This window comes from Microchirus variegatus (genome assembly GCF_963457635.1).
Source record: "Microchirus variegatus genome assembly, chromosome: 17".
Lineage (NCBI taxonomy): Eukaryota > Metazoa > Chordata > Actinopteri > Pleuronectiformes > Soleidae > Microchirus > Microchirus variegatus.
The window spans coordinates 24,570,742-24,705,161 of NC_139818.1; the positions used below are offsets into that span (position 1 = coordinate 24,570,742).

The 134,420-nt window shown below is 38.2% G+C and overlaps 1 protein-coding gene across 1 annotated transcript; it reads left to right on the top strand.

Moving 5' to 3' along the window:
* Positions 1–29,640: 29,640 nt before the first annotated feature.
* On the top strand, positions 29,641–105,974 carry fam20cb (FAM20C golgi associated secretory pathway kinase b; the record flags this gene model as incomplete). Its single annotated transcript, XM_083903537.1, has 11 exons — positions 29,641–30,338; positions 31,957–32,132; positions 39,629–39,707; positions 85,296–85,388; positions 101,450–101,565; positions 101,654–101,834; positions 102,681–102,790; positions 103,251–103,332; positions 103,762–103,821; positions 103,979–104,129; positions 105,858–105,974. Exons 1-11 carry the CDS (start codon positions 29,761–29,763, stop codon positions 105,972–105,974), a joined length of 1,743 nt encoding a protein of 580 aa, XP_083759663.1. The 5' UTR covers positions 29,641–29,760.
* Positions 105,975–134,420: the final 28,446 nt, after the last annotated feature.

A 134,420-nucleotide genomic window follows, 5' to 3' on the forward strand; every position in this document is an offset into this window, starting at 1 on the left:
CCTGAGCCCTGCAGTCATTTACTCCCATATTTGCTCCTTTTAGCACCCCCCCCCCCCCCCCCCCCACACACACACACACCCCTACCCCACCACCCCCGTGCTGCTGAAGTGTACTCTCCTGACGAAATTGAAGCAAAGTGTGACAACTATGAGTTGATTTTCACATCGGCCGGCCCATGTGAAGTAGAAGAGACTGTCATTATGCTGTTCAGTGGAGCAGCAATATCTGGAGCTGCTCGGGGACGCTGGCTGCCTGAGCGTATCAGGCCTGCCCACCTGTCTGTCTGTCTGTCTGTCTGTCTCTAACTGACGTGTCGACCAGCCTTACTGTCTGTCTCTCTGTCTGCATTTGTGTCTTTCGAGCACCATTCATACTAGAATTACCTGATATACCTGAACCCTGACTGAACCTGCTAAAAAAAAAAAGGTTGATGAACGCCTTCCTCTTGCCAACGGTTGCTCTTCTCTGTGATGTCGTGATAAATGTGTGGCTAATGGCTAAGCTAAAGGCTGGAAAGTGAACGCTTTGCTTACACTAATGGTTCCAGTGAGAACCATTTTGATCCAGAGAACCCTTTAAAACCACTTTTTCCTGAATAAAGGGTTTTAAAAGGGTTTCTGGTGGAATCCTCCAAAAGGGTTCTCCTATGAGGACAAGCCGAAGAACCTTATACGGTTCTACTTAGCACTTTTATTTCTTATTAGAGTGTAGCTCTGGGTTAAATCCCAAAATCACGAGGCTTCAAATTGGGACTTTTGTTTTTGCCGTTTGACGCGGGTGTGAATGCTGAATACGCATGGTATTCCCACTGGGTCAAAAACACATTTAAAAGTGGGTTTCAGTGGGAATTGGGTATCAGTGTTGTCAGATTGTCTCCTCTGTGTGTGTGTGTGTGTGTGTGTGTGTGTGTGTGTGTGTGTGTGTGTGTGTGTGTGTGTGTGTGTTCTTGTACTTGCGGTATACTGAGGACCAGTGAGGGTTTTTAACCAACAAAGTGAGGTCATTTTTACAAAGTGAGGACATTTTGACCCGGTCCTCACTTTGTTTTCATTGAAATCACTTCTTTAGGTTGTAAACATGCTGTACTGTATGTTTTTTAACAGAAATCCTCAATTTGGTACAAAAACCAACCAGTTGTCCAGCCCTGGTTGATTGACACACTTTTTGCTCTGGGCACCACCTTCAGACATTTTGTGGTACTGCTGCACCCAGTAGTTCTTTGTAGACGTCATTTATGAAGTAGATATTTGTAATTGAGTTGATTTATGAAGTGGAAAAGCTGGTCCTTGGTGTGCATCAAGAACAAGAGTGTGTGTGTGTGTGTGTGTGTGTCACCTGTTATACACCTGGGATCAGGCTCGTGGCTCTGCAACAGTGCAGCTCTATAATAGGAGCTTCTCTGGTAGATTACAACAGCCTCCCTCCCTCCCTCCCTCTCTCCCTCCCTCTCTGCCCCCGCCTCTGAATGTTTCATACGCTCCTCGTTCACTCGACTCGTCGGAGCAATTAAACGACTCCCTCCTCTCGTCACCGTCACCGTCTCCATTCTTCTCCTCCTCTGTTTCCTCATCTTCTTCTTCCTCTTTTTTTTGCCGCGAGGTAACGACGAGGAAAAATGTGACATTTTCTCCCCTTTATCACACTGTCCTTCTCCTTCATGTTAGACCTCGACAGCAGCCGCTCACACTCTGACACACACACACATATTCTGTCCAGTCGTCGTGATGATGATGATGATGATGATGATGATGATGCTGCACAGACTTTACTGCACAGGGAGGAAACATCAGCGATAATCTGACACATATTCACGTCTAATTTTAGGCTCCTGTTGATCTGCTGACAACGTGACAACAGCAATAACAGTAATAATAATGTGTATTTATATAGTTCTTATTTTAAAACCAAGCACGGCAGGACAAGGTGTTTCAAATCTGCCGATTGTGGCTACTGACTTGTATTTTGGCCAGAAAACTGTTAAAAGCTGAATATTTTGTACATTACAAATGCTTTTCAATATTTAAATTTAGGTTTTTTGGGTTTAAATGATGGGGTTATTTGATTAATTGTACACGTCAGGCCAAAAACATACCATGATTTTATTTTTCGGTCACTGATTTTGCATGTTTTTATTGATTCATTGATTCATTTATGTCACAATATGATTGTTATTAGTTTTATTTTGATATAAATTGGTATGGAATTGTTGCCTAGCTCTTAAATAAAGTTAAAAAAGATCAAATAAAAGCACAAAGTTACTGAGCTATATTAGCACATTAGACATAATATTTGCGCATAAAATATGATCTATAGCAACTATTTAATCAATATTTTACGTTAAAACTTGATAAAGTGGGATAGAAATCCTTCATTTTGATAAATCAGCTTCTGATTCTCTACTGGAACAATGGAAAACGTTCTATTTCTGACTATTTCAGTTCATCGTCATGACAACGCTTAGCTTAGCTGCAGGATTTTAGAATTACCTGTCATTAGCAGAAAAGGAGTCCGAGGTCCGGATTCGTCCTCGTTCACGGAAACCAATATTTCCCACTGAGAAAAAAAACAAACTCTGAACACGACAAACTGATTTACTGGCTTGTGATGTTGGCCACGGACTCGTAAACATGGAAAGCAAAGAAAGAGGCGGATATTTCTCTCAGGACGTCGAAGAAATAAAGTCGATTCTGGACTTTAAAAAGTCGGAATTAAATTAAATTCAATTGTATTTGTATAGCGCCAAATCATCATAACATGATAGGGGTATCAGTGGAGAGAAAAAAACTACCTTTTAACAGAAGTAGAAGAAATCTCTGACAGAACCAGACTCAAAGATGTGCGGCCATCTGCCTAGACAGGTTGGGGTGAAAGGAAAAATGGGGAACGGAGTATGATAACGTGAGGATGATAGAGAAACATTTAAATAATGCAAACAAACACCATTAGATTTTAGACTAAAATCTGATTATGTTTAATTGAGAATTTAGTGGTATTTTAGTCATAAACTAAAACTAAACAAAATGAACATTGGTTTCTACAGAAACCTGAACGGATGTGTTTTGCATCTTTTTTACCAGTAGCTTCAAGACGGATCATTTTTGGTCTCAACAGACACTTGAAGTCAGGGAGGGTTGATCCTCAGTTTCTTTGCAATCTGCTGTCTCACCATTAGGTGTCACTAATTCTTACACACTGTTCCTCAAAGTCTGAGTTCGTGTGGATACGCGAATACTCAAGGGAAACAAATCAATCAAATATAATCAGATTATACGTGACGTCTCATCAGTTTCCATGACGGCAGCAGCAGCAGAATCCTGCACTAACTCACTTGTTTACCCCTCAGCAGTGAGATCAGGGTTAAACAGATCAAGTGCTTTAAAATACGCTTTTAATGGAGGTAATTTCAGTGAAATTAAAAAACAGCTCTTATTGGACTTTAATTCACTCTGAGTTTTTGTTTTTTCTTTCTTTCTTTCTTTCTTCCCCTTGGTGCTAATCCCGGCCCAGTGGTCATCACCCTGACAGCCAATACAATCAGGCCTGGCACACATTATTAGCAAATGCACAAGGAGCTCAGGCTTTGCCTGCTGGCTCTGTCACTGCCTCCATCTTTACTCCCACTCAACACACCGGGACTACAATTCCCTCTGACAGGTTTCCTGCCACCACCACTCTCTCTCTCTGTGTGTGTGTTAGTGTCATGGTCGTCGTGCCACAGAAGCAGCTCTTTTGCTAATTGCAGCTATCAAGCCTCCAGAGAGGCTCCTGGAGTATGTTGCATGGCTAATGAGGAGAGCACAGTGAGATAAATGAGACGTTGTGCATCTCATGTCGGGAAACAGTGACGGGAGTGAGCGACCACGCTTGGTCGTGCAGTCGACGATCGGATGCTTTTCGTTCCCGCCATGACCGTCGTCGCTCTCATGGGCCATTTATACTCAAACGCAAAAGACAGAGACAGACGGAGCCTTTTGTCCGTATGTTGTGTTCATTTTGTTTGCAAATCATGGCTGCAGTGTAGAGTCAATAGTCCATCGGTCAGGAAAACAACCAAGATACATCCGTCCATCCGTCTTCTACCGCTTTAGCCTCCACATGAGGGTCGCTGGACATCCTGGACAGATCGTCAGTCCACCACAGGGCCACACTCTCACTCTGGAGAGGCCAATTTTCCTAATCCCCATATTGCATGTCTTTGGACTGTGGAGAACATGCAAACCCTTGTTCCGACCGGGTCGGGAATCCAGGGTTTGCTATTTGCTGCAAAGGCAAGAGCGCAAACCACTACATCAAACGTTTGGCCCCCAAGAAAAGTCACTGGCTCATCCCTACAGCCAGAAAATGGAGAGAGACGACCAGGGGCTTCATTTTGAGGGATTATACGACAAAGCAACTTGTCAAAAGATGTCACTATCAACATCTGCAACACCAACAAGTAATATTCCCCATTAAGGGATGACTTACATTCCACCACATGAGTCTATTTAGGATCAAGCGCGATAAAATAACTTGGTGATCAACGCAAAAAAAGACCAAGTAGGTAGCGTTTGGGACGGATCGACGTAAAAATAATGGTACACCAGTGCTCACGATCGCCGGCTTTCAGCAGAATACACCAGACTACTCTGTTAAATATTGAGATTTTAGACCGTTCCATTGCTAAATGTTGGAGATTCACGTTTGTTTTCAAGATTTTTAAGTCTCTTTTAACTGGAGGGTCTCCGACATGTAGCTCGCAAGCTACCAGTAGAGCTCCCCTACTAGTCCCTTTCCGAGTATCTCGCCAAAGGTTTCAACAATCGAACGTAAAACCTGCTCACGTTTTCAACCAATCTTCCCTTCACGCTCGTTCAGTTTGTTTGGGTTGAAATGAGAATATGAGAATAGTGTTAAACACGAGTAGCTAGCGGCTATTTTCCTTTTGTCAAAGTAGCTCTCGGATGAAAAAAAGGTTGTAGATTTAACTGATCTACAGTTCGGCATTGCTCGCTCGTGACTCTTCCAGTGACGACACTCTCTGACCAATCAGTGGACGGTGGATCAGTCAACAATCACCTGTTGTAGTCCTGTACTAGTTTTAAACACTGTTAAAACAATGTTTTGATAATGAGGAGCAGTGCATCCACCGTTCCAGAGGGGGGAGCTGTGCTTCTGAGAGCGGGCTTGCTGAATATGTCACTTCCGGGTACTGGCCAATCACAAGACAGTTGGGAAGGCTCTACACTGGCTGGCCAATCACAACACACTCTGTCTTCTGGGTGTAAGAGTTGAGTCTGAAATATCGCGGCTGGGGAACATCGTCAGAAAAGAGGATTTCTATCGGCTCGTTTACAGTTACTAGGAGGTTTTTGAGCATAAAAACAAGTTCAAATATATAAGTAGACCTCCATAACTAACATATATGTGCAACAGGACCACTCTATGTGAGCTTTAAGAAGAGCTGGTGTGAATGAATTAACCCTCAGAATGTTGGAAATGAGTTTAGCTTAACACTAAGTACACTAATCACCAAAGTACACAACAATAATCTCCCTGTTTTTAGATATTTTAATTGCAGACATTTCACACAATATATCTTTGAAGACACTTTTCTCACATCAGTTACTGTCACCGTTCTCCTTCTGCTGAAAAGTGTAAACGCCGCGTTGTTGTTCCTCCTCCTCCTCCTTCTTCGCGCCACCTCCTACGTTCCCGTCGGACGTCGGTGTGAAAGCCAGCGATTGTTATTTAAATCAGGCAGATGTGACTTCACACAACCTGTTCTGTAAAAGCACAAAGTGAACAGTTTTTGTTCGTTTTTTTACTGCAAACGAAGGACGTGGCGAGTGAGACTCAGACGTCGCCGTGAGAATGGTTGTGTTTAAGTGTACGTACAGTATGTTGATGCAGAGAGAGTGAGAGGATTTCTGGCAAAACTACTCCCAGTGGACCAATTTGCAATCAGCTCCCATATCACGGTAATGGACGCCCTCCATGATGGTTTCAGTGAAATGATGATGATGCCACATAGTGAGCCATGCTAGAACCACTCACCCAGTGTCTCTTTTGTCAGCTCTAATGAAATTATGCTCTTCATTGTGACCATGGAGACTGGAGAAACATCAAAGATTTAACTCTCACCATATTCATTCATTCCCTCCTCACAAGTCTCAGTTTCTTCTCTTTTTGCAGCTCTGATCGTTGCTCCACTTTAAATCTCCTCGCCGTCACGCTCTGCTTGCTGATGAAGTCGGGGCTTTTTTTGGGGGGGGTTTCGTAACTCTTCCTCGAATTTGGGATTTCTTGTACAAATCCTCGTTGAGGCCATCGAAAGCCCTTCTTTGTCTGCGTTTCTTTTCAGGACCAAATCAATACCTGAATCGTAGGAAAGTGGACCTAAAGTTTGGCGCTGGTGAAAAAAAAAAGAAACAAGCTGCCGCTCTAAAGCCTTCAGATTTGCGATGTCAGTTTTTGAAGTTCTCGTATATGTGCGATGTACTTTATTGTCTATTTTCTCCTAAATGTCAACGTAATTTTACAAAAATTGACATGTTCTATCGAAGACGGTCTGAAATGAGCGATTGAGACAAATAACTCCTCCTTGGCCTATTGTTGCATTCTCCAGTCTCACCACTAGATGTCCCCAATTCTAACACACTGGACCTTTAAGTATTTAGAATTTGAATTTCGAAAAACTACTTGGAAAAAAACTACTTACTGTAAGTACAAGGACTGCCATTTTAGATTAGCATTATTTTACCATCTTGGCTTTTTGAAACCAGAAGTGACCACATTGGGATAAAAGGGGGGTGGAGTCTGACTGAGAGCTCCTCCCCATCATGTCCACCAAGTAGAAGCTCCTTTTCGCATAGACTTCCATTCAAAATAAACCATTTAACAACCAGTGAAGTCGCCCCCTGGTGGGTATTCAATATATTATTTCCTCCTGGTTGGCCTCACTAAGGAAACTGCATGGTGGCACAAGATGGCCGCCACAGTAACGCAAGGCCCTCGGCTATAAAAAACGTAAATATTTTGATTTTAAAGCAATTTATTCTTATGAACTTTGTTTTTACAACCAGTAGTATCGCCCCCTGGTGGCAAATTCAATAAATGTTACTTCCTGTTTGATTCCGCCTGTAAACTGCAAGACTAATATGTAAAGTTTGCGATCTGGAAACATCAGGAGGTGAAGAACCAACCGGAAATTTGGCAGAAATGTATGAAATACAGTTAATCAATTGAATTAATTTTTCTTTTTCATTAGCCCAGAACATATAAGGAGTTGGGGCAGCTCTGCAGAGGCGGCCATTTTGGATCACCGTGTTTTTACAGTAGCCCATAATGGACAAACTAAATCTTTTAATGCTGAATCTAATGAAGGCTTCACACTTGGAAAGGGATAAGTGAGGTTGAGTAAAAGTTCAGCCGCAACTTCGCCAATAAACGTCGACAAATCACACACACACACTGTACCTTTATTTTGGCGGAGGATGTCAGTCGGCAGTCTCTTCCTGTGGACAAACACGGCGGCGGCGGTGGCGGCGGCGGCGGTGCTCAGCGCTGACAGACACAGCTGCTGTTGATCAAAAGGCCTCATTAACATTTCAATCTGCCGCCGCCCAGATAAGACAACGACAGTCAGCGATGGCCGCCATCTGTCAGACGCGCAGCGCGGCCAATAATGACGGTGATATTTCACGTATGTTATCGCGATCTCCACGTGTCTGTCTCTCAAATAACACGTGTCAGCGAGTTTAATGCATCTACCTTTCATTCTGAATGAAAGCAGAAGAAGAAGAAGAAGAAGAAGAAGAGAAAACCCAGGTGCTCGCCCCGCGTCGTGAATGCAGAATATAAATTGAACAATTACGGCTTTGATGGATTTGAAAAATATAAATCGATTTTCAATGGACGGCGTCTTTTTCTGGGAATCGATAATTCACATCAGCCTGGAGAGGAAAACCAGGCCTCGGAGTTTAATTTAAGTTTTTACTCAAAGTCAAATGAGAAATGAAGGATTTCATACTCACATTATTCATGTGTGTGTGTGTGTGTGTGTGTGTGTGTGTGTGTGTGTGTGTGTGTGTGTGTGTGGAACCTGAGATTTGTTTGTCACACACGGCTGTTTTACTTCTGTTTTACTACAGTCGGAGACAAAGCAGCCATATTTTTATCCTGTGTATGAGAGAGAAAATGAGCTCTAAAGCTGTTTGATAACTGTAGGTACGGCAAAATAGAAAGAGACTAAAAAACAGACCAATGTTCAGCTGCTTTTCTTGTACATTTTAATTTGACTAATCTGATAAAAAACTGCTTTATACTTTGGGTTTAAAATAGATCTACTCGTCGAGCTATGGAAACATGAATTTATGGCAATATAGGGACACTTTCTTCAATATGTTTGATTCTCGTATCCAACTCAAAATTGGTGAAATTACTCAAAACCCATTGAAAAGTGATTCATTTGATGTGTCACCTCTATGACTACTAGCATACTGCAAATCAGTTATTTTACTGCATAGTTTTTAGAGATTTCATATTTAAAGTCCCGTATTTGCTCTTTTAAGATAAAAAAAAACAACCAAAAACTGCAAAATTTTAGATTGAATAAAAAACAAAAAATTCCATAAGTTCCGACCAGGGCTGACGAGGTTGCGTTCAGGACATCTGTAACTACGAGCATACTGTGAATCAGTCATCGTCACTGTACAGTTTTAGAGAAATTTCAAATTAAAAGTCCTGTATTTGCACTTTTTAATCCAATTTGACAAGGGTTATTTTTGATTAATATCATTACATATCAAAACGGTGTTACCATGGTAACAGGGGCCATAAGACGACCAAATACTCACAAAACGACACACAATAGTCAATAAAATGGCAAAATGGCTCCACAAATTTGAAAATCAACAGCCCCTGTAACTGCTTTCACTTACACGTATGAAATTTGGCGAACATGTTTATGAGGTTAAGATCGAGAAAAAAGTCCCTTGGACCGATCACCGAAAAGCAACAGGGAGGCGGCCATTTTGGATCAAACAGCAACAACAATTTTCTGGCGATTTTGGCTATTTTTCTCATGTGGTATTTGAACAGAAACTCTTCCTGGAGCTTTACTGTGATCAACTTCAAATTATGGTGAGGTCACTCTGGAGAAGATGGTGATGATGATGATGATGATGATGATGATGTAGTGCTTTATCCTTACTACATTGTTATTTAATTTTCAGATTAAAAAAAACACAGTGTTTATTGAATCCAACAAGAAAATTGGTCAAATGGCTCAAAACCCATTGAAAGTCATTTCTGACAAATATCACAACATATCGTAAAACGGCGTTACCATGGCAACGGTGCAAATTCGGAAGTTTGCCAAAATTGTGAAAATTGGCCCCGAGAGCCATCAGATGGTCACAATAACGCACCGTTGAGTTCAAGTGCAATTGTTTTGACCAATGACAGAAGAGAAGCTGTTGGAGAACATGGCTAGCACTGTTGCCTCGCAGCAAGAAGGTTGCTGGTTTGCATCCCAGGCTTTACTGCGTGGGTTCTCTCCAGGTTCTCCAGGTTTCCTCCCACTTGTAAAGCGGTAGATTATTGATGGAGAAGAGAAGAGAAAATGTAAAAAAATCTAATTAAAACACAGGCGACAGAACACTCGTGTTTATTTATGAACTTCTTTGTGTGCTGGATCAAAAACGTCCTCACACTCGGCCCACGGCGCAGACGTCTCCCTCCTCTGCGCTAACACAATGCTGAATGGGAAACGAGGAAATGTGTGCCAGCGCTGCTGATGCTGATGCTGCTGCTGCTGCTGCTGCTGCTGCTGCTGCTGCTGCTGCTGCTGCTGCTGCTGCTGCTGCTGATGCTGATGCTGTGGTGTAGAACGCTTTTCCCCGGCATCAATTTACCCGACTTTAAAGGACCAGCGAGTGAGACTTCTGTTGCTGCCCCCGTAGAACAAAATGTCCTGATGGGGGTCGGTCGATACGCGCTGTTGATCAATACCTGTGACTCAGTGACTGCTCAACCACAAAAGGCTAAAAAGCTTTTTTTCTTCTGCCAAAATGGAAAACAGAGCAGCAGTGATACAACACACATGCACACACACACACACACACACACACACACACACACACACACACACACACACACACACACACACACAGCGTTACCTCAGCGCCGCTCAAAGCCTTTTGTTGATTTTCTTGTCATTTCTGCAGCTGAGATGAGATAAAGTTTCACAGAGGGAAGGAAAAAATTACCCAGGGTCCTTTTCAGCTTCATACCAATATGCCAATAGTTGTCATGTGGTACATCTGCGGGAGGTCAGCGGTGAATGGGCGTTAATGGGATTCTGCAGCAATTATGAGCATTTAAACCAGTTTTTTTTGGCATCAATTCTGCTTCTAATTGTCTTGAACCTTCACTGAAGTGATTCTGGATCCTGGACAAAGAGGTTTTTTTTATTACTCTGGAGTTCAGGCTGATCTTTGTCTTTGTCTCGCACACTTTATCGTGGCCTTGTTGCACAACATTTACCGTCAATCTCAGATGTTTTGCAGAAGACGTATAAAGGGCGTTGAGTATCTACGGTGGCCTTTTGTCACTTATACCAACATATTTATGCGTTGGATATTCGATTTTCTGTCGATAAACCATCTTAAATGCAACGTGATTCCACTTCATTTCTACTACAGTTTGGTCTGTTCATCAACTAAACAGGGACGGAGACAGAGACAGACAGAGACAGGGACAGACAGACAGACAGACAGACAGGGACAGACAGACAGACAGAGACAGGGACAGAGACATCAGTGTCCACACAGTCAATCACAGCAGGACACAGAGACGACCTGAAAACAAACCTGTTTGTTTAATAAAATAACATTATTTTCACTATCAGCTCTATCTGTAACTTTTAATTCCTTTTTTCACCTCTCACCTGTTTATTTAAATGTTTTTCTTCTGTTTCATTATTTTTATTATATTACTTTTTAAACGCCTCACTGTTGTTTACACATAAACATTCCTTTGTCCTCGTGATTTAAATCAGGCTTTAGATTGAAACACTTTGAGTTTATTCAAAGATTTTTGTTATTGGTTTTATGAATATTTATATTTTACTCATTTTTATTTATATTTATTTGTCCTTATTTTATTTACTGTACTGTATTTACTGTTTACTTGTAGGCCTGCAATGATAATTCGATTATTAATCTATTACTAAATACTAACCTAAACATTAGGGTTTTTTTGGTCTGTTTTTGACAATTAAAACAAGTTTCTGTGATTTTTCAGCTTCTTAAATGTGAATTTTTAGATTATTTTTTTGCTCCATTTGACAAAGAAATCATTCAAACTGAATATATTTGGTTTGTGGATGAAACAACACATTCGAGAATGTTATTATTTCAAGGTTTGGGAAACAAAAATCAACATTTTTCAATATTTTATGGACCAAACAAGTACTTGATAATAAAGAATAATCCTAAATTGCAGGTGTGATGCATATGTGAACGTCTGTTATCAGAAGCTGTTGATGATTCTCTTCATCTTTTCTTTTTCTTCTCACTGTTGTTTCCCTCAGACTTTCTTCAGTGGAGGGAAATGAGCAGCAGCAGGAGGTCGGAAGGAAGGAACAGCTGCAGGTATGAAGCTGTTCCTGGAGAACAACACAATCATGGTGGAGAAGCCTGGGAAAGAAAGAGGGAATCAGAGGGAATCAGAGGGAATCAGAGGGAAACCACTGTGATTAAACACTGAGGCGTTTTAATGTGGAAAGAAATAAGACCTGACTTTGTTTCTCTTCCTGTTTTAACCACAGACAGGAGGCGGGAAAAGTGACCCACGTCATCGCTGTGACGTCAGTCAAAGCCCTGAAAACACCTGCAGCGTCGTCTACAACAGAGCTTTTGTCTGTGACTCACAACCACACGAGGAGGACACAGGTGAGCGCAGGGAAAGTTAGTAAAGAGGGGAGAAAACGACACTGTAGAAACTAACCGCTCACTCTCCTAAACCAAATCCCATTGAGAAAATTGTCGTTTTTTATCTCACATAGACACAGGTGTGTGTGGTCGACTGCTGCCTCTTTTGGAAGCTTTTACTTAATACTTGAATCCAAACAAAGAACTCTGAACACCAAAAGTCACTAAATAACATAATTGAACTATATGATTGAGGCGAAAATGGATTAAAAACCCTTGTGCGTGGGGTTGTAAAATTGCTGGTTTTCTCTATGGAGTTTGGTGTGCGTTTGCAAAACTTGACTTTCCAGCAGAAAAACGCTGTCAAACAACAAAATAAATCAGAGAATATACCTTTAAGATGTCATAGACATGAATATTTATTAGGTGAACCTTGTTATTAAGTGGCTAAAATCAGCTTTTTTCGCCCCCCCCCACACACATGAATGTATATAAGCGGCTGCAAACTCTTTGAAGTCAGCATTGATCACGAGTCAATACCTGACACGACCGCACCTGAACTATCTCTGTAAGTGATGGAGGCTAAAGGCGTGTTACAGGAGCTTCATCTATTCACGGTAACAGTTCGATATCTACAACATGAGCGCGAGGAGGAGGGAGAGGAGCGAGGGAGGAGGAGGGAAAGTAGCTTTAGTCGCTGCCGTCTTCAGGGAAATAAGAGAGGAGGAGTTTCTGTGTGAAGTGGAATCGATACGTGGCCTCTGAACGGGCCGAGACGACGCAGACGGCACCGCGCTGTCCGTTTGATCGCGTTTACGGTAACAGAACGTGATGTATCTGCTTTTACGGGGACTTTTTATTGCAGCCAATATCCCAAAGCACAAAGAAATATATATATATATATATATATATATATATATATATATATATAAATATCCTGAAAGCTGGTGTCTAAAATCACAAGAACAATAACATTATAGATGCACAAAGTGCAGACATTAAGGCCGCCGGGTTTCATGGCTCATATCACCCAGCATTAGGGAGCAACACCGGTGGAACAGGTCCAGACTCTGGATGTCTTCAATTTTTTAACACACTTTCCGTCTCTAATGCATTTGCATGGAGGAGACTGAGAGAGAGAGAGAGAGAGAGGGAGAGAGAGAGAGAGAGAGAGAGAGAGGGGGGAAATGCAGTTTTCTCACCAAGGTTGAGGAGTTTTTTTATCGCAATTTCACCTGACATTCAATAGGGAGAGTGGGACGGGAAGCGGCCCACAGTCCACCCTCCTTCCTCCCATTCCCCCCATTCAATAAAGCTCCCATTGAGGAGGAAGAGGAGGAGGAGGAGGAGAAAACAGCAGACGCACCTTTTCTTTTTCACCCTGAGGGGGAAAGTACCTCACATTGAGGCTATCACTGAAAGGTCAAGCTGCACCTAATCTCAGGGAAAACTCTGTTCTGGAGAGGACACACACACACACACACACACACACACACACACACACACACACACACACACACACACACACACACACTGTTATAATAACATTTGGGTGACTGTGTGGTGGGTGTTAAGGGTCTATGAGCTCCAGAGGTGTAGAGAATGTCAGGACAATGCTTTGACCTTTTGATCGCGGTGAATATAAATGGACGTCTAACGCGGCGCTGATTTAAGAGATGAAGCCGTGTGTGTTTTTTACATTTACTTACAATAACTGGCCTTTTCTCTTTGTTACTGCTCCTTCTGTATCTTTAACATTAAAACTTATTCCTTTTTATCAAAGTAAAGTTAAGTCGTTCTCCACTGTTCCCCGATTAACATTTTCTACCATTATCTTCCGGTTCGTCACAGGACGACACAGGACCGATTCGCCTAATTCCCAATGTTTTCTGGACTGAGATCATGGTCTAAACCTGGATCCTAACCTTGTTTCTGTGAGGCAACGGTGCTCACCACTGTGCCAGCATGTGGCCCTAGTTGTGAATCAATGTAATACATAAAATGTGTCAACCTCCTCTCCACTAGGGGGCGAAATCACCTCCATAAACTAGTGCTGGGCACGTTTACTGCGTCAACGTTAACGCGCGACGCGTTTCCATGACGACTGACCGGAAAAAGACGCGCATGACGTCATGTTTACGTGCCTCCCGATTGTTAAAATGAAATGCTAAACTTTAAAAATGGAGGCACACATACGCAGTGCACAGGTATGCTAGCTTATTTGTACTGTAGCGCTGCTCTTTCCGTTTAATAAACAGACCGCTACAGTTCGACTGTTGGCGCGCTAACGGAGCTAACTAGTAAACGGTGCCTGGACTCCGGTGCCACGGCACGTAAAACATGACATCATGCGTGTCTTTTTTTCCGGTCAGTTGTTATAAATCACACTTTGGTTGATGTCAAATTCAAGGACTTTTCAAGGATGTTCCAGGACCAATTCCCTCAAATTCAAGGACTGAATGTGCTGTCACAGCCTCAGACAGGAGGACAACTTGTAACTCGAGTGTCTTCGTCCACGACACGGCGTCCACTTTCGGGACCTCGGTCAAAGTCGGTCTTTGTTGCGCTCTCTTATTTAACTTTACTCGCTCGTTGTTCTGCATCAAACGGCGGAGAGAGAGACGCCGCTAGTAATTATGACTCCACGTTTTGTCCTGCGTCGGCTTCGTCTGCGAACATCAAGCAACCAAATTGTTGTGTGTTTTGTCGACATTTATGACACATTGACCTGCCTTTGACGTTTGATATAAAAACAAGACATTAACCGTCTTCTCCGTCTCTTGTCGTCCTCTCAGAACAGGCAGAAACCATGTCTCACGTTAGCTTGATTCATGATTCCTCACACCTCGTCTTCGCCGGACTCGTTGGTGACTGTAACAAACGAGGTGAATTTCCCTTCCTTTGACTCTGTGGAGTTTCCTGAAACTCGACACACAGTCTGTCTTCACATGAGTCAGTGCTCAGAGACGTTAGAGCTGGCAGGAAAACCAGACCTTTAACAAATACTCTTCTGTGGATCAATTCATCACTGATCAAACACAAACGCCGCATCATAACGCCAGCACAAGAACCTTTGCTGAGTAGTTTTGCAGTTTTTGTTTCTGTTTCTTTATGGTCTGGTGGTGCAATAACTCCATGAAACAATAATCCTGAAAAAAACCAAAAACATTCACTTTATCCACCAGAAAAATCCCTGTAACTGCAGTCGTGAGGATTTGTGGTTTCACAACATGTGTGTGAGGCTAAAAACACAGGACTTTGTCCTTCCTGCAGGAAAAGACAAAGACAAGTGTCTGTTTCACTGTCACAGTGACTGGTTACACACACACACACACACACATGATGCAGTCCCTAACTCCTTATCCTAACCTTAACCTTAACCCTAAAAACCAGGTCTTAACCCTGAAAAAAGCCCTTTAAAGTGCTGAAGCCCAGACAGTGTCCTCACAAAGGTCAGAATGTCCTCACTTAGATAGGTTTTTATGTATTTTTGGACCTCACAAAGATACAAATACAAGAACACACTCAAACACAAACTTGTTTTACCTTAACCTAACCCTAAAACTGGGTCTTAACCCTGAAAAAGCCCTTTAACCCTTAAGACTTCCAAATTTGTTCCTAGTGGCAAAAAAAGTCACCTTCCCAAAAACATTTGTAAAGATAATAAATATTCATATTTTTTCCAAGAAACTACTTCAGCCTGACATATATATATATCAAATATTAATAATACTTTTTGATATTTTAACCCTTTAAAGGCCAGTATGTTTACAGTTTAAATTTGGCAGGGCCCTTGCTTGATGGTGGCGGCCATCTTGTAGCACTGTGTTTCTACAACAGCCTGAAATAAACAAACCTTCTTTAAAGTGCCTAACCTTAACCCTTAATATAACCCTTAACCCTGAAAAAAGCCCTTTAACCCTTAAGAGTTCCTTTAATAAAACTGACAAATTTGTTCCTAGTGGCAAAAAATGTCACCTTCCCAAAAACATCTGTAAAAAATAATATATATTCATATGTTTTCCAAGCTTTTGAAGCAGCCTGAAATATACATATCAAATATCAATAAAACCCTTTAAAGGCCAGTATGTTTACAGTTGGTGGCGGCCATCTTATTGTATCACCGTGTTTCTACAACAGCCCAAAATAAACAAACTTCTTCTTGGAAAGTGTTTTTTTAAATTGGCCGATCCTCAAGCTGGACCTTTAAAGGTACAGTATGCAGGATTCTTTTGACAGCGACGATCAATAACGTCATAAAAACACGAGTTCTTGAGACAGAGAACGACTTATCTGAACTCCCCCCGAGACTTTAAACGTTCAGGGCAGATCAGAAAAGTGACGCTGGACTTTGACCACCCTGTGTGAGCACAGTTCTCATATCTGTTGAGATTTACTGAAGTGTGAAGATCCATCCCATAATCCTCACCACGTTTATTGACCTGAACATGTTTGCACCGCGAGGACGACTCAGATCCATGAGAGACGTCTTTGTTTTCAAGCCACCGCTGATGTTTACAGGCTTTTCAAGTTCACCTCATGAAGACTGTGAAGAAAATATACTACATATATATAAATATGTGGATTTATTTGTGTGTGTGTGTGTGTGTGTGTTGTTATCTTTTAAAGAGGTTGTGTAAACTGGAAACGGAGCGAAAAAAAATGGTTAAGGAGATAAGAATGTGTTTCTGTTGTTGTTTTACTCAGCGATTCATTCAAATATCTGCATGAAATTCAATATGTGGACGAAAAAATTGGCAAAGTTTTCCTTTAGAGGAAGTGGGAACATGAAAAAAGCTAAATCACAGACTGAAATCAGCTCCACGTATTGATTCAAACTGATAATAAGACTGTTCTTCTTTAAACTATTGTTGGTTAATGCAGGTTAGCAGAGTGGTGTCAGTCATGGCTAGCTGCTGTATGTAGCAAGAGTTGCTAACGTTGTTAAATAATATGACGTCTGCCATGACGGTGCATTTTTGTACGAACAGAAAACACAGGTAACAACCTCGTCTCAGAGTTTTGTTTGGGCTGTGTCGTCTTTGAGCTAAATGTGATTTGATTGACTGGAATATTCCGCACAGATCCTCAAGCTAGCACTTGGTGAGCAGTGTCATGGCTAGCTGCTGTATGTAGCAAGAGTTGCTAACGTTGTTAAATAATATGACGTCTGCCGTTGTCGGTGCATTTATGTACGAACAAAAAACAACGTTAACAACCTCGTCTCAGAGGTGATTTGATTGGCTGGAATGTTGCGCACAGATCCTCAAGCTAACACTTGGTGCCTTGACTCTTAACGCTGCTCCATTCAAACTGATTGGGACACATTTTTCTTACTTCTTTAACCCTCTTACGACTGTTGATGTTAATCTTCTTTAAACTAATGTTGAGATTTGTCCCAGAGTCAAAACCATCTCTCAAAAAAAGCAGCCAATCGGATGCAACTCTTGGAAGACGCCGACGTCATGGTCCCGCCTCTCTGACCTTTTCCCAACTGTTCGACACACCTGATGAGGAATTTGGCACAACATTTCAACGTTGGATGTTCTGCCAAATTCTCTGAAACAATGTTGGAGGTGGACATTCCTGCACCTTTTTCCATGTCGCACTGCGAGTTCTGCTGGACTCTACTCAACTCCTGTTTGGTCACGTTGTGTTCCATGACTTCATAGTTCCTCCTCGACGTGGGCGTGGTCGTCATAGTAACGGCTGAGTGAAACCGCCGCGACCTTGTTTTATATGTGACACTGACACACAAACTCTAGTGACTTTTATAGCTGTTGTTTTTCAGTGTCAGTGAATCATTAGAATCAGTTAATATACGTTCAGATTTGAACTCACGATTGTCCACCAGACTCCTCTGTTAAATATTGAGATTTTTTGACATTTCCTTTGCTTAATGTTGGGTTAAGGTTGATTTTTAAGTCTTTTTAACTGATCTACAGTTTGTCATTGTTGGCTTTGATTCCTGTGTCGAAAAACACAGAAAAAAAAGTGCTAAGTAGAACCATATAAGGTTCTTCGGCTTGTCGTCATAGGAGAACCCTTTTTGAGGTTCTACCTTGGACCCTTAGTGTTACCAAGAACCCTTTTAAAACCCTTTATTCAGGAAAGGGGTTTTAAAGGGTTCACTGGACCAAGAACCCTTGAAACCCTTGAAAAACCCCTTTTTTTCGGGAAAGGGTTTTACAGAAGCAAATGGTTCCAGGTAGACCCTCATCCCTTGTAGAAGAACCCTTTTGGAACCCTTATTTCTAAGAGTGTAGAACTGGACGTTTTGGAGGTCAAACCTCACCTGTGCTCTGGTCATGCTCTTTGATCACCATCTAGCTTATGTCTCACCTTCTGTATCTGCACCGTAGTGTAGTGTAGTACATATGCCAAGCCTGTATGTGGTGCTGTAACATGCTTTATTCAAATAAGAATACAAAGACGATGTGTAAAACCACAGAAACAGCCAACACAACCGAGCTCAGACTATCTCCAGAGGAAGAATATGAAGAGTGACAGCGAATACAACATCATCGTTTTCCCAAAGTGTTCTATTGGTTTTCCCAATCTGGGAACAATTTTCCCCAAAAATAGCGTTCCGTTGCTCCCAAAATGTTGGGTAGAACGAGTTAAAAATGAGCCAATTCCACTAATGACAACCCTGAACCTTTAAATAGCAGCGCACAGGTCAAAGGTCATCTCAGGCAAACGAGTTCAAAACAGCCTCATCACTGATGATTACTCCCCGACAGGGTGTCGAGGGTCGCCCGCTATTCCTGGACGGCCCCCGAGCGGCGAGCGGCGAGCGCCACGCCGCGGAGGCCGTGCCGGGTCAACGCAGCCACACTCCAAAATAAAGAAGTGGAACGGAACCAAACGGGAACCAAAACAGGAACACGCACTCCATCCATCCACGCCAGCCTTCATTAAAGTGGTGCGGCCGTGCAGGCTCTAATTATGGGATTACAGAGCAGCCAGAGGGACAGAAAACCACACTCATCAGTGTACCTAGTGACCCAGGTACACACACACACACACACACACACACACACACACACCCCCCCCCACACACACACACACACAAAAACCCAAAACAGTCATTTACACAAAGCTCGTCTTCTTCCTCCCCGTACACACACTTTTCACCGAGTTTAAACCTCACACACGCGTGCAAATCAAACGCACCTTATACCTGGATAAGTACAGTGTTGACCGTGCCCCCCCCCCCCCTGAAAAAAAGGCTTAAAAATAACCCTGAAGGTGGAGAAAGACAGACGGGGTCAGGAGAACGTCTCTCAATAACATCTTATTATAGCCACAGACAGTCTGGGCTTTTAAGATGTTTTAAGAGATGACCCTCGGGAGACTGTATCACCACTTAAGAGTCCGGATTCAAGGAGTAACCTGGTACGCCTTCCTCCTCCTCCTCCTCCTCCTCCTCCTCCTGCTCCTCCTTCCCTGGAGATATTTGCTAAACTGTGGGCAGTTTGAGCTCACGCAACCTCGCAAACCTTTGGTTTATTTCCATCTCTGCTCTGGGACGCTGGTTATTTTACCTCAGGAGGTTTTAAGGAGAAAGTCGTCCACACTCGTGTGACGGAGACGTCATTTTGTGCAGATTTGATTCAAACCAACTTTATAAAGCAGAAAAGAGATAAATACGACCTTAAAAACCAAACAATTAAATATATATTCAAACATTCAAATGTATATGTATAAACAAGTTCTACACAGTGTTGTAATGTCACAAAGTCCAAAATTCACGTATCTGTACTATCAACTTATACTTTTCCTCTAACTCACTTTGTTACTCGTTACTAAAAAAACTACAAAAGTACATTTTATATCAGGAAAATGTCTTTTAATACTTAGTATAGTAAGTACAGTAAATATTGTGTATTTTAAGACTTTTACTCGTACTCGTTTTCTGCTCAGATACTTGTACTTCTACTCAAGTATCCCTTTAAAGGTGCTGACTGGTTGTACAATAAAAACAGGTAAAATAATAGCTAATTATAAATCAACCGATTAATTTAAGATGAGATGATTTGTCCCACATGGGGAAATACAATCACAACAATGTAGAAAAAAGTAGAAATAAATTAAACTATTAAAGGTGCCATATGTAAGAATGTGGCCAAAAACAGTTACTACATTCAAATTCAAAATACAGAGGTCTTTGAGGTTTCGTTTTCTGACGCAACTGGCAACCCGTGGTTGCTCGGCAGCTGAGACTCTACTGACTGCAACGATCGGTAGACGGCGGTAGGTGGCGCCACATGCCAAAATGATTTGCAGTCTGCAAAAGATGTTTTTTTAATGCAAATATTTTGTCTGTACTGTTGTTGTTGGTGAGTTCAGTTTGTTATATGAACATTATTCCTGAGTCTCTGTGACATATTAGGAGGATTTTATCATCAGCACCTTTAAATATATGCAAGGCAACAAATGAAAACAAGCTAACATAATATTTACAGTTTAACAGTGCGCTCAGGGAAGACGCTGTTAAAATTAGCAGTGTTGCGCAAGGAATGAGGCAGTTTGGGTGTGGGTGTGGTCTATCGTTATAGGAATTGTTGTTTGTTTACTTCCCCAGACTGACCTGGAGCTGGAGCCGGGTCAGTCCGGGTCGGCGGTCATTTCAGACCACCATGTTTTCAGAAAGGCCCACATTGGACAAACAAAAAAAGTTTTGAGCTGCAAAATTCAACTGTTGCTAAAATTGCTAAAATTTCACACACTGTACCTTTAACGCGTCTCACTGTACATCACCTGTGACCCCTGACCTTTCACTAACATGTACGTTTTGTGCATAGAATTGCTTTAAAATCAACAGTGTGACATCAATATTCATGTTCCTTCTGAGGCTGCAGCCCTTAAACTTCCACCATCACCGTCATCATTAATTAAAGTGTTATTGTTCCTCAGTCAACAGCAGACTAACCTGAGCATTAACTGTGTTCAAAGAGTATAAACACAAGTGTGTGATGATTCCAACGAGAACCAAACAGTTTCCTCTCACTTATTCACGGAGGGATGAAGACGATCTGTTTTCGATGAACTCATCGTCTCACACTGATCATGTGAGACCTGCAGAGGTGTTTTCTGTTCCTTCAAATCCTCCAGGCATCGTCGTGCCAAACCATGAATATTCCATTTTTAACGAGAATGCAATTATTTTTTCTTTTGTAAACAACTTCAGCGCAAACAGAGCGACGATCACAGAGGAAACCGAGCGTCTTGAGTCTCTCGCGTGGCAGATATGCAATCACGGCGAGCGTCGACCTCAGCCAAGGAGTGATCATTGTGCAAACAAAAGGCTCGTAGCGTTCATTCAAACATCCCAGAAAAAAAACAAACAAAGTGAGGAGAACAAAAGCCAAAGCAGGGAGGAGGAACTCCCAAGATTCCCCAAAATGTCACGGGGTCTCCTGAGAATCTGGATGTTTGTGTACGAAAGAGTTTAAATGTGACTGTAAAGGCAGGTGAGGAGGAGGAGGAGGAGGAGGAGGAGGAGGAGGAGGAGGAGGAGAGGCTTATTGGGGCCAACAGAGGCCATTGTTATCTTTGTTATCTGTAACATCCATTCAAACCGAGCGTATCAGATGCGGCGAGAGTGCAGGGACGGAAACGCGTCTCCAGGACGCGGCGAAGGGCAAAGTCTTCCAGACAAATGAATTTACTCAGACAATAATAAACGTATTGAAATCTCTGAAATGACTTAACTACTGTCAGCGTTTTTTCATTCCCGCGCAGCTTCAGGGTGACTTTGCTTGAACGGAACTTTCCCCGTACGATCTTTTTGTTCAAGAAGTGTCTTCACCCCCAAAAATGACTGAGTTTCCATTTGGTACGACCCCAACCGTCCCATTCTTTGGCACCCTTTTCTTGGTGTACCAGAGCTATCGTTACCATTTTCCATTTTCGTTACCAAGAGAAAAGGAGCCAAAGAATGCAACGGTTTGGGGTTATTTTGGTACAAGTCCTTCTACATTCTTAGAAATAAGGGTTCCAAAAGGGTTCTTCTAGAAGGGCTGAGGTTCTACCTGGAACCATTTGCTTCTGAAAAACCCTTTCCCGATAAAAGGGTTTTTCAAGGGTTTCAAGGGTATGTACTACACTACGCTTAGAGTTGGTTACGGTGCAGATACAGAAGGTGAGACATAAGGTAGATGGTGAACGAAGAGCATGACCAGTGCACAGGTGAGGTTTGACCTGGTCTCAACAAGAGGTCACTCCAAAACATGTTCTACACTCTTAGAAATAAGGGTTCCAATAGGGTTCTTCTACAAGGGCTGAGGTTCTACCTGGAACCATTTGCTTCTGAAAAACCCTTTTCCCGAAGAAATGCTTTTTCAAGGGTTCTTGTTAACACTAATGGTTCCAGTGAGAACCATTTTTGATCCAGAGAACCCTTTAAAACCCCTTTCCTGAATAAAGGGTTTTAAAGGGTTCTTGGTGGAACCCTCCAAAAGGGTTCTCCTATGAGGACAAGCCAAAGAACCTTACATGGTTCTACTCAGCACTTATTTCTAAGAGTGTATGATATACCCTACCAAACGTGTTGAGTTATGTTCTTGATCGTTTCCTTTCCACCGTCAAAAACCCGTCTGGTGTGGTTCTCTGCTGCTGAAGTCTGTCTGCTTCAAAGTTCATGGAGTTATTCTGAGAGTAGAAGTGGACACACACTCTTCACAACTTCTGTTTTGAAGCCTCAGGTTGGACAATTTGACCGTGGCCATGTCAGTTTTTGAAACCAAATGATGTTCAGCTGTTCACTCAATATGCTGTGCTGTGATTTTCCTCTAAATAAGAAGATCATTTAGTGAAGTGACCTCACGTTCTGTTGAAGAAGAAGAGCTGAAACAGGAGATGAAGACCATTAACTTCTCAGGAAAAATGCTACAAATTGAGAAGATGAAGCTTGTGAGTTATGTAGTCGCCCCCTGGTGGACAACATCTACTTCCATCCCATGTCAAAGTAGAAGACTACACTGGTTCTTTGTCATTCCTCAGTTGTGACGAGTGCTTGTTTAAGTTACCGTGCTCTTTCTGCCATGTTGAGTCTGGTCGTCCTCCTCTGACCTCTGACCTCTGACCTTTGCCATCAACATGTCATTTTCTCTCAGAAACCTGACGCTCACTTCACTGGATGTTTTTCCACTGGAGACGGTTGCGAGGCAGAATCCCACAAGATCAGCACAACAACCACGTCCACGTCGCTCCATTCACTCGTCTGTGAACGAGAACAAAGTGTTTTGACTCCGTCTGTTGCATAAAGGGAATGTGATGACATCAGCTACAGGAGTTCTACAGTGATGAAAGCATTTTCTCTATGAGACGGAGGCGTTGGAAACACAATCGAATCTTTTCAAAAGACCTTTATGTGCTTCACCTGTGCACTGATCTACCCTCACGTCCCTGTTGTTTAGCATGGAAACACTTTGAGTTACTGGAATGCAAGAAAACCTGCTTTCTCTCTGTGCTCTGCTGTGCTGCTGTGAAATATCAGCAAAACAAAAAATGAAAATGTCACTTCAACTTGAATCATCGTCTTCTGGCCGGCGACGACTTTACGCCGTCGTGAACCTTCGCCGTGATGGCGCAGATAGGAACACGGATTGTGCTATCGCGCCATCCTGGCCCTGTGCTATCTCACGGAGAGACACTGTGAAGTGTAGAGGACATAAATCTTCTGTATTTACGACCTGTGCTGTAGTCAGCTATCTGTTAGCATGCCCTCCTCCTCCTCCTCCTCCTCCTCCTCCTCCTCCTCCTCCTGATCTTGTCTGTACAAGGTGCACAGACTTGTCTCTGTGCTTTTACTGCCGTTGGGTTATCTGTGGTTTCTCAATCATTCTGTTATGTCATTCATTTTCTAAAAATATCCCACTTATGCAGTGGTTTTTATTCATACTTCACATCATAAATGAACACATTAAACCACGTTTAGTATCCAGTTGATGTTATTTGTTGATCCTGGTGCAAATGAGCCGATTAGATGCTCAGTGTTGGTGCGAAATTGGTCAAAATGACTGGATCCAATCGATAGGGTTCCCACACCTTGGTTGACATCAAATTCAAGCACCTTTCAAGGACTTTCCAGGACCAATTCCCCCGAATTTAAGGGCCAGGATGTGATGACACGGCCTAAGATGGGAGGGGAACTTCATCCATGGCGTCCACTTTTATGGACAAGTGATTGTCTTTGGGAACTTGGTCAGAGTCGGTCTTCGTCATTGTCTTGGTGAGCAACAATGCTCGCTACTGCACCGTCATGTGGCACTAGTCGTGAATTACATAAAAGTGTCACCCTCCGCTCCACTAGGGGGCAAAGATTACCCCTGCGGACTTGTTAGTATTAGTCAGTTTCCGTGCGATTGGCATGTGCACTGTAAATGACTTTAAATCAGGGTCCCTACACCTTGGATAACATCAAATTCAAGGCTTTTTCAGGACCAAATTCCCTCTAATTCAAGGGCCAGAATGTGCTGACACAGCTTAAGATGGGAGGGCAGCTTGTAAGAGCGTCGTTCGTCCTTTTATGGACAAGTGATTGTCTTTGGAAATTGGTCAAAGTCGGTCTTTGTTGTTTTGTCGAGCCAGTGATCTTCTTTCTGTGAGGCAACAACCCTAGCCCCCGCACCATCATGTGGCGCTAGTTGGGAATCGATTTATTACATAAAGTGTCAACCTCCGCTCCACTAGGGGGTGAAAATCATCACTATAGACTTGTCACACTCTTAGAAATAAGGATTCCAAAAGTGTTCTTCTACAAGGGCTGAGGTTCTACCTGGAACCATTTGCTTCTTGGGTTCTTCTTTGGGTTCTTCTTTGGGTTCTTACACCTTGGTTGACATCAAACTCATGGACTTTCCAGGACCAAATTCCCTCAAATTCAAGGGCCAGAATGTGTGGAAGGGGCAACTTGTAAGAGCGTCTTCGTCCATGACGGCGTCTGCTTTTATTGATTTGCAGCACGCTCTGAATCTGGACAAGTGATTGTCTTCGGGATCTTGGTCAAAGTCGGTCTTTGTCATTTGTCTTGGGTGAGACACGGATCTTTGGATTTTCATTTTCCAGGCATCATGTTGTCATTTCCTCTCTAATATTCCGTCATATCCTGTTTACAAGTAGTTGTTCCGCTGATTTTGAAGCATGGAGGCGCTTGAAGAGTCATTCATGATGGTTGGTGGTCGGACTAGTCTATGGAAAAACTTTGGGTGTTTTCGGCCATTCGCTTCTTCCTTACACAAAATTCAAGAACTTTCAGTGACCCATGTCTATTTTCAAGGACCCTTGGGAACCCCTGCCATCAGCAGCAAGAAAGCCGATCTCCCCGGTTCCTCCTGGACAGTTCGACTACAATTGTGTGTGGAGCGATTGAACCATCGACTGCCGTGATCCATGTCGGACTGACATCAATACACATTCGTCTCTGCTCGTTTAAAAACCTCGGGGCAACTATCGGGCTACAGCGACCTGGTACGAGCTCTGCGTCGAGCATCACTCTGTCTTCCACGTTCGCACTATCACTGACAATCAAACACCAGAAGGAGGGCGACCCCGCGGACCTTTTCACTTTTGTTGGGAATTAGTCACCGCTAAAAGGCCACGAAATGTCAACGGTCAGCGTATCCTTTTGTGTTCAAACTCTCAATTACACAGCGATTTGTGCGGCGCGGAGGAAATGGAAGGAAGAGACGCAGCACAATCTTTCCCTGTATGTCTGACACAATAGACAAAGCCGGACACCTGATGCTGATCCTCGCTCAACTGCTCTGACAAACACAATTTACAGCATCGGATTAGCAAGGACGTCAATGCAGCCGCTTTTAATTTTGCGCTCGTGTCCACTCAACATTCACAAACAGTGTTTTGTTGCGCCGGGTAAATCCCTCATCTTAAACCATCTCCTGTTTTCTCTCTTGTGAATATTCGGCGTGTCTGCACAACAAGCCGCCGCCTCTTTCGCTCTCTCTGGGCTCTTTTTAATTACAAACTAATCTGTGGAGGTAATCACAGACAACATGATAGTTACTCATGCTGATGTGCCTTCTACAGGACAGCTCAGATGTTTTTTTGAAGTGTGGTCGTATGAGGTATTGACACTGATTTCAAGCACGTTCGCCAGAACACCACTGTTGCTGAGAACCAGCCCGTCATATTAGCGACTCTCACCCTCAGACTCAAGGAAAAGGCTCATTTTAGCCACTTAATATCATATATCATAAAGCTCACGTTTATGATATCTTCAGAATATGTTTGCTGCTTTTATCTCACGCTCCTAAACCAAAGTCCATGGTGAAACTCTGTGTTTTTAGCCTGAGGAGACACAGGAGCTGCTGGTTGGTGAGTTTGTGTCACTTACTTAAGTCTGAATAAAGGATTTTATACAGCGGTGTCACAAAATCACTAATTTCAAATTAGTGAAGGAGGCAGCAGTGGACCAACAACACCTGTGTGCTGTGATGGAAAATCACTGATTTTCTCCATTGACTTTGGTCTGGGAGAGTGAGAGGTTTACAAACTTTAGCACTCAGAAAATGTATCCTACATTTTTTTTATTTATACTTAGCCTACAGCAGTTTCTTAGCTGTTATTTGCCTACACTTGACTCCTAAAGATTAGTTAGCTAAAGTTAGTCTCCAGCTACTGGAGATTAGTTAGCCGTTATTAGCCTACTCCTAAAGATTAGTTAGCTAAAGTTAGTCTCCAGCTACTGGAGATTAGTTAGCCGTTATTAGCCTACTCCTAAAGATTAGTTAGCTAAAGTTAGTCTACAGCTACTGGAGATTAGTTAGCTGTTATTAGCCTACTCCTAAAGATTAGTTAGCTAAATTTAGTCTACAGCAACTGGAGATTAGTTAGCTATAGTTGGTCTACAGCTACTGCAGATTAGTTAGCTATAGTTAGTATATAGCAACTGGAGATTAGTTAGCTATAGTTAGTCTACAGCTACTGGAGATTGGTTAACTGTTATTAGCCTACACCTGACTCCTGAAGTTTAGTTAGCTGTTGTTACCCTACACTTAACTCCTGAAAATGAGATAGCTGTTAGCCTTTAGTTAACTTCTGAAGATTAGTTAGCTGTAGGCTTCAATTTAACCTCTGAATATTTATTAGCTGTTGTTAGCCTACACCTGACTCCTGAGGAGTAGTTAGCTGTAGGCTAACTACAGTGAATGGCTAAAGTGTAGTGTGAGGCAGCTTTGAGTGGTCATCAGACTAGAAAAGCACTATACTGTGTGTATATATATATATAGAACAATAATGTGCGTATGTGACATTTTAGTCTCAGTCATTTTATTTCTCTGCTACATGAGGAGAAGCTCGTCTTAAATCTTCTCTGTGGTTTTCATTTCATATATCGGCCTTTAAAGATTATTGAGGATGCGATTGTTGCTGAGTGGAACAGGATCCTCAGACTGATGAGAGCTTTAATAGGCCTGTCTCATGTATCATACATGGATTGACTGACTGTCGTCTCAGAGGACGAGCTGCAGAGGGATTCCATCAGACGAGGGGAGGAGGAGGAGGAGGAGGAAGAGGAGGAGGAGGAAGAGGAGGAGGAAGAGGAAGAGGAGGAGGAGGAGGAGGAAGAAGGAGGATAAAAAAATGACACCGCGTTTGTGTTGATGCTGCGAGTGAATCAGTGTGTGAGTGGTCTCACTGGTCTGTTAGTGAAACATCCACAGAGTCAAATATAAACAAAGAGAAGAGAAGAGGAGGATTTGAATGACTCCATCTTAACAGGAAACATGAGTTCTTTCATGTGGCTGCTTCCTGTGACCGCTATAGTTTTACCACTTTTTAAAATAGGAATTACTACTGAAATAGTGTTTTATTTAAAATACAGTACAGAGCAGGAAGTGACGGCTTGGGGCCCTTTTTACCTTCTTGACGCTGACATTTAACTCTGTGTTTTCCCCAAATGACGTCGTTCTCTGCACTTTATAAAAGAACCTGGTGTCGTTGCTGTGGTTCTGTATCAGATGTCAGTTTTGGGGCCCCCCTCTCAACTCAGGGGGGGCCCCGAGGCTATTGTCTAGTTTGCTACGGCTCTGCTACGATGCTATTTATTCAATTTCTGCCAAAATAAAAATTCATGCTGAACTTTTAAAGCTGGAATAAAAACATATTTGTTCAAACTTTCTTTGAACTAAAGTAGATTAACACTTACTTTCATGTTTTTTGGTCACATTTTACACATTTTATTTGTGTATTGAGACATTATTTCAACCTTTTAAAGGGTACATATTATACCCTATTTCTCCAAGTTAACCCAGTTCCCTGGTGTTATAATGAACATGTCTGTGACATGCTTTGGTCAAAATACCTTTAGGATGAAGCACCACAGCAGTTCAATCACCTGCTAAAACAGCCCTGTTCAGAACACTCTGTTTAGTAGTATCTCTATAGGTCCACCTTAAAGATCCACCTTTAAAAAAAAAAGTAAAACGAAACTTAAGGGACAGGAAATGACATCAGTCACAGAGGCTACTGGGAGCTAACAGCAGTTAGCATTTGGAAAAGTGATCATTTGCAGTCACATTGCCGACAGATAAATCCTCTGAGGCTGGAAGTTTGTGTCGAACTCTGTGCTGCACTGTGGAGCTGAGAATAGAACTATTCACAACATTTCCAGGAATTTAGCGCATTGTGACGTCCCAGTGAGCGAGTCAACATCGTGTGTTTTATCTCCTGTGCTTAGACTGAGGAGGAGCACAAAAACATGACATTGTCCCAAATGTAAGGATTTAAATGATTTAAAAAGTTGATTTTGCATAATATGTCCACTTTAACTCTTTATGCTCAGTTTATCTTTTCTAATCTGACACTTTGTAAGTGTAGGTGCGTTGATTTCAGTTCGTGTTGTTGCTGTTTTTAATCGTTTTGTGCCTTGAATGTGTGTTTGGAGACGAAACTGTCTGCACTTGAATGTGAACCAGGGGGGAAAGGACGCCCTCTATGTGTGAGGCAGGGAAGTGCAGGGGGGATTTTGTCCCGAAGGAAAACAGACGAGCACTGTGTCTCTCTCTCTCTCTCTCTCTCTCTCTCTCTCTCTCTCTCTCTCTCTCTCTCGTTCTCGCGCGCGCTCTCAGCCAATCTGCGCGCGGTGACGCTGCGTAAAGGCAGGTCTCTGCTCTTCTTGGCTCCAGCATCATATTTAACACACCCACCCTCACTCACACATGCAGCAGACGGTGATCTGCGTCCAAGTGCCGCTCGTGTCTCCGGTATTTGTGTGTGTTGGTGTGTGTGTGTGCGCGCGCGCGCGCGTGTGGAGCAGACGGGACAGAAGTGGACATGTTTGGATGAGACAGCAGAGGACACACTTCCCGGGGACTTTCCAACTGAAACGCATTTTTAACGTGAAGATCTGCACTTTTGTCTTCTTCTTCTTCTTCAGCTGAGGTCGGACGGTGACACCCATGCATGCGCGCGCTCCGACCTCCTGCACGCACTCATCTTTTCCCCCTCGCGCACACTGGAATCTACTGTTTTGAAACATCTGGAGCCTCGCGGACAGAACCAGGACCAGGACCAGGACCAGGATCAGGAGGATGTTCCCTGCGCAAACCGAGCGCTGACTCGATCCCTGCGTTACCTGGACACTTGCGGATGATTGTGCGCCTCTGGAGGGGGGCGGGGGGGCTCTGATGCCGAGCACACCAAAGACGAACACTGAATCCTTTCCTCAAGACGGCAAGTGAAGATGGCTCCTCCGTGTTTAATGTGTATCTGGTGCGTTTGGCGTCCAGTCTGATCCACATCATCGGCGATGTAGTCAGTCTCTTCATCTGCGTGCTCATCATCTGCAGCAAGTACTCGCATCTGCTCAAGCGCGGGACCATGAAGATGATCCTGCTGCGCAAGTTCCGCGTCCTGATCCTCATGGTGTTCCTCATCGCCTGCTCCATGCACATCATGATCGACCTGCTGCCCAAGCTGGAGAGACACGGCGCCGCAGGAGGAGGAGGAGGAGGCGGTGGTGGTGGCGGCGGCTGCTCCTGCCCGCACACGCCGAGCGAGGAGCCCCAGAGCTGGGGGAAGCAGGGCTGGCCTAACAAGCACACGCTGCGGATCCTCCAGGACTTCAGCAACGAGCCCAGCTCCAACGTCTCCTCCCACTCCCTGGAGAGGATCCCGGGTGTTGGCGACAGAACGCAGCCGGTCAGGAGCGTGGATCAGCAGCAGCAGCAGCAGCAGCAGCAGCAGCAGCAGCAGGGGCTGCGCGGTGACAGGAAGAGACAGTTCATCCAGGACGCAGCTGTCACCAAGAACGCTGCCGTCAGAGGGTCAAGGCTGTTGTCTCTGTACGACCATCCCTTATATAAGCGCTCTGTGCCTCCACTGACGGACGAGGACACGCTGTTCAACGTCAACACAGACATCAGATTTGACCCCAAAGCAGCAGAGGATCAGTCATGGTAAAGAAATGTGACGCTTTGTGGAAAATCAGAAGTGTTTTAAAACTCTGTGTTCACATTATTCACTCACTCATTCACACACATTCACTCGCTGCCAGCTCCAGAATCGAATCCTAGACCTTCTGCTGCTTTAAAAGACGACTCACTTTAACACTAATCCACCTTCACTGTTGTGATAAAATAAAAAAAATCCCCAATTTAGGATTAAATGAATACATTTATCTGTTTTGGGGATGAAGGACTTTGGTGAAGATGTAGGGAAGTGAGTGGCCTCGGCTGAAGTTCACACTCTCTTCACTTTGTCATACTTTTTATGGTTTTATTTAAGTCCGTTCTCATTGTTATGAACTAAAAATATGATCGCAACTATTATACTCTTAAAAACTTAAGAAATATGAGTAAAAATGTTTATTTCGTCTTTATTTAAGTAAGTTATTTGTTCTACAGTTGGAGCAAAAATGACTTTATTGGAGAGATATTGGTGGATATTATATATAAGGTGATTATATCAGTATTAGTGCTGACCGATTTTGAATAAACATGTAATTGCGATTGCGATATGGTTCGCGATATCAAAGGGAATATTCATTTTTACGTCATTATTCTCATTTTCATGTGAAAAAAAACATATTTAAGAATGATCACTGTGTGATATTTGTGCAGATCTGTGAGAGACAAATATTATGTAGATAAAAACGAGTATAGATCAAGACCATAATTGACCAAAAATGATATTTTGGCGCGAACTAATACTTTGCCGCCAATCGCCAATGGTCGTGAATCATCCCTTGTTTATTGTTTCTCCATCATCTCAACACTTTGCTTCATTTCTAGTTATAAATAATACAAATATCTGTCAAAAATCACTGAGGAACAGAAAAGTGATCCAAAAACCTGAGATTTGAAATGATTGACTCGCTGAGCACAGTCTCTAAAAAATATCCCGCTCTGTTAGAGCAGAATATTTGTTTTTATTTACACTCTGATGATTTTGTTGTTTTTCAATTGTCTGGTTGTGACCGTGTGGAATCAGAAAAATGGGGAAAAAATGACTTGTATCAGGACGGAGCTGTTTCTGATTCAGTCCTGTGAAATCACAGATGTGTGATTCTACGTCCTGACTGTCCTCTGCGTCTCACTCCTGTCTCACTCCTGTCTCACTCCCATCTCACTCCCCATCTCTCTCGTCTCACTCCCGTCTCACTCCCCATCTTTCCTGTCTCACTCCTGTCTCTCTCATCTCACTCCCGTCTCACTCTTGTCTCACTCTTGTCTCTCTCGTCTCACTCCCGTCTCACTCTCGTCTCACTCCCGTCTCACTCTCGTCTCACTCCCCTCTCACTCTCATTCACTCTCGTCTCACTCCCTCTCTCTCGTCTCACTCTTGTTTCACTCTTGTCTCACTCCTGTCTCTCTCATCTCATACTCGTCTCACGCCTGTCACTCTTGTCTCACTCCCGTCTCACTCTCGTCTCTCTCATCTAACTCCCGTCTCTCTCATCTCATACTCGTCTCACTCCTGTCGCTCTCGTCTCACTCCCGTCTCACTCCCGCCTCACTCCCGTCTCACTCCCGTCTCACTCCCGTCTCACTCTCGTCTCTCTCTCGTCTCTCCCAGGAACGCAGAAGGCACCGTGGACGAGTTCACCCCCACAGGAGAGCTGACGGCCGAGTCTTATCCAAACTGGCTCCGCTTCCACATTGGGATTAACCGCTACGAGCTGTACTCGCGACACAACCCGGTCATCGATGCCCTGCTCAAGGACCTGGTCAACCAGAGGATCACCAGTGTGGGTGAGTCACGGACTCTATTACTCTATTACTCGTTGCTATTTTGCAGTTAGTCGACATACAGTGCAGCCAATCAGCATTCAGAGCAGAATGTAAACAGTGATGCACTCAAAGTCTCTCTGGGGTTAATAAAGTATGAACAGGTGAAGCTGATTAAGTGTATATATATATACATATATATATATATATATATATATGTATATATATATACATATATATATACATATATATATATATATATATAAAAATGTGTTTAAGGCCAAACTAAGCAGCCTGGAGCGACGCTGCTGTGTGTGTGTGTTTTGAACTTCATAACAGACAATCTGGCAATGTCTACACACACACACACACCTACAGCTTAGCTTTGGCTGACATTGGTGAGAAAATCATTCCGTTACTCGATAGATTTGAAAATAGAAGCTTCATCCTTTTCATCATTTAAAATCCTAAAAGACCCAAAACACCACGGCCAAGCGGGTTAGGGAACATGGCTTGTTGACCAGAGGGTTGCCAGTTTGGTTGGTGTACGTACCCCTTAGGAAGGTACCTCAACCCCCATTGGTCCCCAGGGTGTTGCTCAGTGGCCGCCTGTTGCTCCTAAGTACACTCTAAAAAATAAGGGTTCCAAAAGGGTTCTTCTGCAAGGGCTGAGGTTCTACCTGGAACCATTTGCTTCTGAAAAACCCTTTCATTTCCTGAAGAAAGTGTTTTTCAATGGTTCTATATATATGTATACCTATAATGTATAAAGAGAAGAATTTCTGTATTTACAGGGACTTTAACCATTTCGACCCACTTCCTGCTCGTCACATGATCACATTCCTTTGTTTCATTGTGAGACAAAAAAACCCCACAATGCCGAGTTTTACAGCCATGTGAAAACTATATAAAGCAGCATGAGCTCATTTTGTCTACTTTTATACTGTTTTCCCTGCTCCTATAGACACAGTCAGTGAATACGCTCAGTCTCCTCTCCAGGTACGATAATGGAGAATAACAGCCATGATAACAATCTCTTAAATTCAGCTCCTTCTTTATTTCCCCTCCCAATTTAAATTGTTATCCAATTACAAAGACTTGAACCTTATCGTATCTTCTGTGCGCTCTCACAGATGATTCATTAAAGCTATTTTTATGACTGTAAAAAACATGTTTTTTTTACAGTCACTTAATTAGCGAGAAAACATGCTGTTAAAAGGAGGGAAAAAGATGTTGGACGGACTAAATGTCCTTTTTCAGCACAATCCTAAAAGTGTGTGTTCACTGGGGTGGAGATGCAGATCTGTGTGACTCACTTTACACAAGAAACAGGCATGTATCCACACGAGCAGGGAGTGTGTTTTAATACAAGCGCAACAGGGTTTTCGGCCTGCTTGAGTAAGTTTGGAGTTGTGACTAAAGACACCTGATGTCGGTCAAGTTTGGCAACTTTGCCGTCATTGTTTGTCGTACGTTGACGTCTGTGCAACACAAACAGACTCAGTGACGGTGAACACTGAAGAGCACCAGCAATGTTGGACTTTTTTACTGAAGACTGCACTTAGTATTTTGTATTTTATTCCCTGAGGGAGATTCCTTCTCTGCTTCACACTCTTAGAAATAAAAGTGCTAAAAAGAACCATATAAAGTTTTTTGGCTTGTCCTCATAGGAGAACCCTTTTTGGCTCCAGGTAGAACCTTTATAGAAAGGTTCCTAAATGTATTATATATATGTATATATACGTGTATATATATGTGTGTGTGTATATATGTGTGCGTAATTATTCTATATGTGAAGTAAAGACTGAGCAGTTTCTCTTCTCGTGTAAATATGCCTCCATTACACACTGGAGCCATCGTTAGCTTAACTCTTCCAAAAATGCTACGACGATATAAAATCCTTCCGCTAAGACGTCTTTAATCCTCAAAACGTGTATTACCTCGATGTGAAAACACACGCACAGAAAATATCTGCCATTTACGTTAAATAATTTCCTAAACAAGAGGAACTGTGGTAGAGTCCTGCTGTGAGGCTGCTGTTTCCACTGATAGACAAAGAGGGCGACAGAGAGCGGCACTCTGTCGTAAAACTGCGATTAGAAACGTGAAACTTTCACTCCTCTACGTGTTTATTCAACAGGAAGTTTGATACCGACGAATTTACGTTAACATCCTGTATAAACGCAGAGGTACCGCAAACCCAGTAAAGACAGTAGGCCAGTATGTGTGTGTGCGACATTTCACACTGGATTAGTTTTACCTTTGGGAATTTGCCCTGGATCGTTTTAACCCAAGGTAAAAGTCGTTGTAAACTGTCCTGACATGGTACGCTAATGATTTTAGACGTGGACTAAAAAAATCCCTGAGAGGCTCTGACAATATTTACTTTAGCTTCACCTCTCTGTGTTAAACTAAAGTCAGAAGAGATTGGTATCATTTTAGAGACGTTAAGAGTGAGGCCTGCAGAGGTGATGGACCTGACACTGATGTCACACGTGCATATGCATGAAGATCTCAGTCGGCTGCAGGCCATCGTCCGACAGCGCCGACACCGATCTGCATCACGAGACTGACGGAATAACAAGTGTCACGTCGCGTCAGAGAGAAGAAGAAGAAGAAGAAGAAGAAGAAGAAGAAGAAGAAGAAGAAGAAGAAGAACGCAGCTGCTCTGGATTCAGATCACACGCCAACCAGCGAGCGACTCCTGCTCCATCGCGTGTTCGATTCGTATCAAATGTCCACGTCTGACAGAGTAAATCTAGAAAAAAGCCGAAGCAGAGCCTGTGCTGCAGGTTCAGGTGGATCTCTGACACTGAATCTATTTCTGATTCTTTTTTTTTGGCTCCCACATTCCAAGAGTGCTCGTCGAGTCAAGGTTTCCCATCTTACCCTGGCTGTAAAAAAAAAAAGTCATCTCTGATTTTTTTAGATTTATCTGCCAACGAGGAAAAAAAAGTGTAACTCCGCCTGAAGCTAAGATTAAACACTTATCTGGGAGCGGGATTAAAAGTAGCACCTGTGCTTGCCTGGTCACTACAGGAAGACTTTCTCATTCTTTTATTTTCTGTCTTTTCCCGCTGAAGAAGGTTCACTCCAGATTTTCCTCTCTTTCTGCTCTCTCGCCCTGGGTGGATAGAGGAAGCAGTTCTCAGCGTCTGCAGCCAGATAAATACATGGTGGCTCGGTAATTACAGAGCTTTAACGCAGGCCTGAGGCTGAATACCAATGGAAGCCAACAGCAGTCGCTTATTATCCCGACCTAAGGATCTGACTGTATTTTGCACTATAATCTCTTCTGAGCGATATTCATCGATGAAGGCAGAGCGCTGCAAAAAAGTGCCACATGCGATAAATTATGTAATAATGAGGAGTGTGGTTGTATGAGGTACTGACGCATGCTCTAGTAATGTTCCCGCTCCTATGGAACCAGTGTGATCATGCCTGCAAACACAGATGTACACCTGCTTTAGTCTGAGACGCCTTAGGAGTAAGTCTGCTGCTTTAAGGCCACGTCCCAATACCTCCCCTAACCCTAGATTTTGCAAGGGGGAGTGTGATTTTACCCTATTAATCAACCCTCAAAATGTAGTGAGCTCTGATGCAGGCTTAAAACAAAGTGGAATGTGAAATTACCCATGATGCTTTGCGAATTCAGCGACCTGGCTGATTTTAATAATAATATAATATAGATATAATATTTAATATATTTTCGCAAATATGTTGGTTTGATATACATCCAAAGGACCAAGCTTTGAACACTAATGTCAGAAAATAACTGACGATTTATGAAAGCAGCTAGCTAACTAGCTAGCTAGCGGCTATTCACAGAGTTCCCTTCATGTAGCGCTACATGCGCTCAAAGCACTCGGCAAATAGCCGCTAGCTAGCTCTGCTACTATCTGGGTAGTTTTGGCAACACAACAGCTGAAGCCGCCGTCATTTTTTCCTGAATGACAATAGTAGCACGCTCCACCGGTAGAATTGTTGACATGTGACGTAGGTTAGCACGTTCGTTACGTTACGTTCACTACGCTAATTTGCATATAGTGGCGTCCCAATTCCATAGGGAAGCCACTCCTTAAGGGGGAGGTATTGGGACGGGGCCTGAATTCCAGTTTTTTTGGCTGGAAATGCGAGTTTGTTAAACCTCATTTCCCCCACACACACCAAACCCCATAGAGAAAATCTGCATTTTTAGCTCATGGGGACAGTGCAGCTGTTCGTGTTTGGCAAGTTTGTGTCACTCCAGTGAATCAAAGTGAAGATTTCAAATACCAAAGTCACTAAATAACATCAAATTAACTCAGTGACAAAGGCAGCAGTGGATCTCTGATTTTCTCTATGGGGTTTGGTGCAGGGAGACAACGTGACACAAAGGTCAGAAAACACCGTTATATTCTGAAGATATAACACACTAAAGCTGTTCATACGTGCTTTTCAGAGCTGCTTCACCCTGAACTATCTCTTTAACGTCCATGGCTCCAGCGCGAGGCCCCAAAAAAAGACAGAGGTTAACATTCTTGTGTCGTGAAGTCTTGACCAACATGGTTTGCGTTCTGCGACTGGAGGTTGAAACTTTGTTTTCACGGTCCTTGTTTTTCAGCCACTTCCAGAAGCACAAGCACCCGGCAATTACAGTTATATTTGCCTTTATTTCATACGTCTCTGTCTGCACATGCACACACACACACACACACACAGCAGCAGGTGAGCTCAGGCGGACATTGATCCTTCCTCTTGTAATTTTTGTTTTCTCTGTAAACATTTAGCTTGTCCTCTCTATTCCCATATGTAGAAATAAATGAGAGAATTGATCGCGGGGAGGTTGTTCTTTGGAGAAAGGCCACCAAAACACCGCCTCCAATCGATCAGCTGTAGGGAAAGAAAAACACACGAAAACACACACAGACAGAGATTGTTTCAGCTCGGCCTCGTCCCGCGAGTGACTTTAGACTGTGTCTAAAAAAAGGGCAGAAGGACACACACACATTCTTGTACTTGCTGCATACTGAGGACCGGGTAAAAGTGCTGACAAAGAGAGGACCAGCATTTATACTTTATAAAGCAACACAATTACAAATATCTACTTCATGAATGACATCTATAAAGAGCTACTGGGTGCAGTACCATAAAATGTCTGCGGGTGGAGCCCCAGAGCACAAAGTGTGTGAAACACCACGGCTGGAAAACGGGTTTTTGTACCAAATTGAGGAGCTAAATCTGTTAAAAACAGCAGTTTAGCATGTTTACAACTTAAGGAAGTGATTTCAATGAAAACAAAGTCAGGACCGGGTCAAAATGTCCTCACTTTGTTGGTTAAAAACCCTCACTGGTCCTCAGTATGCTGCAAGTACAAGAACACACACACACACACACACACACACACACACACACACACACACACACACACACACACACACAGGACAAGTACACAGCAGAGAAACAGACGAAAACACACTGTCTGTCCTTCACCCGTTCAGTCTCCTCTGCTGTCGAACAAACACTGTGACATCAGCACTGAGTCCATTCAGAGCACACACACACACACACACACACACACACACACGCACGCACGCATGCACACACGTACGCACGCACGCACGCACACACACACACACACACACACACACACACACACACACACACACACACACACACACACACACACAGGGTTACATAATGTAACGGTGAACTGTTGTGTGTGGCAGAAGTAAAACGAATGTTTCAGGCAGCAGCACTGACGCCCGACATGTCCATAAAATGTAAATAAGCAGTCTCGTATATAAAGTACCTTTAAACGGATACTTTTTCGAATACAAGTACAAGTATGTGACCAGAAAATTACTTTTGTAGGCGTTGAAGTCAATATTACTTAAGCTAAAGTATATGACATTTATTGTACTTAAGTATCAAAATTAGTGCTGGGTGCGTTAACGCATGACGCGCTTCAATGACGCCTGCGACGTCATGTTAACGTGACTCCCGATTTGTTAAAATGAGTCTCTAAAGTAACGCTAAACTTTAAAAACAGAGGCACACATACGCAGTACACAGGTACGCTAGTTATTTGTTAGCGCTGCTCTTTTCCGTTTAATTAACAGACCGCTCCAGTTCGACTCTAGGAGCGCTAACCGGCGCTAAAAAGGGGCTAACGCAGCTAACGGAGCTGACTGGTAAACTGTGCCTGTACTCCGATGTCGCGGCACGTAAACATGACGTCACGGGCGTCTTTTTCTGGTCAGTCGTCATGGAAACGCATCATGCGTTAACATGCGTTAACCTAGTGCCCAGCGCTAATCACAATGTAATTTTCTGATACAAAATGTAGTTTTTGAAGTAAAAGTATATATAAAGTGAGGAGTTTAACCCCATGTTGCAGCATGTGAATGGGTGAAAACTGTAGTGTAAGGCAGCTCACCAAGACTAGAAAAGCTCTATATAAACACAGACCATAATACCAACTTTACCATGAAAAGTTGCTTGAAATATAAGTAAGTGCAGTAATTAACGTTGCCTTACAAAACTGTAAATGAGGCAGCTCACTTCAGTTTATCCCATTTTATCGTTGTGTGGTTGTCGGTTCGATTCCCAGTAGATCAGCAGTTTGTGAAAAACGACTACGACCTTCGCAGTCGCTAAATTCACATTTCTTCTTCTCCAGAAGCTCTTTACCATGTTAACATAATTAAATACACTGATATTTTCATTAACAGACAGTTGAACAGGTGTACCTAATAAAGTGGCTCTTACTGTGTGAAATGATTAAACACTTCATTGATTAGTTGAACAACATAAAATTGAGTGGAGCTTATAATATTAGAGTAAAATGTTATAATATTTGGTTTAGATCAATATCTGCTGTCTGACAGTGTTAGCATGCCGACGCTACACGACAAACATTATTATTTAAATGTATTTTCCAATGTTGTTTTTGTCTTTTAGTAAAAAAACAAACATATTAACCGTGCTGACTTTAGCTAAAGTGCCTGGAGACACACACACAATGACTCACTTGACTTTAAACACTTAGCTAGCAAGAAAACATGAGCATTGTTTTCAGAAAGGGGAGTTAAGATGTTGAGGTTTTCTTTGTTTGAAATTATTGCAAACGTTTTTCTTTAGGTTAAGGTGGTTGTTTTGTTTAAAAACATCACATAATGGTTTTGGGAATGTGGGAAACCGCAAGCTAATTATCACTGTCTGAAAGCAAAAGAATGCTAAGCTAAGCAAATGTGAACTTAAAACTAGCAGTGAAACCGCTTCATTAATTAGCTTAAACAAGCTATAGTGTGGCTGTTTTAGAATATAGGTTAGCTATAGGCCAACTAGCTGCTAACTAGCAAGCTAAACTGGCCAAATGTTTGTGAAACTGAAACAGAATTATGCCCAGAAGCAAATTAAGACTTCAAGATGAGATTTCTTCAGTGTAAAAGTAAAATATTTAATATTTGTAGCCTATGCTAACATTTGTTTTCTTTAAAGTGATTAACGTCAGTGTTTTGTGTTTGTTCCTACGACAGCGATGAAGTCTGGAGGAACTCAGCTGAAGCTCATCATGACCTTCCAGAACTACGGCCAGGCTCTGTTCAAACCCATGAAGTAAGTGTTTTTGTGTTTTTTAAGCGTTTTTGCTAAATGTTGCTCTGGTTAAACTGCTCGCTCGCATCTTGCCGCTGGAATGGGCAGCGTTTTCTGTGTCAGATGCACTTTTTAATATCTTGTCAGACCTTCACGAGCTGTTTCAGCATGAAACATCAGCCCTGCATTTTTATTTTTTTTATTTTTTTTTATACTTCAAATGACTTGCTTTACTCATTCTCATCACAACATCCGTCTCATTTCCTCGTCGTCCTCGCCTCTGCCCGTATCAAATTGCTTTCATTTCGCCGCAGTCTTGATATGCGACTGAAGGCCGACATCTTTCTGCTGCGTCAGAGCCAAACATCTTGACGAGTCAGGACGAGTTAGGTCGCCTCACGAGGCTTTCAAAGCTGCAGAATGTGTCTGTCAGTCGCCTTTGTCGCCACCGCGTCTCTTTATGAATCCTTCGTTTGATCGGATTTCCATGTTTTGACGAGGTTGAAATGTCTTATCAGCTAAATGTTTGGTCAACGATGCTCACAGGCTGATCGTACAGATCGAGATACATGTACAATTTGCTTTCCTTATCTTTTATGAACTATATGAAATGTTGACATTTACATCCTCAATTACGGGATATTTTCAGCGTCCGAACCCAAATCTGGATATCTGATCTACAGCTGTTACTTTGGTAAATCTGAACGGGAAGGATTTCTAACACTTAAGTTGCAAAATAACACAATTAAATTTGCAGTTTGAGTGAGCAGATGGAGTTTTGAAAGTGACATAAACGCTAGTTTCCTGTTGGAAAAAGCAGTGCTGGTTCAGAATTTAAAGTCCAGGGATTATCATCTTTATTTAAGGTGTCATCAGCATACACTTTGATTCTTGTTTTTTACTTTCAAATGCTGCTACATTGTTCGTTCAGTCTTGTGTTTTGAATCTAATTTTCCTTGAATATCACAAGTTAGCAGCGCTGTTTCGTCATCCATAATGTTTCTTTTCTCCCGTTTTATAAACCACCTTTTTTACCCCGTTCTTAGTCTCTTCTACCTCTGTCTTTTACCTTATTCTTTCTCCAGTCGCTCATTTCCTGTTCCTGTTTATGTCTGATCTACAGCTGTTACTTTGGTAAATCTGAACGGGAAGGATTTCTAACACTTAAGTTGCAAAACAACACAATTAAATGTGCAGTTTGAAGCAGCAGTGGAGAGTTTTTGGAGTTTTGAAAGTGACACAAATGCTAGTTTCGTGTTGTAAAAAGCAGCGCTGCTACAGAATTTATAGAGAATAAAGACCAGGGATTATCAGCTTTATTTTAGTGTGTCATCAGCATACACTTTGATTCTTGATTTTTTACTTTTAAATGCTGATGTCTTGTGTTTTTAATCAAATTTCCCTTGAATATCACAAGTTAGCAGCGGTGTTTCGTCGTCCATAATGTTTTGTTTCTGCCTTCTTATGGAGTCCTAAAAAACAAATTTTTTACTTGGTTCTTAGTCTCTTCTACATCTGTCTTTTACCCTATTCTTTCTCCAGTTTTAAACCTTTATCGTCAAACCTTATTCTGAACGTACGACCATACAAATGTCTCACAAGAGCTTAAGAGACACCTTGTTATGTATCTTTGTAGAATTCATAGAAATCATTAAGTCGTCCCAGTGTTAAAAAAAAAAAAGAACTGCCCTGGTATAAACTGTGAAATATTTAATTAATTCACATTCTCTTTATCCACACTGTCATATTTAGGAAGATAAGACGTCCCAAAAGAAGGGCTCTTTGCTCCTAATCCCTCCTCGATTGGCGGATTTAAATGTCACCCGTCCTTTGTTATGGTGATTGTAATTAAATTGCGGGGTTAATGGTTTTCCACATCACGCTGTTGCGTTGCCCCTGTGTGTCAGCGTGGAGAGGCTGGGTTAAGCCTGTGGATGATAGGTAGTGAGGGTTTTTTTTTTTTTTTTTTTTTCGTGGGAGTAAAAAAGCCATTCAGCGACAGTTGTAATTACTGCTTCAGCGGATGAACCACATGAAGTCTGGCCAGACGCAACAAGCCTGAAATCATCCTGACAGACTGGGAAGAGAAGGGAACCAAGAGGATGAGGGTGTGAGGGGAGGAGGTGAGCGGACCGGAGGAGATGCTGAGGTACAGACAGATTAGGAGCTGAGGGTGTTGTCAATACACGAGTCAAAATCCAGAGATTATCTCTGCTGCACTGCCTGGAATTTGAAGCCGGACAGAAAATGTGAAATGACATTTTTCCCGAGAAAAGGCACGGGGCGATGGGTTTGGATGTAAATCTGTTGGCTGACAGTTGTGCTTGTCAGAGCTGCTGTGATATTTTGATAATCCCCAAAATGGCAAGAGAGAATGGGCGGAGTGGTGGAGGAAGGGGGGGTTGGGGGTTCAATCCCTCTTGCTTGAATGAGCTTGACTTTAAAGTGCCCACTGTGTAATAATTAGTGACGTCTAAAGCCGTGAGTGGAACACTCTGGTGTGGTATGGTATGCATTTTATTTTGCATTCCCATTAGGATTAGTACCAAAATAACCAGCCCTAACCAGTCCATTTTTGGCACCCTTCTCTTGGGGTGCCGGAGTATAATGGTGGAGTCAGGGTGGAGCTAGACCTCGTCTTCAGACCATCATATGCTGCTTGTTTTATATTTCGACGTATTAGGACAACTGAACGTGACTGTGACATGTGCCGTAAAGTAAAATGTTGTGGTTGTTTTTGTGGCATCGCCCCAAATTCAGAAGTTCCACGGTGCCAATGTAGGCGATGTAGACCTGCTCAGGCGTCAACAGTTGGTGTACCATCAAGATAATCCTGGAGACATCGTTTGAAGGTTGAAACCCTGCATTGTGTCGCTTTAAAGCAAATAAAGAGCATTGGGAACCCTGACCACCAGGGACAGTAATGACGTAATATAGTGTATTTATGGGTGTTTGTGTCCTGGCTCACAATCTCTGTTCCAGTTCATCCCAAAGGTCCTCATTGGGGTTGGGGTTGGGGTTGAGGTCAGGGCTCTGTTCCAGGTCAGTCAAGGTCTTCCACACCAAACTCAAAGTCAAACCATGTCTTTATAGTCCGTCCTTGCAGTCCTTTGTGAACTGGGACTGGGAATAGAAAAAGGACCTTCCTCAAACTGTTGCAAAACAAAGTTGGAAGCAAAGCATTGTCCAAAAATATCTTGGTCTGCTGAAGTGTTATGGTTTGTCCTTCATTGAAACACCTGAATTCAATACCTAGCTTAATTTTGTCCGTATACCGTAGTGTAAATTCCTCCCTGTAAACTTTGGCTAACTCGCGCTAAGGTCGTAAAGAAGAATCGTCCAATTATGAGTCCAAACATACTTATGACTCCAAAATGTGGTGTGTTTGTTCACGTGGACTCAAGTCAAGATCTTTGAAAGATTAGCACATTTGTTTTTCTGGCTGTAGACACATCATCATGTCCCCCACCATCACCATCAACGTCACACATCATCATCATCATCATCATCGTCCCCTTCTCCCTCGCATCTGCTGCTAGTGTTTTCTGCATGGTGCATCAAAAGTGACTGAGGCTGAGAGATCAAAGAGTTCTCCTGTGCTCTTCAGCTTGGCTCTAAACTCAGATTCAAATGTGTGCCAGAGTTTGGCAAAGGCAGGCGAGCAGCAGAGGCCTTTGGGCCTTTGGTGTCTGGGTAACGATTGGACCTTCCAAACATCCGTATCTGTGAGAACCTGCACTCTCGCCTCCTCTGGTTATCGCGATGCCTGCTGTCTCTTTCACCTCCTTAGTGTTCTCCATCATTCAACCTCCTGCAACTGTTTGTTTGTCTCCCCCGCAAGTTCTTTACCGAACAGCACAGATGAAGAAATCCATTAACAGCCTCGCTGTATTGATTTTTATAGGCAGTCTCTATTCTTCTTCTTCTTCCTCCTCTCTCCTCAGAGCGAGTGATCTGATGCGTTGTGATGGTAGAGCATCACACGGCGTATCGCGCGACGCGGATTTAATCAGCTCGTGCTCGATTGAGACACCTACAGTACGTGTCCGCTGTGATGTAACGCCGATGAATCAGCTCACTCTACTTCCCCGTCTGCGGCTCAGTTTTTCAGACGTGGAATTAAACCCACACTGATCCGGTCTAATCTTACTCCAGGCTTGTGCAATATTTTCTTTTTTTTGAGACCACAGTCCTTGTGAGATCAGAGAGGCTTCATGGTGATAGCACAGAGGGGAAAACAATCCCCAGTCCTGTGCTGTGCTGCATAAGTAGACGGAGAGTAAATTCTGTAACCTGGAAAACACTATTATCATCTTCATCGTCCTCCAAAAAACTGGGTTTGTTTCATCTACGCAATTGTTTTCAAGGATTGTTTTACCCTAAATTAACAGTTTCAGGGTCTTTGTGATAGTTAAATGTTTGTTGTGGGGAGATTGGGGGGCTGTCTCCACTCCCCCCTACTGTCCGTTAGCGGAAAACCAACCTCGCAAGGTCAGGGTCGTTGACCCAGATTCCTCAGGGTCAAGTCTTGGGTCTTGTATCTCGGTACTACGCGCAAACCCTAGCTAGGTTCCAGCTACAAGAACCAGGCGGTGATATCGTTATTTTAGACGTTCATATCGTTATTTTAGACGTTCTTTGTGGTAGAGTTGGCGAAAACAGAAGCAGAGAGAAGCGTTGTCGGAGGAAGAGAAGACTTTGTGACCGAGCGAGGGGGCCACAGATTGGGTAAACATTGGACCATCGGCCTTTGTCGAATGGCTCGAATTGTCCAAAAACGGACGCTGACCGGCATGAAAATGGCTCCAAGGCTTGGGTTCGATGGCTTCGTTAGGGGTAGCGGAGGGTTAGCGGAGGGTTAGCGGTAGGGTTAGGATAAAGAGGTGGACGATGGATGGAAGGACGATTACGGTGGTGTCGTAAAGATACGTACTCCAAAACTGTAGAGGGGCGACCAGACTTGCAGAGATTCCACTTTAAAACTCTGCCGAAAGAACGCAAAACATATCAGTCGTAACTCTACGTTAAATATAGATAATATAGATATACACGACACAGAATGTGCTAGAATACTGTAGAAACAAACCTCTGTGTGTGTGTTAATGTGTGAGAAACAGATAGTGAGAAAAGGATGGGAGCGGCATAAAAGTAGGTCATGTTGACGCCACAGTGTTTTGGTGATTACTCAGACGTCCAACGTGGGGCGATAGAAGCTCCGCAACGGGGCTTTAAAACGGCAGCAAGTGCGCGGTGATCGTCCTTTTCTTTGGGCTCCTTTTGTTGACAATGCTCACAGAAAAAATGGGGTCACCAATTATGAGCATTATGGCCATCATTTAATAGTATAAACAGTTTAGACGAAGAAAAACAGTAATCTGGGAGACGGTAGAGGAATCACCGCAGCAGCAAAAACACTCAGTACCTTTGAAAGCTCACCCTCCAGTTCACATAATAGCGATAACAGACGGCGTGTCTTTTGCTGTCAGAGATGTCCGTGTAGCTTTTAGTGCGAATAAAAAGGTGTGAGTATCAAATCTTCAGGGACCCCTTTTTTCACAAAATAGATATAAAACAGCGTGGTTTATCTGAGTCTCCGCTGTAGCCTCGTACTTCACCGAGCTCTTTGAACTACGAGTGTCTTTGTAGTCGCGGCAATCTTTTTGTTTTATGTTTGACTTTGTCTCTTCCTGCCTTTCCCCCCCGTCTCCTCCTCTGTCTTTTTACATGTTCTTGCCATTACAGCTTTGTGCTTCTGGGAGCTGGGGAGGCTGATTGTACTATTTACGGTGAAATTAGTCTCGGCGCACACAAAAGCCCGTTAGAGGATGAGTGCGGATGATTGACGAAGGAAGGTGGAGGGACGACGAGGGAACGGGGGGGAGGACGGATGATTGATATAATGACGGTCTACCGCGTCTCCTCGCTTCCACTTAATTGTATCGCTTGTCAGTCAGAGCGCGGCGCATCGGCTCCGTCACGTGGAAGTCGATCCGAACATTCCCAGATGAGATATCGGCTCTTCCCAGATCCATATCGGTGCCGCGTCAGACCCGCGAGGCCTTTTTTTTGTTGTTGATTGACACATCTTGGAGCGGGAGCGGCATAATGTCACATCGTTTATGTCGATGACGTATTGACGTCAGCACAAATAACAGCCTGGAGCTAACGTCTGTATTAAATGTGAAGTATTAGTGGGCTTCACTGGCTTTAAAGATCTGCTGCTGGTCCACAAATCACTCAATGGTTTAGGTCCACAATCCGTTATTGACATATGAAAAGAATATAAACCTCGACGGGCTCTGAGATCTACTGCCTCAGGTCAGATAGTCCAGATTTATCAAAGCAGGATTTTGAGGTGTTAAATGTTGGTGAAAATGGGCGAAAATTGGCACGCAAATCAGAACTGGCGAAAAAATTCACAAAATATGGGAAATACGTATAAATGGTGCAAAATGGCTCAGTACTGCCCCCAAACGTGATCACCTGGTAAGAAAAAGCAGACACTAAGTTGCACCAAATTTCATGAAAATTGGTGGAAACATGTAACAGCCCAAGACGAACAAAAAAGTCTATTGGCACCATAGTCTCAACTCAACAGGAAGTCAGCCATTTTGAATTTGGTGTCTACACCTTGGCTTTTTGTAAATTAATGACAAGAAGTTGTCCGAGCACGTTTATCGTACCAACATAACTGACAAAAAATGCATAAACTTGTACCAGACACCTCTAGGATGAAATGTTGCCAAAAGGTCTTGCATATTCTAAAGGGCGTGGTTACAGCAATCATCTCATTTTTGGCGAAATTCGACCATTCGCCACGAAACAGGAAGTGCCCTGTAACTTTGCCGTACATTCACCGATTGGCTCAAAACTTCATACGTGAGATAAGAGAACCGGACAGAAAAGATCAGCACATTGAAACCGAGTCAAGGACATATCGCCACCTGCTGGCAGTTTCCAAATTTTGAGTTGCCCTTGTGTATGAGATGTGCTATTACAAATGAAGCTACCTTGTTTTTGTGGGAGGTGAATGAATAAGATTGAGAGATCCTTGGATTAGGGTTGGCATATGTGAACAGAAACCTTATTATTCTGGATTAGCGCTGTCCAAGGTCGGCCCCGAAGCAGGAAAACACTAAACAGAGCCAGAGAAGAAAGAAAAATGAACAATATATCACTTGTTCCAGTTTGGTGCCAAGTTTAAAAAAATAAATAAATAAAAAAAGACCTCAAACTAACATCTCTGTGGAGCCGCCTTTTGCTTTCCACCTCATTTTTTATTCATTTTTTTTGGCTGTGGGTTTTTCTACATGTTTACCGTGTGATATTGCCTTCGCAAGGTCTTCTGTGCCTGTGCTTTGACTTTGAGTCAGAAAATAAAAAGGATGAATCGCCTCAGGACAAGTCATTCAGAGCACAGATGATGTGATGAGTGCGTCTCTGTTTGGAAATGCGGGAAATTCACTACAGCGCAGCAGCAGCATCATCGCTGAGGGCTACAGAGTGACACGTTAACCCCTACACTGCTGCCACCTGAGCTTCTGCCGTGAAATATAGAAACTCCATCACTATATACACGACGTATACTAATTAAGAACTACAGCGTTCATGCTTGCGGCGTGTAAAAGGTAGCACGGCGTGGAAAATTTGCATGGATTACATGGTTTTAATGGAGCAAACGTGTTATCTAATATGAACCGTTTTTACACTTCCTCGTGTTAAAATGAAATTACACACGTTTGTGCATAAATAAACACAAGGAATACAACTTTGACTGTACAAATGCTTCAATGCCATGTAATTGGCTGATTAGATATAGAACACAGAGCATTTGGGCTTCCATCACTATGTATCACTAAGTATTTATTTTTCCATTTTCAGCAGCTATATGAACACACCTGAGCACAAACTACTCAAATTGTTTTAAATCAAATTGAATTTATGACATTTTGGAAATACGTCACAGTTCAAAGTTCACTTGGCTTGTTTTTTTAACAAAAATAGAAGAAAATCAGTCTGTTTTTGTCACTTCTGCACAATTATTGCTAGTTTTTATTGCTTACCGTTTTAAATAACAACAACAACATAACCCTTTAACACCTAAGCCTCAAAATGTCCATGTGGACTTTTTTGGGTGGACTTTTTGCTTATTTTGACCATAAAAGGACCCAAAAATGTCCTGTAAATAAATTAAAGTGCTTTTACCCAGTTTTCTCGAGAATATTTTTCAATATATGGCAGTTATTTACATTTCACTGCACGTTAAAATAGTCTATTAACCATTTGAATTTGAGTTTTATTGAGAAAAGACACTGTAGTTGTACACAAGCACCAGATTTGCCGGTTAAATTTGAACAGTACAGCTAAACTATATTTAAAATAACATTTGTTTGAGTCTTTTCTGTCAAAGCGTGCAAAAACAGGCCAAAAAATATACATATAATAATGTTAATCATAACCATGATGTGGGTTAACGGCAGTTGAACAGGTGTACCTAATAAAGTGGCAGGTTATTGCATCTCTCACTGATGTCCATCTGTGATGCTCATGCTCCACATCTTTAGCAGAACACCCAGGGTGTGTGAATAATATCTGAACGTGGTAAACACAGAGCAGCAGCAGCAGCAGCAGCAGCAGCAGCAGCAGTAACAGCAGCAGCAGCAGCAGCAGCTTCAGCTTCAGCAGCAGCAGCTTAATGTCTGGCCTGTTTCCCTCGGTGCTATAATTGTTTCAGCGGGGTTGTTATTGTCTGCTGTGCAGTTTGTGCTCGAGCAGAAATTAAAGTGTTTACAGCAAAGAAAATAACCGCCGTGTTCAAGTGCTGGGGATTTTTTGTTTGTTTTTTATTTTATTTCTTTTAAAGGGAAACGCTCACAGGGGTATAACGTACACACACACACACACACACACACACAGAGGAAACACACCATCAGTCATCTCGTGCGTTGTCGATTAAATTTTCAGTGGCTGAATATAGAGAGTATTTCAAAGTGCAGCGGAGTGATGCAGATGATCAGAACGAGGCCTCGGGCTGAGTCATCTGACCCCGTTACTGTCTGACACACACACACACACACACACACACACACACACACACACACACACACACACACACACACACACACACACACACACACACACACACACGGTACAGCTCCTATACTGTGAATTATATATTATATACTTTATTTAACCAGGTAAAAAGACTGAGAGTGAAGGCAGCACATCAACACAGTCACAGATTACCGTCAAATGTATTAAACGCAGCATCGGAGCAGTGAAATTACAGGACAAAAGGACGTGATAAGTTATGATGCAGGTGCAGTTTCTGAGATTCACTTATAAACTGAATTTATAAGACATCAAAATCCACTTAAAGTCCTCCACAGAGATCAGTTCTGACAATTTCAGATCAGCCTGTGAGTGAATCCATGTTGAAGGAGCAGCGAAGGCCAGATTGAATGTTAATCTGTGTTCCTTGCTGTTTATTTACAGAAATATATATATGGTGTATATAAAGTGTTCTCTCCATCTGTGGAGGATGCACACATGTTCAGAAAGAAAGAGTTTAAAGGTATTAAAGGTAAATCTGGCTCTAAAATCAATATAAATTGATTAATCAATGAATTGCCAGCGTTTGATAATACATCCAGTGCTTGTTTTCTCTCAAATTCTAAATAAATCATTAAAACTGCGTGTTTTTCTTCTTTTTAAAAAAACTTTTGTATACTTTTTATTGTGTTTAAAAACATGTGGTCATCATGGGCGTTACACAGTTCACATTTCTTGAAATATAAGGTCAACCTCTTCAATGGTACGAGTGCATAATCCATTTAATCCTGGTTTTGTACATTTCCCCATTGGGCTTTTGTTCATAGGGTTTAATTTTTAAAGTTTTGGGAAACACTTATCAGCATGTTTTTAGCATTTTTGATCCAAACAAGTGCTCCGTTATTGGAGAAAACAGTCAAAAGATGAACCAGTTTTGAAAACAATAATCTGGTGAATCCCTAATCCATTCACAAACTCCCTGCTGAGGTTTTTTAACGCTGTCATTAAAGGTCAAAGTGACTGAAGTTGTTACGTTAATGGACAATAAAGTGCTGCCGACCTTTTGACCTCTATAGGAAAAACTCCCCAACAGAAGCTTATGCAACTAATCTATAGTCCGGCGGGAATAAGAGGGAGAGAAGCCAAGCTGCCGTAATAATCTGTTAATGTATTGTTGGCGCGGTTCCATCTCCAGTAATCAGCGTCATGATTTATGTAGAATGTAGACATCAGTAACCCACTGATGTTTTCACCCACTAATATATTCTCACATACAGTGTCATTTTTAATCAGCGTGGCTGATTAGCATAATCGTTAAGTTTGACGTGTCTGCTGTGAGATGCACTCGCTCCTCATTATTATTATTATTATTATATTTTTATTATTCCTACACTTCCTGTTGCATTTTAAAAAAACTGCACATCAGCAAATCATGACTCTGACTCTGTACTGGGTGTGTGTGTGTGTGTGTGGGAGAGAGAGAGAGTGTCAAAGTCTCACGACTTTCAACACTCCCAACTGTCACACTTTGCACACTGCAGTTTCCTAGGAGACGGAAAGTGAGCATATGTCTTATTTTGAGATGACCAAACTCTGCACAGTCGATGTCAGTGTGTGTTGCGGTTTACGCGCGATGTTGTCGTGCTGCGTTGTTTTCGCAGCACGAGTGCTCGTAAAGTTTGGGCTCATTTTGCTTAATTTAATGAAAACCAACAAACTTGTAAAGGTAGAGAAAAAACCCTTTAGCAAAGCTAACATTCAGCAAAGTTAACATTTAGCAAAATTATTTGTTAGCAAAGAAATTCAGCGATACTAACAATTATGAAAAGAAATTAATCAAAGCTAACATTTAGCAAAGCAGTAATTGAGCTTTTTTTTTTCTAGCAAAGCTAAGATTCAGCAACTTTAATATTTAGCAAAAAGATTAATTTAGCAATTTTGTTTTTGCAAAGCTAACATTCAGAAAACTGTTATTTAGCTTTTTATTTTAATTTTAGAAAAGCTAACGTTTAGCAAACATTATTTAGCAAAGCTTACATGTAGCCAAGCTAACATTTAGCAAATCCTGAATTTAGCTTCTTTTTTTTGAGGGTTAGGGCTAGGGGTTAAGTTAACATTAACCAACATATATTATTTAGCAAAAAGATTAAGCAACGCTAGCCTTTAGCAAAGCTAACATTCAGCAAAGTTAACATTTAGGGAAGCATACATTTAGCAACTTTGTTGTTGCAAAGCTAGCATTTAGCAAACTGTTATTTAGCAAATGATTCAGCAAAGCTAACATTTAGCAAAGCTAACACAACACAGCACTTTATTTGTACGGTAAACAGTGGTAAAGTTCTTAGCTTTACATCAGGTTATAAAGTAGGTCATATTTTATGGCGACTCGTCACTTTTTAAATCTGTGTGTGTGTGTGTGTGTGTGTGTGTGTGCGTGTGCGTGGGGGTGTGTGTGTGTGTGCGTGCGTGTGTGTGTGTTACAGCAGATTCCTGGAGCAGAAACATGTTGATGATATTGTCAGCTAACCCCCATTCAGGTAAAAATGCTCCGCTCTAATGTTGAGTTAAAGGAACGATAACACAGCGATGCAGCAGCAGGAATGACAACCATCTCATCTGCATATCAAAGCCACCTGTGTGTGTGTGTGTGTGTGTGTGTGTGTGTGTGTGTGTGTGTGTGTGTTTGTGTGTTGTCTCAGGTGTTGTAATTGCTTTTCATCACGATGAGCGCTGCCATTTCCTACTGTCAACAATTAATAACCGCTGCTCCTCTGTATGAGCGTGAATGCAGACAAACACACATCAATACAGTCAGACAACAATATATAAGAAAGTTATAATCTGCAGATGTTTTGGTCAGAGTGACTGTGAATAAAGTGTGTTTGATAATAATACGTTTTATTCGCACTAAAAGTGCTTGACAAACGCTGATCCAGCTCCGCGTCGTCCTGGGATCGAGCGTCTTTGATGCCATCTGCCAACACGTCTCTTTACCTTGAAGGATGCGTCAGTCAGAGACACACTCTCCTCTCTGTGTGGACACAGGACACCTCCTCGCCTGATGATGATGATGATGATGATGTGACGATCACGGCAGACGTGGAATGGTCCCAGAGGCTGAAGCAGCAGAGGCTCAGAGGCTCAGATGCTGCTTCAGAGCCGGAGAACCAGGTCCTTTCATGTGTTCACAGAGTCAAACCAACAAAGACAGAGGAGACGGTGTCACGTGTTTGTTATTGAACGCTGGAGTTAGACAACGAGCTGCTTTACATACTAACTTGAATATTCATGGCGGGCCAATAATTAGCTTCGCTGGAAATTATGCGACGCTTCCGCAGCGTTAATTATTTTTTGGCGTTGTGATTTCCTTTCCCTCCGTGTCTTTCACAGACACAGAAAACAAAAACAAACCAGGTCTTGTGAACAAAACATTCCTCTCCGACTCTCAGCGCCGGAGTTTGCTGGACACAGTTGTGGAAACCTGTCATCTGCTGAGGTTAGAGATTTTTTTTGGCAGATGCTTGAATCTAAATAAACCCAACAGCAACAGCAGACCCTTCAACTACAGCCAGGATCCATGGGCTCATTTGCATTCCGTGCTGTTTAATCCCACTTTCAGAGCATGTGAAGGAACACCATAGTTATCTAACTGATGTTTGTTTTTTTCTTGGGCTGCAGGCTAACAGATGTCAACATCCGTCTTTGTTTAACACTGAAATCCTGTAGCTGGCCTAGATATTACTGAAAAAACAAACTGCACCACTTGGAGCACTTTCACCTGTCTTGGTTTGGTTATTTAAACCTGAACTTTCTGCCATAAGCAAACTTGAGAAAGTGTTACAAACAGGTTAAATTGTCATTATTTACATTAATTATAGAGCGAGAACATTTGAAAAGATTGATATCAGTGTGTGGAAAAACATCTACTAATGTTATGTTTATTTTAGCTTCACCCGTAAACTATCCACAATATAAGAAAATGTGCTAAATGTAGCAAAAATCAAGCTAATTGTGTAGAAATGTAGTTGTGAGTAAATGGAGTAGCATTAGCAAACTACAAACTGTGAAAGTACGACGTGTTTGACTGCTTGATATTCAGCACAGCTAATATTCAATAAAGCTAACGTCCAGCGATGCAAACCTGTTTCAAACATATTCAGCAAGCTATCATTTAGCAAAGCAAAAGTTAAGCTAACTTTAGCTCAGCAGGGCAAAAGTTGAGTAAAACTAACATAACAGTTTAACAAAGCTAATCTTTTTCTGCTGCTGCTGCTGCTGCTAACAGAACCCCTGAAATAAACTCAACTGAAGCTAAGTTGGTTGCTAATTTGGTGGTTAGATGTAGAAGTGCACTTTTTCTTGCAGTTCACTACCACACCTCATATTTTTTTGCTGTTCCATTAGGGATAGCACCAAAATATCCAGCCTTCCCTTGGGGTACCATAGTAAAATGGTATAGTCCTTTCAGGGGGGAGCTAGACTGGCTGCTGTGTCATGCTACGTGTCTTGCTCCCGCGGCCATCGAGCATAGTCCATACCTTTTTCAGTCGAAAGGCAAGTCTGACCGAGGGCTTTACCATTCCAAACTGTACGTTACTGTACCAAACTGTACCGTACCGTGATAGAAACGCGTCATACATGTATCTTTAAATATCTGTATTGATAAAATCAGAAAACCTACCTATCTCTAACAAGGATGTGCTTTAATTTAGCGATGGTGCAGTGATGTGTAGACCCATCCTCAGGTTGTCGCCCTCTGCTTTTCAGATGTCAGAGCGTTGCTGTGGTTTCATACGAACGCACGCGATACTGTACGTGTTATTTTGCCCGGAACGAGGAGCTGCTTCAATTTCACAGGAGCCCTGAGCGTTTTATAGCCTGTTTATGGAGCGTCAGTCTGGTCCGCCGCTCAGCTCAAGGTGTCCCCTGTGATCCTCCTTCATATTTCCCTCTTCACCTTCACTCGCCATTAAAGCCTCGCGCCTCTTCTCGCCTCTTCTCGCCTCTTCTCGCCTCTTCTCGCCTCTTCTCGCCGTCCCCACGGCAGAAACTGATCCCTTTCATAAGCTGTAGTTAGTGTCAGGGAAAACACCTTTGGGGGGATCATTAGACTGTAATGAAGCAGGAGGTAAAACACCATGTTCACCCGTCGCTCCCCAACATTCCTGATTGTCAGCTTTAATTATAGCGCGGCGAGCTCTTTGGCTGTTTTTCACCACGTTCATCTCATTTCTTCAGCTCACCCTTCACCTAACCCTTTCAGCAGATGGACACTTGGTCTAATTAGGCTTCTTCTTCTCCCCGAAGAGTCGCCCTTTCAGGGAGGCGTCCAGGAAACGTGGCATCACGTCGTCATATGTGATTAGCAGACGGCGTAGAGGGTGACGGGGGCTACACACACACACACACACACACACACACAGTGAGAGGAGGTTGTGTGAAACACTGTTGTCAGCACACGCTGATATGCTATAGATGTGGATTAAACAACATCTGTTTCACACTGGCACGTGTTGCATAAGCTTGATTAAAGCTGAACTGTGCCGGGTTTTTTACCCTAATTTAACAGCTTTTGGAGTCCGTGTGATGGTTAAGTGTCTTGTTGTGTGGCGAGATAGGGGCGATGTCTCCACTGCCCCCTACTGTCTGTTAGTGGGAAAACCAGCCTCGCAAGATCAGGGACCTGGAGTCCTCGGAATCAGGAGGTGACGCAAAGGTCTTGGGTCTTGCGAGAAAACCGGAACTGCTTCACGGCACTACTCCTCAAACACCCTAGTTATGTTTACCAGCTGTAAGATCAAGGGACTGATATCATTATTTTAGACGTTCATTATGGCAGAGTCGATGAAAAGGGGCGGAGAAAAGTGTTGTCGGAGGAAGTGAAAGACCGAGTAAGGATGGTGAATGGCTGGCGGGAATTGAAAAACACGACCCCTTGGTTCTTAAACTGAAGTACCCAAGCTACGTCTGGTGGTTCACAAGCTACCTCGGCTGGTACGCAAGCGGCGTCTTGTGGTACGCAAGCTACCTCTTGTGGTACGCAAGCTACATCTGGTGGTACGCAAGCTACGTCTGGTGGTACGCAAGCTACATCTGGTGGTACGCAAGCTACATCTGGTGGTACGAAAGCCACGTCTGGTGATAGGCAAGCTACGCCTGGGGGTACTCGGAGGAACAATCGGAAATACCTTTACATTGCACTACTAAACTTGTGCTAAAACGCAATTAGGACATGTCACTAGTTCGTTCAGAATCATTTGTTTACCGCGGATGATGGGTCATCTTACGTGATTTTCGTATTCCCGTAGGAGCCTCCGTGTTCAAACCACAGCTTCAACTGTTCTCTATGGGACGACACAGAATTAGATTTGGCTCGACGCTGAAACGTCACTTCCACGGAAGCTCAGCTTCTCTGGGAGTCAATGGTCCTTTGTGGGTCTCGTGAGGGAAGTCTGTCGACGAATAGCTGCTCGTTGTGCATTATTTTGCTTTGCGATATAGACCATTTAAATTTTTTACATGTACACTATAAATAAAATAACTATTATCTCATTTCAGTGTTGCATAATTATCGCGTTTTCCTTGTGTAACTTCAAGAGCTCAGTGTTTTCTCTGGGACCACTGGTGAAGACGATGGATGTATGGGTGTTTCCCGTGGTGTCGTAAAACTACGAAAAGGGCAAAGACTTCCACTTGAATATAAAACGTATCAGAATCCACACGTCGCCTTCCTCCTCAGGCCTGAGCAGTGAGGAGGCGGCTCAGTCAAAACAAGTGATGCAACCAACCTCAGATGGTTGAAGATTAAAAATCCGCCCAAGTCCCGACATGAATTTGCTCCGTACAGGAAACCGTGTGGGAAAAGTCTGTGCCCTGAAACAGTGCAGTGCTGCTCGTCTCCGGGAAAATAACATCATTTAAAAAGTGGTGACAGCGTGTAATTTGTTTCACTGGGGTTTTTGCGGCGCTTTAAGTGCCACAATAATACACTCAGACTGAGGGGGCTATTTATTATTGGCACATTTTTAATGCACTCAGAAAAATGAGTCATGACGGAGCTGCTTTTTATTTATGATTATAATTTAAAGAAGCACATTTTCAACCTTTTGTTTTGAATCAAATTCCTCGCAGAATCTAATTGAATCAGTAAAAAAACAACCAAAGTTAATTGAGTTAAAGTTAGAATAAATAGCAGAGCGTCTAGACTGAGAGCACTTTGGTGTTTAACGCTCATTTTACATTTTACTGAAAAACATGCGTCACATTACGTTTATTGGTTTGATTTTGTTTAAAAAGTGAGTGAATGAAATGCAAATGTCGTCCCTGATTGAACAATAAAAACATAAATAACAGGTAATCATTGAATATGACTCACATAATAACACAAAATATGATTTTTCTCTGTCATTATTAATGATGTTGTTACAGGAAGTGACTCATTTATGCATTATTTATGATTTATATCAAGGGGCACTAAGGGAGAAGTAGTTTCCAGGCTTAATCTGGATTAATGGGGGATTTTGACCAATCACAGAGCAGAGAGAGCGCCCCTTAGTGGCTGTTCTATAAAACAACTGCATTTAAAAGTTTGTACGTACCTGGAAAGGTCACTGTTGTAGATGTGTCAATTTAAATCTCATGCATATGTATGTGGTCATCTAGTGGGCGGGGCTTAGCCACAATTATAATCTATAATTAAAAAAAAAAAAAAAAATGTTTCTATATTTTTATAATCTCCACAATGAAATATTTTTATATTTTCTTCTTGCAATCCTGTGGACAACAATTGATTTAGAATTGAAGGAAACCTCACTCATGTTTGTCCACTAGGGGGCAGCACACCAGTCTCACATATGGCAGCTAGAGCCTTAAAGGGCCAGTGTGTGTTATTTAGGTTGGATTATTGGCAGATACGGTATTATAATTCCAATAAGTACACGTATAATTTGCTTTAATATTAAAACTGTTGTTTTTACAAGGGCCTTTCTTTACTGAGGCAGCCATTTTGTTTCTAAAGTAGCCCGAGTTTGCGTTTTGTGGCGTGTCTCTAAATGTCACCCAGTTCATCGCGGCGAATCACGACAATATGAAAATATGATCTTATCAGGTTTAACAACCTCAGGCTTAACACAATCTCACAAAATAACATTCATATTTTTTGCGGGGGTTTTATGGCCCTGTGTGTGTGTGTGTGTGTGTGTGTGTGTGTGTGTGTGTGTGTGTGTGTGTGTGTGTGTGTGTGTTGTCGTCAGTCCTGCAGATTATTAATGTCAGTGGATAAAGGAAGGATAAAGACGTGAGCATACGGTCGAGTTCACCACGGGATTAGGATTTGTTGTTGTTTGCAAAAAAAGAGAAAGAAAGAGAGAGAAAAAGTGACTTCAGCATTGTTGAGAGAAAGCAGCTCTGCAAAATGACAGAGATTAGTGTGTGTTCAGTTAAGTCAGGGAGGAGGAGGAGGAGGAGGAGGAGGAGGAGGAGGAGGAGGGAGTTCCCGCTGTTTGTCCAGCTCTTAAGCCCAATTTATACTCCTGCGTAAAGTGCTCTGCGTAGCTACGCAGAGTCCTCTGCGTCGACGCAGAACCTGTCGAAGAGCTTCTGCGTCGTCTCCGGGTGCACGGAATATTTTTTAAGTGTCCGTCACTCCGTCAAGGGACTACGGAGACGGCAAGAGCTGCGATTGGTCCTCAGGACAGGCCGAGCTAAGCTGCTCTGTGCCGGCTCTCAGTGCGCTCCGGGCGTCCTGACAGAGGCGGAGCTGATCCCCGCCGATAACGCCGCTGCCGAACTATAAATACGTCATATCTTAACACACACAGCACATGTTTAGACTCTAAATGGCCAATTTCTCGCCTCAAATTATCTTAAAACTGCGTTCCGTGACACAGAAAAGTGAGAAACGGCCACTTTTTCAACAACAACAGTCTTTCTCTCTCTTTCTTTCTCGGACGCCATTGCTCACTGTAGCCAGAAGCACAACAACCTTGCGCAGCGACCCCTACTGATCGGGCGGGAAATTGCAGCGAGTGTCCGTCACCACGACGCAGAAGTATAAATGCTCGAGGCGTCTCCGTGGTGACGCAGACGGATAACGCATACGCAGTCGGAGAAGTATAATGTGGCCTTTACTCAAACATGAGCTTTGGAGTCGCCGCTCTAAAACTTCAGAGGGGGCGTGGCCACGTCATCATGCAGAGTAATGACCCGCACGCAATCACAGCCTCGTGTCGGATACACCTGTAATTCCAAACGTCCTCCCACACACACACACACACACACACACACACACACACACACACTAAACATAAGAACACAGCTCTTCATTTATGAGGCAGATTGAAGACGACGCTCTCACGTCCGTCATTAAAGGCAGTTAGTTGCAGTCTCTCCTGTGTTCTGCAGTAATGAAAGAGCTGCTGCACTTAAGGAAGATGCTAATTTACACAAATCACTTTTTATTCCCCCCTTTACTTTCAAAATGAAGTGTGTGTGCGTGTGCGTGTGTGTAGCCATGTTACTGTCGGGCTTCAGTTTGCCAGTGTGTGTCCTAATCAGCAGCTGACTGCAGCACTTTTACCTCCACGTGTAAAATCCTCTGTGTTTTTGTGCAGAATGAAAAATCTCTGTTTTTAAATGTGACGTAAAAAAAAAAAAACTCACATATAGTTAATTCCATTGTTTTTCAGAGGCAAAATGAACAGAAATAGAAATAATCCAATACAGTTTTATTGATAAAGCACAATGTTGACCAAAGTGCACAATAAAAGGGCTAAAAGATGCATAAAATCCAATAAAAGAAGCATTTAAGAACAATAATAATCTAAAAATGAAAGATAATAAGATAAAATACACATAAGAAACGACTCACCCTGTGGGTTTTTAAATGAGATTAAAAACAAGAAGTGAAATAAGAAACAACAACAACAAAAGAAATAGGGTTGAAATCCCTCACATTAAGGCCACTGTAGTTCCCCGGCACAATCTCACCATTAGAGGGCGCTAATTCTCACACAATGAACGTTAAATTCTACTTGTGTTTGTATTTTCTCTCACAGTTTTCGTTAAAAACATAAGCAATTACATTTGTCTGCGGGAAAAAAAAAGGCTTAAATTCTAAGATTTCTTGGAGATGGGATATATATATATATATATATATATATATATATATATATATATATATATATATATATATATATATATATACATATATATATATATATATATATGTATATATATATATATATATATGTATATATTAGTACCACCAAAAGAAGCTGGCGTACCACTGTTGGTACACGCACCACACTTTGGGAACCATGGATTTAAACAGTTGGTTAGTGAAGGCAGATTTAGTTTAATGGATAAATGATTTAATTGTGATTTAACTGGGTTTTTAGTCACATTTCTGCGTTAAAGTGTTTAAGTTTATTACGTTTATTTCACTCATTTAAAACATTTAATGAAAATAATACAGGAAATAATATAAAGGAGCGTAAAGAAGCGTGTGTCGATGCTGAATACTCTACATATACATGTACATATACATGTGAGTATCAGTGAAATCAGGCTAAATGACGTCACAGTTATTATCTCCTCCACCATCTCACCTTCATTCTCCTCCTTTATTTCCCTCATTCCTTCTTTTATAATCCTCCGTAGGCCTTTTCCTCTTTTCCTCTGTCCTCTTTTCTCTCTCTCCGTCACTTCTTTTCACCATCACTCTTCTTTCCTACACACACACACACACACACACACACACACACACACACACACACACACACACACACACACACACACACACACACACACACACACAGAAGCTGTAACTCCCTCATCTTCTCATTTCCTCCACATATGATATGAAGGACTCTGCAGAGAGAGAGAGAGAGAGAGAACATGGCTGACACTCTTTCCTTTCGTCTTTCTCTCCTCCGTCAAACTCACTCTCTCACAGATCTCTGGAAAAAGTCAACGTGTCATTTATGTTGTGTGTGTTTTTGTTGTTTTTTCCCCCCCGACTCGTAAAAACCTCGCAGACAGTCTTTATATAAAAGCTTAACAAGGTCACTATTGTACTTTTCCTGCGTCCGTCCATCCTTTCAGCTCCTCTGGTGTTTGTGAGCTTATAAAAGGAAGAAAACGGGCTGGATGCTGTGAGGTCTGAGGATTAAGATGCAACCATTACCTCCGTGTGCTGATGTGTCGTAACACAAGTCGTGACTCACCGCGCTGAGCTTTTATGCTGCTTGTACAAGACGCTGTGAAATGGTCTTCTTTATGATTCCTGAGCCATTTCCACATGTATTCTGTGAATAATTGTGTTGTATTTTGTGTATGTGAGCGCTCGCACAGGTCTTGAAATCTCATGCTGCGTTCACACCCAAACGTTGATTTTCGCACCGCGGAGATCACTGTATTAAACACAACATTAACAAAAGACTAAAACATCAAATATTTAAGAAGAATGTGCTAAAATGTTCAGAAGCAAATGCTAAAATATTAAGAAAAAACGCTAAAACATTAATAAGTAAACGCTAAAACGGTAAGAAGAAAACACTCCGACATGAATAAAACATTATAAAACACCAAAGAAATTATTAGGAAAGTACAAAAACATTAACAAAGTGCTTAGTTTTTCCTGTAATGTTGTACCGTTTTTTTTATGTTTTAGCGCTTACGTAATGTTTTAGCGTTTGCGTAATGTTTTAGCGTTTGCGTAACATTTTAGCGTTTCCGATAATGTTTTAGCGTTTTTCTAATATTGTAGCGTTTTTCTAGTATTGTAGCACTTACGTAATGTTTTAGCGTTTCTGTAATGTTTTCGCGTTTACGTAATATTTTATCGTTTACGTAATATTTTATCGTTTACGTAATATTGTATTGTTTCCGTAACGTCTTAGCGTTTACGTGATGTTTTAGCGTTTCTGTAACATTTTAGCGCTTCCGATAATGTTTTAGCGTTTTTCTAGTATTGTAGCGCTTACGTAATGTTTTAGCATTTTCGTAATGTTTTAGCGTTTCTGTAATGTTTTAGCGTTACCTAATGTTTTCGCATTTACGTAATATTTTATCGTTTCCGTAATGTCTTGGCGTTTACGTGATGTTTTAGCGTTTCCGTAATTTTGTAGCGTTTATGTATTGTCTTAGTGTTTACATAATATTTTTGTGTTTTTATAATGTTGTAGCGTTTCTGTAATGTATTAGCGTTTTCTAACGTTTTATTTATGCTGTTGCATTTCCTTAAAGTTTGACACTCCAGGGCCACTGTAGGTTACATATAGCTACTTGTGTCAGCTTTGAGTGATCATCAAGACCTTTTACTCAAGAAAATAGGTATAAAAAAGTATAGAATAACATTTCTGGGTCTAAATTCGCCCTGATTTCCCTTTGCGTGTGCGACTGTGCGTCCTTGCTTGCTATGCTAAGTCTCCTGGCTATAAGGTTTTCATACGTGTATTTATAGTGTATTTATAGTGTATTTATAGTGTATTTATAGGCAACGAGTCCTGTTTTAGCCCCGATCTGCTTATCAACAGCCACCGTGTACCCCACCCACCAATTTAGCAGACACGGCCCTGGGATTTCAGGACACCACAGTCCACCTCCGCAGTCACTCTCCAGCTCTCCAGACCTCCTCCTCTTCCTCCTCCTCTTCCTCATCTTCCTCCTCTTCCTCCTCCTCTCATCCACTGCTTTTTTTTACCAAAGTCTTCTCAGAATCCCTTGATTTGCCGTCGTCTTTCAAATCCACTCCTCAGGGAGTTTCTCCCTCTCTGTCTTATCAGTCGTTGCTTTCACACAGATCCAGATTTTATTTTTATTTTTGCAGCAGCAGCAGCAGCAGCTCTGAGCCTGCAGAGGCCCTCGCTGCAGCAACAACAGAAGAATACCTGCTCCGACGCTCCCCCCTCGTGTCATGTGTGTATTACTTTAGCCCTGAGCTGTGAGCTCTAATCCGCCGAGATTTGTCTGTCATAAATCATTCATGCTCGTAGCACGTTTGCCAAATCTCTGCTTTTTTGCAACAATACGCGAGTCTAGACTGAAGTCGCACACAAGCGCACAAGTTGGATCCTGTTCCAGTGGCATGACACCACCACACCACCACACCAACACACCACACCACACCACACCACACCACCTCCTCCTCCTCCCGAGCCAGGCAGCAAACAAACAGCATAATTACACTAATTGTCTCAGCAATAAATTTCAATCCAGAGAGTGAAAAGCATTCGTAGGGTTCCGCCGCTAATTACTCGCATAGTTTGCTGCCCGTGTTCAGCTCAGCGGGCACGAGGAGACGAGACGTTTACGGCGTGAAAGCCGTAGACGACGAGCGGCGCAGTCGGGGATTTTAAGACGGAGCTGATTAAAGTAGCTCACGAGTCGTGGGCGCAGTTAAATGAAATTGTGGCACGAGATTTAGAGAAAAGAAGGAAAGAGGAGAAGCACCTTTACTGCAGACGAGGAGGAGGAGGACGAGGACGAGGAAGAGCAGGGTGGGCCACTTCAACTGGGTTTAATGGCGTGTTGCTAAGGAAATGTGAATGTTTTATCTCATGTCTAATTCAGCGTCTCTGAATGAATGAGGCGAGTACACAGGTGGAAAAATGTTATAAGCTAATCTAGTCACTTATTTGACATGTTTATCTCCCATAATGTTAAAAAAAACAGACGTGAATGTGTACGTGTAACTGCAAATTACACGTTTAACCCTTTAAAGGCGCCATATGTAAGAATGTGGCCAAAAACAGTTACTACATTCAAATTCAAAATACCGAGGTCTTTTAGGTTTCGTTTTCTGACGTAACTGGCAACCCGTGGTTGCTCGGCAGCTGAGACTCTACTGACTGCAGTGATTGGTAGACGGCGGTAGGTGGCGCCACATGACGCCAAAACATGATTTCAAAACATAAACATGATTTGCAGTCTGCAAAATATATTTTTAATGCAAATATTTAGTCTGTACTGTTGTTGTTGGTGAGTTCAGTTTGTTATATGAACATTATTCCTGAGTCTCTGTGACATATTAGGAGGATTTTATCATTTATTACATAATGCACCTTTAAGGTACTACTCAACCATTTGGTCGAGCAAAGTTTAAGTCACTATATCGCATTGAAAAAACTCACTAAAGCTTAATGAATTAGACAAACCAGGTTTATTATGGACAAACATCTCAACCGTTTGGTAGACATAGGCCTGTATCTGAAATCTTTCCTTTATTTATAATTCCTTTATTATCAAAATAGTAGAGTTGGTAACCCAACGTGAAACACATTAGCCCTAGCCTGGCATTGGACCGGCAACCCTCCAATTACGAGCCTAATTGAGAGCGATTGATTGTTTGTCTCCGCGATGGACGGATGTCCAGGTCGTCTTATGTCTCCAGCGTTCCATCGTGTGGAGGATAAAGCACAAACAAACCCCTAAATATAGTGTAATTGTGTCTCTAAGCACAAGCGACATCAATACAAATGTCTTATTAAGAGCTTAGCTTTGTAAAAGACTGGTGACACATAAATAAGGCGTGAAAACAACTTTTATCCCGTCCTAATATCATTTTTTAAGCTAATCTAGTCACTTGACTGACATGTTTACTTCCCATAATCAGGGTTTGTCCTTAAAATAAACATGACTGTGTACGTGTAGGTGTGTTTCCCTGTGCATTTGCAGGAATAAGTCAGATTATCTGCTGTTTTTTCCTTCTTTTGTTTGGTATGAACAGTAAAACAGAGAGGAAATGTAGACGACGCAGCAGCAGCAGCAGCAGCAGCAGCAGCAGCAGCAGCAGCAGCAGCAGCAGCAGCAGCAGCAGCAGCCATGAGTCAAACCGCGCTCTCACTGCTCAGTGCATTCACGCCCATGCGGTATTCACGCTAACCACACGGCTACAGGGCCACCCAGCACTCTGACAACCAGGCTCTAAATCCTGAGCTGCCTTCAGCGGGTAATTAGCCGAGCTGAGCATAAGAAGCAGGAAAAATAGACCTGTTGTCCTGGAGAAGCAACAAATAACAAACAAGTAAAAAAGCATGAAACAGAGTTTACAGTTTCCCCACTAGCTTGACTCTTTAACGCTAATCCACGCTAGCTGTCCTCTAGTTAGCGCCAAGCATCTTTTTTCCGTCCTTTTTAAAAACATTTTTTTCAATACATTTGATGTAAACACTTGCTGTATTACAATAACTAGGTTTTAATTCAAATGTTTTGCAAATTGTAACCACATTTTCAAACCTTCTGTAAAAGTCTACTACCCTAGCAATGTCGTCAACAGCTTAACAGTGCTGTTAAGCTAGCAGCATGATTTAGTTCACCAAAATAAGCAGTTTTTTGGGCAATATTGTACATTTCAATCTATTTATATTGGACTATTCTATGTTTTTATCAACACATCTACTTTGTGCATATGTGAAATTGTAGTTTTTAGTCGCTAATGCCTACATTCAGGGTTTTTATGTACAAATTAAAATCCACATTGAAACATTCTGATGAATGACATTAAGCATTTTGATAACTCTTTTTATGCGTCAACATACGTGTTAAAAAGTTTGATTTTAGTCAGATTAAGACAAAAATTTGGTTTTTCTAAATTCAACATAAATACGTTAGCCCGACTAAAATCGAGCTTGTCTTAGTCGGACTAGCATATCTGGATAATGCAATTCATAGTCCGATTATTCCGACATTTATATGCTTAGTCGGACTGGAGTCAACACAGCAACCACAAGAGCCACGTTTTGACGACACGAACAACAGGCACAAAACATACATTGTTTTTCTACGATGTAAAGGTCAACAGGATTCGATACGCACTAGCTTATAGCTACGGCCAGGTCGTCGTCGTCGTAAATGACATGTCCGCATGTCATCTTAGTCTGACTATGGCCTTAGCTAGACTAAACTGTGCATGCAAATGCACTAAATGTAAAAATATCTGTCGTCTTTGCTGTGCATTAATCGTCCATCAGTGAACATAAGTGGTAGAAATTGAATAACTCTACATTCCACACAGGAAAAAAACGACAACAACTCCAGTTTAACGCTGATTGTTTAACGCATTTACAGACGTTTGTCTGTAAATGATCTCTCTTATCAAATCGCTGCTCTTACCAGCACCAGCGTCTTTGGGATTCTGTTGTTTTGTTTTTTAGTCTAAAGCCACAGGAAATGAGGAGAAAGCATTATCTTGGTGGTTTTAGCCTGATCTTCACTGTGGCTCTGCAGGACCAGGGCAGAGGAAATGGGCCAGGCATTAATGGCGGCTTTGATTACTCTCCTGTCACTAATGCAGCCGACATGAAACACAAGAAGAAGAGCAGAGAGCGAGGACTTGGGCATCAGCCTGGTGGCCACGACACACACTACACTTACACTACACACACACACAAATGTGCTGTATTATTCTGTCAGTGCATATCTGCGAGGACATAACTCTCCTGTGTGTGTGTGTGTATAATGAGCAGTTACTGACAGGTCTTCACTATCTCCACTCTCATCTTTGTCCTTGATCTGCCTGGTGACGTCGGTGCTGCTGCTGCTCACTCAGTCACAGTGAGATACTGTACGCCGGCGTGTTCGGTCACATTTAACGCATGTTTTTATGGTTCCACCTGTGTGTGTGTGTGTGTGTGTGTGTGTGTGCTGTAAGGCAGAGGCGAGACAGGACACGTTACACAGCGGCTTCTTCCTACATCTTGTTTGACATCAAATTCAAGGACTTTTCCAGGAACAATTCCCCTCAAATTCAAGGGCAGAATTGTGCTGACGCTCAGCTTAAGATAGTGAGGTCAACTTTGTCTGCGTCCATGACGACGTCCACTTTTATTGATCTGCATCTGGACACGTGATTGTCCTCAGGATCTTGGTCAAAGTCGGTCTTTGTCATTTTCTATTTGGTGAGACAGAAATCGCTTAACTTTACTTGCTCTTTGTTCTGCATGGAATCTCACATCAAACAACACTAGTAATATATATAGATATTGGTCTACTTGATATTGGACTATTGGATATTGGACTATTGGACTATTGGATATTGGACTATTGGACTATTGGGTATTGGACTATTGAGTATTGGACTATTGAGTATTGGACTATTGAGTATTGGACTATTGAGTATTGGACTATTGAGTATTGGACTTTTGAGTATTGGACTACTGGATATTGGACTATTGGGTATTGGACTATTGAGTATTGGACTACTTGATATTAGACTACTAGATATTGGACCTTTGGGTATTGGACTATTGGATATTGGACTATTGGGTCTTGGACTATTGAGTATTGGACTATTGGATATTGGATAGTGGACTATTGGGTATTTGACTATTGGATATTGAACTATTGGGTATAGTAAGAAATAATAAATAACATTTTATTCATTAATTTGGCCTTTCGTCCTATGTTGTGTACTATTGAGTATTGGACTACTTGATATTGGACTATTGGGTATTGGACTATTGGGTATTGAACTATTGAGTATTTGACTATTGGATATTGGAATATTGGATAGTGGACTATTGGGTATTGGACTATTGGGTATTGTATTGGATTATTGGACTACTGGACTACTGGACTATTGGGTATAGTAAGAAATAATAAATAACATTTTATTCATTAATTTGGCCTTTCTTCCTATGTTGGGTGTAGTTCCTCAGTTGGACAGCTGTGGTGCTCTGCGCTGATGCTAATCTCAGCCAATGAGATTAACGTCATCCAGGCTCCGGCTGCTTTAAATGTTTGGTTTAACTAAATTTCCCATTTGCCATATGCATGTTCTCCCCCAGGCTTTGCTTTGTCACATAAAACCTGATCATGTTCTCAGAACGCAGACATTCAGAGCTGTGGATGTGTTTGTGTGTCAGGTTGAATATCATGGTTTTCTCTCTGTGTGTGTGGCGTTAGATCATAAATCAAATGATCACATTTCACATATTCAAATTCTACTTCTATCTAATTTGTCAGAAACCAAATGAAAGGAAGAACAGAGTTGATGTGGAAATAAAAACCTTCTCTATCATGAAAGATGCAAATTAGAGCGTCAGTGCAGAGTAACACTTTGTCCTCCTCATGATTGACATTTGTTGACGTCGTCTCAGCAGCAAAAACCACGGCTGACGAGTGAGACAAAAAAATACAAAGCTGTCATTCAAAGTGACGTGAAGCTGGAATCAGAATCCAAAGCTGGCATGAAAAGAAAGTGGAGTTTCTCTCACTTTTATGTCGGTGAATTCTCATTTCACACTCGGATTTACACTCACCGTCCACTACATTATAAAGTGACACAGCTTCACAGACATGGTCTTTTTCTTCTTCTTCTTCTTCTTCATATTTGAGCTTCTGTTGCCTTTTTCTCATTTCAGACCACACTGACCTTTGACCTCTGACATCAAGAAGGTACATTTACTCAGAAAACTGAATCTAATTAGTGGCCAGATTGCAATTAAGCACTATTTTTTATTGTCATTGATTCTTTAAACCCCTTGGGTATTGGACTATTGAGTATTGGTCTATTGGAAATTGGGAATTGGACTATTATTGGATATTGGACTATTGAGTATTGGAGTATTGGACTATTGGATATTGGGTATTGGACTATAATTGGATATTGGACTATTGGGTATTGGACTATTGGGTATTGGACTATTGGGTATTGGACTGTTGTGTATTGGATATTAGACTATTGGGTATTGGACTGTTGTGTATTGGATATTGGACTATTGGGTATTGGACTATTGGGTATTGGGTATTGGACTATTGGGTATTGGACTGTTGTGTATTGGATATTGGACTATTGGGTATTGGACTATTGTGTATTGGGTATTGGACTATTGGGTATTGGACTGTTGTGTATTGGGTATTGGACTATTGGGTATTGGATATTGGACTATTGGATATTGGACTATTGGATATTGGACTATTGGGTATTGAATATTGGACTATTGGGTATTGGGTATTGGATATTGGACTATTGGACTGTTGGATATTGGACTATTGGATATTGGACTATTGGATATTCGACAATTTAAACCCCTTCCATTTCCACTTAATATCAAGTTATAATTAGTTATTTATGTCTGTTCTGCCACTATTTTATGATCTGATTAGATATATGTGTTTGTACACATGTACCTAATAGAGTGACCATCCAGCCAGTGTGTAATAACATACACTACTCAGAGTCCTCAGTCGTCCTCTTAATGTGACTCGCGTGGACTCAAAAACTCACACTCGCAGAAACAGATGTTCTTATTCACGCTGTAAATGCATTTTGAACGACTTCTATGACTTTATGACAGAGTTAATAACGTGAGACGAGCAGAAACCGAGCGCGGGACGATTAAACCGTCGCAGAGTGAGCGTCTCTGCTGTGTGACAGCGACGATCGGGCCACGTCCAGCTGTTTCTCTGTGAAGACTGGTGTGTGTGTGTGTGTGTGTGTGTGTGTGTGTGTGTGTGTGTGTGTGTGTGTGTGTGTGTGTGTGTGTGTGTGTGTGTGTGTGTGTGCAGTTTGAAATCCTTCACTCCCACCTGCTCGCTCAGCATTAACACTGGAAATAGAGTTCTCTGCAGGTCACAGCTCTCTCTCTTTCTTTCTCTTTCTCTGCAGTCACAGATGCAGTGATGTGACTTTTCTGTGTCTGTGAGTTCATTCAGTGTCACGACCTCGTGGACTTGATCCAGCGCAGTAGTTATTGTACAACAAGTGGAAAATGAAGTCGCTCTCGTGAGTCACATCGCGATTAGTGCCGAGCATGTTGGTTAACGGCGTCTCAACGTTAATGTATGGTGCGTAACGTGAACTCCATGTGGACGACGTGAGCGCGTTAAAAGCTCAGGCTGCGTCGTCAGTAAATACCTGCTAATAAATCCTTTACGAGTGCAAAAATAAATAAATAAATAAATAAAGGCTGGATGAGGAGATTGAGAGAAAAAAAAGCAGGAGGAAAATGCGACAAGTTGTAGAGAGAGAGAGAGAGAGAGAGAGAGAGAGAGAGAGAGAGAGAGAGAGAGAGAGAGAGAGAGAGAGAGAGAGAGAGAGAGAGAGAGAGGCATGAATAATGAAGAGCACCAGAGCTCACGATGTCCCATGAGGCTTTGCAACACTCTGGAGACGTCCTGCTCTGCTGTGGTTACAGGAGGAGAGAGAGAGTGAAGAATGGTCTGAGCAGTGAGAGTGAGTGAGTGGATGGATTGGTGGATGATGGATGGATGAATTGGTGAGTGGATGGATGATGTATGAATGGGTAGACAATTGGTGGGTGGATGATGGATGATTTGATTGATGGATGGATGATGGATTGGTCTATGGATGGACTGGTGGATTATGGATGGATGGATGATTTGATTGGTGACTGATGGATGGGTGGATGAAGGGATGATGGATTGGTGTATGGATGGATTGGTGTATGGATGATTGGTTGATGGATGGATGGATTAGTGGATGGATGATTGGTGGATGAATGGATGGATAGATGGATGGATTGGTCTATGGATGGATGGATGATTGGTTGATGGATTGGTCTATGGATGGATTGGTGGATGGATGATGGGTAATTGCTGGCTCTATAGGTGGATGGATGGATAAATTAGTGGATGGATGGATGGATGATTGATGGATTGGTGGATGGATGATGGATTAGTGGATGATGGATGATTTGATTGGTGGATGATGGATGGATGGATGGATGGATTGGTCTATGGATGGATGGATGATTGGTTGATGAATTGGTCTATGGATGGATGATGGGTAATTGGTGGATCTATAGGTGGATGGATGGATAAATTAGTGGATGGATGGATGGATGATTGATGGATTGGTGGGTGGATGATTGATTGGTGGGTGGATGGAGGATTGGTGGGTTGGTGGATGTATGATTGGTGAATGGATGATTATTATAAATAATTATAAAATAAGATGAAATAAGATCAGTCATAATCATGTCATCTTAGTGTTCGTAGTGTTTTAGAAAAAGATCCATAAAGATTCGTTTGTAAAGTTTCATTCATGCAGTAACCAAAGTAACTGCAGTAACCTGGTGATATGAAGAATGCGTTCACTGTTGCCATAGTAACCAGTCTTCTGCATCGTGTTTGTTAAAATATACCAAACTATCGTGTGAATGTAACCTGTGAATCATCTCCTCTCTGCCAAAGATTTAAATCCCTCTGACGTCGACCTCCATCTCTTTCACTCGTCTGTAAAATCAGGTGAACGAGGTCGAACAGACATGAATGAATTCAAGGATTTATTTATTTATTTATCCACCAGAGTAATAAAGAAATCTACCAAATATTCACCTCTGACCTGTGATTATGATGATGTTGGGAACTTGTCCCTCAAAGTAGATTTTGTTCAGATCAGTTTATATATTTATCTTGTTTTTATCCTTGAGACCGAGATGAGGAGATGAAATATTCATATAAATGCAGTGACACAGCATTAAAGGGCCAGTGTGTGACGTTCAGAATAGAATAAATGTACTTTATTAATCCCAAACTGGGAAATTACAGTGTTATAAGTAACAGTAAAACAAACAGTAGGATCTTAAATTGACAAAAGTATTATGAATTTATATGGTTTAGGAGAGTTTATTGGCAGAAATTGAATAAAGTACCAATAAGAAAGTTTCTTTATTTGTATAAGTGCTTTAAAAAGTGGCCTTAGACATTCAGGGAAGCCAACATTTTGCCCCCTGCCATTTTCCTACTTTGGTTGTTGATTGTGATATTTTGGAATAGGATGAACAATAATATGTATTTTTTTCCACCATAAAAACTCTCATATATATCACATATATTTTCTGCATTTACACTTTTATATTTAACAACAAACAAACCCACCTGCACACAAATGTAGCTGAAATAACTTTGTCTCAATGTCCAAAAACAGGGCAAACTTGTGTGGTCTACAGGACTTTTTCCAACTCTCTCCTCTTTGGTGACAAAGACGCTGATTCTCCGGCTTCCTGTAACAGCGCGATTCAAATTAACGTAATTACCACCCATAGGTGTTTGACGTGCAACTTCTCAGCTTTCAGAAACCGTCTGAATTTTCCCGATAGCACAAACCGTTACGTAATTACGGCAATGCAAAATGTGCTCCTGCGATAAAAAAAAAATATCTTAAAAACACGTCATATACCTCGTGTTAATGCTCTGCCACATTTTTTATTAAAACTGTCAGAAAAAAAATCACCATTAGATATTCTCCTGACCAGAGAGGGCGCTCTTTGTGCGCTTTTAGTGATTTATTACATGAGTGTCATGTAACCCTGGTGAACTGACAGCCTGTCGATCATCGATCATTAACATGTTAACAAAAAACATCCCTACATAAAATATCAAAGCCGCGTGGCGTCATCTTTTCTTTATGGCCGTCATATATTATATATTATTCCACAGTGAACTCATGAATATGGTGATGCCTTCTATGAATGACCTTTAACCCCTAAGGCAACAAACCTGCATCTCATTATAGGTTTTTCTTTCTTACTCACCTCCTCCTCACACTGTACTTACATGGATGAGCTGCTCAATTCCAATTACACCGCAGTGATTGCAGCGCTGTCACAGAGGCTGCACACACACACACACACACACACACACACACACACACACACACACACACACACACACACACACACACACACACACACACACACACACACACACACACACACACACACACACACACACACACACACACACACACACACACACAATCACAGCAGAGACAAAGAGGAGCTGGCTATTGTTGACGCAGGGCGAATTCAGAGAGGCTATCAATCTTGTCATCAAAAATCAACACGCTTGTTAGTCTGTGTGTGTGTGTGTGTGTGTGTGCGCGCGCACGTGTGTGTGTGGGTAATCTCGCAGAAGCGAGATTCACCTTTTGGTCCGAGCGAGGTTTTACTGGACTGTGGGTCGATGGATCAATGTTGAGTGGAAGGCACACACTCAGCAGAGCAGGAATAGCTCTGAAAAAGGCCACAGCAATCAGTCTGGTCCAGACTCGTCCCCTAATCGTCCAGCTGTGATTCTGCCTCTGAATGGAGGCTATTTTTGTAAATAAATAAATAAATAAATTAAATACAAAATAATAAAGAGAAAAAAGCCACTTGAATCTCCTCCAATGAAGTCAAATAAGCAGCAATTACAGAGACGTGGAGAAAGTGAATGTGGTGACTTCACATTGTGGTGTCACACTATTTGGCGTGTTGTTTTTTTACACACAAACCAATGTTGCCTCTGAGTTTAACCCAGACAGAATCAAAATAAAAGTGATAGAATTTGCTATAAATAAACACAACATACAGAAACAACTCATTATTATAACTTGATTATTATTTCAAAAACTTTCAAGGGCCTTGTCATTTTATTTATTTTTTTTGTAAGTTCACAAACTGTCAAGGACTTGGAGGACCCTTGGGAACCCTGTCATTGTGTCATTGTGTCACTTTGTTTCTGATATGCAGTTTCACCCCTAGATGCCACTCTATCCCACTCTCAGGTCTCTAAAATGGGTGGAGCCAATAACCACAGATTGCTAACTAGCATAGCTGAAAAGGAAATAAGAAATGACTAACATTTTGTCAGGCTAACAGGATTTCTTTTTAGCTTAATTAGCGATTAGCTTAATATTGGAAGTGTTTAGCTTGTGATCAGTGACGTCGCAGCGTTTTTGTAATGTGTAGTGTGTTATTATTATTATTATACAAAAGAAAACATTGAATTACATTAGCTTCCTTTTCAATTACACTCTCAATTGCTAGTTTTGTGATGTAAGCTAGCAGCATCGCTATCTGTACTAGCTGCTGTTTAACAGTCTAATTTATTTCAGACTGAAATAAATAATGCTCATCCGTGATGACTGTTAGCATTTGGCTTGAACAGCTGCTCTAAATTAAAACAAACCTGGTGTATTTAGCGACTAAATAAACAGCACTTTTGACTTTCAATATCAATAAAGTTGAGTCAAATTTGCTTTTTAAAATTGTCGTCAGTGCTTTCAAGCTAGTTCCTGTGTCAGGTGTTGTGTCATCCTCTCTCCTTCGACAGTAATTTAAGCCCTGAAGAAGAGATTATGTGTATGAATGTTGTACTCTCTCGTCACAATGTGCGTCTAAATCGCACAATTCCGCTCTTTCACTCTCTCACAGTTCACACGTTTGTGAAGCGTAATGTGATTATTTAGCTGCCCTGCGAGCGACGAACCCGAGCGAGCAGCTCCGTTTCATTCATGTTCCTTTGAAAACCTTGAATGAATGGTGCGGATTCAAAATCCTCTTTTTATGCCGTACGCCGAAATTCATCATCTCTTAATCCCACTCAGTGAGACGCACTCACACACACATTATAAAACACTTGTTCAGTGGTTTTCTTTCAGCGCGAGTGTTTGCTCTGCTGTTAGACGACGAGATTCAGGTCAAATCTGCACACGTTTTATTGTGTCTTCATGTTTTATTTCCCGGGTTTTGGAGCCGGGAAATTGGATTTCTTCTCCTTCTGGGAAACTAGGGGGGGAAATATTTGAAATGCAAAGCAGAGACGTTTTCATCTTTCTATCTATTTGCCTGGATGACATTTACATATTTCTTTCATCTTTCTTTCCTGAAACCTTTTCCTCTGCTTTACACTTAGCATTCATCCATTCATCTATATTTCATTCTGTGAAGCTAAAGTCAGTTTGAACAGAATTCTATTGCGATATATATATATATATAAAAAAAACAACAACAACAACAATATGAATTGTTGCAATCCCATCAAATTAAATCAGCAAAGTCTCATTTATGATGCTTTTCTTATTAGTGATAGTACCTGGTACCTGGCGAGGTTCCAAGCAAAGTGTAGATCAGTTAAAACGACTTAAAACTCCTGAATACATGCGTTAATGTCCAACATTTAGCAAAGGAAATGTCTAAAGTGTCAATATTTAACAATATTTAACATATTTCAGTTCAGTAACTGTGTTTTGCTGCCAAAAACAAGCTAACTAACCAGCAGAGACACTAATAGAAAGGCTAAAAGATATGTACATGTACAGTTAGCATCCACAAAGACTGTAGAGTGTCATAAATTAAGCGTGCTTGAACAATGTGACATTTTGAAAATGGGCTGCCGAAAACAAGCATACAAACTAGCTAGAAAGGCTAAAAGAGGTGTATGTGTACAGTTAGCATGTGCAGTAGCATTTTCCAACAACTGTGGTGAGTATTTAATAGTCACTATGATAGGACAATGGCATCCACAAAGAGTGCTGAGGCAGAAAGTTTCCATTAATGGAGCTAGCATCCAAAAGTAACAAACTGCAAACAGAATTAGCAGAAATACTATTAGAAAAGCTAAAAGCGATGTACATGTACACTTTTTTAAACAGCAAATTGACGGACCTAAACTTAGCATACTTGAACAATGCAGCATAATAAAATATGGGAGGCAAAAACAAGCTAACTAAAAGTAAACAGAGTAATGGAGTAAACAGACTAACGTAGCTAGCGTCCAAAATCAACAGACTGACGACAAACAGAATTAGCAGAAGTGCTATTAGGAAAGCTAATAGAGATGTACATGTACATCAGTCATGTTCAACCACAAGCAGCCATTTTCTAAACGCCTAAACGGACCTAAACTTAGCATACGTAAACAATGCAGCATACAACAAATATGGGCAGGTGAAAACAAGCTAGCAGACATGCTAATAGAAAACCTCAATGAGACATACATGTAGTGTTTATTTAGTGTTTTTGTAGAAGACACGACATACTGTACAGTGTACTGTGCAGCACTTTTCAAATTAAACGACATTAAATGAGTCTTTTTGCATTTTCCAACCTCCGTTTTTTAATAAAAGGCAGTTTAATTCACTCACAACCTGAATAAGAAACGAGTGAATTAATATTTTCCTGGACAAACCACAGAATAACATCATCTGAGACAGAAAGAACACAGTATTATACCTCATTTATTTGAGCGGGAAATCCAGGAAGTGACGGAGTTTTCAGAGTTAGCGGAGGAGATGGAGAAGATGGAGGTGCAGAGATGAGGGAGGTGCAGAGATGAGGGAGGTGCAGAGGTGAGGGAGGTGCAGAGGTGAGGGAGGTGCAGAGAAGATGGAGGTGCAGAGGTGAGGGAGGTGCAGAGATGAGGGAGGTGCAGAGATGAGGGAGGTGCAGAGATGAGGGAGGTGCAGAGAAGATGGAGGTGCAGAGGTGAGGGAGGTGCAGAGATGAGGGAGGTGCAGAGATGAGGGAGGTGCAGAGATGAGGGAGGTGCAGAGATGAGGGAGGTGCAGAGGTGAGGGAGGTGCAGAGATGAGGGAGGTGCAGAGATGAGGGAGGTGCAGAGATGAGGGAGGTGCATGTGCTGCTGTGAGGAGGCGTCCTCCACTGAGATAAGCTGAGATCTAACTGCTCCGTCACATGAAGCTGTAACTCTGTCTCAGATGATGCTTCATCTTTACAGACGCTTTATCTGTGCGGGATATTTACAAGACGACATCAGAGCATCAGCTCAGACGGAGCTGAGCGTCTGTAAATGTCACGCTTTATTCACTCTGTGGGATTAAATACGGCAAAGAAAAGAAAATGACAAAGTTAATCTCTGCTTCAACTAATAGTGAACATATTCTCTCTCTGTTCTTTGTCTCAGAAAACTGCTGAGTGATAATCCAGAGCAGCTACAGTCCATCTTTAATCTCCTCTCATCATTAAAACACAGATTTATTTCATAGACTTTAAAAAAAAAGACTTTTAAAGAAGTTTTAAATATACACTGTAAAATAGAATACGTTGATTTTACTTAAATAAATCTAAGAAACTAAAAATGTTGACTATAACTAGTCTTTGTGTTTGTTTGTTTAATTCAAAAAACTTGAATAATATATAATTAATTTTACGTAGAAGTAGAGAAACACATTTGAATTTTGCATTTACTCTCTGTGTCTGCACTGTAAAATATGATTTGTTAATTTTACTGAAAATTATCATTATTATTTTTTTGAATATATATTATATATATATATATATTTTTTTAAATATATATATAACTAGTCTTTGGCTTCATTATTTAGCAATAAAGTAGATTTAAATCATTTTGATTATATAGTATTTAATAACATTAACAGGCAAAAAGTCACATTTGAGCTTTGAATAAGACTCTTTATAAACTGTTTACACTGTAAAATACACTGTAATACACTCTTTGAATAATTACACACTGTAATACACTGTAAAATGAGATAAGTCAATTTTACTTTAAGCATAACACACATATATGTGTATATATTTATATGTATATATATATATATATATATGTACTTTTCAATAATGAATTATAAATATGTAGTTTATTAGAAGTTCAGTTACAAACTGAAGTGTTCTATATAATTATATATATTGTAAATATTATTATTAGTATGACCTTCTCTCTCCTCCTCCTCATCTTCCTCCTCCTCCTCCTCTTCCTCCTCCTCCTCATCTTCCTCCTCCTCCTCCTCCTCCTCCTCCTCCTCCTCCTCTTCACGGTGTTTTTACCTCACACTAAACCTTTAATATCCGTGTTTTTCCTCAGTGATTTTCATTCAGATCAATTCTTTACCACAGCACTCACTCGTCCTCTTTGAAGAAGCTCCAGATAAAAATATATAGAAATAATAATAACTGTGTGTGTGTGTGTGTTATTTATTCAGCATGAGTGCTGCCCCCCTGAGGACACGGAGGATAAATACAGCGTTGTATCTTTAGGAAAAAACACACAAACACAAAGAAGCTTCTGTGTTGAATAATTCATCAGTGACCTGTTTTTATTCATTCATATACATTTATGATGTTAATGATTCACTTTAACATGAATTTACTGTCGTCGTCATGGAGATTAGAGTCAGGACCGTGTGTGTGTGTGTGTGTGTGTGTGTTGCAGGTCCATTTGTAAGTGTGATAGCTCTGCACTGTTCTTCTTCTTCCTCATCCTCCTCTACTCTCTTCACCTCTTCAGTTCCCAACACACACACACACACACACACACACACACACACACACACACACACACACACACACACACACACACACACACACACACACACACACACACACACACACAGATCCAGTTTGACCTCATGGAGTTAAAATATGAATATGTAAATATTCAGTTCTTCTTTCTTTGTTTTCTATTCGTCTAAACTTCATTTCCTCATTTCCTCATTTCCTTGCTCGTTACATTTCTTCCTTCCTCCATGTCATCAATTCCTTCCATCTTTCATTCTCTCTTTCCATCCTTCTCCTCTTTCTTCTTTCTATTCCTCTCCTCCTCTCCTTCCTCTCTTCCCTCCTCTTCTCCTTCCTGTCCTTCCTACCTCTCCTTCCTTCCTCTCCTCTCCTCCTCTCCTCATTCCTCTCCTCCTTCCTCTCCTCTCCTCCTTCCCCTCCTCCTCTCCTTCCTCTCCTCCCTCCTCCAAATTCCACTTTTTGAAAGCTTTAACGTAAACAGAACAACGTGAAATTTCTCACAACGAGCGTAGTTTAGTCTCTTTTCACGTGAAATTTACTCCATACGATATGGATGTGTGTGTGTGTGTGTGTGTGTGTGTGTGTGTGTGTGTGTGTGTGTGTGTGTGTGTGTGTGTGTGTGTGTGTGTGTGTGTGTGTGTGTTCTTGTACTTGCGCCATACTGAGGACCAGTGAGGGTTTTTAACCAACAAAGTGAGGACATTTTTACGGAGTGAGGACATTTGTGTCGGTCCTCACTTTGTTTTCATTGAAGTCACTTCCTTAGGTTGCTATAACATGCTATACTCTGTTTGTCAAAAAAAAAAAAAATTGAAATTTTATATAGTATGTAGTATATAGTATGACTTTTTTTGTAAAATTTTGCGTCAAATCTTTTTCAAATTTTGGACCAAACATTTTGGGTCCAATTTTTTTTCTTCAAATTTTGGACAAAAAATTTTGCATCAATTTTTTTTCAAATTTTTGACCAAACATTTTGGGTCCAATTTTTTTTTTCAAATTTTGGACCAAAAATGTTGCATCAATTTTTTTGTCAAATTTGTTTTCAAATTTTGGACTAAAACATTTTGGGTCCAATTTTTTTTTCAAATTTTAGACCAAAAATTTTGCGTCAAATTTTGGACCAAACATTTTGGGTCAAATTTTTTTTTTCAAATTTTGGACCAAAACTTTTGCATCAATATTTTTTTCAAATTTTGGACCAACAATTTTGGGTCAAATTTTTTTTTTCAAATTTTGGATGACAGTATAGTATGACGTTTTTGTCAAATTTTGGGTCAAATTTTTTTTTTTAATTTTGGACCAAACATTTTGGTCAAATTTTATATATAAGTAGATATTTGTAATTGTGTTGATTTATAAAGTGGAAATGCTGGTCCTCACTTTGTCAGCTCTTTTACCCGGTCCTCAGTATGCAGCAAGTACAAGAATGTGTGTGTGTGTGTGTGTGTGTGTGTGTGTGTGTGTGTGTGTGTGTGTGTGTGTGTGTGTGTGTGTGTGTGTGTGTGTGTGTGTGTGTGTGTGTGTGTGTGTCTGTGTGTGTGTCCCTGGCTCTGACAGATGATGTGTGACAGTGTGTGGAGTCAGCCCTTTGGTGTGAACTCTCTGGGGCTGAAGATGCCCTTGTCCTTTTATATTTTACAGCGTATCTTTCTCTTTTTTATTTCCACTCCTCCACTGAGCTCCCCCTCTTCTTCCTCCCCCTCTTCCTCTCTTCCTCTTCTCCTCCTCGACGGCAGTTACAGTCTCTCAGGTGATCGATTGGCAGTTTGACTTTGAAACTACATAAAACATCTCCTCGCTAGCTCGCTGCGCCGCGGTGGCTTTTTAGCGTCGCGCGGGTTATTAAAGGTCTCACATTGACGAGGCGTTTGCCGTGAAGAAGAAACAAACTTTGAGTTTCCATCACTAATCAAACACGAGAGCGTCATTCAAACGTGAAACGTGACAGAAAACTAAGGCAAACTGTGCTGTTTATCTTTATAACAGTAGAGACGAGGTTCCACAGGGTTCCGTCCTGGGCCCACTGCACATTCTGTTTATTTAAAGAACTCGGAGAAATTTAAGATGCTTTTTTTTTTCCAGTTTTCTTGAGGCTATTTTTTTTCCTCCTGAACTTGATGTCAATTCCAGGGTAAAGGAAATGTCTCTGACTTCACTGTCTCAGGTATTTGCTTCTGCACAGGTAGATTTTCCAGATGCAGCTCTGTGTGTGTGTGTCCTGTTCACCTTTACACTCTCACACTTGTTTGAGTTTGCTGCTGCTGCTGCTGCTGCTGCTGCTGCTGTTGTTCCCCCGGGGGCCACCGGAGGCTCCGAGCCAAGAAACTGTCTGCTCTCCCAGTGAAAAGTGTGTGTTTACAGCGAGGTCCGGGGTCACTGTGGACACACTCACCTCCTCACATCTGACCCACAGACGATGAAGTCTCTAAAGAGGCGCCACCGCATCTCCTTAAAGCTCCAGTGTTTAACGTTTAGGACGATTTATTACGGCCCAAAATTACATTTACCACCCGTATCTTCATGTGTATAATCACTAGGGAAGTGAAATCTGACGTAAATCAAATCTTTTCCACAAATATTTGCCCTAAATAGGTCAGGAAAAGGTGTACTATCTTAAAATTACCCATCATTTGAGCACACAGAGGCATTTTTTGGTCAAATTGGCTGTAAAGTGAAAGAAACTCTCACTTTTCTGCACCAAAGCCCATTGAGAAAATCAGTGATTTTACATCAAGGCCTAAAGGAGTCGGAAATCCACTGCTGCCTCAGTTAATCAGTTCATACGTGTTATTCAGTGAATTCTGGGTTTGAAATATGTTGTTCGGCTTTACCTGAGTGGCACAAACTGACCACACGGGGCAGCGTCACAGCACCAGCTGCTGTGTCCCTGTGGGTTAAAAACTTACGTTTTCTCTATGGGATTTGGTGCAGGAGAGTGAAAGTTAACTTTTCAGTTAGAAAACTGTGTTTCACAGTGAGATAAAACCAAATAAAACATATTCTCGTGATAAACTGAGATTTTATCATGTTAAGCCTTTTGTTTAGTGCTTATTTTCACTATTTACTATTTATTTTCAGCATATTTTCTGAATTCTTTACAGCAAACAGCAAAGTTGCACATGTCGAGCTTATTCCAAAATTTCTTTCGGAATTTTTGGTGAATTTTTCACACGAGCTAAAGTGGCCAATATTGCGTTAAATTCTAAATATTTCGTGTCTAAGTCGCACACAGTTGTTCCGATATGAACCAAGCTTGGTGCACTCGTTGCTCCCATGAGTCCAAATAAACTTCTAATATACTTCCATATTAGGCTCCGCCCACCCATTTGTCGGCCATCTTTGAAAAACAAAAACAGCTATGCATTTGAACAAACTCGTCCTAGCACGTTTAAGCTAGCTGAGTCAAACTCACTCCGTATGTTCTTGACATGTCTTAACAAGATTTTCTCTACGTTAAAATGCGTGGCCTCTGAACGACAAAGTATGACAAAGTTGACGTTAAAATGGTGTTAAAAAAGTACTTTCAAATTCCACTTTTTGAAAGCTTCAACGTCCACAGAACTACGTGAAATTTCTCACTACGAGCGCTCCTAGTTTGCTGTCTTATATATAGAAGTAGTGTACAAGTACATGTTGTTTTCTCCTCCATATACTAACATATATGCACTGTAAACACATATAAACGTGTGTTTAATCGTTGTTATTATTGTTTTCGTGGCTCTTCTCTTGCTTCGTTGGCGTCCGTGTGGCCATCACGCTGCTCTCAATTGAGCGCCGGTGTGAGGACAAAGCGTCCTGGGCGGTCTTTGTCTCTCCAGCTCGTCCAGGACGTGGTGATTGGTGGTGTCTGTGGGGGGTGGGAGGAGGAGGAGGAGGAGGAGGAGGAGGAGGAGGAGGTGGAGGAGGAGGAGGAGGAGCAGGAGGAGGAGGAGGTGGAGGAGGAGGAGGAGGAGGAGGAGGAGGAGGTGGAGGAGGAGGAGGAGGAGCAGGAGGAGGAGGAGGAGGAGGAGGAGGAGGAGGAGGAGGAGGAGGAGGAGCAGGAGGAGGAGGAGGTGGAGGAGCGCCGCTCCACGCTCTAAATAACTTTATTGACGTTTCAATTGGATGCAGATCACGGTAATTATCCCAGGCTTCCTGCTTCCTGGCTGCCATTCACAGCGAGCAGCAGCAGCAGCAGCAGCAGCAGCAGCAGCAGCGGCGGTGTTAGCGTTCTCGTCGCCCCCCCCCCTCTCCGTCTCACACACACATGCTTGTTTTCACACCCACTGACACCAAAACATGGACCACAAACACGTTTCAGAAACACGTTGGTGAAGCTTAAGAAAACACGGACAAAGCAGCTGATTGTGGTTTTGTTTATTTTCCCTCCTCCTCCTCCTCCTCCTCCTCCTCCTCCTCCTCCTGCGTATGAAAAGCAAATGTCGTAAAAATATGTGAAATATGCTTTTGGGTTTTTTCTTAAAAGGCAGAGTGTCCGTGAATCACTTGCACCCGAGTGTTTGCTCACGCTTGTCCTTCAAGAAATCTCCATGACGACGCTCGCTCGCTTGCTCGTTCTCTCCGGTGCGGTCAGCGCGGTCACGGAATCCTGAAATGTTTTTTAAATTCTGGATCAAACAGTTTCCATGTGCACCTGTGAACTTTAGAAACACTGGCTCTATTTATTATTCCTCTGATGGAACAGGAAGTCACTATTTATTTAATATCAGCTCATAACTCATGTTATTTTTCTTCTTTGATCTGGGTTTAAAACACTGGGAGATAGTCCTGTCTTTAAGTCACATAGATGGTTTTATCATTAGTTTGTCGACTTAACGCAGGAACCTGAGGACTTTGAGGTTGTTCAGAAGGAAAAGCTCATTCAGATCTGCATAGCAATCTTTCTCCAGGATCAGTTGGACAGATATGACTCCATGGATACAAGATGATGCATTTGAAATGCATTCAGGCTGGTTACGTGGTGACTCAAGAGACGATCGGGTGTGCACACGGTGTGCAGCTGAGGCACCGGAATCGCCTTCGGCGGCGTGTGTACCATAGCGAGAGTTCTCGATAATTCTGAAAAAAATTACTCTGAAAAACAGGGGAATAAAAATTTGCACGAAAAACCGAAAAAAAATTACTCTGAAAAAATGAAAAAAAATTAGACAGAAAAACAGAATTAAAAAAAAAAAAAATCAAACCAAAAATGAATTACTGAGAAAAACAGGAGTTTTTTTTTTTTTCAAGTCAATGCAATACGCTTCCGTAAAAACGGCCTTTTGTGGCTGGAAAGTGAAAAATCTAAACCTCTCACTCTTCTGCACCAAACCCTATTGAGAAAATTGGTGATTTTACAACATGGCTGACAGGACATGACAATCCACTGCTGCATCACTTAATAAATCCACACGTTTTATTTAGTGACTTCCGTGTTGGAAAAACGTTGTTCGGCTTCACCTGTTTGGCACAAACTGACCACACGGGGCAGCGTCACAGCAGCAGCTGCTGTGTCTGCAGTGGGTTAAAAACGTACGTTTTCTCTATGGGATTTGGTGCAGGAGAGTGAGCTCTTCACAAACTTACATTTCTAGTTAAAAAAAATTTTGTTTTACAGTAAAATAAAGCAAAACTAACCTTAAGTTTTCTCCTCAAACTCACAAAGACGCCTGATCTGAGTCTCATTTTTTTTTTGGGCGTGTGGAGATAAATCCAGGACGTGACTCTCTGCACAACAACATGAGCCACTGACTGATACTGTGTCGTCGGTGTAAATAGACTCCGCTCTCAAAGTCACTGTCATTTTTCCTTGATGTGGAGTGAGAGCCGTGTCCCTGAGGCGAGGCTAACCCAGAGGAGGAGGAGGAGGAGGAGGAGGAGGAAGAGGAGGAGGCAAAATCATCAGACGCCGCTCGCCGAGGCCTTTTACCGGCAGAGCTGCGACAGGCGTTCAGGAAGTGAGGGATGAACCCGCGGAAACGACTGCTGCAGCGTCACTGACTGTTAACGATCAGAGTTAATGTTCATCATCAGAGCAGAGATTTGAGCTAAATGACAGTTTGTTCTGTCAATGAACAACAATCGTTTTTTTTTGTTTTTATCTACATTTTTTCACATTTTATAGACCAAACAACTCATCAAATAATCCAAAAAAAAGTAATCCACAGATTAAAAGATTATGTAAATAATCTCATTTGTTCACCTAAGTTGCACAAACTGACCAAACACGGTTCGTTTTGCATTTTTTCTCACCATTAAACGTCTTTTTGTGGCTGTAAAGTGAACGATGTAAACCTCTCACTCTTCTGCACCAAAGCCCATTGAGAAAATCAGCGATTTTACATCACAGCCTAAAAGAGTCGGAAATCCACTTTTGCCTCAGTTAATAAATTCACACGTGTTATTTAGTGACTTCTGTGTTGGAAATAGGTTGTTCGGCTTTATCTGTGTGGCACAAACTGACCACACGGGGCAGCGTTACATTAGCAGCTGCTGTGTCCTGGTGGGTTAAAAACACATGTTTTCTCTATGGGATTTGGTGCAGGAGAGTGAGAGCTTCACGAACTTAGCTTTATAGTCGGGAAATTGTGTTTTACAGTAAGATGAAGCAAAAATACGAGTTTAGTATTTTGTTAAGTGATTTTCTTGCTTTTTTCAGCTTCTCAAATGAGATTATTTTCTGAATTCTTCAACAAATGCAGCGTTAAAACTGAATAATGTTGGAAAAATAAGACGTTTGAGAATGTTTTTGAGGAACATTTCTGACGTTTTATGGACCAAAAAGTATGGAAATTAAATTCTTTCTACTCTCTGATGTCAAACGTGGTCACAGAGATGAAGAGAGAAGAGAAAAAAAGGAGGAAGTGGAAGAACATTCAGAATCCTCTGTGTTGGCTTTAGTTAATGACTGCTGCAAATGTCAGCCTCACAGCTGTGGAGGCTGCAATCAGGCCGTCAGCTGAGGAAGACATTCAGAGGAGAGAGGAGAGAGGAGACGAGGAGACGAGGAGAGGAAACAGAGGAGGAAACAGAGGAGGAAACAGAGGAGGAAACAGAGGAGGAAACAGAGGAGGACAGATCCAGGACTTTAGAGTGAAACAGCGAGAGGCATCCGGGGGAATAAAGAGAGAAGGAGACGGAGAAGTCGCCAAGATAGTTTCCATTCTTCTCATCCTCCGTCAGCTGGAGCTGAAATCATTCCACACATACGGAAGACGATTAGTGCCACACAGGAAACTAAAAATCTGAATCCTGACTTTATTCTCAGTATTCTGACTTATGAGACTCACAATTCTGAGTTTTAAAGTCGGAATTAAACTCAGAATTATGAGAATAAAGTCAGAATTCTGAGTTTTAAAGTCAGAATTAAACTGAGAATTCTGAGTTTTAAAGTGATTAAAATCAGAATTTTTAATTTTAAAGTTGGAATTAAACTGAATTTTGACTTTATTCTCAGTATTAAACTCAGAGTTCTGAGAATAAAGTCAGAATTAAAAAAAAATCTGAATTCTGACTTTATTCTCAGAATTCTGACTTATGAGACTCACAATTCTGAGTTTTAAAGTCGGAATTAAACTCAGAATTATGAGAATAAAGTCAGAATTATGAGTTTTAAGTCAGAATTAAAATGAGAATTCTGAGTTTTAAAGTGATTAAAATCAGAATTTTGAGTTTTAAAGTCGGAATTAAACTGAGAATTTTGACTTTATTCTCAGAATTAAACTCAGAGTTCTGAGAATAAAGTCAGAATTAAAAAAAAATCTGAATTCTGACTTTATTCTCAGAATTCTGACTTATGAGACTCACAATTCTGAGTTTTAAAGTCGGAATTAAACTCAGAATTCTGAGAATAAAGTCAGAATTCAGATTTTTAAATTGAATAAAGTTAGAATTTTGAGTTTTAAAGTCAGAATTAAACTCAGAATTCTGAATTTTTTCCTCAGAATTAAACTCAGTCAGAGTTCTTAGAATAAAGTCATAATTATTTTGAAGTTTGAACTCAAATATTTTTTTCCTGTGTGGCACTAATCCTCTTCCATACACACACACACACACACTCTGTCGTCCTGGAAAGTATTTACTGTTGTGGAGATAAAGGGAAAATGTTATTGATATTGGACACTGTTGATGACCTCGTCTTCTTTAACCCTGTTATCACCATCACGATGTTCAGGCTACATGGATTTATTTAGATTTCATGGCTGTAGAATTGTCAAAAAAATGTCCCATGTCAGTCTGGTGTGAGTTATATGACGTCACGATAACAATATTACTGACAATATTTGTTTGTTTCGATTGTTTTCATAATAAAACATGTATTAATGATGCAAATCATAAAAAAAACATGCAGAAATAAGTCGCTGTGATCTCGTAACGTTTGAATTCACGATAACTCAAAGGTGTTTGTGCTCAATTCTGCTTTTCTTTGTCGTTTTTAATGTAACTGGATGAGTTTTGTTGTCGTTTTCATTCAGATCCTGTGTTTTCTCGTGTCTTTATCGCACTGAAGTTACACTTTCACCACAAACTAAACTAAATCTTCTTCTTCTTCTTCTTTGTGTTCACGCAGACAAACACGTGAGCAGGAGACGCCGCCGGACTTCTTTTACTTCTCTGACTTTGAACGACACAACGCTGAGATCGCTGCCTTCCATCTGGACAAGTAGGTGACACTGAGCCTGTGTGTGTGTGTGTGTGTGTGTGTGTGTGTGTGTGTGTGTGTGTGTGTGTGTGTGTGTGTGTGTGTGTGTGTGTGTGTGTGTGTGTGTGTGTGTGACTTGATTTTAGTTGAATTATTAATTTCTGGAATTAAATAATCAAATCTATCTAATCAAAGTTTTATTATCAACATGATTATTCTCAGGTCTCCTGCAGCTTCGTCTTCTCGTCTGATTGCTAATTTCCGACCTTTTTGTTGTATCGACACATGCTCAGTGAAAACAGCAGGAAGTGAAGGCGACGCAGCTACTGCACAAAAGACTAACGCCTCATGAAATCTACACCTGCTGATGTCTATAATATCTTAAGAATTACAATATCATACTTTTCTCACTGTTAAACAGCCTTTTTTCTGCCTTGAAACTAAACATTGGAAAGTGCTCACTCTCCTGCACCAAACTCCATAGAGAAAATGGTCATTTTTTCACGTTGCAGCTCGTCGCGGCTCACACGAGTCGTCAATCCGCTGCTTTTTTTACGCCGTTAAGTTCAAACGTCTTTTCTTGTGACTTCGGCATTTGAAATGTTTTGTTTGGATTTGCACAAGTGACACAAACTTCGTAATCGTCGCGGCGGTAGAACAGCGCCACCTGTGTTAACGTGAGCTAAAAAATGACAATTTTCTCTATGGAGTTTGGTGCAGGAGAGTAACGTCTTGTTTCTTGCCTGAAAAAACATATTAAGATATAATAGACTTAAGCAAGGGTGGATTTGATTAAGTGAGCCTTTTGTTCAGCAGTTGGAATATTTTTTTATTGATTTTTTTTTTAAGATGTATGTTTTTATGCCTCTTCAAGGACAGTTAAACTGATGTAGTAAACTCTACACTTCTCATTTCATACTCAAGATTGAAATAGATTTTAATGGAGGTTGTGAATGTCTCAAACAAAAATACTAAACATTTTTGAAAGCTCTCGAGCATCACACACACACACACGTCTGTCTTCCTCCTCCTCCACCTCCTCCTCCTCCTCCTCCTCCTCCTCCTCCTCCTCCTCCTCTTCCTCCTTCAGAAACAGTGACAGTGTGAGTGTGTACAGTGAGACTCAGAGACTCCATGAGTCACGGAGAATGAATGCTTCCCCTCCGGCTCAGCTCCTCTCTCAGCATCTGACTGAGCAATGAGTGCAGCCTCCTCTGTCTGTCTGTAATAGTGTGAATGCTGGAGATGATGCTAAACACACACACACACACACACACACTGACTTAATGGACACACCATAATCCCTTAACCTTCACAACCAAGTGCCGAACCCTGAAACTCGATCTTAACTCTTAAAATGTCCCCACAAACATAGTGTTGTGCATTGTTTGGACCTCACATGTGCAGCCACACACACACACACACACACACACACCACACACACACTGAATGGGCCTGAATCTGCCTCTGCTTCAGGCACAATGACACAGTTCAGCAACAATTGCATTAGCAGCAGCTTTTTCAACACCAGCCTGCAACACATCTGCTCCTCACACACACACACACATGCACACACACGCACACACACACACACGCACAACATAAATGTGCCTAATGTTTTTTTGAAGAAAGTCAGCTCACTGTCAAAGTGCATCAGGGCAAATCGATCGATCCTGAATTTCAATAATTCATAAAAATTATTCCTTAAGAGATTTGCAAATATTTTCAACAGATCCTTGTTCAGGGCGATGCCGACTATTATGATGGTGAATTTCAAGTCATTCCGAGTTACTTTACATATAACACACACACACGCACGCACGCACACACACACACACACACACACACACACACACACGCATGACTGACCCTCATCTTAACCATAACCACAGCTCAAAGTTTAGCCCGTAACTTTAATCAGTTCCTCACAGATGAGGTTCTGACTCCTGGTCCTGATAAGTTCAGTGTTTACGACAGGAAATAAAAAGTCCTCGAGAGATAACAAATACAAGAACACACACACACATATGAACATGTGGCCACACTCTCCAGGCGTGTGTGTGTGTGTTTGGGTGTGTGTGTGTGTGTGGGTTAAGGCAGCGAGGAGGAAACCAAAGGCATGAAAGACTCTGTGCCTGTTCTAAATATAAGTCAGGCAGCCTTTGCCAAAAGCAGCGCTTTATTTTTTCCCCCCTTATTTTGTCTGTTCTAAATTAGAGCCTGAGAGCAGAAAACTGCTGCTGCTGCTGCTGCTGCTGCTGCTGCTGCTGCTGCTGCTGCTGCTGCTGCTGCTGCTGCTGCTGCTGCTGCTGCTGCTGCTGCTGCTGCTGCTGCTGCTGCTCGTCCTGCAGCAGCAGCAGCATTAAAGGCTTAGGCTGCTCTGCCTCCCAGGAGACTCTCACACAGACTCAGGCGTTCGCTCAAACACCCACAGATTCTCCAGAGACTCTGTCTTTTATTGTATGTGCTTCACTGATTTAAGCTTCATTTATTATATGATCAGATTTAAACAGGAAGAGCCTCAGTGTCACTGCATGAGGCAGCACATATATATACTAATGTACAGTAGACCTGTGACCATATGAAATATGGTAAATAACAACATATTATTGACGTTATTGACGTACAAAAACGTACTCACGTAAACTAAAAATGTGACCAAAGACTGTTACTAATGTAAAAAGACTAATTCCACAAAATGTGTTAATATGCTAGAAAATGACATCACCAAGAAATAGAAAAAAAAAGTTGATGATACTAACTTTAAGAAAATGACTCACTTTTGTCAAAAAGGTTACAAAAAAAAAGTTGCAAAATTTTGCAACTTTACAATTTTTTCGTAAACAGGTAACTATTTCGATTTTTTTTTTTTAATGTAAACAAAATTTGTAATTTAGTCACTATCTAAATGTTGGAAAATGTTGGAAAACATTACAAAAACATGTTACTGTCTTTATAAAAACTACTTTAGTGTCAAAAGAAGCTACACAAATGTTGCATAACAATAAACTTGTTTTATTTTACCATTTTTTTTACAAAATAATTTAACACAATTTTGTAATGTTGCAAAAAACATCAATACAAAACTAATGTTTGCCAAGGTTTTATGTTAAAACATGTTACTTTCTTTACAAAAACAGACCATGAATAACTTAACTGTTACCCAAAATAATTTACAAAAATATGTCACTAATGTTACAAAAGTTACCTGTTCCCAAAAATGTTTAAAAAAAAAAAGTTTTCTTACTTTACAAAAACATGTTACAATCTTTACAACAAGTTACAAAAACATAACATTAAAGGCACCATATGTAAGAATGTGGCCAAAAACAGTTAATACATTCAAATTCAGGTCTTTTAGGTTCGTTTTCTGACGTAACTGGCAACCCGTGGTTGCTCGGCAGCTGAGACTCTACTGACTGCAATGATTGGTAGACGGCGGTAGGTGGCGCCACATGACGCCAAAACATGATTTCAAAACATAAACATGATTTGCAGTCTGCAAAATATTTTTTTTAATGCAAATATTTTGTGTGTACTGTTGTTGTTGGTGAGTTCAGTTTGTTATATGAACATTATTCCTGAGTCTCTGTGACATATTAGGAGGATTTTATCATTTATTACATAATGCACCTTTAATAACATAAATGTTACCAAAAGAAATAATACAAAATATTGTAATGTTACAAAAACATGTTAAAATGAAGACATTCTTCCCAGTGAACATATAAAATTCATGATGAATCATTAGAATGAATGAAAGATGCAGCGCCACCTTGTGACGTTCTTTCTCTTTGTCTTTGTTTCTGTCTTGCTGTGCCTCCATAGCCTGTTTACATTAACACAAAGGTTCTAAAAGACTTAAAGTCGTGAAAATCAAATAAAAATATATAAATATCCCCAGAAAGAGTGAGGATTTAACAAGGACATTAAAGCAGGAAAGTGTGGAGGTTAAAATGAGTCTCTGTGGATTCTCAGCCAAACACAAACCAGCTGAGGTCTTTACCTATACCACAGTGCCCCCTGCTGGCAGTGACTTCTAGGTTTCATCCTGAGTCAAATCTACTGTAGTTTTTGTGCAGCCTTTGCAAATAGTTTTTTTTTTTTTTATGAAAAATATCTCACAATATGTAATTTTCAAGGTTATTCTAAAGCAATAATTTATAATGTCCTGATGCACTTTGACAGTGAGCTGACTTTCTTCAAAAAAACAAAAAGTATCTCGGAATGACTTGAAATTTACCATCATAATAGTCAGCATCACCCTGAACAAGGATCTGTTGAAAATATTTGCAAATCTCTTAAGGAATAATTTTAATGATTTTTTGAAAATCAGAAAATGATCCATTTGCCCTGATGCACTTTGACAGTGAGCTGACTTTCTTCAAAAAAAAAAAAAGTATCTCGGAATTACTTGAAATTTACCATCATAATAGTCGGCATCGCCCTGAACAAGGATCTGTTGAAAATATTTGAAAACCTCTTAAGGAATAATTTTAATGAATTTTTGAAATTCTTGAAATGATCCATTTGCTCTGATGCACTTTGACAGTGAGCTGACTTTCTTCAAAAAAACAAAAAGTATCTCAGAATGACTTGAAATTTACCATCATAATAGTCGACATCGCCCTGAACAAGGATCTGTTGAAAATATTTGAAAACCTCTTAAGGAATAATTTTAATTAATTTTTGAAATTCTTGAAATGATGTATTTGCCTTGATGCACTTTGACAGTGAGCTGACTTTCTTCAAAAAAACAAAAAGTATCTCGGAATTACTTGAAATTTACCATCATAATAGTCGGCATCGCCCTGAACAAGGATCTGTTGAAAATATTTGCAAACCTCTTAAGGAATAATTTTAATGAATTTTTGAAAATCAGAAAATGATCCATTTGCCCTGATGCACTTTGACAGTGAGCTGACTTTCTTCAAAAAAAAAAAAAGTATCTCGGAATTACTTGAAATTTACCATCATAATAGTCGGCATCACCCTGAACAAGGATCTGTTGAAAATATTTGAAAACCTCTTAAGGAATAATTTTAATGAATTTTTGAAATTCTTGAAATGATCCATTTGCTCTGATGCACTTTGACAGTGAGCTGACTTTCTTCAAAAAAACAAAAAGTATCTCAGAATGACTTGAAATTTACCATCATAATAGTCGACATCGCCCTGAACAAGGATCTGTTGAAAATATTTGAAAACCTCTTAAGGAATAATTTTAATTAATTTTTGAAATTCTTGAAATGATGTATTTGCCTTGATGCACTTTGACAGTGAGCTGACTTTCTTCAAAAAAACAAAAAGTATCTCGGAATTACTTGAAATTTACCATCATAATAGTCGGCATCGCCCTGAACAAGGATCTGTTGAAAATATTTGCAAACCTCTTAAGGAATAATTTTAATGAATTTTTGAAAATCAGAAAATGATCCATTTGCCCTGATGCACTTTGACAGTGAGCTGACTTTCTTCAAAAAAAAAAAAAGTATCTCGGAATTACTTGAAATTTACCATCATAATAGTCGGCATCACCCTGAACAAGGATCTGTTGAAAATATTTGAAAACCTCTTAAGGAATAATTTTAATGAATTTTTGAAATTCTTGAAATGATCCATTTGCTCTGATGCACTTTGACAGTGAGCTGACTTTCTTCAAAAAAACAAAAAGTATCTCAGAATGACTTGAAATTTACCATCATAATAGTCGACATCGCCCTGAACAAGGATCTGTTGAAAATATTTGAAAACCTCTTAAGGAATAATTTTAATTAATTTTTGAAATTCTTGAAATGATGTATTTGCCTTGATGCACTTTGACAGTGAGCTGACTTTCTTCAAAAAAACAAAAAGTATCTCGGAATTACTTGAAATTTACCATCATAATAGTCGGCATCGCCCTGAACAAGGATCTGTTGAAAATATTTGCAAACCTCTTAAGGAATAATTTTAATGAATTTTTGAAAATCAGAAAATGATCCATTTGCCCTGATGCACTTTGACAGTGAGCTGACTTTCTTCAAAAAAACAAAAAGTATCTCGGAATGACTTGAAATTTACCATCATAATAGTCGACATCGCCCTGAACAAGGATCAGTTGAAAATATTTGCAAACCTCTTAAGGAATAATTTTAATTAATTTTTGAAATTCTTGAAATGATCCATTTGCTCTGATGCACTTTGACAGTGAGCTGAGTTTCTTAAAAAAAAAAAAAAGTATCTCGGAATGTCTTGAAATTTACCATCATAATAGTCGGCATCGCCCTGAACAAGGATCTGTTGAAAATATTTGCAAACCTCTTAAGGAATAATTTTAATGAATTTTTGAAAATCAGAAAATGATCCATTTGCCCTGATGCACTTTGACAGTGAGCTGACTTTCTTCAAAAAAAAAAAAAGTATCTCGGAATTACTTGAAATTTACCATCATAATAGTCGGCATTGCCCTGAACAAGGATCTGTTGAAAATATTTGAAAACCTCTTAAGGAATAATTTTAATGAATTTTTGAAATTCTTGAAATGATCCATTTGCTCTGATGCACTTTGACAGTGAGCTGACTTTCTTCAAAAAAACAAAAAGTATCTCAGAATGACTTGAAATTTACCATCATAATAGTCGACATCGCCCTGAATAAGGATCAGTTGAAAATATTTGCAAACCTCTTAAGGAATAATTTTAATGAATTTTTGAAAATCAGAAAATGATCCATTTGCCCTGATGCACTTTGACAGTGAGCTGACTTTCTTCACAAAAACAAAAAGTATCTCGGAAAGACTTGAAATTTACCATCATAATAGTCGACATCGCCCTGAATAAGGATCAGTTGAAAATATTTGCAAACCTCTTAAGGAATAATTTTAATGAATTTTTGAAAATCAGAAAATGATCCATTTGCCCTGATGCACTTTGACAGTGAGCTGACTTTCTTCACAAAAACAAAAAGTATCTCGGAAAGACTTGAAATTTACCATCATAATAGTCGGCATCGCCCTGAATAAGGATCAGTTGAAAATATTTGCAAATCTCTTAAGGAATAATTTTAATTAATTTTTGAAATTCTTGAAATGATGTATTTGCCCTGATGCACTTTGACAGTGAGCTGACTTTCTTCAAAAAAAAAGAAAGTATCTCGGAATTACTTGAAATTTACCATCATAATAGTCGGCATCGCCCTGAACAAGGATCTGTTGAAAATATTTGTAAACCTCTTAAGGAATAATTTTAATGAATTTTTGAAATTCTTGAAATGATCTATTTGCTCTGATGCACTTTGACAGTGAGCTGACTTTCTTCAAAAAAACAAAAAGTATCTCAGAATGACTTGAAATTTACCATCATAATAGTCGGCATCGCCCTGAACAAGGATCTGTTGAAAATATTTGAAAACCTCTTAAGGAATAATTTTAATGAATTTTTGAAATTCTTGAAATGATCCATTTGCTCTGATGCACTTTGACAGTGAGCTGACTTTCTTCAAAAAAACAAAAAGTATCTCAGAATGACTTGAAATTTACCATCATAATAGTCGACATCGCCCTGAATAAGGATCAGTTGAAAATATTTGCAAACCTCTTAAGGAATAATTTTAATGAATTTTTGAAAATCAGAAAATGATCCATTTGCCCTGATGCACTTTGACAGTGAGCTGACTTTCTTCACAAAAACAAAAAGTATCTCGGAATTACTTGAAATTCACCATCATAATAGTCAGCATCGCCCTGAACAAGGATCTGTTGAAAATATTTGCAAACCTCTTAAGGAATAATTTTAATGAATTTTTGAAATTCTTGAAATGATCCATTTTCCCTGATGCACTTTGACAGTGAGCTGACTTTCTTCAAAAAAAAAAAAGTCTCTCGGAAAGACTTGAAATTTACCATCATAATAGTCGACATCGCCCTGAACAAGGATCTGTTGAAAATATTTGTAAACCTCTTAAGGAATAATTTTAATGAATTTTTGAAATTCTTGAAATGATCTATTTGCTCTGATGCACTTTGACAGTGAGCTGACTTTCTTCAAAAAAACAAAAAGTATCTCGGAATGACTTGAAATTCACCATCATAATAGTCGACATCACCCTGAACAAGGATATGTTGAAAATATTTGCAAACCTCTTAAGGAATATTTTTAATGAATTTTTGAAATTCTTGAAATTATCCATTTGGCCTGATGCACTTTGACAGTGAGCTGACTTTCTTCAAAAAAAAAAAAGTCTCTCGGAAAGACTTGAAATTTACCATCATAATAGTCGACATCGCCCTGAACAAGGATCTGTTGACAATATTTGCAAACCTCTTAAGGAATAATTTTAATGAATTTTTGAAATTCTTGAAATGATGTATTCGCCCTGATGCACTTTGACAGTGAGCTGACTTTCTTCAAAAAAAAAAAAAAGTATCTCGGAATTACTTGAAATTTACCATCATAATAGTCGGCATCACCCTGAATAAGGATCAGTTGAAAATATTTGCAAACCTCTTAAGGAATAATTTTAATTAATTTTTGAAATTCTTGAAATGATGTATTTGTCCTGATGCACTTTGACAGTGAGCTGACTTTCTTCAAAAAAAAAAAAAAGTATCTCGGAAAGACTTGAAATTTACCATCATAATAGTCGACATCGCCCTGAATAAGGATCAGTTGAAAATATTTGCAAACCTCTTAAGGAATAATTTTAATGAATTTTTGAAATTCTTGAAATGATCCATTTGCCCTGATGCACTTTGACAGTGAGCTGACTTTCTTCAAAAAAAAAAAAAGTATCTCGGAATGACTTGAAATTTAACATCATAATAGTCAGCATCGCCCTGAATAACGATCAGTTGAAAATATTTGCAAACCTCTTAAGGAATAATTTTAATGAATTTTTGAAAATCAGAAAATGATCCATTTGCCCTGATGCACTTTGACAGTGAGCTGACTTTCTTCAAAAAAAAAAAAAGTATCTCGGAATGACTTGAAATTTAACATCATAATAGTCAGCATCGCCCTGAATAACGATCAGTTGAAAATATTTGCAAACCTCTTAAGGAATAATTTTAATGAATTTTTGAAATTCTTGAAATGATCCATTTGCTCTGATGCACTTTAACAGTGAGCTGAGTTTCTTCAAAAAAACAAAAAGTATCTCGGAATGACTTGAAATTCACCATCATAATAGTCGACATCGCCCTGAACAAGGATATGGTAAAAATATTTGCAAACCTCTTAAGGAATAATTTTAATGAATTTTTGAAAATCAGAAAATGATCCATTTGCCCTGATGCACTTTGACAGTGAGCTGACTTTCTTCAAAAAAAAAAAAAAGTATCTCGGAAAGACTTGAAATTTACCATCATAATAGTCGACATCACCCTGAATAAGGATCTTTTGAAAATATTTGCAAACCTCTTAAGGAATAATTTTAATGAATTTTTGAAAATCAGAAAATGATCCATTTGCCCTGATGCACTTTGACAGTGAGCTGACTTTCTTCAAAAAAAAAAAAAAGTATCTCGGAAAGACTTGAAATTTACCATCATAATAGTCGACATCGCCCTGAATAAGGATCAGTTGAAAATATTTGCAAACCTCTTAAGGAATAATTTTAATTAATTTTTGAAATTCTTGAAATGATGTATTTGCCCTGATGCACTTTGACAGTGAGCTGACTTTCTTCAAAAAAAAAAAAAGTATCTCGGAAAGACTTGAAATTTACCATCATAATAGTCGACATCACCCTGAATAAGGATCTGTTGAAAATATTTGCAAACCTCTCAAGGAATAATTTTAATGAATTTTTGAAATTCTTGAAATGATCCATTTTCCCTGATGCACTTTGACAGTGAGCTGACTTTCTTCAAAAAAACAAAAAGTATCTCGGAATTACTTGAAATTCACCATCATAATAGTCTGCATCGCCCTGAACAAGGATCTGTTGAAAATATTTGCAAACCTCTTAAGGAATAATTTTAATTAATTTTTGAAATTCTTGAAATGATGTATTTGCCCTGATGCACTTTGACAGTGAGCTGACTTTCTTCAAAAAAAAAAAAAGTATCTCGGAATGACTTGAAATTTACCATCATAATAGTCGGCATCGCCCTGAATAACGATCAGTTGAAAATATTTGCAAACCTCTTAAGGAATAATTTTAATGAATTTTTGAAATTCTTGAAATGATCCATTTGCTCTGATGCACTTTGACAGTGAGCTGAGTTTCTTCAAAAAAAAAAAAAGTATCTCAGAATGACTTGAAATTCACCATCATAATAGTCGACATCGCCCTGAATAAGGATCAGTTGAAAATATTTGCAAACCTCTTAAGGAATAATTTTAATGAATTTTTGAAATTCTTGAAATGATCCATTTTCCCTGATGCACTTTGACAGTGAGCTGACTTTCTTCAAAAAAACAAAAAGTATCTCGGAATTACTTGAAATTCACCATCATAATAGTCGGCATCACCCTGAACAAGGATCTGTTGAAAATATTTGTAAACCTCTTAAGGAATAATTTTAATGAATTTTTGAAATTCTTGAAATGATCTATTTGCTCTGATGCACTTTGACAGTGAGCTGACTTTCTTCAAAAAAACAAAAAGTATCTCAGAATGACTTGAAATTTACCATCATAATAGTCGGCATCGCCCTGAACAAGGATCTGTTGAAAATATTTGAAAACCTCTTAAGGAATAATTTTAATGAATTTTTGAAATTCTTGAAATGATCCATTTGCTCTGATGCACTTTGACAGTGAGCTGACTTTCTTCAAAAAAACAAAAAGTATCTCAGAATGACTTGAAATTTACCATCATAATAGTCGACATCGCCCTGAATAAGGATCAGTTGAAAATATTTGCAAACCTCTTAAGGAATAATTTTAATGAATTTTTGAAAATCAGAAAATGATCCATTTGCCCTGATGCACTTTGACAGTGAGCTGACTTTCTTCACAAAAACAAAAAGTATCTCGGAATTACTTGAAATTCACCATCATAATAGTCAGCATCGCCCTGAACAAGGATCTGTTGAAAATATTTGCAAACCTCTTAAGGAATAATTTTAATGAATTTTTGAAATTCTTGAAATGATCCATTTTCCCTGATGCACTTTGACAGTGAGCTGACTTTCTTCAACAAAAAAAAAAGTATCTCGGAAAGACTTGAAATTTACCATCATAATAGTCGACATCGCCCTGAATAAGGATCAGTTGAAAATATTTGCAAACCTCTTAAGGAATAATTTTAATTAATTTTTGAAATTCTTGAAATGATGTATTTGCCCTGATGCACTTTGACAGTGAGCTGACTTTCTTCAAAAAAAAAGAAAGTATCTCGGAATTACTTGAAATTTACCATCATAATAGTCGGCATCGCCCTGAACAAGGATCTGTTGAAAATATTTGTAAACCTCTTAAGGAATAATTTTAATGAATTTTTGAAATTCTTGAAATGATCTATTTGCTCTGATGCACTTTGACAGTGAGCTGACTTTCTTCAAAAAAACAAAAAGTATCTCGGAATGACTTGAAATTCACCATCATAATAGTCGACATCACCCTGAACAAGGATATGTTGAAAATATTTGCAAACCTCTTAAGGAATATTTTTAATGAATTTTTGAAATTCTTGAAATTATCCATTTGGCCTGATGCACTTTGACAGTGAGCTGACTTTCTTCAAAAAAAAAAAAGTCTCTCGGAAAGACTTGAAATTTACCATCATAATAGTCGACATCGCCCTGAACAAGGATCTGTTGACAATATTTGCAAACCTCTTAAGGAATAATTTTAATGAATTTTTGAAATTCTTGAAATGATGTATTCGCCCTGATGCACTTTGACAGTGAGCTGACTTTCTTCAAAAAAAAAAAAAAGTATCTCGGAATTACTTGAAATTTACCATCATAATAGTCGACATCACCCTGAATAAGGATCAGTTGAAAATATTTGCAAACCTCTTAAGGAATAATTTTAATTAATTTTTGAAATTCTTGAAATGATGTATTTGTCCTGATGCACTTTGACAGTGAGCTGACTTTCTTCAAAAAAACAAAAAGTATCTCGGAATGACTTGAAATTCACCATCATAATAGTCGACATCGCCCTTAATAAGGATCAGTTGAAAATATTTGCAAACCTCTTAAGGAATAATTTTAATTAATTTTTGAAATTCTTGAAATTATGTATTCGCCCTGATGCACTTTGACAGTGAGCTGACTTTCTTCAAAAAAAAAAAAGTATCTCGGAAAGACTTGAAATTTACCATCATAATAGTCGACATCACCCTGAATAAGGATCTGTTGAAAATATTTGCAAACCTCTTAAGGAATAATTTTAATGAATTTTTGAAAATCAGAAAATGATCCATTTGCCCTGATGCACTTTGACAGTGAGCTGACTTTCTTCAAAAAAAAAAAAAAGTATCTCGGAAAGACTTGAAATTTACCATCATAATAGTCGACATCGCCCTGAATAAGGATCAGTTGAAAATATTTGCAAACCTCTTAAGGAATAATTTTAATGAATTTTTGAAATTCTTGAAATGATCCATTTGCCCTGATGCACTTTGACAGTGAGCTGACTTTCTTCAAAAAAAAAAAAAGTATCTCGGAATGACTTGAAATTTAACATCATAATAGTCAGCATCGCCCTGAATAACGATCAGTTGAAAATATTTGCAAACCTCTTAAGGAATAATTTTAATGAATTTTTGAAAATCAGAAAATGATCCATTTGCACTGATGCACTTTGACAGTGAGCTGACTTTCTTCAAAAAAAAAAAAAGTATCTCGGAATGACTTGAAATTTAACATCATAATAGTCAGCATCGCCCTGAATAACGATCAGTTGAAAATATTTGCAAACCTCTTAAGGAATAATTTTAATGAATTTTTGAAATTCTTGAAATGATCCATTTGCTCTGATGCACTTTAACAGTGAGCTGAGTTTCTTCAAAAAAACAAAAAGTATCTCGGAATGACTTGAAATTCACCATCATAATAGTCGACATCGCCCTGAACAAGGATCTGTTGAAAATATTTGCAAACCTCTTAAGGAATAATTTTAATGAATTTTTGAAATTCTTGAAATGATCCATTTGCTCTGATGCACTTTGACAGTGAGCTGAGTTTCTTCAAAAAAACAAAAAGTATCTCGGAATGACTTGAAATTCACCATCATAATAGTCGACATCGCCCTGAACAAGGATATGGTAAAACTATTTGCAAACCTCTTAAGGAATAATTTTAATGAATTTTTGAAAATCAGAAAATGATCCATTTGCCCTGATGCACTTTGACAGTGAGCTGACTTTCTTCAAAAAAAAAAAAAAGTATCTCGGAAAGACTTGAAATTTACCATCATAATAGTCGACATCACCCTGAATAAGGATCTTTTGAAAATATTTGCAAACCTCTTAAGGAATAATTTTAATGAATTTTTGAAAATCAGAAAATGATCCATTTGCCCTGATGCACTTTGACAGTGAGCTGACTTTCTTCAAAAAAAAAAAAAAGTATCTCGGAAAGACTTGAAATTTACCATCATAATAGTCGACATCGCCCTGAATAAGGATCAGTTGAAAATATTTGCAAACCTCTTAAGGAATAATTTTAATTAATTTTTGAAATTCTTGAAATGATGTATTTGCCCTGATGCACTTTGACAGTGAGCTGACTTTCTTCAAAAAAAAAAAAAGTATCTCGGAAAGACTTGAAATTTACCATCATAATAGTCGACATCACCCTGAATAAGGATCTGTTGAAAATATTTGCAAACCTCTCAAGGAATAATTTTAATGAATTTTTGAAATTCTTGAAATGATCCATTTTCCCTGATGCACTTTGACAGTGAGCTGACTTTCTTCAAAAAAACAAAAAGTATCTCGGAATTACTTGAAATTCACCATCATAATAGTCTGCATCGCCCTGAACAAGGATCTGTTGAAAATATTTGCAAACCTCTTAAGGAATAATTTTAATTAATTTTTGAAATTCTTGAAATGATGTATTTGCCCTGATGCACTTTGACAGTGAGCTGAGTTTCTTCAAAAAAAAAAAAAGTATCTCGGAATGACTTGAAATTTACCATCATAATAGTCGGCATCGCCCTGAATAACGATCAGTTGAAAATATTTGCAAACCTCTTAAGGAATAATTTTAATGAATTTTTGAAATTCTTGAAATGATCCATTTGCTCTGATGCACTTTGACAGTGAGCTGAGTTTCTTCAAAAAAACAAAAAGTATCTCGGAATGACTTGAAATTCACCATCATAATAGTCGGCATCGCCCTGAACAAGGATATGGTAAAACTATTTGGAAACCTCTTAAGGAATAATTTTAATGAATTTTTGAAATTCTTGAAATGATCCATTTGCTCTGATGCACTTTGACAGTGAGCTGAGTTTCTTCAAAAAAAAAAAAAGTATCTCAGAATGACTTGAAATTCACCATCATAATAGTCGACATCGCCCTGAATAAGGATCAGTTGAAAATATTTGCAAACCTCTTAAGGAATAATTTTAATGAATTTTTGAAATTCTTGAAATGATCCATTTTCCCTGATGCACTTTGACAGTGAGCTGACTTTCTTCAAAAAAACAAAAAGTATCTCGGAATTACTTGAAATTCACCATCATAATAGTCGGCATCACCCTGAACAAGGATCTGTTGAAAATATTTGCAAACCTCTTAAGGAATAATTTTAATTAATTTTTGAAATTCTTGAAATGATGTATTTGCCCTGATGCACTTTGACAGTGAGCTGAGTTTCTTCAAAAAAACAAAAAGTATCTCGGAATGACTTGAAATTCACCATCATAATAGTCGGCATCGCCCTGAACAAGGATATGGTAAAACTATTTGGAAACCTCTTAAGGAATAATTTTAATGAATTTTTGAAATTCTTGAAATGATCCATTTGCTCTGATGCACTTTGACAGTGAGCTGAGTTTCTTCAAAAAAAAAAAAAGTATCTCGGAATGACTTGAAATTTACCATCATAATAGTCGGCATCACCCTGAACAAGGATCTGTTGAAAATATTTGCAAACCTCTTAAGGAATAATTTTAATGAATTTTTGAAAATCAGAAAATGATCCATTTGCCCTGATGCACTTTAACAGTGAGCTGACTTTCTTCACAAAAACAAAAAGTATCTCGGAATGACTTGAAATTCACCATCATAATAGTCGACATCGCCCTGAATAAGGATCAGTTGAAAATATTTGCAAACCTCTTAAGGAATAATTTTAATTAATTTTTGAAATTCTTGAAATGATGTATTTGCCCTGATGCACTTTGACAGTGAGCTGACTTTCTTCAAAAAAAAAAAAAAGTATCTCGGAATGACTTGAAATTCACCATCATAATAGTCGACATCGCCCTGAATAAGGATCAGTTGAAAATATTTGCAAACCTCTTAAAGAATATTTTTAATGAATTTTTGAAAATCAGGAAATTATCCATTTGCCTTGATGCACTTTGACAGTGCGCTTTCTTCAAAAAAAAATTAGGAATATTTACATTGTGCCTAATGAGGTTGCACAGTGTTTGTCTTATTTTAGCCTTTATGTTCCGTATCATGCATTACATGCATAACTGAAAAATCTTCTTCAGCTCCCACTCTTGGAATACATACTTCCTATGGGCACTGCACTAGTTTTTTGTAATAAGTTGATTATTTCTTGATAAATTGGTCCATAAATGTCAGAAAATGTAGATTGGAGTTTCCAAATCCTCAAAATTATTTAAAATAACCTAAATTATTCTGTTATAGTGATTTATTTACTATGTGTACCAAAGAACCTTGATCATATTTTCACATTTAAGAATCTGATAAATCAGAAAACACTGTCTGTCATCAAATAGTTGATTACAGAGATAGTGATGATTGTCCAAAACTTCAACTTTTGATGTTAATTGCAGTGATCGATGACCTAATTTCACCTCATGATTTTCTCTTTCTGAGCTTCACCTCTTCACTTCTCCTGCTCTGCCACCAGGGGGAGACATACTTCAAAGTTTTAACAGACGACCTCCACTCCACTCTAAAAGAAACTAAAAGTGATTTTTTTTTTTGTCTCTGTGCTTCAGGATCCTGGATTTCCGCCGCGTTCCTCCCGTGGCCGGAAGGTTGGTCAACATGACCAAGGAGATCAGAGACGTGACGCGAGACAAGAAGCTGTGGAGGACGTTCTTCATCTCACCAGGTACGTGATGACGAGGACCAGGAACGGGACCAATACTTAACTGTAACTATATCTTTCTACGTTGTTATTGTTATTCTTCGATTCTCAGCCAACAACGTGTGCTTCTACGGCGAGTGTTCCTACTACTGCTCCACCGAACACGCTCTGTGCGGGAAACCGGACCAGATCGAAGGATCCCTCGCAGCCTTCCTGCCCGACCTGGCGCTCGCTAAACGCAAGACCTGGAGGAACCCGTGGAGACGCTCGTACCACAAACGCAAGAAGGCAGAGTAAGAGGCCGATCTTAGGTCCACATGTTTATGACGTTCAGTGGCCGTTTCAAGCAAGAAATTATCCGATTTTATTTTTATTCACCTTTCAAAGATACAACAATACAAACCAGGGTATCCGCGGGGTCTTAAAATGTCTTTAAAAAGTCTTAAATCCAATAATTTGACGCTTGATTTGTTCTCTCGCGTTTGTCCTTACAGGCTCCTGTAGAAACATGGCGTCTCTCTGCTAACAGTGGCTATGCAACCGCGGCCCGCGACCATGTTATTTTACATGACTTTTTGAAACACTACGAAAATGAAACAAAAACTATTATACAGTGACTAGACAATGCAGGAGCACATAATATGTATAAAAAAGTGGATTTTGGGTCATATAAACCCATAAATACTACACAGTGTCCATTTAAATACAATTTTGAAAGGTCTTAAATGTCTATTAAAGCTACTTTTATTTAAAACGTGAATAAACTTCAGTCTCGCTTTGAAATGTTTCTGTTTTTGAGGATGCGATAACAACAATAACTACAACACGGAGCTAAAGTACGCCACCTGTGTTCCCCGGTGAGAATTTATCGAACACCACTAGCTAGTGTGCTATGTGCGCGCTCTGTGGTGTTGTACAGCTTAGCATAGCAGTGAAGAAAGCCCACAGCTAAGCCCAAGTTCAGAGATTTGTGTCTCCAATTCTCCTTCATGTCTTTTGTACTTTTTTGCCAGTATGGATTTGAAATGGGTCTTAAATTGTATTAATTATGGTCTTAAAAAAGTCTTAAAAAGTCTTAAATTTGACTTGTTGAAACCTGCAGAGACTCTGACAAACACACTTGTTTGTGTTCTCTTCAGATGGGAGGTGGACCAGGATTATTGTGAGGAGGTCAAACAGACTCCGCCTTACGACAGTGGGAGGAGACTCCTGGACGTCATGGACATGACCATCTTTGACTTCCTCATGGGTGAGTTTAACATGTGACCGTCACTGTTTCACTGTTTCATTTGAAGTTCAGTTCAGCGTCAAAACTCAAAATGATGTTAAAACCTTGGTGGTAATAATATTAAAATAATAAAATGCTAATTCTTGGGTAATGGTAAACAAATGTTGACACAATCAGGCGATTGTAGACGGTCTTATCTTCACTTTCTGTTAAATGAAGATCATTTTACTTAAATTATGCGCACTGGACCTTTAAAGTTTGAAGCCACCTGACCAAAAAAAGGAACTCTAACTTTAACCATAAGCAGTTAATAACTAATCCTAATCTAAACTTTACCATAATTCAACTCATAGTCCTAAACTCAACTAGTTTCTGCAAAAAAAAATCTCCGCTCTTTTGCTCCAGAATGTGAATTTCCACGTCTTTTAACGCATTTAAAAATCCACGTTTGTGTTTGTGTTTCTGTTCATTTCAAACACAGGAAACATGGATCGTCATCATTATGAGACGTTTGAAAAGTTTGGAAACGAGACTTTTATCATTCACCTGGACAACGGCCGAGGGTGAGACTGATCACCCATCTTGAGTGTACATATATATGTATATATACATATATATGTATATATACATATATATGTATATATATGCATGTATGTGTATATATATATGTATATGTATATATGTATGTATATATGTATATGTATATATGTATATATATGATATATATGTATGTATATATATACTTACATTGATTTTTTTGAAGTATTTATGAATACATACAGTTACACATGGGAACAATATACAGTAACTGTTTTAATGAGTTGCAGGAAATTTTAAGCAAAAAAACAAAATAAAAACATAAACATTTGCAAAACAACCTGATAGTCTTTATTCAGTCAAAACACATATTTGCAGGTTGTTCAGCTGCACAGGAAACAATATCATACTTTAAATAAGTTAAAAATAAGCTTCTTTTTTTTAATACATTTTAGATTCGGAAAACACTCCCACGACGAGATGTCCATCCTGGTGCCTCTGACTCAGTGCTGCAGGTGAGAACTTAGAATACAAGAATATTGTTATGAGTGTATTTACATTTTCAGACACTAGTGAATCACCTGCACATTTAGAAAATCTTCACTTATGTGTTTAGACCTGATTTATGTTTTATTAAAGTTAGACGACCTCGATTCTCTGTCTCTGTCTCAGGATCAGGAAGTCAACACACTTGCGTTTGCAGCTTCTGGCGAAGGAAGAATATAAGTTGTCTACGCTCATGTCAGAATCTCTGGTCAGGGATCGACTCAGTCCAATCCTCATCCAGCCGCACCTGGACGCCATGGACCGACGGCTACGTCAGGTCAGTCTGTGGTTTTCTACATGAGCTTAATTATGTAGTATTTTAACTTAAGAACTGCCTGTAAATCAGTGGTTTCTGTAAATAACTCTTCTCTATGATCGTAAACAAAGTGGATTCTTTGTTGTTGTTTTGTTGAGTTTATGCAAAACGGGAATCGATGAAATAATTGTCAAATGTGTTGACAATGAAAGAAATGCAAGGTGATCCGTACATTTAAGGTTAAAACACTTTCAGACCTGCACTAAAGTCTGGAGATTCTCTGAATCTGGCTTTAGCTTCTTAGCTTAGCAAAAAAGTAGTTCATAAGTGACAAAACACACGTACAAAAACCACACTTCTTATTTCCTACTTCAGGTTTTATTACCGAGCGTGATTTTTGAGATTTAAAAGTGATGTTTTGTTTTGTTTTTGTTAGCTTTGGACAGAGCTAACCTGCTGAAACACTTCCATTTTCCTCAGGTCTAAGATTTAACCACAAATATTTCGTCTTCATTGCTAAATAAACACAATATAGTGCGGTGATTGTGTTGATTTTGTTTGCTTTAGACGGTGTAAGCTAACCACAAACTGACATTTCTACACTTGAGCTTTAAATAAACACGATAAAGTGGTGACTTTGCGGATTGTGTTAGCTTTAGAGCTAAACTGAATTAACCCCCTTGTCTTCGTGTCTAAGCTAACCACAAACTGACATTTCTAAAACAATCGTGACATAATGTAGTCATTTGTTAGATTTAAAGGTGATAGCATGATGATTGTGTTAGCTATAGACAGAGCTAATTAAGCTACTGAACCATTTCCCTTTTCTTTGGGTCCAAACCAGAGGGGCTAGCATGTGTTTGTGTTAGCTTTGGACAGAGCTAAACTACTGAACCAGTGTCCTTTTGTTCAGGTCATAACTAACCACACATTTACATTTCTTATACTTTATTACACGACAGTTTTTATCTTTAAACGATCATAATTGTGTTGTTGTTGTTGTTAGTGAGCTTTATGGGGAAAGTTTATGTTTTTTGCCTGCTTTGTACAAAGCTAAACTACTGGACCAATAGCCTGTTCTTCAGGTCAAGCTAACCACAAACTCATATTTTTGTTGTTGCTTAACAATCATGATATAGTTTAGCTTATGTTAGCTTTATCATTAAAAATATTTATTTTCTTTTTTGTCTTTAGTAAGGTTTATAGCTTATATGTGTGTTTTTAGTTAGCTTTGTTAGCTAAACTACTGATGTCCAATTCCCTGTTCTACAGGTCTGAGCTAACCACAAACTAGCATCAGTTTTTATCATTAGACAAATGTTTTTTTGTTTGTTTGTTTTCTTCCGTTAGTAAGTTTAAAAGGGGGTAGTATGTGTTTTTTGTTATCTTTAGACTAGCTAAACTGCTTAACCAGTTGCCTGTTCCTCAAATGTAGCTAACCACAAACTAACATTTTTACACTCTAGTTTTTGTTGCTCATCAATCGTGATAAAAGGTGGTGATTTTTGAGATTTAAAGAGAGTTAAACTACTGAACCAATTTCCTTTTATTCCACAGCTAAACTAAGCTAAGCTAACCTTTCAGAAATGAGGATCATGTAGTAAACTAAGCCGCCATAAAGTTTGTCTTTTAATTGAAATGTATGCATTTTTACACAAGTACCAAGATATAATTCTTTATTTGGAAAATACCTTAACTGCCCTTTATTAGTTATAAAAGCATTTAAAACTGTTGTTTTTGTGTCTTCAGGCTCTGAACGTGCTCTCAGAGTGCATCGACAAAGAGGGCTACGGCTACGTGGTGGAGGACGACCTCCAGCCCCCCCGAGGCACAGACCACGCCCCCAGCGCCCCCCGGAGGAGGTAGCTGTCTGCGGCCGCTGGCAGCTGGACTCAAGTGAATTCTTGGCAGACGGGAAAGACTGGACTGGACTGAACCGGTCCAGACGTTAGCGTCTGAGCTTCACAGAGGACGCTCACCCGTCCGAGACAAAGACATAAGAACACGCTGCCTGGAAGGGGACGCCTGCTGGATGGGAGTGGAACTTTTTATTTGTTTGTGTCGGGACTTAAAATCTGCACCGGATCGTATGACGCAGGTGATGTGACGGATTATTGACTGAACCACAACAATCACATAGACTCCTTTAGTGTAGGATTAGTGTCACCACCACTGAGCCACCACAGCGTTACCAAACCCGCGTCCGGTGAGACGATGTCTCGCTCGCCGTCTATTCTGGTGTCTCGTTCAGGATCCGCCCCCTTTTTGAATTCAGTGAATTCAGTGAATTCAGAGGGAGAGTTGTGCAGACTGACGCTCGGCTCACAGACTCACAGACGTCTTTATTCGTATTTGTCAGTGACTCCGGTGTTTTTGGTGAACGTTCACCATCGTGGTCGTCATCGTCGTCGTGGTGGAGGAGGAAGAGGAAGTGGACATGTGACTTCCTGTCGTCTTAAAGTTATCTTTGTTCGTTTTGCTGCAGAATGTTTTATTGGTTAATGTTGTTGTTTTTTAAAAACATATTTTAGTTTCAGCTCATGTCGTCGATGCACTGAAAACAGAAGGCGGTTGACAAACTTTAAAAATAAGCTTCAGTTGATTAAGTTCATTTAAATGAACTTATTCAGTAAAAGTGTTATTTTTAAGTGATTTCAGTGTCGACCATTTTCTTTTTTCATTGTTATCAAAGTGGAGATTTTTTATTTTTTTTAAATTGGAGTGCAGGTTTACTCCTGGATTAGATTTTTATTTTATTATTTTTTATTTCTCCCCCCCATAAATGTCTTTGAGAGAGTATTTATTACATAAATGTATATTTATTGTTTGAGACGAATACAAACACATCAACATCAGCTGTTGTACTTCTTCATTTTGTCCACAAGGGGGCAAACTGAGCCTGTGCAAAAATGCAGCTTTTTCTCAAAGTCAAGGATCCTGGTTCGACAAAGACCAAAGCATTCTGGGAATTCATATTTAGGAGTTTGTTTATTTATTTATTTATTGAATTAATTCAGCTTTAATTAAGTTCACGTTCAGAGAAAACTCTGAGAAAACAAGTGCTTTGGAAACAATAAATAAGGAACAACTAAATTAGTTTGGGGGAAAAAGAATAATCTGACAAAAAAAACTGGTCTGAGTGGATTTACAGCATTGAGAAGATTAAAGATTATATTTTGCAAACGATTGTGGGAACTTTTACTTTTCACAAGAAATATTTTAAGACATTTGAAGAGTTTGGCCGTTTAAAAATCCTTCCTTGACTTTGAGAAACTCCCCCAAATCTCAGATGTTTCAGCCCAAAATTATGAAGCTTTTATTTTGGTTTCAAACATTTTTATTTGTTTCCACTTGACAGAAATGGAGGGTTTTAAGTTTACGTTCCCAAATGTACGGAAGAGTATCGCGTTCGCATTTTTTACATTTAAAATTGTTTTTTTTTTAATTTTTAAAGGCTCTGTTTTTACGAGATTTTTTTTATTCCAGTCCGTTTTTTTTTTTCAAGATAATTTTTTCGGGTCTGTTTTTACGAAAAAATAAAATGTGGGGTCTGTTTTAAGGGAATTTTTTTTCTTTGTCTTTTTTTTTTTTTTTATCTCATAACTCGTAAAAACAGATTTGGGAAAAAGTCTCATAAAAAATTTTCCCCCGAAAAAAACCAGACCTGAAAATAAATCTCGTAAAAATGGTGAATGCGACGTTCTTCCGTACAAATGTGACGTGGACAGTTTTTTTATTATTATTATCTCATTGTTTCTTTGTAATAATAATAATATATTTGGTGTCGCAGGTGTTGCTGTGGAGAGATTATTTTTCAGGATGTAAATTTTGTTTTCACCAACATCAGCGAGCACAGAGTCGACCTGAGTTAAAGTTAATATATAAAAGAGGAAGAATCTGGTGCCTGTGAAATGATAGAAAAATACTTGAATGTTTGGTTTCATAGAGGAAAAAAAACAGTTTGAGCTTCTCACAGGTACGAGGTGTGTGTGTGTGTGTGTGTGTGTGTGTGTGTGGACAGATCCATGAAGACCCTGATTTTAAATTATGCTTTTTTTCTATTCTCTTTTTTTATTCATCGCATTGTGTTTTTTTTCTGTGGATTTTATCATTTTATTTCTTTGCATCATGGTTTAAAAAAGTGCAATAAAACAAAATAAGCAGAATATTAATCTCTGTGTTTTTTTTCTTTTTCCACACATATGACTATTTTGTCAAATTTTGGTCCAAAATTAGACCAAAACTTCATGCTATACTATGTCATCCAACTTTGACAACTTTTGAGAAAAAAAAAGAATTTGGTCCAAAATTTGAAAAAAAACGTCATACTATACTATGTCGTCCAAAATGTTTCCAAAAATGTTTTCAAAATAATTTTTTGGTCTAAAATAGCATCATAAGTCGTCCAAAATTTGACTGAAACGTTATACTATACTATGTTGTCCAACTTTGACAAGTTTTGAGAAAAAAGAATTTGGTCAAAATTTTGAAAAAACATCATACTATACTATGTCGTCCAAAATTGATTTTTTTTTTTTTTTTTTTTTTTTGGTCTCAAAAAGCATCATAAATCGTCCGAAATTTGACTAAAACGTAATACTATACTATGTTGTCCAACTTTGACAAGTTTTGAGAAAAAAAGAATTTGGTCAAAATTTTGAAAAAACATCATACTATACTATGTCGTCCAAAATTTGACAAATTTTTTCTAAATCATTTTTTTGGTCTAAAAAGCGTCATATGTCGTCCGAAATTTGACTATAACGTAGTACTATGCTATATCATCCAAATGTGGCAGCTTTTGAGCAAAAAAAAATTTGGTCCAAAATTTGAAAAACATCATACTATACTATGTCGTCCAAAATTTGACATTTTTTTTCAAAATCATTTTTTTGGTCTAAAAAGCGTCATATGTCGTCCGAAATTTGACTATAATGTAGTACTATGCTATATCATCCAAATGTGGCAGCTTTTGAGCAAAAAAAAATTTGGTCCAAAATTTGAAAAACATCATACTATACTATGTCGTCCAAAATTGATTTTTTTTTTTTTTTTTTTTTTTTTGGTCTCAAAAGGCATCATAAGTCGTCCGAAATTTGACTAAAACGTAATACTATACTATGTTGTCCAACTTTGACAAGTTTTGAGAAAAAAAGAATTTGGTCAAAATTTTGAAAAAACATCATACTATACTATGTCGTCCAAAATTTGACAAATTTTTTCTAAATCATTTTTTTGGTCTAAAAAGCGTCATATGTCGTCCGAAATTTGACTATAACGTAGTACTATGCTATATCATCCAAATGTGGCAGCTTTGGAGCAAAAAAAAATTTGGTCCAAAATTTGAAAACATCATACTATACTATGTCGTCCAAAACTTGACATTTTTTTTCAAAATCATTTTTTTGGTCTAAAAAGCGTCATATGTCGTCCGAAATTTGACTATAACGTAGTACTATGCTATATCATCCAAATGTGGCAGCTTTTGAGCAAAAAAAAATTTGGTCCAAAATTTGAAAAACATCATACTATACTATGTCGTCCAAAATTGATTTTTTTTTTTTGGTCTCAAAAGGCATCATAAGTCGTCCAAAATTTGACTAAAACGTAATACTATACTATGTTGTCCAACTTTGACAAGTTTTGAGAAAAAAAGAATTTGGTCAAAATTTTGAAAAAACATCATACTATACTATGTCGTCCAAAATTTGACAAATTTTTTCTAAATCATTTTTTTGGTCTAAAAAGCGTCATATGTCGTCCGAAATTTGACTATAACGTAGTACTATGCTATATCATCCAAATGTGGCAGCTTTGGAGCAAAAAAAAATTTGGTCCAAAATTTGAAAACATCATACTATACTATGTCGTCCAAAACTTGACATTTTTTTTCAAAATCATTTTTTTGGTCTAAAAAGCGTCATATGTCGTCCGAAATTTGACTATAACGTAGTACTATGCTATATCATCCAAATGTGGCAGCTTTTGAGCAAAAAAAAATTTGGTCCAAAATTTGAAAAACATCATACTATACTATGTCGTCCAAAACTTGACATTTTTTTTCAAAATCATTTTTTTGGTCTAAAAAGCGTCATATGTCGTCCGAAATTTGACTATAACGTAGTACTATGCTATATCATCCAAATGTGGCAGCTTTTGAGCAAAAAAAAATTTGGTCCAAAATTTGAAAAACATCATACTATACTATGTCGTCCAAAATTGATTTTTTTTTTTGGTCTCAAAAGGCATCATAAGTCGTCCAAAATTTGACTAAAACGTAATACTATACTATGTTGTCCAACTTTGACAAGTTTTGAGAAAAAAAGAATTTGGTCAAAATTTTGAAAAAACATCATACTATACTATGTCGTCCAAAATTTGACAAATTTTTTCTAAATCATTTTTTTGGTCTAAAAAGCGTCATATGTCGTCCGAAATTTGACTATAACGTAGTACTATGCTATATCATCCAAATGTGTCAGCTTTTGAGCAAAAAAAAATTTGGTCCAAAATTTGAAAAACATCATACTATACTATGTCGTCCAAAATTTGAAATTTTTTTTCAAAATCATTTTTTTGGTCTAAAAAGCGTCATATGTCGTCCGAAATTTGACTATAACGTAGTACTATGCTATATCATCCAAATGTGGCAGCTTTTTAGCAAAAAAAAATTTGGTCCAAAATTTGAAAAACATCATACTATACTATGTCGTCTAAAATTTGACATTTTTTTTCAAAATCATTTTTTTGCTCTAAAACGCGTCATATGTCGTCCGAAATTTGACTATAATGTAGTACTATGCTATATCATCCAAATGTGGCAGCTTTTGGGCAAAAAAAAATTTGGTCCAAAATTTGAAAAACATCATACTATACTATGTCGTCCAAAATTGTAAGTTTTTTTTCAAAATCATTTTTTTGGTCTAAAAAGCGTCATATGTCGTCCGAAATTTGACTATAACGTAGTACTATGCTATATCATCCAAATGTGGCAGCTTTTTAGCAAAAAAAAATTTGGTCCAAAATTTGAAAAACATCATACTATACTATGTCGTCCAAAATTTGACATTTTTTTTCAAAATCATTTTTTTGGTCTAAAACGCGTCATATGTCGTCCGAAATTTGACTATAATGTAGTACTATGCTATATCATCCAAATGTGGCAGCTTTTGGGCAAAAAAAAATTTGGTCCAAAATTTGAAAAACATCATACTATACTATGTCGTCCAAAATTGTAAGTTTTTTTTCAAAATCATTTTTTTGGTCTAAAAAGCGTCATATGTCGTCCGAAATTTGACTATAACGTAGTACTATGCTATATCATCCAAATGTGGCAGCTTTTGAGAAAAAAAAAATTTGATCCAAAATTTGAAAAACATCATACTATACTATGTCGTCCAAAATTTGACATTTTTTTTCAAAATCATTTTTTTGGTCTAAAAAGCGTCATATGTCGTCCGAAATTTGACTATAACGTAGTACTATGCTATGTCATCCAAATGTGGCAGCTTTTGAGCAAAAAAAAATTTGGTCCAAAATTTGAAAAACATCATACTATACTATGTCGTCCAAAATTTGACATTTTTTTTCAAAATCATTTTTTTGGTCTAAAAATCGTCATATGTCGTCCGAAATTTGACTATAACGTAGAACTATGCTATATCATCCAAATGTGGCAGCTTTTGAGAAAAAAAAAATTTGGTCCAAAATTTGAAAACATCATACTATACTATGTCGTCCAAAATTTGAATTTTTTTTTCAAAATCATTTTTTTGGTCTAAAAAGCGTCATATGTCGTCCGAAATTTTACTATAACGTAGTACTATGCTATATCATCCAAATGTGGCAGCTTTTGGGCAAAAAAAAATTTGGTCCAAAATTTGAAAAACATCATACTATACTATGTCGTCCAAAATTTGACAAATTTTTTCTAAATCATTTTTTTGGTCTAAAAAGCGTCATATGTCGTCCGAAATTTGACTATAACGTAGTACTATGCTATATCATCCAAATGTGGCAGCTTTGGAGCAAAAAAAAATTTGGTCCAAAATTTGAAAACATCATACTATACTATGTCGTCCAAAACTTGACATTTTTTTTCAAAATCATTTTTTTGGTCTAAAAAGCGTCATATGTCGTCCGAAATTTGACTATAACGTAGTACTATGCTATATCATCCAAATGTGGCAGCTTTTGAGCAAAAAAAAATTTGGTCCAAAATTTGAAAAACATCATACTATACTATGTCGTCCAAAACTTGACATTTTTTTTCAAAATCATTTTTTTGGTCTAAAAAGCGTCATATGTCGTCCGAAATTTGACTATAACGTAGTACTATGCTATATCATCCAAATGTGGCAGCTTTTGAGCAAAAAAAAATTTGGTCCAAAATTTGAAAAACATCATACTATACTATGTCGTCCAAAATTGATTTTTTTTTTTGGTCTCAAAAGGCATCATAAGTCGTCCAAAATTTGACTAAAACGTAATACTATACTATGTTGTCCAACTTTGACAAGTTTTGAGAAAAAAAGAATTTGGTCAAAATTTTGAAAAAACATCATACTATACTATGTCGTCCAAAATTTGACAAATTTTTTCTAAATCATTTTTTTGGTCTAAAAAGCGTCATATGTCGTCCGAAATTTGACTATAACGTAGTACTATGCTATATCATCCAAATGTGTCAGCTTTTGAGCAAAAAAAAATTTGGTCCAAAATTTGAAAAACATCATACTATACTATGTCGTCCAAAATTTGAAATTTTTTTTCAAAATCATTTTTTTGGTCTAAAAAGCGTCATATGTCGTCCGAAATTTGACTATAACGTAGTACTATGCTATATCATCCAAATGTGGCAGCTTTTTAGCAAAAAAAAATTTGGTCCAAAATTTGAAAAACATCATACTATACTATGTCGTCCAAAATTTGACATTTTTTTTCAAAATCATTTTTTTGGTCTAAAACGCGTCATATGTCGTCCGAAATTTGACTATAATGTAGTACTATGCTATATCATCCAAATGTGGCAGCTTTTGGGCAAAAAAAAATTTGGTCCAAAATTTGAAAAACATCATACTATACTATGTCGTCCAAAATTGTAAGTTTTTTTTCAAAATCATTTTTTTGGTCTAAAAAGCGTCATATGTCGTCCGAAATTTGACTATAACGTAGTACTATGCTATATCATCCAAATGTGGCAGCTTTTTAGCAAAAAAAAATTTGGTCCAAAATTTGAAAAACATCATACTATACTATGTCGTCCAAAATTTGACATTTTTTTTCAAAATCATTTTTTTGGTCTAAAACGCGTCATATGTCGTCCGAAATTTGACTATAATGTAGTACTATGCTATATCATCCAAATGTGGCAGCTTTTGGGCAAAAAAAAATTTGGTCCAAAATTTGAAAAACATCATACTATACTATGTCGTCCAAAATTGTAAGTTTTTTTTCAAAATCATTTTTTTGGTCTAAAAAGCGTCATATGTCGTCCGAAATTTGACTATAACGTAGTACTATGCTATATCATCCAAATGTGGCAGCTTTTGAGAAAAAAAAAATTTGATCCAAAATTTGAAAAACATCATACTATACTATGTCGTCCAAAATTTGACATTTTTTTTCAAAATCATTTTTTTGGTCTAAAAAGCGTCATATGTCGTCCGAAATTTGACTATAACGTAGTACTATGCTATGTCATCCAAATGTGGCAGCTTTTGAGCAAAAAAAAATTTGGTCCAAAATTTGAAAAACATCATACTATACTATGTCGTCCAAAATTTGACATTTTTTTTCAAAATCATTTTTTTGGTCTAAAAATCGTCATATGTCGTCCGAAATTTGACTATAACGTAGAACTATGCTATATCATCCAAATGTGGCAGCTTTTGAGAAAAAAAAAATTTGGTCCAAAATTTGAAAACATCATACTATACTATGTCGTCCAAAATTTGAATTTTTTTTTCAAAATCATTTTTTTGGTCTAAAAAGCGTCATATGTCGTCCGAAATTTTACTATAACGTAGTACTATGCTATATCATCCAAATGTGGCAGCTTTTGGGCAAAAAAAAATTTGGTCCAAAATTTGAAAAACATCATACTATACTATGTCGTCCAAAATTTGACATTTTTTTTCAAAATCATTTTTTTGGTCTAAAACGCGTCATATGTCGTCCGAAATTTGACTATAATGTAGTACTATGCTATATCATCCAAATGTGGCAGCTTTTGGGCAAAAAAAAATTTGGTCCAAAATTTGAAAAACATCATACTATACTATGTCGTCCAAAATTGTAAGTTTTTTTTCAAAATCATTTTTTTGGTCTAAAAAGCATCATATGTCGTCCGAAATTTGACTATAACGTAGTACTATGCTATATCATCCAAATGTGGCAGCTTTTGAGCAAAAAAAAATTTGGAGAAAGACGACATACTATACTATGTCGTTTTTGATTCTGACAATTTAAAAAAAAAACGTTTTTTTGGTCAAAAACTTGACAAAAACGTCACACTATACTATGCAGTACGTCATACTATACCTTGTCTCCAAAATGTGACCATTTTTGGAGAAAAAAAATTTGGTCCAAAATTGGACAAAAACGACATACTATACTATGTCGTTTTTGATTCTGACAATTTTTAAAAAAAACGTTTTTTTGGTCCAAAACTTGACAAAAACGTCACACTTTACTATGTAGTACGTCATACTATACTATATCTCCAAAATGTGACCACTTTTGGAGAAAAAAAATTTGGTCCAAAATTGGCCAAAAACGACATACTATACTATGTCGTTTTATGATTCTGACAATTTTTTTGAAAAACGTTTTTTTGGTCCAAAATTGACAAAACCATCACACTATACTATGCAGTACGTCATACCATACTATATCTCCAAAATGTGACCATTTTTGGAGAAAAAAAATTGGGTCCAAAATTGGACAAAAACGACATACTATACTATGTCGTTTTTGATTCTGACAATTTTTTTGAAAACGTTTTTTTGGTCCAAAACTTGACAAAAACGTCACACTATACTATGCAGTACGTCATACTATACTATGTCTCCAAAATGTGACCATTTTTGGAGAAAAAAAATTTGGTCCAAAATTGGACAAAAACGACATACTATACTATGTCGTTTTTGATTCTGACAATTTTAAAAAATACGTTTTTTTGGTCAAAAACTTGACAAAAACGTCACACTATACTATGCAGTACGTCATACTATACCTTGTCTCCAAAATGTGACCATTTTTGGAGAAAAAAAATTTGGTCCAAAATTGGACAAAAACGACATACTATACTATGTCGTTTTTGATTCTGACAATTTTTTTGAAAACGTTTTTTTGGTCCAAAACTTGACAAAAACGTCACACTATACTATGCAGTACGTCATACTATACTATGTGTCCAAAATGTGACCATTTTTGGAGAAAAAAAATTTGGTCCAAAATTGGACAAAGACGACATACTATACTATGTCGTTTTTGATTCTGACAATTTTAAAAAAAAAGTTTTTTTGGTCAAAAACTTGACAAAAACGTCACACTATACTATGCAGTACGTCATACTATACCTTGTCTCCAAAATGTGACCGTTTTTGGAGAAAAAAAATTTGGTCCAAAATTGGACAAAAATGACATACTATACTATGTCGTTTTTGATTCTGACAATTTTTAAAAAAAACGTTTTTTTGGTCCAAAACTTGACAAAAACGTCACACTATACTATGTAGTACGTCATACTATACTATATCTCCAAAATGTGACCATTTTTGGAGAAAAAAAATTTGGTCCAAAATTGGACAAAAACGACATACTATACTATGTCGTTTTTGATTCTGACAATTTTAAAAAAAACGTTTTTTGGTCAAAAACTTGACAAAAACGTCACACTATACTATGTAGTACGTCATACTATACTATATCTCCAAAATGTGACCATTTTTGGAGAAAAAAAATTGGGTCCAAAATTGGACAAAAACGACATACTATACTATGTCGTTTTTGATTCTGACAATTTTTTTGAAAACGTTTTTTTGGTCCAAAACTTGACAAAAACGTCACACTATACTATGTAGTACGTCATACTATACTATATCTCCAAAATGTGACCATTTTTGGAGAAAAAAAATTTGGTCCAAAATTGGACAAAAACGACATACTATACTATGTCGTTTTTGATTCTGACAATTTAAAAAAAAACGTTTTTTTGGTCCAAAACTTGACAAAAACGTCACACTATACTATGTAGTACATCATACTATACTATATCTCCAAAATGTGACCATTTTTGGAGAAAAAAAATTTGGTCCAAAATTGGACAAAAACGACATACTATACTATGTCGTTTTTGATTCTGACAATTTAAAAAAAAACGTTTTTTGGTCAAAAACTTGACAAAAACGTCACACTATACTATGTAGTACGTCATACTATACTATATCTCCAAAATGTGACCATTTTTGGAGAAAAAAAATTGGGTCCAAAATTGGACAAAAACGACATACTATACTATGTCGTTTTTGATTCTGACAATTTTTTTGAAAACGTTTTTTTGGTCCAAAACTTGACAAAAACGTCACACTATACTATGTAGTACGTCATACTATACTATATCTCCAAAATGTGACCATTTTTGGAGAAAAAAAATTTGGTCCAAAATTGGACAAAAACGACATACTATACTATGTCGTTTTTGATTCTGACAATTTAAAAAAAAACGTTTTTTGGTCAAAAACTTGACAAAAACGTCACACTATACTATGTAGTACGTCATACTATACTATATCTCCAAAATGTGACCATTTTTGGAGAAAAAAAATTGGGTCCAAAATTGGACAAAAACGACATACTATACTATGTCGTTTTTGATTCTGACAATTTTTTTGAAAACGTTTTTTTGGTCCAAAACTTGACAAAAACGTCACACTATACTATGTAGTACGTCATACTATACTATATCTCCAAAATGTGACCATTTTTGGAGAAAAAAAATTTGGTCCAAAATTGGACAAAAACGACATACTATACTATGTCGTTTTTGATTCTGACAATTTTAAAAAAAACGTTTTTTGGTCAAAAACTTGACAAAAACGTCACACTATACTATGTAGTACGTCATACTATACTATATCTCCAAAATGTGACCATTTTTGGAGAAAAAAAATTGGGTCCAAAATTGGACAAAAACGACATACTATACTATGTCGTTTTTGATTCTGACAATTTTTTTGAAAACGTTTTTTTGGTCCAAAACTTGACAAAAACGTCACACTATACTATGTAGTACGTCATACTATACTATATCTCCAAAATGTGACCATTTTTGGAGAAAAAAAATTTGGTCCAAAATTGGACAAAAACGACATACTATACTATGTCGTTTTTGATTCTGACAATTTTTTTGAAAACGTTTTTTTGGTCCAAAACTTGACAAAAACGTCACACTATACTATGTAGTACGTCATACTATACTATATCTCCAAAATGTGACCATTTTTGGAGAAAAAAAATTTGGTCCAAAATTGGACAAAAACGACATACTATACTATGTCGTTTTTGATTCTGACAATTTTAAAAAAAACGTTTTTTGGTCAAAAACTTGACAAAAACGTCACACTATACTATGTAGTACGTCATACTATACTACATCTCCAAAATGTGACCATTTTTGGAGAAAAAAAATTGGGTCCAAAATTGGACAAAAACGACATACTATACTATGTCGTTTTTGATTCTGACAATTTAAAAAAAAACGTTTTTTTGGTCCAAAACTTGACAAAAACGTCACACTATACTATGTAGTACGTCATACTATACTATATCTCCAAAATGTGACCATTTTTGGAGAAAAAAAATTGGGTCCAAAATTGGACAAAAACGACATACTATACTATGTCGTTTTTGATTCTGACAATTTAAAAAAAAACGTTTTTTTGGTCCAAAACTTGACAAAAACGTCACACTATACTATGTAGTACGTCATACTATACTATATCTCCAAAATGTGACCATTTTTGGAGAAAAAAAATTGGGTCCAAAATTGGACAAAAACGACATACTATACTATGTCGTTTTTGATTCTGACAATTTAAAAAAAAACGTTTTTTGGTCAAAAACTTGACAAAAACGTCACACTATACTATGTAGTACGTCATACTATACTATATCTCCAAAATGTGACCATTTTTGGAGAAAAAAAATTGGGTCCAAAATTGGACAAAAACGACATACTATACTATGTCGTTTTTGATTCTGACAATTTTTTTGAAAACGTTTTTTTGGTCCAAAACTTGACAAAAACGTCACACTATACTATGTAGTACGTCATACTATACTATATCTCCAAAATGTGACCATTTTTGGAGAAAAAAAATTTGGTCCAAAATTGGACAAAAACGACATACTATACTATGTCGTTTTTGATTCTGACAATTTAAAAAAAAACGTTTTTTTGGTCCAAAACTTGACAAAAACGTCACACTATACTATGTAGTACGTCATACTATACTATATCTCCAAAATGTGACCATTTTTGGAGAAAAAAAATTGGGTCCAAAATTGGACAAAAACGACATACTATACTATGTCGTTTTTGATTCTGACAATTTTTTTGAAAACGTTTTTTTGGTCCAAAACTTGACAAAAACGTCACACTATACTATGTAGTACGTCATACTATACTATATCTCCAAAATGTGACCATTTTTGGAGAAAAAAAATTTGGTCCAAAATTGGACAAAAACGACATACTATACTATGTCGTTTTTGATTCTGACAATTTAAAAAAAAACGTTTTTTTGGTCCAAAACTTGACAAAAACGTCACACTATACTATGTAGTACGTCATACTATACTATATCTCCAAAATGTGACCATTTTTGGAGAAAAAAAATTTGGTCCAAAATTGGACAAAAACGACATACTATACTATGTCGTTTTTGATTCTGACAATTTTAAAAAAAAGTTTTTTGGTCAAAAACTTGACAAAAACGTCACACTATACTATGTAGTACGTCATACTATACTATATCTCCAAAATGTGACCATTTTTGGAGAAAAAAAATTGGGTCCAAAATTGGACAAAAACGACATACTATACTATGTCGTTTTTGATTCTGACAATTTTTTTGAAAACGTTTTTTTGGTCCAAAACTTGACAAAAACGTCACACTATACTATGTAGTACGTCATACTATACTATATCTCCAAAATGTGACCATTTTTGGAGAAAAAAAATTGGGTCCAAAATTGGACAAAAACGACATACTATACTATGTCGTTTTTGATTCTGACAATTTTAAAAAAAACGTTTTTTGGTCAAAAACTTGACAAAAACGTCACACTATACTATGTAGTACGTCATACTATACTATATCTCCAAAATGTGACCATTTTTGGAGAAAAAAAATTGGGTCCAAAATTGGACAAAAACGACATACTATACTATGTCGTTTTTGATTCTGACAATTTAAAAAAAAACGTTTTTTTGGTCCAAAACTTGACAAAAACGTCACACTATACTATGTAGTACGTCATACTATACTATATCTCCAAAATGTGACCATTTTTGGAGAAAAAAAATTGGGTCCAAAATTGGACAAAAACGACATACTATACTATGTCGTTTTTGATTCTGACAATTTTTTTGAAAACGTTTTTTTGGTCCAAAACTTGACAAAAACGTCACACTATACTATGTAGTACGTCATACTATACTATGTCTCCAAAATGTGACCATTTTTGGAGAAAAAAAATTTGGTCCAAAATTGGACAAAAACGACATACTATACTATGTCGTTTTTGATTCTGACAATTTAAAAAAAAAACGTTTTTTTGGTCCAAAACTTGACAAAAACGTCACACTATACTATGTAGTACGTCATACTATACTATATCTCCAAAATGTGACCATTTTTGGAGAAAAAAAATTTGGTCCAAAATTGGACAAAAACGACATACAATACTATGTCGTTTTTGATTCTGACAATTTTTAAAAAAAACGTTTTTTTGGTCCAAAACTTGACAAAAACGTCACACTATACTATGTAGTACGTCATACTATACTATATCTCCAAAATGTGACCATTTTTGGAGAAAAAAAATTTGGTCCAAAATTGGACAAAAACGACATACTATACTATGTCGTTTTATGATTCTGACAATTTTTTTGAAAAACGTTTTTTTGGTCCAAAATTGACAAAAACGTCACACTATACTATGTAGTACGTCATACTATACTATATATCCAAAATGTGACCATTTTTGGAGAAAAAAAATTGGGTCCAAAATTGGACAAAAACGACATACTATACTATGTCGTTTTTGATTCTGACAATTTTTTTGAAAACGTTTTTTTGGTCCAAAACTTGACAAAAACGTCACACTATACTATGTAGTACGTCATACTATACTATATCTCCAAAATGTGACCATTTTTGGAGAAAAAAAATTTGGTCCAAAATTGGACAAAAACGACATACTATACTATGTCGTTTTTGATTCTGACAATTTTTAAAAAAAACGTTTTTTTGGTCCAAAACTTGACAAAAACGTCACACTATACTATGTAGTACGTCATACTATACTATATCTCCAAAATGTGACCATTTTTGGAGAAAAAAAATTTGGTCCAAAATTGGACAAAAACGACATACTATACTATGTCGTTTTATGATTCTGACAATTTTTTTGAAAAACGTTTTTTTGGTCCAAAATTGACAAAAACGTCACACTATACTATGTAGTACGTCATACTATACTATATATCCAAAATGTGACCATTTTTGGAGAAAAAAAATTGGGTCCAAAATTGGACAAAAACGACATACTATACTATGTCGTTTTTGATTCTGACAATTTTTTTGAAAACGTTTTTTTGGTCCAAAACTTGACAAAAACGTCACACTATACTATGCAGTACGTCATACTATACTATGTCTCCAAAATGTGACAATTTTTGGAGAAAAAAAATTTGGTCCAAAATTGGACAAAGACGACATACTATACTATGTCGTTTTTGATTCTGACAATTTTTAAAAAAACGTTTTTTTGGTCAAAAACTTGACAAAAACGTCACACTATACTATGCAGTACGTCATACTATACTATATCTCCAAAATGTGACCATTTTTGGAGAAAAAAAATTGGGTCCAAAATTGGACAAAAACGACATACTATACTATGTCGTTTTTGATTCTGACAATTTAAAAAAAAACTTTTTTTGGTCCAAAACTTGACAAAAACGTCACACTATACTATGTAGTACGTCATACTATACTATATCTCCAAAATGTGACCATTTTTGGAGAAAAAAAATTGGGTCCAAAATTGGACAAAAACGACATACTATACTATGTCGTTTTTGATTCTGACAATTTTTTTGAAAACGTTTTTTTGGTCCAAAACTTGACAAAAACGTCACACTATACTATGTAGTACGTCATACTATACTATATCTCCAAAATGTGACCATTTTTGGAGAAAAAAAATTTGGTCCAAAATTGGACAAAAACGACATACTATACTATGTCGTTTTTGATTCTGACAATTTAAAAAAAAACGTTTTTTTGGTCCAAAACTTGACAAAAACGTCACACTATACTATGTAGTACGTCATACTATACTATATCTCCAAAATGTGACCATTTTTGGAGAAAAAAAATTGGGTCCAAAATTGGACAAAAAGACATACTATACTATGTCGTTTTTGATTCTGACAATTTTAAAAAAAAACGTTTTTTGGTCAAAAACTTGACAAAAACGTCACACTATACTATGTAGTACGTCATACTATACTATATCTCCAAAATGTGACCATTTTTGGAGAAAAAAAATTGGGTCCAAAATTGGACAAAAACGACATACTATACTATGTCGTTTTTGATTCTGACAATTCTTTTGAAAACGTTTTTTTGGTCCAAAACTTGACAAAAACGTCACACTATACTATGTAGTACGTCATACTATACTATATCTCCAAAATGTGACCATTTTTGGAGAAAAAAAATTTGGTCCAAAATTGGACAAAAACGACATACTATACTATGTCGTTTTGATTCTGACAATTTAAAAAAAACGTTTTTTTGGTCCAAAACTTGACAAAAACGTCACACTATACTATGTAGTACGTCATACTATACTATATCTCCAAAATGTGACCATTTTTGGAGAAAAAAAATTGGGTCCAAAATTGGACAAAAACGACATACTATACTATGTCGTTTTTGATTCTGACAATTTTTTGAAAACGTTTTTTTGGTCCAAAACTTGACAAAAACGTCACACTATACTATGCAGTACGTCATACTATACTATGTCTCCAAAATGTGACAATTTTTGGAGAAAAAAAATTTGGTCCAAAATTGGACAAAGACGACATACTATACTATGTCGTTTTTGATTCTGACAATTTTTAAAAAAACGTTTTTTTGGTCAAAAACTTGACAAAAACGTCACACTATACTATGCAGTACGTCATACTATACTATATCTCCAAAATGTGACCATTTTTGGAGAAAAAAAATTGGGTCCAAAATTGGACAAAAACGACATACTATACTATGTCGTTTTTGATTCTGACAATTTAAAAAAAAACGTTTTTTTTGGTCCAAAACTTGACAAAAACGTCACACTATACTATGTAGTACGTCATACTATACTATATCTCCAAAATGTGACCATTTTTGGAGAAAAAAAATTGGGTCCAAAATTGGACAAAAACGACATACTATACTATGTCGTTTTTGATTCTGACAATTTTTTTGAAAACGTTTTTTTGGTCCAAAACTTGACAAAAACGTCACACTATACTATGTAGTACGTCATACTATACTATATCTCCAAAATGTGACCATTTTTGGAGAAAAAAAATTGGGTCCAAAATTGGACAAAACGACATACTATACTATGTCGTTTTTGATTCTGACAATTTTTTTGAAAACGTTTTTTTTGGTCCAAAACTTGACAAAAACGTCACACTATACTATGTAGTACGTCATACTATACTATATCTCCAAAATGTGACCATTTTTGGAGAAAAAAAATTTGGTCCAAAATTGGACAAAAACGACATACTATACTATGTCGTTTTTGATTCTGACAATTTAAAAAAAAACGTTTTTTTGGTCCAAAACTTGACAAAAACGTCACACTATACTATGTAGTACGTCATACTATACTATATCTCCAAAATGTGACCATTTTTGGAGAAAAAAAATTGGGTCCAAAATTGGACAAAAACGACATACTATACTATGTCGTTTTTGATTCTGACAATTTTTTGAAAACGTTTTTTTTGGTCCAAAACTTGACAAAAACGTCACACTATACTATGTAGTACGTCATACTATACTATATCTCCAAAATGTGACCATTTTTGGAGAAAAAAAATTTGGTCCAAAATTGGACAAAAACGACATACTATACTATGTCGTTTTTGATTCTGACAATTTAAAAAAAAACGTTTTTTTGGTCCAAAACTTGACAAAAACGTCACACTATACTATGTAGTACGTCATACTATACTATATCTCCAAAATGTGACCATTTTTGGAGAAAAAAAATTTGGTCCAAAATTGGACAAAAACGACATACTATACTATGTCGTTTTTGATTCTGACAATTTAAAAAAAACGTTTTTTGGTCAAAAACTTGACAAAAACGTCACACTATACTATGTAGTACGTCATACTATACTATATCTCCAAAATGTGACCATTTTTGGAGAAAAAAAATTGGGTCCAAAATTGGACAAAAACGACATACTATACTATGTCGTTTTTGATTCTGACAATTTAAAAAAAAACGTTTTTTTGGTCCAAAACTTGACAAAAACGTCACACTATACTATGTAGTACGTCATACTATACTATATCTCCAAAATGTGACCATTTTTGGAGAAAAAAAATTGGGTCCAAAATTGGACAAAAACGACATACTATACTATGTCGTTTTTGATTCTGACAATTTAAAAAAAAACGTTTTTTTGGTCCAAAACTTGACAAAAACGTCACACTATACTATGTAGTACGTCATACTATACTATATCTCCAAAATGTGACCATTTTTGGAGAAAAAAAATTTGGTCCAAAATTGGACAAAAACGACATACTATACTATGTCGTTTTTGATTCTGACAATTTTAAAAAAAGTTTTTTGGTCAAAAACTTGACAAAAACGTCACACTATACTATGTAGTACGTCATACTATACTATATCTCCAAAATGTGACCATTTTTGGAGAAAAAAAATTGGGTCCAAAATTGGACAAAAACGACATACTATACTATGTCGTTTTTGATTCTGACAATTTTTTTGAAAACGTTTTTTTGGTCCAAAACTTGACAAAAACGTCACACTATACTATGTAGTACGTCATACTATACTATATCTCCAAAATGTGACCATTTTTGGAGAAAAAAAATTGGGTCCAAAATTGGACAAAAACGACATACTATACTATGTCGTTTTTGATTCTGACAATTTTAAAAAAAACGTTTTTTGGTCAAAAACTTGACAAAAACGTCACACTATACTATGTAGTACGTCATACTATACTATATCTCCAAAATGTGACCATTTTTGGAGAAAAAAAATTGGGTCCAAAATTGGACAAAAACGACATACTATACTATGTCGTTTTTGATTCTGACAATTTAAAAAAAAACGTTTTTTTGGTCCAAAACTTGACAAAAACGTCACACTATACTATGTAGTACGTCATACTATACTATATCTCCAAAATGTGACCATTTTTGGAGAAAAAAATTGGGTCCAAAATTGGACAAAAACGACATACTATACTATGTCGTTTTTGATTCTGACAATTTTTTTGAAAACGTTTTTTTTGGTCCAAAACTTGACAAAAACGTCACACTATACTATGTAGTACGTCATACTATACTATGTCTCCAAAATGTGACCATTTTTGGAGAAAAAAAATTTGGTCCAAAATTGGACAAAAACGACATACTATACTATGTCGTTTTTGATTCTGACAATTTAAAAAAAAACGTTTTTTTGGTCCAAAACTTGACAAAAACGTCACACTATACTATGTAGTACGTCATACTATACTATATCTCCAAAATGTGACCATTTTTGGAGAAAAAAAATTTGGTCCAAAATTGGACAAAAACCACATACAATACTATGTCGTTTTTGATTCTGACAATTTTAAAAAAAACGTTTTTTTGGTCCAAAACTTGACAAAAACGTCACACTATACTATGTAGTACGTCATACTATACTATATCTCCAAAATGTGACCATTTTTGGAGAAAAAAAATTTGGTCCAAAATTGGACAAAAACGACATACTATACTATGTCGTTTTATGATTCTGACAATTTTTTTGAAAAACGTTTTTTTGGTCCAAAATTGACAAAAACGTCACACTATACTATGTAGTACGTCATACTATACTATATATCCAAAATGTGACCATTTTTGGAGAAAAAAAATTGGGTCCAAAATTGGACAAAAACGACATACTATACTATGTCGTTTTTGATTCTGACAATTTTTTGAAAACGTTTTTTTGGTCCAAAACTTGACAAAAACGTCACACTATACTATGCAGTACGTCATACTATACTATGTCTCCAAAATGTGACAATTTTTGGAGAAAAAAAATTTGGTCCAAATTGGACAAAGACGACATACTATACTATGTCGTTTTTGATTCTGACAATTTTTAAAAAAACGTTTTTTGGTCAAAAACTTGACAAAAACGTCACACTATACTATGCAGTACGTCATACTATACTATATCTCCAAAATGTGACAATTTTTGGAGAAAAAAAATTGGGTCCAAAATTGGACAAAAACGACATACTATACTATGTCGTTTTTGATTCTGACAATTTAAAAAAAACGTTTTTTTGGTCCAAAACTTGACAAAAACGTCACACTATACTATGTAGTACGTCATACTATACTATATCTCCAAAATGTGACCATTTTTGGAGAAAAAAAATTGGGTCCAAAATTGGACAAAAACGACATACTATACTATGTCGTTTTTGATTCTGACAATTTTTTTGAAAACGTTTTTTTGGTCCAAAACTTGACAAAAACGTCACACTATACTATGTAGTACGTCATACTATACTATATCTCCAAAATGTGACCATTTTTGGAGAAAAAAAATTTGGTCCAAAATTGGACAAAAACGACATACTATACTATGTCGTTTTTGATTCTGACAATTTAAAAAAAAACGTTTTTTTGGTCCAAAACTTGACAAAAACGTCACACTATACTATGTAGTACGTCATACTATACTATATCTCCAAAATGTGACCATTTTTGGAGAAAAAAAATTGGGTCCAAAATTGGACAAAAACGACATACTATACTATGTCGTTTTTGATTCTGACAATTTTAAAAAAACGTTTTTTGGTCAAAAACTTGACAAAAACGTCACACTATACTATGTAGTACGTCATACTATACTATATCTCCAAAATGTGACCATTTTTGGAGAAAAAAAATTGGGTCCAAAATTGGACAAAAACGACATACTATACTATGTCGTTTTTGATTCTGACAATTCTTTTGAAAACGTTTTTTTGGTCCAAAACTTGACAAAAACGTCACACTATACTATGTAGTACGTCATACTATACTATATCTCCAAAATGTGACCATTTTTGGAGAAAAAAAATTTGGTCCAAAATTGGACAAAAACGACATACTATACTATGTCGTTTTTGATTCTGACAATTTAAAAAAAACGTTTTTTTGGTCCAAAACTTGACAAAAACGTCACACTATACTATGTAGTACGTCATACTATACTATATCTCCAAATGTGACCATTTTTGGAGAAAAAAAATTGGGTCCAAAATTGGACAAAAACGACATACTATACTATGTCGTTTTTGATTCTGACAATTTTTTGAAAACGTTTTTTTGGTCCAAAACTTGACAAAAACGTCACACTATACTATGCAGTACGTCATACTATACTATGTCTCCAAAATGTGACAATTTTTGGAGAAAAAAAATTTGGTCCAAAATTGGACAAAGACGACATACTATACTATGTCGTTTTTGATTCTGACAATTTTAAAAAAACGTTTTTTTGGTCAAAAACTTGACAAAAACGTCACACTATACTATGCAGTACGTCATACTATACTATATCTCCAAAATGTGACCATTTTTGGAGAAAAAAAATTGGGTCCAAAATTGGACAAAAACGACATACTATACTATGTCGTTTTTGATTCTGACAATTTAAAAAAAAACGTTTTTTTGGTCCAAAACTTGACAAAAACGTCACACTATACTATGTAGTACGTCATACTATACTATATCTCCAAAATGTGACCATTTTTGGAGAAAAAAAATTGGGGTCCAAAATTGGACAAAAACGACATACTATACTATGTCGTTTTTGATTCTGACAATTTTTTTGAAAACGTTTTTTTGGTCCAAAACTTGACAAAAACGTCACACTATACTATGTAGTACGTCATACTATACTATATCTCCAAAATGTGACCATTTTTGGAGAAAAAAAATTTGGTCCAAAATTGGACAAAAACGACATACTATACTATGTCGTTTTTGATTCTGACAATTTAAAAAAAAACGTTTTTTTGGTCAAAACTTGACAAAAACGTCACACTATACTATGCAGTACGTCATACTATACTATATCTCCAAAATGTGACCATTTTTGGAGAAAAAAAATTGGGTCCAAAATTGGACAAAAACGACATACTATACTATGTCGTTTTTGATTCTGACAATTTAAAAAAAAACGTTTTTTTGGTCCAAAACTTGACAAAAACGTCACACTATACTATGTAGTACGTCATACTATACTATATCTCCAAAATGTGACCATTTTTGGAGAAAAAAAATGGGTCCAAAATTGGACAAAAACGACATACTATACTATGTCGTTTTTGATTCTGACAATTTTTTTGAAAACGTTTTTTTGGTCCAAAACTTGACAAAAACGTCACACTATACTATGTAGTACGTCATACTATACTATATCTCCAAAATGTGACCATTTTTGGAGAAAAAAAATTTGGTCCAAAATTGGACAAAAACGACATACTATACTATGTCGTTTTTGATTCTGACAATTTAAAAAAAAACGTTTTTTTGGTCCAAAACTTGACAAAAACGTCACACTATACTATGTAGTACGTCATACTATACTATATCTCCAAAATGTGACCATTTTTGGAGAAAAAAAATTGGGTCCAAAATTGGACAAAAACGACATACTATACTATGTCGTTTTTGATTCTGACAATTTTTTTGAAAACGTTTTTTTGGTCCAAAACTTGACAAAAACGTCACACTATACTATGTAGTACGTCATACTATACTATATCTCCAAAATGTGACCATTTTTGGAGAAAAAAAATTTGGTCCAAAATTGGACAAAAACGACATACTATACTATGTCGTTTTTGATTCTGACAATTTAAAAAAAAACGTTTTTTTGGTCCAAAACTTGACAAAAACGTCACACTATACTATGTAGTACGTCATACTATACTATATCTCCAAAATGTGACCATTTTTGGAGAAAAAAAATTTGGTCCAAAATTGGACAAAAACGACATACTATACTATGTCGTTTTTGATTCTGACAATTTAAAAAAAAACGTTTTTTGGTCAAAAACTTGACAAAAACGTCACACTATACTATGTAGTACGTCATACTATACTATATCTCCAAAATGTGACCATTTTTGGAGAAAAAAAATTGGGTCCAAAATTGGACAAAAACGACATACTATACTATGTCGTTTTTGATTCTGACAATTTTTTTGAAAACGTTTTTTTGGTCCAAAACTTGACAAAAACGTCACACTATACTATGTAGTACGTCATACTATACTATATCTCCAAAATGTGACCATTTTTGGAGAAAAAAACATTTGGTCCAAAATTGGACAAAAACGACATACTATACTATGTCGTTTTTGATTCTGACAATTTAAAAAAAAACGTTTTTTTGGTCCAAAACTTGACAAAAACGTCACACTATACTATGTAGTACGTCATACTATACTATATCTCCAAAATGTGACCATTTTTGGAGAAAAAAAATTTGGTCCAAAATTGGACAAAAACGACATACTATACTATGTCGTTTTTGATTCTGACAATTTTAAAAAAAACGTTTTTTGGTCAAAAACTTGACAAAAACGTCACACTATACTATGTAGTACGTCATACTATACTATATCTCCAAAATGTGACCATTTTTGGAGAAAAAAAATTGGGTCCAAAATTGGACAAAAACGACATACTATACTATGTCGTTTTTGATTCTGACAATTTAAAAAAAAAACGTTTTTTTGGTCCAAAACTTGACAAAAACGTCACACTATACTATGTAGTACGTCATACTATACTATATCTCCAAAATGTGACCATTTTTGGAGAAAAAAAATTGGGTCCAAAATTGGACAAAAACGACATACTATACTATGTCGTTTTTGATTCTGACAATTTTTTTGAAAACGTTTTTTTGGTCCAAAACTTGACAAAAACGTCACACTATACTATGTAGTACGTCATACTATACTATATCTCCAAAATGTGACCATTTTTGGAGAAAAAAAATTTGGTCCAAAATTGGACAAAAACGACATACTATACTATGTCGTTTTTGATTCTGACAATTTAAAAAAAAACGTTTTTTTGGTCCAAAACTTGACAAAAACGTCACACTATACTATGTAGTACGTCATACTATACTATATCTCCAAAATGTGACCATTTTTGGAGAAAAAAAATTGGGTCCAAAATTGGACAAAAACGACATACTATACTATGTCGTTTTTGATTCTGACAATTTTTTTGAAAACGTTTTTTTGGTCCAAAACTTGACAAAAACGTCACACTATACTATGTAGTACGTCATACTATACTATATCTCCAAAATGTGACCATTTTTGGAGAAAAAAAATTGGGTCCAAAATTGGACAAAAACGACATACTATACTATGTCGTTTTTGATTCTGACAATTTAAAAAAAAACGTTTTTTTGGTCCAAAACTTGACAAAAACGTCACACTATACTATGTAGTACGTCATACTATACTATATCTCCAAAATGTGACCATTTTTGGAGAAAAAAAATTTGGTCCAAAATTGGACAAAAACGACATACTATACTATGTCGTTTTTGATTCTGACAATTTTAAAAAAAAGTTTTTTGGTCAAAAACTTGACAAAAACGTCACACTATACTATGTAGTACGTCATACTATACTATATCTCCAAAATGTGACCATTTTTGGAGAAAAAAAATTGGGTCCAAAATTGGACAAAAACGACATACTATACTATGTCGTTTTTGATTCTGACAATTTTTTTGAAAACGTTTTTTTGGTCCAAAACTTGACAAAAACGTCACACTATACTATGTAGTACGTCATACTATACTATATCTCCAAAATGTGACCATTTTTGGAGAAAAAAAATTTGGTCCAAAATTGGACAAAAACGACATACTATACTATGTCGTTTTTGATTCTGACAATTTTTTTGAAAACGTTTTTTTGGTCCAAAACTTGACAAAAACGTCACACTATACTATGTAGTACGTCATACTATACTATATCTCCAAAATGTGACCATTTTTGGAGAAAAAAAATTTGGTCCAAAATTGGACAAAAACGACATACTATACTATGTCGTTTTTGATTCTGACAATTTAAAAAAAACGTTTTTTGGTCAAAAACTTGACAAAAACGTCACACTATACTATGTAGTACGTCATACTATACTATATCTCCAAAATGTGACCATTTTTGGAGAAAAAAAATTGGGTCCAAAATTGGACAAAAACGACATACTATACTATGTCGTTTTTGATTCTGACAATTTAAAAAAAAACGTTTTTTTGGTCCAAAACTTGACAAAAACGTCACACTATACTATGTAGTACGTCATACTATACTATATCTCCAAAATGTGACCATTTTTGGAGAAAAAAAATTGGGTCCAAAATTGGACAAAAACGACATACTATACTATGTCGTTTTTGATTCTGACAATTTTTTGAAAACGTTTTTTTGGTCCAAAACTTGACAAAAACGTCACACTATACTATGTAGTACGTCATACTATACTATATCTCCAAAATGTGACCATTTTTGGAGAAAAAAAATTTGGTCCAAAATTGGACAAAAACGACATACTATACTATGTCGTTTTTGATTCTGACAATTTTAAAAAAAACGTTTTTTGGTCAAAAACTTGACAAAAACGTCACACTATACTATGTAGTACGTCATACTATACTATATCTCCAAAATGTGACAATTTTTGGAGAAAAAAAATTGGGTCCAAAATTGGACAAAAACGACATACTATACTATGTCGTTTTTGATTCTGACAATTTAAAAAAAAACGTTTTTTTGGTCCAAAACTTGACAAAAACGTCACACTATACTATGTAGTACGTCATACTATACTATATCTCCAAAATGTGACCATTTTTGGAGAAAAAAAATTGGGTCCAAAATTGGACAAAAACGACATACTATACTATGTCGTTTTTGATTCTGACAATTTTTTGAAAACGTTTTTTTGGTCCAAAACTTGACAAAAACGTCACACTATACTATGTAGTACGTCATACTATACTATATCTCCAAAATGTGACCATTTTTGGAGAAAAAAAATTTGGTCCAAAATTGGACAAAAACGACATACTATACTATGTCGTTTTTGATTCTGACAATTTAAAAAAAAACTTTTTTTTGGTCCAAAACTTGACAAAAACGTCACACTATACTATGTAGTACGTCATACTATACTATATCTCCAAAATGTGACCATTTTTGGAGAAAAAAAATTGGGTCCAAAATTGGACAAAAACGACATACTATACTATGTCGTTTTTGATTCTGACAATTTAAAAAAAAACGTTTTTTTGGTCCAAAACTTGACAAAAACGTCACACTATACTATGTAGTACGTCATACTATACTATATCTCCAAAATGTGACCATTTTTGGAGAAAAAAAATTGGGTCCAAAATTGGACAAAAACGACATACTATACTATGTCGTTTTTGATTCTGACAATTTAAAAAAAAACGTTTTTTTGGTCCAAAACTTGACAAAAACGTCACACTATACTATGTAGTACGTCATACTATACTATATCTCCAAAATGTGACCATTTTTGGAGAAAAAAAATTTGGTCCAAAATTGGACAAAAACGACATACTATACTATGTCGTTTTTGATTCTGACAATTTTAAAAAAAACGTTTTTTTGGTCCAAAACTTGACAAAAACGTCACACTATACTATGTAGTACGTCATACTATACTATATCTCCAAAATGTGACCATTTTTGGAGAAAAAAAATTTGGTCCAAAATTGGACAAAAACGACATACTATACTATGTCGTTTTATGATTCTGACAATTTTTTTGAAAAACGTTTTTTTGGTCCAAAATTGACAAAAACGTCACACTATACTATGTAGTACGTCATACTATACTATATATCCAAAATGTGACCATTTTTGGAGAAAAAAAATTGGGTCCAAAATTGGACAAAAACGACATACTATACTATGTCGTTTTTGATTCTGACAATTTTTTGAAAACGTTTTTTTGGTCCAAAACTTGACAAAAACGTCACACTATACTATGCAGTACGTCATACTATACTATGTCTCCAAAATGTGACAATTTTTGGAGAAAAAAAATTTGGTCCAAAATTGGACAAAGACGACATACTATACTATGTCGTTTTTGATTCTGACAATTTTTAAAAAAACGTTTTTTTGGTCAAAAACTTGACAAAAACGTCACACTATACTATGCAGTACGTCATACTATACCTTGTCTCCAAAATGTGACCATTTTTGGAGAAAAAAAAATTTGGTCCAAAATTGGACAAAAACGACATACTATACTATGTCGTTTTTGATTCTGACAATTTTTAAAAAAAACGTTTTTTTGGTCCAAAACTTGACAAAAACGTCACACTATACTTTGTAGTACGTCATACTATACTATATTTCCAAAATGTGACCATTTTTGGAGAAAAAAAGATTTGGTCCAAAATTGGACAAAAACGACATACTATACTATGTCGTTTTTGATTCTGACAATTTTTTTGAAAACGTTTTTTTGGTCCAAAACTTGACAAAAACGTCACACTATACTATGCAGTACGTCATACTATACTATGTCTCCAAAATGTGACCATTTTTGGAGAAAAAAAATTTGGTCCAAAATTGGACAAAGACGACATACTATACTATGTCGTTTTTGATTCTGACAATTTAAAAAAAAAACGTTTTTTTGGTCCAAAACTTGACAAAAACGTCACACTATACTATGCAGTACGTCATACTATACCATGTCTCCAAAATGTGACCATTTTTGGAGAAAAAAAATTTGGTCCAAAATTGGACAAAAACGACATACTATACTATGTCGTTTTTGATTCTGACAATTTTTTTGAAAAACGTTTTTTTGGTCCAAAACTTGACAAAAACGTCACACTATACTATGTAGTACGTCATACTATACTATATCTCCAAAATGTGACCATTTTTGGAGAAAAAAAATTTGGTCCAAAATTGGACAAAAACGACATACTATACTATGTCGTTTTTGATTCTGACAATTTAAAAAAAAACGTTTTTGGTCAAAAACTTGACAAAAACGTCACACTATACTATGCAGTACGTCATACTATACCTTGTCTCCAAAATGTGACCATTTTTGGAGAAAAAAAATTTGGTCCAAAATTGGACAAAAATGACATACTATACTATGTCGTTTTTGATTCTGACAATTTTTAAAAAAAACGTTTTTTTGGTCCAAAACTTGACAAAAACGTCACACTATACTATGCAGTACGTCATACTATACCATGTCTCCAAAATGTGACCATTTTTGGAGAAAAAAAATTTGGTCCAAAATTGGACAAAAACGACATACTATACTATGTCGTTTTTGATTCTGACAATTTTTAAAAAAAACGTTTTTTTGGTCCAAAACTTGACAAAAACGTCACACTATACTATGTAGTACGTCATACTATACTATATCTCCAAAATGTGACCATTTTTGGAGAAAAAAATTTTGGTCCAAAATTGGACAAAAACGACATACTATACTATGTCGTTTTTGATTCTGACAATTTTTTTGAAAACGTTTTTTTGGTCCAAAACTTGACAAAAACGTCACACTATACTATGCAGTACGTCATACTATACTATGTCTCCAAAATGTGACCATTTTTGGAGAAAAAAAATTTGGTCCAAAATTGGACAAAGACGACATACTA